Source organism: Sceloporus undulatus, chromosome 3 (assembly GCF_019175285.1).
Source record: "Sceloporus undulatus isolate JIND9_A2432 ecotype Alabama chromosome 3, SceUnd_v1.1, whole genome shotgun sequence".
Lineage (NCBI taxonomy): Eukaryota > Metazoa > Chordata > Lepidosauria > Squamata > Phrynosomatidae > Sceloporus > Sceloporus undulatus.
In genome coordinates, this window is record NC_056524.1 from 32,909,784 (window position 1) to 33,053,962 (window position 144,179).

Genomic DNA, 144,179 nt, shown 5'->3' on the forward strand with positions numbered 1-144,179 from the left:
CCAGACCCATAGGAGTGAAGACAAATATCCACCCAAAGTGAAGGTATTTTTACCATATGTCAAAGGAGTCACAGACAGAATAGAGAAATTAGGGAGGAAACACAACCTCCAAATGGTCTACAAACCAACCAATAAAATCCAGCAAATGCTGCACTCAGCAAGGGACAGGAGAGACCCTCTCATGGCTGCAGGAGTTTACTGCATACATTCTGCTTTCCCAGACTCCATATCTTCCATATACACACACTCAACTTGCTCCCAAATGTGTGGTAACCTGAAGCTTTTGATTTGTAATGTTTGTAACAGAATGGCATACAGCAGAGTTTGGAATCATGTGGTCCTCCAGAAGTTGGTCTGAAAGTCTCAGCATTGCTAACCAGCATAGCCAATAGAAAAAAATTCTGGGAGCTGCAGTTCAGCAACATCTGGGGGTCTGCGATGGTTCTTAGCCCTAGCAAACAAAGAGGAAAATAACTAAGCAGAGTGTGGATAATGCCACATTATCCATTATCTTTTTCTTTGGTAGGATTCCTTTGGATGTTAGCAATTTCAAATGCAATTGTTCTTTGAAAGATCATCTGCATTTTTAAATTAAGTTAAAAATTGCATTTTTCATCTGAAGAATTTTTGTTTAAATTAGGTGTCTTTTATAAGTGGAACCAATGCAGTCAGAAATAAGTTTCATTGAATTCAATGCAGCTCACCCCTAAGAAATTGTGCACAGGCTTACAGACTTGCATCTAATCTTAATTGTGAGTTTTGTGTGTTTTTTAATTGTTTAGGTGTGTGTGTATTTTCTGATAAAATTTTTAACCAGAGTTTTAGCTCCTTTGGCTATAAATAGTATAAAAATTTACGTGCTCACTTTCTGTGCCTCAATTGAAGATCAGAAGAACATCATGTCTGCTTCTACTCCCCAAGGAGAATCCATACTCAAGAGAATCTCTATCCAAGATATTATACATGCACACATGCACACTTCAAAACAGACAACTGTGTTATAGCCTCAAGAAAGAGAGATTGCTGGGGATGTAAGGTGTTTCTATAATATTTGAAAATATTTACAAATATGCAAGGACAAGATCGAGGGAAACAGCTGAACATGCCAACAAAAATTTTATCTCAGGTAGATGCACCCATTCTTATTTGCCATCAGGTGGGCTTCAACTAGTCTCATCATAGGGTTTTTGGGACGAGATCACCATTAGTCAAAGCTGACTTGATAGAAAATGATAACAAGGCATCAGCTTATGGTGACATGATGAACAAATGAACAGGAGCCCTGATCATCAACAGCCCTGGTTAAGTCTTGCAAATTCAAGGTTGTGCCTTCCGTTATTGGATCGATCCATGTGCAGTATGGTCTTCCTCTTTTCCTATTGCCTTCTGCTTTACCAAACGTTAGCATATTTTCTAATAAGTCATGTTGTTTCACAATGTATCAAAAGTACAGTGTGCCCTTGTTATCTGCTGGGGTTTGGTTCCAGGACCCACTGTGGATACCAAAATCCATGGATGCTCATGTCCCATTAAATACTATTGTTAGGAAAATGATGTCGCTTATATAAAATAGCAAAATCAAGGTTTGCTATTTGGAATTTATATCTTTTTGGAATATTTTCAAGCCGTGGATGGTTGAATCTGTGGATAAAAAAATCCGTGGATATGGAGGGCTGACTGTACAAAAGCCTCAATCTTGTCATTTTGACTTCTAGTGAGAGTTCAGGCTTGATTTGCTGTAGGAATCATTGACTGGAGGGAAGCATACATCCCCAGATATTAAAATTCAGCACCTGTCTTCCCCTTTTCCAAATGGAAGGGGGTGGCATTTCTTATCTTCTCCCAAAATGGGAACAGTTCCTTGCATCCAGAGGCTGGAATTACAGTTAAAATTATAGTTCTGCGACTATACCCCTATGTTGATAGGAACAATTTTTTTAAAGTTACATTTTGCTTTCCCACATCTCCAAAGAAACTAAAATAGATAATTTTAGTTAACATTTTAAAAACTAGCCGAATGCTACAAGCAGCTCTCTGGTACACTTCTTTCCACAGTGTTATGACTTCCAACACCCACAACAGACCACAGGACAGCAGTACAAAGCCACAGCCCTGGACCTATGTAAGTATCAGAAGCTATTATTACATTGCAAAAGGAGTGGCATTGTTGTTCATTGAGTTAGATTATTATGTAATTATGTTACAACTTTATTGTTGAAAAGAGGAATTAATTATAAGTAAGAAGCAAGTTAGAGTGTATGCATGGTGTAGTGGTTTGAGTATCAGACTAGTATCTGGGAGACCAGTGTTTGAATCCCAGTTTTGCCATGGAAATCTACTTGGTGATTGAGCATTTTACTCTCCCTTGTTCTCAGAGGAAGGAATGGCAAACCTCCTCTGTAGCATTAAGTTATTTGCTTCCACCTTAGCTGAAAACATTATTAAATAAACTGAAATATTGCAAAACACCATTAGTTCTCCAGCATGCAAGTGGATCTTGTAACACTTTTGAGACTAAGGGCCTATACAGACTGGCATTTCCAAATGGTGTGCACCATCATGACGCACCTCTGGCACTGAGCCCAAATGATGCTGCGCCAAAGGGGCACCATAGAACCATGCTGCTATGGCACCCCTTGGAGGGCACAAAAAGGAGCTGCTTTTTGTGGCTCCTTTTTGCGACATCCAGAGGCCAGATCAAGGCCGCTGTGTGAAGTTGCCATGGCCCCAATCTGGCCAGAAAAGGGGTGGCCTCCTGCCGCCCCTTAGGGGCCATCTGTACAGGTCATTACTCTACAAAAGATGTTGTAGTTTAAGCTTTTGTAGACTTGGTCTACTTCCTCTTGTCCCTGGAACTTTCATTGCAGCTGCACAGCAGAAACAAATAAGGTTTCTGATGGAGGCAAGAAAAAATATTCCAGAAATCTTTTTCTGGTGTTGTACATTGTACCTTTCAGTTAATTGTTCTGCTTTTCTCACAGTTTACTGAGACCTTGCATGTTGCTGAGAGCAAAAGCATGGCAGAAACACAGACACACACACACTGCAGCCTGGCTACCAAGTAGCACTTCAGGCTTCACATGCATACCCTACAGGCATGTTACTCACAGCATTCCACCAGCTGCTCCAACCTGCAGTGTGATGTCAGCAGAGCAGGAAAATACTACACAGAATGCTGTGAACAACATGATTTGGGGAAAGCATGTGAAGGCCTGTTGGGAAACAGAGTTCTTCAATCAGCAAATTCTTATTCTGAAACTGTTGCTTACCCAGACTGGGTCCACACAGGAGAATACTCCAAGACAAGCCCAGAGCTTTCTGGCCCCATAGCAACCCTGACATCCCCCCATTACCTTGGGCACTCAGCTGCAACACTGGGCTCTCACATATGTCCTCCTGTGCCACCTGCCACCAATGCCATTGGCATGAGTTGCTTGATTATATGGCTGGGCACCTCATTCTGACCTCAGAGTGACTAGTGTGTGCCAGCAGAGGTGGGTGGCATAGTGGGACACACTGTAAACAACAGAGGGCTCCAGTTCTTTGGAGAAGATTTGGAACAAAAGATGATCTAGTTAAATTCAAATCATTGTAAGGGTTGTATACCTTGGATTTGATCCTGGACTGGCTAGACATCATCTAGACAGTTTGCACCAGAACAGAGGATTGAACCATGTGTCACCTGGACTGATCACCATTGGGACTGTGGGAGGATGTTTTATTTGGCCCACATGCATCTTGGCAACACTGGTGAAAGCCACAGTGGCTTGTGCCCTGATTGCCTCAGGCTGCTGTGAGTGCCATTGAGTTATGAACCAAAATGCCACCATACAAACTTGTGAAGTTTTTGCAGCATTGGAGGCTGTGGATTTTCAGCATTGGAGGCTGCAGGTCCTTTGCCACAGAAGCAGTCAACCTACTCTTAATGTTATAGTACTACCCTTTAATCAGACCTCATCTGGAATATTATATCGAGTTCTGGACATCACAGTTCAAGAACAATATTGACATGCTGGAATTGAAAAGTGGGATCAAGATGATCAAAGGTCTGGAAAGCCTCAGGAAGAACAATTTAGGCAATTGGGTATGTTTAGCTTGGAGAAGAGAAGACTGACAGATAGTATGATAACCATCTTTAAATATCTGACATGTCACATAGAAGATGCAGCAAGCTTGTTTTCTGCTGCTCCAGAAATTAGTACACAAATCAATAGATTCAAATTACAACAAAAGAAAGTCTACCTAAACATTAGGAAGAACTATTTTGCTGTAAGAGCTGTTGGAGAGTGGGATAGATTGCCTCAGAGAGTGATGGACTCTCCATCTTAAACAGAGGTTGGATGAGCACCTTTAAGAATTCTACATATTAATGATTTTCAATGCCTTACTCTGTGCAATGATAGAAATTTGGGGACTGAAGTAAAATTCCATTTGGAGAAGCAAAATACTTATAGGGAACTCAAAGCCCTCATTTGCCTGCTCCCAGCAGTTATATCCCTTGATGGGAGGGCAATAACAGCTTAAACTGAAGCAAAGCTTAATATTTCCAGTAGTTTTTCCCAATGTTCACATTTTGGAATACACTTCTTCAGAATACACACTTTGTTTGTATGCTACTTTTGATTACAGAGCTCTCTTCCACAATTCTAAGAGTGTATATTACAGATTGCCTTTTAGTCTTTTTCATATGTTAGTTCAAAAGTGTAAAATCAGATAAGTTTGCGTTAAAATATAAACCAAATGAATGTCTACCCCATCTCTGCTTCAACAACAGCCCTGCCAGAATCACCTTTGTAACACTGGTGTTACTGAAAGGTGAAACAGAAAGGTGAAATCTAGAGGTTGGAGAGGAAGAAAAGACCTTTTGGGGCTTCAAATCCCAGAAATCACAATAAGTGCCATGAACATGTACCAGTAAACTGGCATGTACATTGATGGTGCTATATAAAACAACAACAATAATGTCTTTCAAAATCCCCCAACTATTGTGGCTCATTGTAGTAAGCAACAACGACAACAGCAAAAACCACAACAACTTTTCCAAGTAAGTGGGTTAGCAAGCTATTTCAGTACTGAGGCTTTTGATCTTCACAGTCTGATCTTTTAGCACTAACATGTAAAGAATCTCAAATCTGTAGCTGGTAGGATTTATGCTAATCCCATCTGACTCCTTTTTTATCTTCTGGCCCTTTATTGCTCCTTTTGTCTCAGAATGTGCTGTTTCTGAGGAGCATCAGTGATATAATAATAGAATCTCTCCATATTCAGTTATGTAACTGGCAATGTTCCTCAAGTGAGTCAGCCAATGAATCATGGGAGATAAAGCTAAAAGCTAAGCCATTTTCTATTCTTCAATAATACCAAATCTCCTCCTCCTCCTCCTCCTCCTCCTCCTCCTGGCATCAAGTAAATTAATGCAGATATTTCATTTTTTCTCCCCACTCATTTTTTTTTTTGTAACCATTTGTTTTATTTTTTTCCAAAATGCTGAGCAGCACACTGTTCTGTGTCTGAGTACAAAGTGAAGCCTTAGCAATCTGTAGTGTGGCAATGTTACCAGTTATGGAGAGACTTGTACAGCCTATTAAAATCTGAGTAAATACAACAATACATTGGGACAAAATGAGAAAGCAGACCCAATTCCCTGGTTAGATTCAACAAGCAGAATTGCCCTTCTGTTGATGAGGGACACCTGTGGAAAGCTCCACAGGCATGGATTTTATCCCATGGTATTTCTACCAGAAGTTTGGACATGTTCCTTATGGGAACCGTAGTGGGCCGTCCAGGAGGGGTTCAATTCCTTTCCCGCTCCATCCCCCAATGGATGCAAAAATACACAGACAACATGCCCCATATTATTCAATGGCGGCAACATGAATGTATATGCTTCAGTGCCATGTGCGTTCACACACCCACCATTGAATAATAGGGGACATGGCCATCTGCAGGTAGTCAAAATCATGGATCAGAAGCTTGCCAATACAGTGGGCCCTGTATAACTCCAAGGATCACCCACCAGCATGACCAGGAGTCCAGTATGTAACTTTTCCATGCTGTGGAAACCTTTCCAAGCAATCACTCTACCAATTAGTTTGCTCACTTGAAGGGCCCCAGGATCAAGGTTTATTATTTATTTATTTGGAGTATTTATACCACACTCTTCAGCCAAAAAGGCTCTCAGAGAGGCTTACAAATTTAATTAATTAGTTCTCTGCCCTCAGGCTTACAATCTAAAAAAGACATGATGCAAAAGGAGAAGAGGTGGCAGTGGGGAAGAGGATCAAGGTTATCAATGACATTAGTCTGGAGATACTTGGTAATTCCAACCCAATCCAGGCATCATTAGGGGTGTGCATGGGGTGTGTGATGTGGAGTAAACAGGTGATACTACTCCCCAAATGCCTGTCTTTGGGCTGAAATGGGCTTTGATATTTGTCTGTGTCCTTTAGAAAACTGGAGCTCAGTGGAAGAAATGGTATAAGTGGGGTGAGTCTCAGTGGGAGGAGAAAGGAAAGACTCTATGCTTTTTAAACAATAATTTAAAATTTATTTTTAAAATTAATTTTAAATTCTTTTTACATTTTCTTTAAAAACAGCACATCTTACCACATAAAGCTCTGTGTAGAAAAGTGAAAGAGAACCATTCAATACAAGCTCATGAAAGCTTTGCATTCACTTATGATGTTGGAAATGTGCAGGGGTGTGTGCGCGCTAAGGCAGCAAGCATAAAAGGTGACACATCAAATGAGAGTTACATTCAGGATCTACCTTTTGTGGACAGAAGGTATTCACTCATGGCAGCTGCCTCTGCCTCAGTTTCAGACATTTCTACACACACGCACGCATGCACACCACAGCTTATATCTATCAACCAGATTCTTGACCCTCTCTGTAGTGATGCAACTTACATCACATAGGAGTTTATCACACAGGGGGAATTTGGAAGTTTAAATGGGGTTTATCCTAAGAAAATTGCACAATTACTATTAAAGCATGATTAAAATTTGCATACACAGTGGTCATTATCCCAGGAATAACCAGACAATAAACAGCAACAAACCATTCACAGGATTTTCCCATGAATGATTTGTTGCTGTTTATTGCCTGGTTGTTCCCAGGTTAATGGCGCTTTAATCTCTTTTGATTGCAAGATTAAAAATATTTGTTAATGTCCACTTATGCTTGCCTAGGTTAGAAAGTGCACATACTGTATGTCAACACTGTAAGGTCTTATATGCTAATTTTAAATAAGATTTATTTTATTATTTAAAGAAACTTATTTATATTTTTCAAAATGTTTGTGCCTAGCAGATTCTGAAGGAGAAAATTGCAAAGAAAATAGCTATAAGGACTTAAAATAATTATTGTGGAGTGTTCTTGTCTGCCAGATTCCATTAGTCAACTGCTTTTTCTCAATAATCACACATAAATATACTATCCATCCATCTTTAATTTTATTATACAAACTGATTTTTATGTACTTAATCTCCAGAGCTCTTAGCTTGACCCATGCAAGTAGAAAAATAGGATGAAATGTTTTTAAAACAGCTACTGCCGAGGAAGTAAAATCCCCATAGGAAAGGCAAGGCTCTGGCACTTCCATGAAAAGAGGTTAAATAAGCAGACATTAACAAATTGAGTCAGTGGTGCGCATTTGCTGCAGTAATGGCTTGACATATGTGATGCCATTTGCTTTAGTAATTTTTAGATTCAGTATGAGTTGTTCTTTTCCTCCCATTCCCTTCTCTCCCCTTTTGGAAGTGATGTGTGGTTTGAAAAATATCAAAGTAATTACACTTTAAGGGTCAAATTGTAACATACACCTTGTCCTAAATTCAACTTAATCCTAATGAAAGGAGACCCAAACAATACAACCTACTGTATTTGGATTGCCAAATTCCTACTGACTTAATGACTACTATAGTTGGGTCTAACATTCGGATTTAGATCATAGTCTATCCCAATACATTCTTTTCCTTATGAATAAATACATAGGGCACAGATCCATAGACAGGTAGGTGAGAGTTAAATCTCCCCTCCAGTTGCTTTTTTCCTCAAGGAGTTTTAAAAGGGAAGAAATCTCTATCAGTGTAAATGAGAAAGAAGCCTCCCTTCCTTCAACCCTTTATGTGATGGTGAGTGGCAAGAGAGCTTTAGGAAAAGAAACAGATTTAAAGCCCCTGAACCCCCATGCAGTTATCCCAGATTGAATTGTGGCCCTATTTTCTTAATGAAATAGGTGTAAAAAAAGATCATTGGCAATGGTTTTGGGGGGGGGGGGTTGGCTATGTGGCCATGTTCTAGAAGAGTTTCTTCCTGACATTTCGCCAGCATCTGTGGCTGGCATCTTCAGAGAGCCACCCAGAAAGAACCATGGATGACGACCATGAAAGCCTTTGACTTCACATCATTGGCATGCTTTCTGTTTAACTTGCCGTGCTGTTTGATTCCCAAGGCTTCAATTCTGCACGTATAATCTGCAAAGTAAATCAAAGAGCCTCACTTCCAAGTATGTCTTTCAAATTGCTGTGTTCATTTCATAAACTTCTCTGGACCCACAGGGATAATAAATTCAAATCTCTGTTAAATCATAAAGCTTATTGGATAATTTCAGTCCAGTCGTTCTGATTCAGCCTTAACCTACCTCTCAGGGTTGTCATACAGATAAAACAGGATTGCTCTGATGCTTGGGTAACAGCTCTGAGGAATAAATAGAAAAAGCTGGGTAACTGTTTCTGGGATTTCATAATGTATCTGAGGGGAACAGTATCTCAAAATCTGAGCTTAAATGTAACAATTTTAAAATAATTTGTTAACTGTAATTAGTTCCTTTCCCCAACAGGTTATATTACAAATGCAGTTGTAGCTTAACAAAGGATAGTGATACTCCATTTGTGGTGTGACTGTAATTTTCTTGCTACTGTAATTGTGATGGGGTCTGGCTTCCAGAGTTGTAGCTGGGGGAAAGGAATAATTTTAGCAATTGGGGTAGTTTTGTCACCCCAATGAGAATTCTGTCCCACAAAATGAAATTTCCTTCCAGTCCCCAAATTTCTAGCTGAAGTTTGAAGTTAAGGCTAGAAATTAGGGTTTTGAAGAAAATTTGCCTTAGGAGCAAAAATCCTATTTGGAAGTGCAATGCCTTCATCCCTCCCCCCCCTCAAGTGTCGGTTCATATTATTCCCACAATTGTGCTGCTCCATTCAGAGTAAACCAAAATAACTGTGGCGGGTTACAGACCGCCATTTGGGACGTCCTTAGGATGTCTCAGTTTAAAAAAGGGGTGTCTCTTCTAGACACACCCTACTCCTGTTATGGACTCTGTCCGTAACAAATGGCGGCAGCCATTCCACACGGCCACCGCCATTTTGATGTCTTGGACGCCTAGCGTCCAGACGTGTCGCGGCGGAAGTGACGCCACGAAAGCGCGCCTTGCGCTTTGCGGCGCCACTTCCGGGGCCCAGCGTCCGGGAGTCCCGTGGTTTAGAAGCTGCGGCTCTCGGACGCTGCAAGCGGTGCCGGCAGCAGACCGCCGCAATTCGGCAGTCTGTAACACGCCTGTCTTAATTATTTTTGAGAACACCTGAAATAAAAAGGATCTTGCAGCACCTTTGAGACCAATTGAGAGAAATAAGTTGAAAGCATAAGATTTCGTAGATTTAAGTCTACTTCATCAGAGGTATTACTACAGTACACTGGAATTTAAGGTGCTTTGCCAAGTTAACTATAATGGCAACTAATTTCTTAGAGGAGTGTTCTTGGAATGTTGATGGTTATTAAAATAACTTTTCAGGCTCTGATCTCTGTCATATATCGCACTGATGATGTGAACTTGGGGGGGAAACAGCTGTTTACAGAAACTCCATAATTTTTGATGAAGTAGATGAATATTTATAAATGGAAATCCCTCCTGCAATGTCAGTTATCATCTTGAGACTCTCAACCTGTATTCTAGCCATAATTGCAACTTGCCAGAACAGAGAGAAGAGTTAGTCTGGGACGCTTTCACACTGCATAATTATAGTGCTAGGATCCCACTTTAACTCTCATGGCTGCATCCTATGGAATTCTGGGATTTGTAGTCTTGTGAGGCACTAGAGCTCTCTGGCTGAAAATGCTAAACATCCTTCTGAACTGCAAAAGCTAGGATTCTGTAGGGTGTTGCCATGGCTGTTAAAGTGGTAGCATAGTGCTATGATAATGTGGTGTGAAAAGAACCCTGTTCTCAGTTGTTGCTGTGGCAGCAACACAGCTACCAATGGCCAGAAGATGTCGCTTCTGCTAGAGTTCACCAGGGAAATAGGTGACACTAAAGGCCAGCAGGGTGCCATCATGTAAAGTTGCTCATTTGAGAGCTGAGCCATCTGTTGCCAAGGCAGTAACTGGATCGGTCGTGATTTATCAATCTTTACGTACATCCAGAGCACTAGCCCTGAGAAATTGCTCGAATTAGACAAGTGTGCATCAGGAAGATGGGCTAATGAAATCTACATGCCCCAGCTCTTCCAAATATTAGCCAATTCATCTCCCAATGCGTTCTGAAGACGTTAGCATCCTGTTCAATATTTACAAGGCAGTAAGAAAGATGTATGATCTCATAATTTTTAAGATTCACGTCTACAGTCATTCACGACCAAACGCGACTGCATAAACCTACCTCCTAAGCCAGGCAACAACCAAATCAAGGGGTTTCCAAGGTCGAATGCTGTGAGTAAGCTGTCAACCACATTTGCAACAAAATCTAACCAAAAATTTGATATATATTTTTTTTTTGCCCCAGCTGTTTTTGTCCAAAAAACCAAACAAACCTGTGCGTGGCAGGTATTTAACACTTGGTGACATTTAAAAAAAAAAACTATAAGTAACAATGTCATAAAGTGTCTACTTTCCAAGTCTTGTTCTGGTTGGATTTTGCAACAAAAATGTAGCTTTGGGAGACTAAAATATCCTGTCTGCCTGGATGAAGGTTAAAGAATCTACGTATGAGGGACTGCCTGCTCAGGTTTGGTATATTCCCTCACTAAAATCTGTCCTCAGCAGAGGAGGGATGGAATTCAAGTTATGACAAGCATATCCCTTGCTAGAAGGCAAATTGTTTAAGAGAGAATTATTGGCGCTTTCATGAAACAGACAATGCCTCTAAGTGTACTTGGAAAGAGTCAATGTCCTCCTCTGCCACAAAATGAGAAGCTTGGCTGTTGCAAGCCTTCCACTAGTTCCCAAATACAAAAGGAAGCAGTTGGCTCAAGAAATCTTGGATGTATTCCCACCTCTCTAATCCTTCCAGGAGGTAGGCATTGGTATTCTGCCCCTGTGATAGTTAAACCAAGGCCCTCCTGATGTTTTGGGCAGCAGTTCTCCTAATTCCTGAACATGTTGACTGAGACTGAGAGAGTTGCAGCTAAATCATCATGCAGGGTGTTGCCTACTCTTTAAAGTAAGACTGGAAAACATGAGGCCCTCCAGATGCTGTTCGGTCACAACTACAAACATTCTTCATCATTGGCCTGGGTGGTTTGGGATGATGGGAGATACAATTCAGTATTTCAAGGGGCACCCTGCTTTAAAGCATCATCCAAGACAGGCCCCATGTATGTGATGTTACCCAAGGTGGTCCTTAAATTTTGAAAGGTATGATCCATGAAGGCAAGTGCCTGGTTTCCCAGGAAATAACCTCAACTACAATTATCCATTTTTAAACAACACAAATAGCTTCACAAACTGGAGTGTTACCTACTTCCAGTTTGCAAAAGAACAAACCCTGCTGATTTTGGATCGCTCTTATTCTGGATTTGCATTTGTGGACACTGAGAAGTCCACAAAGACTTTGTTTACTTAGTTTTCCTGGACTCCCTTACTTTCAAAATATGTCAGAGGGATCATGCTGTTCTTTGTCTGATTGCAATACAACTTGTTTTCACTATAGTGGGTGCCATGCTGATAGCTCATTGCTTACCTCTCCAGTTTTGGCAGATAACAATAGGTCCTCTGCCTCTCTAATACAGCAGTAATTGCATAACCGGATTGAATTAAACCAGCATTCTTTGAGAGAATAGCCTCATTAGGCCTGCCTTATTGGCTTGGGTCCCCAAGCACTATTGATTTCTGCATTGTAAAACCACTGAGAGTTCTGTAGGAGGGCAGTCAGTGGTCACAATGATGTAACTTTTAAAAGCATAATGCAGAAAGGACAAGAGGTACAATATTGAGCACAGACACTTTGTTCTTCCCTGAGGGTATTAACTGGCCTTTCTTTCTTATAATTTTTTAAATTAAAAACAAAACAGCAACCTGGCAATTACCAACTAAAGAAATTTCAATCTATCACTATCACAGGCCTACTTTTGTTGATGCTGCATATAACAAGCTATCACATTCAGCAGAACTGTGCTCTTTGGCAGGGTGGGTGGGATAACAGTTGTATAATCTATGAAAGTCCCTGCCAGCACATGTGCTGACAATCAGAAGTCCAGGTGACTTTGGAAGGAGATTAAGCAAATTTTCAAAAACAAGGTTATCTGTGACTTCCACTCATAATGGGAACAGATAACTCCCAGGGGTAGCGACACCATGCTTCCTAATGTGAGCAGCTGGTGACTTATAGCAGGAGAGGGCCCATGAGTCATGACCAGTTTGTGGGCTTTCCAGAGGCATTGGGTTGCCTATTGTGAGAAAAAAGATGGACTAAAATAGGTCTCTAACCTGATCACATCTAAGTGCTGTGGACTGAGGTTTGCATTACCAGACAACTGTAGCCTCAGTGGGGACAGTCTGGGATGTCATTATCTGCCAGCCTCAATTCCCATCTGTAATGAGCACATGCAACATCTACCAGACAAAATTCTTGCAATTGTAACATGTTGTATGTGTGTTGTGTGCCTTCAAGTTGTCTCCAACATTTGACAACCCTATCATGGGATTTTCTTGGCACAATTTGTTAAGAGGAGGTTTGAGCTTGCCTTCCCCTGAGGCAATGTGAATCAAATCCTTGTTTCCATATTACGGTATGCTGGTTCCTTCTCACTGTAACACACATTGCAAAATCCAATGCATGTTACTTGTAGGTTTTCAATAGAGGCCACCTGGGGTAGATTAGACAGGCACAGCCCTACATCAGTCCCTGCTTCAGAAAAAATAAGCAAACACAATGTACATGCCCATCTTTTATTGCTTTATGTTGGCTTTCTTCACTGCTTTGCCTGAATTTTATTTCCTGACAGTCAGCCAAATATTACAAATCTAGCACTGGTACATCCCCAATTCACACTTCACAGTGCGGTTTCAACCTATCCAAGATTTGCTACTGCTGACCCACTTTGCCAAGTGAATAACTGCCCATCCTTGTCCCTGGTTCCAGCTTGTCTGGGAATACAGTACTAGTTCCTCTTACTCTGAGATTCTCGGTACTTATTAAATAAGCAGAAATTTGAAGCTTTTCTCCATCTCAAATTTTGTGGCCAGTGGCAGAGCACATGCTTTCCACATAGAAGGTCCCAGGTTTTGTCTCTAGATATGGCTGGGAAAGACCTATCTTAAACCCTGGAGCTAGTTTGCTAGTTAGATGGAGAGATAAAACTGAGTACCACAGACCAAAGATATGACTCAATAAAATGCAGCTTCATATGCATGCCTTTACCCAAGGATAAAGTCACTCTTTTTAAGTCTGTCAGCTTCTTCCAGTCCTTAAAAGCCCAGATATGAATTTTTAATCAATTCCTACTGTTAGCTGCAGTCTATGCCAGTGGAGTAGTGGTGCGATGATGAAGAAGAAAACTCTCCCCCCCCCCCCCCCCCAAACAACTCCCCAAATTGCCAGTTCTGGTAATTGTATTCCAACAGTTCTACGTAAGAGGAAGTAAGGATGAATTCTTATGCCTACTATACTCCAGATCCTAACCATCAGTATACCTGGTTGCTGGATATCAGAGGACATTTTTCCTAACATGTTTTAACTAGGAAATGTGGCCTGGCAAGAACTGCACCATATACATAGCATGAACATTAGTTATCCTCTGAATTCACACTGTAATGTAAATTCTTTACATAAAAACTGATGTAGCAGGACTGCAGTATCAGGTGTCACAGCATGGTTTATAGTTTTGCAAAAGGTCTTTCACAACCACATGGAGAACTCCAATTGCATATAATTTCCAGGAGCTGAAGACTAGCATCTGTAAGTGTTCACACTGTCTATAGCTGTGCTGAGCCATGTGTTTTGATAGGCAGCCACTACATCTTATCAGCAAGAAAGGTGAGGTGGGGTGGAGGAAGGTTAAAAGATTTAACTTGGTCTTCCACAGCAGCTTCAAGTTACTGTGTTTCCTTCTGTTGGTACTACCAATTAAAACTTCATCACACTGTTAATTCAAATTAATTCTTGGTTAAGCAGGAAGAGTAAACTTAGCTGAGCAAAGGGATTTACTAATCGCTACCACCCTTCGCAACCCTGTGCACTCCATGTGAATTTGCTCTAGACAGTTGGGGGACCCTCCAGAGCAGATCTGGGAGGAGTGCAAGGGGGGAAAGAAAATTCTCTGTTCATGAGCAGAAACCTATCACTGGATTTAATTTACTATTCACCCCACATCTCAGACCATAGCAAAATCATTTGTTTTTGTATTAACAGGGCAGAATGCAGAGGACAACAAGTAATGAGTTCCATGTGTCCATGGGAACTCTGGACTTCTATTTCCCATACAGCACTCTTATCACAAGTCAAACATTCTAAAGTAGAAAGGTTAAAAAATAAATTTGAAGTGCAATGTACACTGACGGCGCTATCAATCAATCAATCAGTAATATGGTTGGGAAGTGTGCTGTTCAAAGGGGAAAAAAGGACAGGTTGCATATCTGTAATGGTATTTCTTCAAGTGGTCATCTGCAAATTCATACAAATGGGTTGCACTGCACAGGCGCAGTACAACCCATTTGTATGATTCACAGAGACCATGAAGAAGAAGTAAGAACTCACTGTGTATGCATGAAGTCAGCACATGGACCCAAACAATGCATCTGATTTGAAAAGAAACAAGAGATGGACACACCCACTATACTATGTTTTCCATAACTGAAAAGGACATCATGGCCCTCAAATCACAACCACGTGCACTACAATATTCTTCTTTTATTTAGTTTACAGAAGAATTTATCAGTACAGGTTGCAAAGAAAATGTTTAGTGCTATTTACAATTTGTTTTAAAACTCTGCTCTATACAAATTTAATTTTGATCATTATGAACAATACCTTTGTAGGCCTACTGCATATAAAGCATTTTGTCAAAGCAATAACATTGAATAAAATAACCTGATTACATTTAAATGAAGTTGACCATTCAAAAAACACAGAATGCTTGTAAGGGCCATGGATTCAATTACAGAACACAATGTCAACCTGCATTTTTAAAAAGCCTAGAGCTATTTATATGGATTATTGTTGTATTATTCTATACGCCAATCTATATTTAAGTTCTATAGTCATGTTTTTATAAGATTTTTATTAAATATATTCTACAGATTTGTAATTTCAACTAGGAAGAATCTCTCCCCAGTGGAAAAAATATAAAATCTTTTATATTTTTTTACAGGTTTAGATGAAACTAACTCATGCTTTAGTGCTGTGCAATTTTTTAGCATATCAATTCTTAAGTCTATGAAGTAAAAGAATGGCATCCTTTGTAACTATGTATGCTTTTTTAAACAAACAAACAAACCAGCTTTTGACTTCCAATACAATTGCAAGCACTAATACCAAATGCAGATAACATAAACAAACAAAAACTCAGAGGTTTTTCTATTTTGTCTCCTTTTTTCATTTAGTTATTTCCTTTGAAGTCACTAATGAGCAAGCATGACTCTGGACACTAAGATACAGATGGAATAAGAATGATTGAAAAACACTGACTGTTGATATTCAAAGACATAAAATTGATTAGTAAATGAAGTCTTCTAATATTTATGCACATTAATAAAAGCCTATGTACTACAGGAAATTACCCCTCCCATATTAAGGCTAGGAAATGCACTCTCTGCACTTATCTGTGCTGTCTGAACAAGCACTCAACTAATGTACAAGAGAAGAGTGCATATCAATGAAAAAAATCAGTTACAACAGCCCTCTACAGAGTGCTTAAAAATTACAGGCACATTGTTTGTTGCAGTGAATATAATATATGTGTGTCTATAGTCAGACAATTTTAGTTAGTATTTGTGCCAGATTGGCCACCAAGGCTGACTTAGGTAGAATTATTTTAGTAGTTATTTTTTTCTGTTTTTCAGTTGGCCATTACTGAATTCAAGAAAACAAGACTGCTGAAAGTATTTTCCAGTGCTGATTCATTTTCTCTGTGTTTCAAATACTTAAGAACTTTTGCTGATGAGGTCTATGTCTTGCCAACCATTTTTAGTGCAAATTGCATCTAGAAATCTTGATTGGTTAAAGTTCAGATTAAGAGTGATTTTATGGCAGCAAAATGATTCCTGTTGAAGAGAATAGTTAACTTTTCTTTAGAGAGAGAATGCATTGGAGAAGTGACGTATTAATAAGCTTGTTCAACAACTAAAAAGTAAAAAGGTAAAAAAAGGTGTTCGTTGTTCTAGGGGAAAATGCGACAGTGTTCATGTAATATTTCAGTTCAATGGATTCACAGGTAGACTCTTCCTAATGGTGATTGAAGCAATGTTGGTCTCCTCTAGTCCAGCGGCATGAAAGACAAAAACTATTCTAAATCACAAGCAGCAGATACAGCAGAGCTTTTACAGGATCACACAGCAATTGCTCTCTCCAGTTTTTTCACGATTTCTCTGACCTATAGAACAACAGAGAAATTGTAGACAATTAAAGAAAAATATTGCTCTGTATGTAGTTACAATCCTGAATGGCACTATAGGTTTTGGTAACATGTCTTTAAAATGACAAGTTATATTTCCATTTCTGAATTTAAATGCCGTAGTTCTAAAAATGGTTTAAACACACCTAGATATCTCTAGGATTTTTCAGTCTGACTTATTTTATAAGCTATTACACATATGTAACTAAACCATGGATACTTTGGCTGTGCACCAATCAGCCTACCTTGAGAGTTTGGCTCTGGCAATGTCTCTCTAGCCACCAAATGCATCACTGTAGTCTTTCCAAAAGGAAGTTTTAATGCTATGTGAAAAGAAAAGAATAGTTTGTTAAATACTCGTCATAATCCATACAATGTTGGAAGCCATTACTCTGACTGAATATGATCCTGTTCAGAGACTGTTTCTATAATACCCAAACTGATACTTACTGTGTGGATATAAATCACGTTACAGGGTTCAGTACAATTTTAAGTATTTTTTTCTGAATTATGTCAGCACTGTGAAGATCAAAAGTGGCAATTTCCCAGCAAAATATCTACCCCAGAGCACAACGTTTAGAAACTGAAAAGGCTGAAATTGCAGCCTCTACAGAACAGTATATAGCTTGAAAGTATTACATAATATATTGTACAACTGTTGAAAATATATACTGTACATACCACTACATACACAACTATTTTACCTACCAGATACAATTTACAAGTTCACAAAAATTAAGAATATATGAATTCCTAAATGAAGCAGTCAAACCATTTGTATAAAAATACAGTGTGCCCACGCCATCCATATGTGGGTGCACTATACACAGCTTCCAGCATAAGTGAAAGCCACACAGTGAGAAAAACAATGGTATGCGCCCCATTGTTTCCAATGGGACATGAGCATACAGGGATTTCCCCTTATGTGGGGGATCTGTGTAATGGGAGGGCCCACTGTATTCTACCACAGAATCTTGCATTCCTGTATTATTTATGTAGACAACCTACACTTTCCATTTACTTACTTCCCTTTCCATGTAAAAACAACTTAAAACAAAGTGGTTCTTGTGATGCACACCCACCACAATCCACTCCTATGGTGGCAGGCACCTGGGAGTTCTTATCCCACCACTGCCACTAAAATAGGTGATGTGCCACTCTAAAAAGACTGACCTTTTAAAGACTCTGTTTCAAAAGGCCTTATAATGGTAACGTGGAGGTATTTAAAATAAAGACAAGCTTTTATTAAAATAAAAACTGAACTTTATTAAAACAGTTGCTTTAAACAGGTGTTACTTGAATAGATAACAGACATACATTATACATTAATTCAGGCACTTGTATTTTTCTAGTCTCATTTAGTTACAGATTTAGTTAACTTCTCCACACTCTCTCCTGTAATTAACAAACCCTCACACCATCCTTATCTTTAGGTTCTTTTCTTAAACCTACACCAGCCACCAAGGCTAAATATCCCTCAGGATATGACCCCACAGCAAATCCCTCTCTTGCAGTCCTGTGTGTATAAGGAGTCCCTCAACACTGGACTCTACCCCTCTATGTCCCCCACTTCTGGACTTTCAGTATAACTGTCCCTCTCTGGATGTAGCAAGACCCTCTTGCTCTGAAAACCAAACCCTATCTGAAGTGCTTAGCTGCCACAACAGAACTTTCGATCTCTCCCTGCCAGCATCTCATTGGCTGAAGGCAGCTGGCTCGTGATTGGCTGTCGCTGTTGCTAAGCTAATCCATTTTTTCTCCACAGTTCTTTTTTCCTTTTTACTTGAAAGTTCAGGTAAATAACATCTACAGCTGAATAATATTTTGTTATTTAATGCTGAAAAGAGAGGCACACAAAAAGATAAAACTGCTACATCACCTGATTAAATAGCAACAATTAAGTCTATCATCTATGCAATACTTTTATGAACATCTAAGAATGTGTTGTAATGACCACAATGCTTTTAAAAAGGGTCATGTCTGAGAGCCAACTCACATATTTGAATGGGCTGTAAGAGAAAAGGGTCTTCCTGCAGGTAGACAATGGTCCAGAGGAGGATTTGATATCTTTAGCACATCACCTCTTTTATTTTCTCAAACTTAGCCCATCACCTGGCAGCCTGTGATAGCGTTACTACTCCCATTGTATTAATCCTGCTCCTCTTCTGCACAAGAACATGCTCTCAGGAGGTCAAGAGTCAAGTGTTGCCTTTCACTGTTCATGGCACATCTCCCACACCTTTCCTTTTCTCCTCATTGCCTACCTCATATCACAGCATAAGTACTACCCTGCTCATTTAACCTCTCCTGTTTAAATCATCTTGGGAAAGGGCCATATAATCTGATTAATTCTGCATCATGTGACTCATTACGTGAGAGACTATGCAACAATATATACATGGAGTTGTTGAAGGGAAATGCTCTGTTCAATTTTAGCTCTGCAGTCTCTGCCAGCATTGAATAATTACCACTGTGGGAGGGATAAAACAGAAGGAGCCAAAGGAAGTAGTGCCACCATAAGTTCTGTGAAGGAGTCACTCCCTTCAGGTAACAGGAGGGGAAGGGGAAGGGAGGCAGGGCCACTCCTGTTCTGTTTACTGAACAACACTTGGTTCCTCCACTCCTTGAGCAGTATTCTGCCTGGTCATTAGGGAAAAAATAACTCACAAGTAGTGACTGAGAATGTATGTTTTCTTCTTTGGCTTCAATTGCTTTTCTGTTTGTGTTATGTCTTTCTGACTATGAATCAGAGGGCGGGGACTGCCACAATTGTGACCCTTGGAAGCCTATTTGGGCCTTTTCTTGATGGAGGAGCAGAGTAAGAAACCTTCAAATAAATGCATGCATATAAAAATGCAATTTGTGCTTACTATTACATGACAACTGGGTCACCAATATTAAATTAAATGGTGTTGCACACTGGCACACTCTCAAGATGGGTTGCTAAGAGACTTAAAAGAGAAGTACATGCTGACCTACCTGATTTGGACAGTTCTGCCCAAGCCAGAACAAATGTTCATGTGTCATGGATAATGACATGCAAACAAATCAACCATATGTACGAAGACGAGCTGTGATCACAATTAAAGAAGGAGGTTGACAAACTGGGACATGTCTAGAGGAGGGTGACGAAAATGATAAAGGTCTGGAGGCCATGCCCTATGAGGCAAGACTTGGGGAGCTGGGTATATTTAGCCTGGAGAAGAGAAGGTTAAGTGGTGAGGTGATAGTATGTGAAAGGATGTGATACTGAGAATGGAACAAGCTTGTTTTCTGCTGTATCATAGATTAGGACACAAAGCAGCAGATTCAAGGTACAGGAAAAGAGATTCTACCTCAACATTAGGAAGCACTTCCTGACAGTAAGAGGTGACTTTATGATTCTACGGAGAATAACTTTATGCAATACCAGAGTAAAAGGACAAGAAATGGGAATATGTATCATGATGCCTATTAAGAAAAAAAAACCACCACAATACACACAGACAAATAGGCCACAAGAGGGCACAATTGAATTGCTTTTCTACTCCAAGCAGACTATTTAATCTGTATATAACTAGTGATTTGTGTCCTGAAGGTTATGCTAAATGCACCAAGGCAGCTTTGGTTTATTCCTGTTCTGTGTCTCCTCACTCAATGGGACTTAGGGCACTGCTAAGCAATTCCCATAACATTCAGAACATAGATTCTAAAAATGGTAGCATATGAAAACTGATAAAAATTACTGTATAACATTCTTCTCCAATTAAAACAGAACTATCTGTTGCTATTGATACTACAGTTTGACAAATGGTGTTTTAAAAGTAAGTAAGGAAACCTGATGAATGAATATAAATGTGACATGTCAGGGACCACTGTGGATGAAGCCCCTTCCAATTCTTTGAACATTAACATTTATTTTCAACATCAGCATAGAACTCAACTATATGTGGGGGAAAATATATCACTGAAGCTTTACTTAAAAACAGTAAATGGATCAAACACAAAGCTGAGAACATTCAAGTTTCCACAATTTCAACAAGAGCAATTCTGAACTCTCCAAGAAAAAAATCAGTAAGACCCAAAGTATTTTGGTTCTGGATTATGCTCTGTATGTTTCTAAGATGATATCTTATTTTATTTTTTAACCTAACATTGCCTATAGAACTAGGGTCTCTGTAATTCAATTTCTTTTATTACCTCCTAGTGTCACGTTGCCATGAAGAAACCGCCCTTGATAAATAAGTCTCAAAATATTTGGACTGCTCACTTGCTCTTCTTCCCAGTCTAGGAAAAAAAACAGTAAAAAGATTGTTAAGCAACCTGACACATTTTAAACAAGTACATCCATAGGCAATAATGATCCGCATGTGAGTCTGATTCCTTGTCGTAAGGTAGATAAGGATATGCTTCTTAAAAAGGGCAGTACAGCCAGCTGTCAAGGAGGAGAAATAGTAAGAATGTCAGCAATTATCAACTGACAATAGCAATTCAATTTACAAATGAAATTACAAGACAAACATAATGCTCTTGTTGGATTTTCTGGTTGCACTAAGAGTACACAAGCATGCACAGGAAGACAAGTGCACCAGCTATTTGTCTGCTCTCAGTGTCCCTATCAGCAACAACATTTTAGAGTATGTTTTATCATTGCATATATTTGTTAAACCAAGGACAACAGAGATATTTCATTATGTGGCACAAGTGAAAACTGCACTGGATTCACTTCCCGTTATGAAGAGGTTCAAACGTGGCTTCTGCTTATTATATGTGTTCTAGTAGAACAATATTATTTGATACAGGCCATTGGTTTTTAATAGTGGCAAGTTTTAAGCCAGTTATATCATGGAAGATGTATTGTAAAGTTCATCAATAAGTTACTGGGTTTAGGTACGAGACCAAACAATTAAGCCTCAGGCTTGTGCACTCCTTCCTCTCATCTAGAATGGTTACAGACTAAAACGTTTTGCCTCTATTTTTAACTGCATGTTGATCTAGACTTCTGGTTCAAGAAACTATGATTTAGGAAAAGACAGGATCAGAAGTTGGTCTGCTTCTTAAATGCTAAATGAACACTAACCAGAATTTCTCAAGGTTCAGATCTAACAAGAAATCTCAGGTAGTCGAAAACAGAGACTTTCCAATATTCTCAAGACTAGTGTTTAGTATTATCTTCAAAATTAGCTTCAGAAGACTGACTCTTACTTTTTATTCTGATTATTCATTCCCCTTCTCAGGAAACTTATCATGTATTCCTTTTGCTAGTGGCGCAGTGGTTAAATGCCTGTACTGCAGCCACTCAACTCACAAACTATAAGGTTGTGAGTTCAATACCAGCAAAAGGGCTCAAGCTCAATTCAGACTTGCATCCTTCCGAAGTCGCTAAAATGAGTACCCAGATAGTTGGGGACTATTAGCTTACACTTTGTAAACCACTTAGGGAGTGCTTAAGTGTAAGGGGAGGGTCCACTGTACTAATAAATACCACTGTACACTTTGTTCTTGTGTGTCTTCAAGTCATTTCTGACTTATGGCAACCCAAAGGTATGCCTATCATGGCATTTTCTTGGTAAGGTTTTTTAGATGGGTTTGTTTTTGCCTTCCTTTGTGGTTGAGAGAATATGATTTGCCCAAGGATACCCAGTGGGTTTCCATCACTGAATGGGAATTCAAACTCTGGTCTCTAGAATCAACGCTCAAACCACTATACCACACTGGCTCCCACTATATACATATATGTTTATTATACAGTAAATTTTATAAAGAATCAGGTTAAAGCTTTACGTTATTGTACATTTAATTGTATGATAATTAACTCAACAAGGAGAATCCTTAAATCAAAGAACCCTCTCCTCATTCAAACAAATCGACGCTTCACTCTTGCTCAGTAACTACAGACCAAAAAGCTACTTATTTAAAATCAGTATAATGTCTGGTTAAGAAACATGCTTTTTTGTGTGTATCTGAGCCACTTTTTCATCTCCCAAATCATATTACTGTTGGTTATCATGGGCCCTGTAATATTCTGCCTGATTGATCAGCACTCCCTGCTTAAACCAATTCAAACATTCAATGTCAAATGCTCCTGTTGGTAAAAACTGAGTTGTCCATGAAAGATATGAAATATCCCAAACGGCCTAAGCTTCATAGAAGAAAACAAGATTTAGGCACATATCACAAATGTAAGACATATGATGGGTAGATGAGCTGAGGAGCAGATATACTGTTGGCAATACTTCATTACAAATGCAAATTGGTGTAGGACACAAGTCCATTCCTTAAAGTCAGGAATGGGTTATATTATTATATGCTCTCTCTCCCTTCAGAGTTGCACTATGGTCTATGCTTTTGAAACCAGATTAAGCTTAGGGGTCTGATTAGCATAAATCAGCTTCTGACCTGGGTTTGGCACTGAAATTGCCTTAAGTAATGAGTCAGATTATATCTCTCATTGGTTTGTCTGCAGTTCTTATTCCAGGCAGTCAATGCAGTCCAGTGATTATTTGGAAGAGCTGTTCCAGAATTTGAGGGATGAGAGTGATGCAGGTGGGACAGTGGTTCTTGTGAGTAAGTGAGGAATTGAGTTTTTCAAAGCAGAGTTTGTCTATCAAGCTGTTTACATTTTTCATGGAAATAACAAGCATTGCTATCTAAGAAGTTAGGGGGTCATCAATGTGGTTTACACCTAGCTCTCTCTATCTAATTCAGATGAGATAAACATACAGAATATCAAGGCAAACAAATAAAGAAAAAGATGCACTATTATGGTTTCATCTGAACAAGATGGGGTGTGCAGGAGATACCGATTCATTGGGCGACACCATTAGAGAGGGTGATACCACTGTTCTTGCTCAGGGAAGCATCCCGTCGTTGCTGTCTTGGCTCAGAGTGCTGGTGGCAGCAGGATGCTGGGTTACCAGCATTCCCATCTGGGTTACTGACCCCCATCCCCATCTGCACCCCCACCCCAGGAGGCCCATTGTGGTGACACCAAATTTAGTGACACCACTGCACCAAAATAATGTGCTGGTTGCACTAGGGTGTGTGTACCTGTTTAATTATATATGTTTTAATCTGGCCTTAATGCTTTGATTGCTTAATACTGTTTTAAATCTTGAATCTTGTGGATTTTTAACAATATGTTTTTAAATATGTTGTGTGCCACTTTGAATCTCAAATTGGAGAATAGGCAGGATAAAAATAATAATCATCATCATTATTTTCTGGGCACAACTCAAAGTGCTGTTTTCAACCTATGTCTGGCTTGGGACTTGAGGATATTAAGGCCTGCATGCTTAATGATCTACTAAGTTATTTGGAATCTTTCCACAAAGTTAGGTGGTAGCAAGAGAAGAAAAAAAAATTGTGTACCAGCCTGGCTTTCAAAACTCTTGTTAAAGCTGCTCACTAAACATTCATAGAAACATAGAATCATAGAGTTGGAAGAGACCGCTGAATTTGATGAGCTTCAGGAATTAGTTTAAAATATTTTTATTTGGTCAGAATTTAAAATAATCAGCCATTTTGATACTCTTAATTTTTATTACTTTTGTTTTATTTCTACTCCTACTGTTTTGTTCTTTTAGTATTATTTAAATGATTTATACCTGCCTTTCTCTCAATATGGCACTGAATTTTACAGAACCTATTTTTAAAATATTCTTTAATGTTTTATTGTTCAATTGATTTGTATAAGCAGTCTTGGAAAAATGAAGTCAAAGGCTTTTATGGCCGGCACCCATAGTTTTTTGTGGGGTTTTCGGGCTACGTGGCCATGTACTAGAAGAGTTTATTCCTAATGTTTCATCAGCATCTGTGGCTGGCATCTTCAGAGAAAGTCTTGAAAATTTTTAATTAGAAAATGAAGAGAGAAATTTAAAATATGTATGACAAAAATAACAGTGATACAATTTTCCTTAATTATCATTAAGCATGCATGCACACAAGAGTCCCATTTATCACAGGGACCTATAGAATGAAAGAGGACACAAAGTCTTGCAAAAAGAGACAGGGCTTTTGTTTTGTTTGTTTTTTAAAGCTACATAAGCACTTCTATATCTATAATTAGTGCCAGATATTGAATAATGAATTACTGGCTATGCCAGCTAGAAAATTCTGGGAGCCACAGTCCAAAACATGATTTTGGGGACTCTGCCACATTTCTGTTGCCAAGCAGAATTAGGAGAAATATTCAAGAGAGAAACAATAATTTTTTCCCAATCTTAACTCTGCCATTGCACCTTCCTCCCAGCCTACCATTCCAGGTGAGATTTTAAAATTTAAGTCTGCCAAACATGTACAGTGGGCCCTTGTTATCCGCTGGGGTTTGGTTCCAGCCCCCCCCCCCCCCATGAAGAACAAAATCTGTGGATGCTCAAGTCCCATTAAATACAATGGCATAGCAGAATGGTGTCCCTTATCAAGGTTTGCTATTTGGAATTTTCACTTTTAAAAAAATATTTTCAAGCCATGGATACTTGAATCCATGGACAAAAAGTCCATGGATAAAGAGAGCCAACTGTAGTTCTAGTGTAAAATTTTAACTTCAAAGCTACTAGCATACTATTCATGATCTCATCAATGGGACACAACTTTTTTTTCTTTTTTTTTTTTGCTATACTGTGCTCCTTCCCTTCATCCACAAGGCAGGCAGCAACAAGAGAGAAGAGAGGGAGAAAGAGAAAAGGAAAGCCTGTGATATACTCCTTCATGGTACAAAGCTTAATACAGGAAAGGAAAGGCTTGCAGGGTGAAAGAAAGAGGAAAGAGCATGTGGGTAAGAGGAAAGACAAAGGAAGAGAAGTGGGGATTGTTTTTACTGTTCTCCACACCCTCATACCCATTTTATTCTTAATCCTGTTTGCCATGCTTCAGTTTTGTTGATGTTTATTTACCCAGTCAATCACACTACAGTTAGATTAATGCCTAGTTCTGGACTCCACAAGCATTGTATTGATAGTGACTGCTCACTGTGACTGCAGGTCATGGTTATTTTTCAAGTGCTATAGGAGCCTCTTTTGTGGTTGTTGTGGAAGCATGGCTTGACATTTTGTCATTATTAGATTTATGTTTATTTTTGGAATTGGAGTACTGGATTGGAACTTAGCCTAGATTCTCCATTAATTATACTACCCCATATGCCTCTTTTATTGCTACCATGCCACCATGAAACTCTGTTGTCTACATCACTCTTGTATGTATGTATTTTTATCTCACCCATTCCTTTACAGCAGCTGGGTGAGAAATTGAGCTTTCAAAAAATTCATGCAGCTCTATCCTCTCTGAAGCATAAAACATGGATGAGAGGAGGAAAAGAGTGCAATCAATTATGGACAGGATTTTTCATATTTATTCTGGAAAGGTTTTCAATTTAGAATACAATGCAACTTAGAATAACCTAAGCATAATAAATGTCCCCTTTTCAAAGTAAATGCAACTAACTAAATTCAATTTTAGCTTTTTAGTGCTAACTCACTACATGGCACTTTTTCACTAACTTTCCTATCTACTGTATGGTCTTAGCCTGTTTTGACAATCCTGTAATATGGCAAAGTGCAAATTAAAAAATAAAGCACAAGGAGGGTCAATAATAAACATTTTGTAGTCCAACATTTTAAAGTTTCTGCATTTATGGGGAAAGATATTCTCTTTCCAACCCATGTAACAGATCTGGAAAATGGTTAGAAGAGTTTTTATAATTCTGTATTACTTACCCATTGGCCAGTTATCATATACATGTTTTGCAATGTCTGCTGCTGAATCATTTGGTGAGAACAAGAACTCTTTTGTTTTTCCACTTACCAAAATGAGGCGCAAATTTATCTGTAAGAAGAAGAAAAGAAGAACTGTTAGGAAAGTATATCAAAGAAAGGAAAATGCATTGACACGTGTAACACATTGATGTGCATATTCACACATACCCACACATGCCAAGTCACTTTGCAGCAATACTATAAAAAAGCAAATAAATTAATTCATAATTACATGGCCTTACTAGAGACAGCTAATTCAAAAGATTTTCATAGAGTATTACATTATAGTCCAGAAAACAACATTCCTTCAATTAAATCTGAGGGAATTAAGGCAATAGTTCATGCCCAAAAGAATCATAAAGATTATTTATGCTGAGTGTTTCAGAAAATTATCTAATCCAAAAAGTTGCAGGGAAAGTAGACTTATACTAATGGAGTAGAATTGCACTGGCTAAACAAGGAACTGCTATGTGTGTATGTGCCTTTAAGTCGCCTGTCAATTTATGAGAACTCGATTCATTTTATAGTGTTTTCTTAGGAAGGAAGTACTCAGAGGTTGTTTTGCCAATTGCTTCCTCTGAAATACAGCCCGCTCTTGCCATCTGCTGGCATGCCATCCACAGATTTGAGCATCCATGGGTGGCCCCACCCTATTCATCCCAATGGAGGTGCATACATGCAGTCATGCACCCAGTACACTGCCACTGAAAACAACAGGACTTGAGGTCCCGTTTTCTTTGTTACCCAAGGGGAAGAGGGTCCAGAACAGAACCCCTGTGGATATAAGGACTGGCTGAATAGCCTACAGCATCTTGTATTAATTGGCAGTCTCCTATCCAAGTACTGTACTAACCACAACAGATTCTGCTTAGCTTCCAAGATCAGTCAGAATCTGGTGCCTTTAGGGTATTTAGGCTGTTAAGCAACTACTACCTCCAAGTTGTCTCTAGTGGTTTGTGTACATAAGTCTATAAAATGCTTACAAGCTACTAGTGGCAGTTTTCATGTCAGTGAGATAGTAATTACATTCCATTTTGGGGAAATGGTTCAGCACTTTGGACAGCTCTTTTAAAATTCAGATGAAAATCTAGAACAGATTCACTGGCCTGCTGACATAGACGCCTCCAGCCATCACTGACTGTTAGCTAAATGAGTGTGACTTTACGTGGGAAAAACAGGATGATAGGAAAGTGCTAAATATGCCTTTTAAGCAACATAGTTGGTGGTAACTGGGATGTGATAGGTAGAAACAATGCTGTTTCACACATCTTAACAGAATATTGGGGGGGGGGGGTAACATTAACTGTGGCCCTGTAGTACAAAAAAAATCCACTGGCTAAATTATAATTCAGTAATCTCCTTTTTTTCTTAAGGGAGTTATGGGTTAAGTATGGGAAACAGAGTTGAATTCCCCACTTATCCATGAAGCCCACTACGTAATCTTGGTCAAGTCACACTCTTTCAGCCTCAGAGGTTGGCAATGACAAACCTCCTCTGAAGAAACTTGCCAAGAAAATTCCAGGATAGGTTCGCGTAAGTCAGAAATGACTTGAAAGCACCCAGCAACAACAACACATAGTTTAAAATACTGATACCACAAACGAGATCTAGCTGCACATACTATCAGTGACTATTTCTTTAAAATATCTCTAATATGCTTTTTATGTACATGGTCTCCATGTTGTGGAAGTAAAAGAATGAACAGAGACCACACATATTCAGTTCTCTATATGATTAATGTCTATGGTTCTTAATCTGTGGGGGGTAAGATGTCTTAGTTGCAACAGTCTGCTTTTCTTGATCAGACCATGCACATGTTTCACATTTGAATTCTTTGAATTCTACTGGCCCTCTACTATTTTCATTTCCTGTATTCCAATATCAAATGTTAATCAACTGGGTAAAAAGTCTTCAAGCAGCAGAGTGCATTGAGACAAGAAAGTGAGGGCAGATTCTAGTTTCATGCTGTATGTGCTTCATTTCATGATAAAAGCAGAATCCCCACCCCAAGCACATGACTAGTTTGGCCTAAAATACTGTATATTAAGAAAGTTTATGTAAAGACAATAACAGCCACCGCTCAGGCTTTAACTACGGTACTCAGTATTTAACATCAATTTACTGTGTGTGTACACTAATCATCTCCTTCTCTTTTTACACAGGAATTCCTGGAATATGTTTGAGAGCACTGAGATTTGCAGTTATAATAATAATATAATAATAAATATTTATTTCTAGCCCGCCCAATCACGAAGAATCTGGGCGGGTTACAACAGTAAAATACATCAAATTACAATAGAGTTTTAAAAAATCAAACCCTAGACCTAACCCCCCCCCCCAGTTGTACATTTTGCAATAGCACAATTAATAATAATAACAATTTTGCAAAAGTAGCAACATAGAAACATCATCCCATCAGCACCCCCCCCCTCATGCTGCAGCAGCTTTTGGAAATGAGTACTTGGAAACTAAAATTCCCAAGAGATTATAGTCAAGTGAAGAGAATACTTTAAAGGCTCTTAATACTGAGAATTTATTTTTGGTTATATAATAAATATGCACAACACAGGATATAAATAAAGTATTTAGCCCTTTATTAGGAACAGCTGCTTCCCTAAATAGGGGTATCATCAGTTTAAACATGTCAAGAATGTCATATCATGGCTCTGGATATATTTCAAAACCAAAATAACAGTTCCAATTTTATTTGTTGCACCTCTTGGTTACATTTAACATGCTGCAATTGATGAGGAATACTGCACCTGTATAAGCTTTTCAAAGTTTTTCTATAATTAGCAAATTACAATTAAATAAGAATCTTACATTTTTCATTAAATTTTTGTTTACTATAGCTTTATCAAAGTTCTTTGTGAATACATAAGAACCAGTCCTTATTTAATGCTACTTTATTTTTTGCTTCCATGATTACTAGGACTATGCTTACCTGAAATGTGTCCTTGATTTCTCACTGTGTTAGTTTTCTTAGAGTCAACTTCGAACATTATAATACAAGCCTTGTGCAGACATAAGAACCACTCAGCCTTCTGAATCTCTTTATGTAACATCTAAGAGAGGCCAGATTCCCCCATGTATGAATTCTGAGGCATGCAATTACAAGTGGAGATTCAGGGTACAAGTGATTCTTGCACTATAATTTCCATTTGCAATTTCAACTTCCACTTACTGCTACCCTGCTAAGGAGTACAGGAGGGCAGAGATATTTGGCTAAAGTGGAGGAAGAAAACATGAGTATAGAAGAGAACACACACACACACACACACACACACACAAGAATAAATAAATAAATAAGGAAGGAAGGCTCAACACACTGTCTCTAATTTTCAGAATAATATCAGAGCTCTGGTATGCTTGATTTGTAGGAAGCAGTGTGATCTGCTGCATTCCAGCACAGAGCACAAAGGTTTTGTGTCAGTTAATTTTTGTTTCCCCAAACAGCAAAACTACCTTTCACATACCCATTTCATCTGCACTACTTAATGAGTACAGCAGTACAAGGAAGGCGATTCTGTTCCTTCCTCTGGAGACAGTGTAGGGTAGAAATCACAAAGGAGACATGTCAGAGATGAGACTCCTGAAAGAATCTCTTGTTCTGCTATTTCTTTCCCCTACTGAAATATCTTGCAGGTATCTATTTGTTTTAAAAGGTGGGGGATTACATTTTTGAAGTGTACATTCTATTAAATCTGTACATTCTATTAAACAATTTATTGCTATCATTGTGGGAAGATCATCGCTGACCTTTTTAGGCATCCTAATTTTATTATTTTTCAAAACAGCAGTTGGTTTTAAAGATAAGGCTATACAGTCAACCCTCCTTATCTACAGATTTGTTTTATATCAACAGATTCAAGCATACACAGCTTGAAAATATATTTTTTAAAGGTATAAATTCCAAATAGCAAACCTTGATTTTGCTATTTTATATAAAGGACACCATTTTACTATGTATTTAATGGTCCTTGAGAATCCATGGATTTTAGTATCCATGATGGGGTCCTGGAACCAAAGCCCGATGGATAACAAAGGCTAACTGTACTATAAATCAGAGATTAATTTTCATCATACCCACTATCACAACCAAAAAGCCAGGAATTTAATTAATACACATATGTTTTTCTGTAGTGCTGGATGGTTTACTGCTTACATTCCATTACCTGGACCTTTACTCTGCAGTAATTTAGAGTTTGTGGCATGTACAACAATCTCCCCCCCCATTTTTTTAATCTGCTCAACTCCCCTAAAATAAGTTTCTTTGAAGAGAATCCTTCAAAATTTCAGCTTAATCTGTACTAAACAAAAACAGATCAAGGAATGTAGTTCACAAAGGTAAAAAGAAGGAGGATGTGTGCTAGAGTAAGGTTCACTAAGGTATAGCCAACTTATGATTTGATATTTACCTACAAACTGAGCTATACAGGCAACCAGGAACAGGAAGAAGATAGCTAACAAGAGAACACACATGATTCAGCAGCAGATGCCTTTTTAAGCACCCATAAGATTAGTCTACTTGTACAGCACATATCAACTTATTTATCTTCTTCTAAAACTAGGTTTTGGTAATTTAAAATTCTAAATACATTACTAAATCACTTTCTGCTAATAGGCATAACCGTAAATACATCCTTTATTTTATTTTTATTTTTTGGGGGGGGGGGGATTATCAGGATCCTGTCATTACAAATATGCATATGATATGCATGTTGCTGAAGCCATTGATTAATGGGCTGAGAGAAAATGTATGGAAATGCTTCTTGGTCAAAACACCAATATACTATGAATCAAAAGCATAGTAATAGTTATTTTGGCCAAAAATGGGGAAGGGGGGGGCAAGCTCTAGGCCAAAGGCAGAATGAATTTACCTGGAAACACCATTTTACTAATGTGTTTTTTCTAAGGTTTCATAATACCTAGAATTTCTGAAGCTATCTAAACTAGAATAAAATGAATTACACTGGCTAGAAACCTATTTATTCCAGGAACAAAACTCTTTGGTTAACTCTGGAGGGGTTAGCTTTCCAAAGCTTTCCTCTTTGCTTGTGCTGCCATTTTTCTACCTACTAGACCTAGAGCATCAATGTGTGCATTTTGTGTGTGTGTCTGTTTTGCGCATTCATGTCATTTCTGACTTGTGACAACCCTACAGCAAATTTATAGTGGGGTTTTCTTGGCAAGATTTGTTCAGAGAAGGTTTGCTCTGAGGCTGAGAGCTTGTGAATTGCCCAAGGTCACCCAGTGGCTTTCATAGAGAGCTAGGAATCAAACCCTGGTCTCCAGAGTCGTAGTCCAACAGCTACGCTGACATTTAGGCAATGCCTATTCAATAATGATGCCTGATCTCGCTGCTAAGTTTAGCAACCGACCTGGAATACATGGAAGAGATTCAATCACAATATTGAGACTGCAGACCTTTGCACGTTGGTCCTTCACAGTGAGAATAACTAGCAGGACTACTATGAGTTGCTGGATTTAAGATCAGTAGCCTGTCTCTTTTGTGGCCAATGAAACACCATTTTGGATAAGGGAGATTCAACCAGTAGTAAGTTTAGGTCATGACTCACCGTATATACCTGACTATAAGTCAAGAAATTTTTGCAACAAAATGGCACCCAAAATCCTGGGTAGACTTATCTACGAGGCAAAAAGTCCTTCGACCAAGCCTTTCCCCAGCCAGGCTGCCTCTGCAAGGGATAGCCCAGCTGGGGAGACACTGGGAAGGGTGACTGGTTGCCCTGCAGCCTCTCCCTGGCTCGGCTCCCTCTGAAGGGAAAAGCACAGCGAGGGAGATGATCGTACGCCCAAAAGCCTCTCTGTGGTCAGGCTCTTTCCCCAGAGAAGGAGCCTGGCTGAGGAGATGCTGAGGTGGGCGTGCGATTACCCTGCAGCCTCTCCCTGACCGGGCTTCTTCCATGGGGAAAAGTCCAGTGAGGGAGATGCTGAGGAGGGTGCGCAATTGCCAGCAGCTTCTCCCCAGACAGGCTGCCCACTCAAATCTGACCCTTGACGTATCCACGGGTCACATAAAAATCCACATTTTTGGCCCCAAAAGTTGACCTCGACTTATACATGAGGTCGCCTTGTACATAAGTATATATACAGTATATTGCATCAAAAATGGTTTCCTGCTCTTCTGAAGTGCTAAACTGGTTTAATCTAGCAGAAATAAGCAGCCTAGACACAAATGAAATGAAAATCAAGTATGTTCCTTTTTTCTTAATTAGTTTGTAAACATTCAGCTTATACAGCATAGACTCAAGAGCACCAATACTGCCGGTTCCCCTGGGGCAATACTCTGTACTAATAAAATGTAACATAGCTCTTCCACAGCTGTGCCTAAAGTAGCACAGTTGGCCCTTGCCTTACGCAGGGGATCCTTTCCGGACCCCCCCCCCCACCGCAAAGTGAATTCCGCCTATGCTCAAGCCCCATTGGAAACAATGGGGCTTGTGCGCGGTGGTGCGGCGGGGCGCAACAGGTGCGTGCCCATTCAATTAAATGGGACGCGCCGCCCCACGCGCCCCACGGCTTGAGTGCATATGCTTAAGACCACATAAAGCGCGCCCGCATATAACGTGGACGCAGTGTACATTCAGCCCACCTCTAATGCATGACAATAATAATAATAAATTTTATTTGTATTTTCCCACCTCTCCCAGGTGGATCGAGGCGGGATCACTACCTAATTTAAAAAACAATATAAAATAACAAACAGAACTTCGATAAAATACATAGCAATTAAAAATTAAAAACAAGATATACAGGCGACACTAGAGCTCAGGGAGGTGGAGTCATGTCTTACAAAAAGCCAGGTGGGTATGCTCGCTGGAAGAGCTCCATCTTAACTTCCCTCCTGAAGGTTTCCAGGGAGGCAGTAAGATGGATCTCTTCCAGGAGACTATTTCACAGTCTTGGGGCAGCTATCATAAAAGCTCTTTGGGAAGTTGAAGCATATTTGGTTGTTGTTACTTCCAACAAGTTCTTCCCCATCGTTCTAAGAGTGCAGAGTGGATTGTATAGGGAGATGCGTTCCCATAAGTAACTCGGTCCCAAGCCATGTAGGGCTTTAAAGGTAATAACCAACACCTTGTATTGCGCCCGGAAACAGATTGGGAGCCAATGATGATCTTTTAAAATTGGTGTTATATGGTCAAACCTAGAAGAACCGGTGACCAATCTGGCTGCCATATTTTGAACTAGTAAGAAGCTTCTGAACTTGGTACAAGGGTAGCCCAATGTAGAGCGCATTGCAAAAATCGAGACAAGAGGTTACCAGAGCATGTCCACTGCTTTAAGGCTCTTTCGACCTAGGTAGGGGCGCAGTTGGCGTATCAACCAAAGTTGGTACCAAGCACTTCTGGCCAACAGAGACGGAGTGTGTGTGTGTGTGTGCATGCATGTGCCCACATACACACATCCCTTCAAGTCACCTCCTGACTTATGACAACCCCATCAATTTCATAGTGTTTTCTTAGGCGGGATACAGACGGGCAGGGGAAGACGTCTTGGAGGTGTATTCTGATGAATACGGAGCCTCCAGACCGCCCGCCCCGGGGGCGTGGCTAAGGTGTATGGGGCTTCCACATGGGGGGCAGTGAAGACACCTCACCTGGGGCCATTTCTGACCCGCAGTTTCCACACCGCCACTTCGCAGGACGCTGCAAAGAGAGAGGCAGCTTAACGGGGCTTTTTTTTTCTTTTGCCGGCTGGCGGATGTGCAGCTGTGCAGCTGTGGCGCTCAGCACAGGCGGCAGAAAGCCTATGTGCACATTTAAAGCGCCCAAGCCTCTTTAAACTTTTTCCCCCGCCCTGCCCAAGAACAATGGTGGTCTCCTGCCAGCTGGTGTTGGCATCCTTGTCCTCTTGCACGTTGCTAGTGTCACCAGCATCATGGATGCCTCCTCTCCTTTGGTCCCCGCGCTCTTGCTGAATCTGCAATGCACAGCCACAGCTGTTGCCGCTGCCACCGCTGTCCCCCTGCCATCCCCCATCACCTCCCTTGTACATATGTAAATATTTAAAGTTTTAGCGTTTTTTTTATTGTTAGGTGAAAATGGCACAGGAATGTGTGTAGGGGTTCACTTTAAATTCCAAACTTTCCACAATTCTAGCAGCGCATGCGTACATGTTGCTCTAGGGTTAGGGTTAGGGTTAGGGTTACGAGTCTTAAAATGCGCTGCAGCTGTGCTGCAGCTTCCACACCTGCATGGCAGCTGACGCTGCAATTAAAGCCTGACTGCAAACTGCGCATGTTCCAGGACCCCGACTCATTATGCGATGCAGCAGACACTGAGCTTTTAAATGGGCAACTTAAATTAGCGGCGTAGCAATTCTGGTGTATCAGTGCAGCACTTATAGACGGAGATGCGCAGCTGCGCACTATATAGAAAAGAAGCGGGGAAAAGCGGCACCTTTTTAATGCCGCTTCTTCCCGCTTGGGGCGTGCGGGCGGCGTGTTCATGGCGGCATTCAGGTAAGGGCTGTCTGAAGGCTATACCTTCATGACGTCATGAACACACCCCTTTTTGCCCGTCTGTATCCCACCTTAGGAAAGGAATACTCAGATGTGGTTGTTCCAGTTCCTTCCTTTGAAAAATAGCCACAAGCATTTGGTATTCTTTGTAAGTTCCCCATCCAAGTAGAAAACAGACTGGACACTGCTTAAATTCCAAGGTTAAAGAGAACACCTTCAGAATATTTAGGCACATTGGGGGAGCAGCTATGTTCAACAATGAGAAATATCTATTGTACTTCTCTCCTACCGACTTATACTCAGCAACCAATCAGTTCAGTAATGATCAAAAAGGACATCTGCACTATTTATCAGACAGTGTACAGTACACTCAAGATATGCAAAAAAACTATTATTCAACAGAGCCATCATACATCCAGTATGTTAGAATGAGTGCTCTAAATGTACAGCCAGTGAAAATAGAACAGGGGTCGGCAACCTACGGCCCACAGGCCGGATCCGGCCTGGCGAGGCCTTGGGACTGGCCTCAGCCTGGTCCTGCCGCCGATTGCCGCCCCCGCCGCAGCTTCTGCGCCGCTCTGGGCTCTATTTTGTGTTCTAAAATGGCGGCCGAAGTCTCGCATGACCTTTCCTGTCGTGGGGAAGGACAGAAAAGGTCACGCGAGACTTCACCACCATTTTAGAACACAGTGGCAGGCCTGTAGGAGGCCCGTTGCGGTGGCCGGAGCCTTCCAGCAGGGCTCTAGCGGCCACGGCGGGCCTGTAGGAGGCCTGTTGTGGTGGCTGGAGCTCTCCTGGAAGGCTCCAGCGGCCGCAGCGGGCTTGTACGGGGGGGGGATTCAAAATGGTGGTGCCATTATTATTATTACTATTATTATTTATTTATTGGCTTCAGCCCCCCCAGTTGTCTGAGGGACAGCAACCTGGCCCCTGGCTCAAAAAGGTTGCCTACCCCTGCTCTAAACATACTAAAAAAGGCAGACTTGCTTTTGTCTAAATTAATTCCCCATACCTGAACTGCTTACATATTTCATATTCTACTCTGTAAGAAGAGGTAACTCTGTAGGGATACAGTATAAAATTTTTGGATCTAACCAAAGTCATGATATAGCTACTAGCTTGGTTAAAGCAGAAACAACTTTTTAACAAAATCAATGTGCAGGAACTTCAGGGTATTCTCAACTCTAGGAAAATAATTTTAAATGACACCCCCACAAACCAATTTCTGAAGCCCTCCTAGCACCAATGAAACATCCCCCATACTTTTCATTGTCAAATCAACAGTAATATGACAGCCAAAATTCTCATAGATCTTATCTAGCTCATTACATACCAAAGTCTCTGCTTACATAATACACTCCCTATTCTAATAGAAACAGCAGACGCAGCTGCCATCAGATTCTTTCTGTTTGGCGACCAAAAGAACTTCTGCCTTCCTATTACAAGCTGCCTTAAGGAGCAATACAGGCTTGGCTCCTATTTTATTATTATTTATTTACAAGTATTTGAAGAATGTAAGACATGTTTTGTAGAAAACTTTACTTCCTAAATCATGTTTCAAGGCTAGTAAAAAAGCAATAATAAACACTACACTACACTGAGCATATATCCTTGTATACTGTCTGGCTCAAGTAATTCCATTGCATTTATTTTCTGAAACATTACTTTAAAAGCTACCCCTACTCCAACCAGTTTTGCAAAGCAGCTTTCTAAAAATAAGAGTAGAAAATTACAGCAACATACTGTGGAAAGAACATAATTTGGTGCCAGAGCATAGGTTCCAGGTTCACCTCCCCATAGCCAGTTAAAAGGAATTTAGGTTTCACAGCCAGGAAAGATCTCTGCTTGAAACCTTGAGGAACTAGAGCAGAGAACACTTGGCTTAAAAAAATCATGGGTCCAACTCAATGTAAGGCAATTTCAAATGTTAAATTGATTTTATTAGAAGAACAGTAAAGTATTATGGGATAATAATATCATTTTAAAGCTAAGACCTGAACAATTTACAAGACATTTAATAAGAAAGGACGATAGCATTAAACCAAACTCATTTGAACATTCAAGACTGAAGGAATTATTTCATTTTTATACAAAATAGCTACTGAGCAGCAAGTTTTAAGACCAAAGTTGTTTCAACTGAACAACCAAAACAGTCCAGATTTACCTCTTTACTTATTGTCTTGAATAGAATCTTCCAGGCAGCATTTAAAAAAAGACATTAGAGCACTTCAAAACTGGATTGCTGCTTCTGTCGCTGTCTTGACATTGGAATAACACTGTGCATCTTCCTCAAATGCTAGCTGTTGAATCTCTCTCAGAAAATAAACAGCATTCCAGAAGACCCTAAATCCCACAAGACTTCTCAAGAGAAACCTAAACATTAGGTCTGGTAAACCAGAGGTGGCCAAAAGGAAAATCTGTATAAATGGGTAGATCCCTGGTGATTTGCAATAGACCAGCAAGGATTTCCAACTTTCAACTCTTTAAACAAGTTGTAATATTGAAATTAATTTTATTTAATTAGTTAATTCATTCATATGCTGTCTTTTTCCCAAAATGGAACCCAAGCATCTTCCAAAAATGGCCAATTAAAATGTTCACAATAAAATTAGAAAAACAATTTAAAATCTCTACATTAAACACTATAAAAATCATTTAAAGCCACACAAAAGTTAAAAACGAATAAAAGACACAAAGAAATAAAACCTTTTCCCTGCTTACACATTAGAAGCCTGCTTAAACATGGAAGGGAGTTCCAGGGGTTGGGAGCAACCATTGAGAAAGCTCTTTCTCGTGTTCTCACCAAGTGAGCCTGTGATGGTGGCAGGACAAAGAGAAAGCCTTCCCTGAAGATCTTAGCATTCTTGCAGGTTTGTATGGGAAGAGAATTAGCGCAGTATAGTGGTTTCAGCATTGGACACTGGGAGACCAGGGTTCGAATCCCGGCTCGGCCATGGGAGCCCACTGGATGACCTTGGACAAGCCCAAGAGGATGGCCATAGCAAACCCCCCTCTGATAATACTTGCCAAGAAAACCCTATAGTAGGGGCAACTTAGTGTCACTATAAGTTGGAAATGACTTGAAGGCACACAACAACAACAAATGGGATGAAATAGTCTTTCAGATAGTCTGGATGTAAGCCTTATGGGGCTTTATAGGTCATGACCAGTACTTTGAACTGTGCCTGGAAATGAACCAGTAACCCCTTCATTTCCAGTGCCAGTGGGAGAAAGGAGAGATATAAACACAGAGCATGAAAAAACGTTTTTTCTTTTTTCTTTGCTAAAATGAGGAAAGTCTGGGTATACAGGATTGGATCTATATGTGGAAGGAATACGAGCTGCATACAATTCTGGTCCTCAAAACAATTTTCTGGCTTCAGAATTACTTGATTTTAAATGGATGTCTTTTGCAACAGATTTCAGACAGTGAATGTTACGAGTTCTAAACCACTAAGCATATTCTGCAAACATAAAGTACAATATGGGGTGTACACCGTTGTTAGAAAGGTAATAAACAAGATAAACAATAGACACAGTTTTTCCATATCTAAAAACCATGTTTACAATATCTGTGTCAGCAGTAACATTCTCAGTTTAATTAGCATTTCATGTATGCACACAATCAGCCAAGTGTCTTCACCTACCTCCCAAAATGCGTCAGTAAAATCACTCAGGGGCTATTTACAATGCAAAGGAAGAGACTATTATAATTACCTGCTGCAATCTCTTCCAGAAACCACAGCATCCTTGAGGTAATGTAAAAGACGTATTAGCATCAGTATGTAAAACTACCTAGGACTGCAGCTGAATCAAACCAAACTCCACTTAGAATTCATAGATCAAAGAAGGTATCCATTTACTTTCAATTACTCTGTTATTTATAGGTCAAAAATTGATCTAACCACTGATACCTTTCCAATTTTTCTTACAAGGATGACACACTACTGAATTTTCTTGGTGGAACATATAGTGAGATAAAAGTACAGACTCATTTAAAGTAACTACTCTTAGGGGAAAAATGCCATTACAAACACTGAACTAATTGTGTCTTGCATATATGTATGTGCCTTCAAGTCACCTGTCAATTTATGGCAACCCCATGCATTTCATAGAGTTTTCTTAGACAAAGAATATTCAGAGGTGGTTCTGCCAGTTCCTTCCTCTGAAATGTAGCCTACCGTGCCTGGTATTCATTGATGGTCTCCCACCCAAGTACTAACCAAGGCTGACCCTGCTTATCTTCCAAGATTAGTCAGGATCTGCTGTTTTTGGATATTTAGGCCATTTTAATTTCAAACAACTCTGGAAGTTATCGGAAAGTTTACAGGCAAGCAAATGCAATGGGGAAGTTGCAAACAGTTTAAAAGTAGAAGGCAAATGGATCCATACAAGATCAAGTACAAATATATATATACCACCATGTGCGATCATTATCATACGGAATAAATTCAATTAGTGCAAAGGGCAATGAAAGATAGCAGCTGGGGTGCCCATGTTCAGGGTTTCACTAGCCAATCATGCACTCTCTCCCTCTGTACTCCATTTTATTTCTCCCCTTCCATGATTCTTTAATCCACTTGCCACTGACTCTCAATATTCCATTACAAGAGAGTACATTCAATCTTTGTTGTGCTGAGAAGTGTCTTCTAAAACTCAGAGCTGTGTGTGCTTAGCTTGGAGAAGAGAAGACTGAAAAGTGAATATGATTGCCATCTTTAAAGGTTTGAAGGGATGTCACATAGAAAATGGAAAAACTTGATTTTTGCTTCTTCAAATATTCAATAGATTCAACTGAGATGAAAAGAGATTTTGCTTAAACATTAAAAAGATCTTCCTTGATAAGAATAGTTTAACAATGGAATAGAATGCCTCAGAGAATGGTGGACTCTCCTTCATTGGGTGTCTTTAAACAGAGATTGGCTGGTTCTGAGTATTTTAGTTGTTATTTTCTGCATGTCACAGGGTTTGTCTAGCATAGATAGTGCTAGTAGTCCCTTCTGTGATACTGAAATTGTGTTAGGACAAAAAGATATGCTAACTGTCTCAGGAGAAATATTTGCCATTCAAAAAAGGACAAAGGTTCAATTCAGCTGTATCTGGATAGGGTCTAACCTACAGTGCAGGTGAGCAAGAAAACAGAGTGAAAGAAATACACAGTGCAGACTTCCTGAATCTTACATCCACTTTTTCTTTGCTATCCAGTAACAGCTTCCTAATGGATCGACAGTGCATAGGCCAAGAAGATGTTGCTTCAGCACATTAACTTTAACCAAGGAGAATTTTCACATATATGGTGAGCATATGAGCAGCTAAAAAGGGCAAGGCACATTCTCTGTAAGATAGAGACCGCTGAACAAGTCTCAGTACTTAATTTGTAATCATTTTCAATGAGCTGCTGTAGTTGAGAAGAGGAATAAAGCATTATCTTACCAAATATGATCCAACTACAGTAGAAACAAGGACAACTAAGAAACCAAATCAGGGGTAGCTACTGTTCAGGAGAATCTTGAAGACAAGAAAAATTCCCAACAAAACACCCAAGAATACCTACTACCATTCTTCCTCCCAATAATACTCAACAGAATAAAGTGTTTGATCTGTACCTCTTAGAGCCAGATATAAATAGGAATATGGAATGGGAAACACTAAGGTAGCAGTCTGGCCCTTTAATCAGTGCAAATAACTCTTAGGAATATCATCAGTACGCTGATGACACCCAAATAGTCTTCTCTGTGTCTCCGACTGATGCAGTGTCTAGGGAGGGCATCTCTCCGCTCAATGCCTGTCTGGAGTCGGTAATGGGCTGGATGAGGGAAAACAGACTCAGCCTGAATCCAGAGAAAACGGAAGTACTTGTGATAGGCTCCCCCGGTCCCGGGAAGGAAATTTGTCCACCTGTCCTGAATGGGGTCACGCTTCCCGTGAAGGACACAGTTCGCAGTCTGGGGGTGCTTCTGGACTCGTCGCTTCACCTGACTCCTCAGGTGGATGCGACAGTCAGAGGTGCCTGTTATCAGCTTCGGCTGATACGCCAGTTGCGACCCTACCTGGGCCAGGGGGGACCTTGAAACAGTGGTACATGCACTGGTAACCTCTCGACTTGATTTCTGTAATGCGCTCTACATGGGGCAACCCTTGTACCAAACTCGGAAGCTACAGTTGGTTCAGAATATGGCAGCAAGGCTGGTCACTGGTAGCTCCAGGGCCAGCCACATAACACCTATATTGAAACATCTGCATTGGCTGCCAATTCGCTTCCGGGCGCAATACAAGGTGTTGGTTTTTACCTATAAAGCCCTAAATGGCTTGGGCCCAGGGTACGTGGAGGACCGCCTCTCCCCATATAATCCGCCCCGCACTCTCAGGTCAGGTGGGAGACAACTTTTGAGAGTTCCCAATGTGAGATATGCGGTGTCTGCGCATAGGGCTTTCTCTGCTTCGGCCCCGCAGACTTGGAACTCTCTCCCTGACGAGCAAAGCTCGGACCCCTCCCTGGAGTCTTTTAGGAAAAACCTCAAGACTTACCTCTTTCGCCAAGCTTTCCCCCACGTGTCCTAATGCCATCCTTCTCCTTGTGTATTGTGTGTATTGTAATGGTTGGAACTGCTTCCACTGTGTTTTTACTGGTTTTTAATTATTAGGATTGAATGATGGATTTTATAATTTTGTATTGTATTGTTTTAATATGGGGGGACTCTGATTGTGTAATTTTGTATTTTTATTATTCTGTAATAAATAAATTTATTATTCTGTAATAAATAAAATCTCATTCAATCTCATTCATAAGTAGCCCAAATCTTACTCTAACAACCAGACAGGAATACAGGGGTACCCCGGGTTACGAAATTAATTCGTTCCGCCGCCGCTTTCGTAACCCGAAAATCTTCGTAAGGCGAAAAAGCCATAGGCGCTAATGGGGAAAAGCCGCGATTTCGTGCGAAATAGCGCCGAAAAGCACCAAAAAATTTTTCGTAACCCGAAATAACCTTCGTAACCCGGAACAGTTTTTTTGAATGGATTTTTTTCGTAACCCGGAAATTTCGTAAGGCGGCGCATTCGTATCCCGGGGTACCACTGTACTGGATTGCTGAGGATGGAATTGCTATGACCTCATTTTAATGATGATGAAACAACTACTATATTTTAACCTTTTCACTATAGATAATGTCAATGCAATGGTAACTATTAGTATTCATACAGAGGCCCAACAGAAAGTTTAAGTGTTGAAACAGTGTTTAATCTTCTGAGCTTATTCATTTGAAGTCAGTTTCCTAGACACCCCAGGCACAAGAAATCTGGGTCAGAAAGCACATGCTGTACACGCTAACAGAACAAACAGCTACCAGCAAAAAAAAGTTACAAAGAAGTCTTTTAAATATATCTATAATAACCACAGTCAGGTAAGCCTCTAAAAACACTTTTAAATGCCTATTAGTTAAAATGTTCTTCAATGTACATACATGTGGAATAGCTCTCCCCCCACCATGCACTACGCAAACCGTAAGTGAGAGATCTATTCTCCCATCCTTTGTTTAAAATGGCATGACACTGGTACTTTGAAGAAATAGGGCAACTGAGCTTTCTCCCCTCTTCTTACTATAGCTTTACCAGCAGCTACATTCTTGAAACTGATAAAAATTAGGAAATTAAGGGGGGATCCTTTTCCCTTCCCTTGTACAAAATGTCTGTTCATTTGTAAGCATCTGTAGGCAGGGTCTGTATCTTTTAATTTCTTCAGAGAACTCCGAAAGTTATAGGAACTTTAAATAAATAAATAAATAATAAATAAAATCTTTATTTATACCCCGCCCTTCCAAAAGATCAGGGCGGCTTACAAATGCACCGAAGTGCGAGCAGTATACAGTTAAAAACACATTAAAACAGCAGCAATTCATAAAACAATAAAAGACCCCATTAGCCCAACCTCACGGCCACGAGAGAGGAGGGAGGCCCACAGGATGTTTAGTCGGGGAATGCCAGATTGAATAGGAAGGTTTTGAGACCCTTCCTAAATTGGGCCAGGGTGGTAGATGAGCGGAGCTCTGTGGGCAGCGTATTCCAAAGGGCTGGGGCAGCTATGGAGAAGGATCTTCTGGCAGTAGCAGCCAACTTAGCCCCAGGCACCTTCAGGAGTTGCTGCCCAGATGTTCTGAGGATGCGAGGCGGAATGTATGGGGAGAGGCGGTCCTTCAGGAATCCTGGACCCAAGCCATTTAGGGCTTTATAGGTAATCACCAACGCCTTATATTGAGCTCGGAAGCGGATGGGCAGCCAATGGAGATCTTTAAGCACGGGTGTTATATGGCTGGTCCTGGGAGCACCAGTGACCAGCCGCGCTGCCATGTTCTGCACCACTTGCAGCTTCCGAGTTTGGTATAAGGGTTGCCCCATGTAGAGTACGTTGCAGAAATCCAATCTCGAAGTTACCAGAGCGTGTACAACAGTTTCAAGGTCCCTCTGGGCCAGGTATGGGCGCAGCTGGCGAATCAGCCGAAGCTGATAACAGGTGCTCTTGACCGTCGCATTCACCTGAGCAGTCAGGTGAAGGGACGAGTCAAGAAGCACCCCCAGACTGCGCACGGAGTCCTTCACAGGGAGCGTGACCCCATTCAGGACAGGTGGAACCACCGCCATTCCTGAACCAGGGGGGCCTATCGCTAGTACCTCCGTTTTCTCTGGATTAAGTTTGAGTCGGTTTTCCCTCATCCAGCCCATTACTGACTCTAGACAGGCCACGAGAGGAGAGAGGCCATCCCCAGTCACTGCATCAGTCGGAGACATAGAGAAAATGATTTGGGTGTCATCAGCGTACTGATAACCCCGCGCCCCATGTCTCCGGATGATCTCTCCCAGCGGTTTCATGTAAATGTTGAATAGCATGGGGGACAGAATGGCTCCTTGAGGGACCCCGGTTTTAAGGGCCCGCTCGCTGGAGCACACGTCCCCCAGCTGCACCATCTGGGACCTCCCAGAGAGGTAGGAACGGAACCACTGGAGCGCAGTGCCCCCGATTCCCACCTCAGCCAGGCGCCCCAGAAGGATACCATGGTCTATGGTATCGAAAGCCGCTGAGATGTCCAAGAGCACCAGCAGGGACACGCTTCCCCTGTCGACGCTCAGACGGAGATCATCGACCAAGGCGACCATGGCCGTCTCAACCCCGTGACCCGCCCGGAAGCCAGTTTGAAATGGGTCCAGATAATCCGTTTCATCCAAGACCGCCTGAAGCTGGATCGCAACCGCCCTCTCGATCACCTTCCCCAAAAATGGTAGCAGCGAGACAGGCCGATAATTATTATGTACCAGGGGGTTGAGGGAGGGCTTTTTTAGGATCGGTCTTACAATGGCCAATTTAAGATCCGATGGAAATCGCCCATCCCTCAGAGAGGTGTTAATTATCCGGCGTAACAATAGTGTTACCACCGGTCCCCCCTGGGCTGCTAACCACGAGGGGCAGGGATCGAGAGAGCAGGTTGTTTTCCGAACACTTCCGAGGATCTTGTCCACATCCTCGGTACTCACCGACTCAAACTGATCCAGTATAACACAGTCCACGGAGGCTCTGGACACTTCTACCCTAGGCTCTGCAATAACATCGGCGTTCAGACCTTCGCTTATGCGAGAAGTTTTATCCACAAAAAAGTCATTAAAAAGGTCACAGCAGGCCTTAGAAGGTTCAAGGATCTGGTTCAGGGCAGGAGGGAGCTGAGTTAGCTCCCTGACTACCCTGAACAACTCTGCCGGACGTGACTCAGCGGACGCAATACGAGCACCATAGAACGAATTCTTTGTTGCTCGTATTGCCTCTCCGTAGTCCTTCAACAGCCGGTCTAGGAGAGTCTTGTCGTTTAAGCAAAGGTGTTTCCGCCAACGGTACTCTAGCCGTCGCAGAGCCCGCTTCCTCGCCCAGAGATCTTCCGTATACCAGGGCTTACGATTGGAAGCGGGCCTGAGAGGACGCTTGGGAGCGATTCTGTGTATAGCCCCAGAAAGACCGGTATTCCAAATACCGGTAAGGGCATCAACAGAGTCGCCGTCATTTCCAACCGCAAGTCCCTCTAATGCTTCTTGGAACCTCTCAGGTTCCATCAGCCTTCGAGGGTGGACCATCCTAACTGGTCCACCACCCCCGGGGGGGGATCTGGGTAGAAGCCTTGATTTTCACCTCTACCAGGAAATGATCCGTCCATGACAAGGGGGAAATATTAGCAATTTCCGCCCACGGATTTTCCGCCTCCGAACAGAAGACCAAATCGAGAGTATTACCTGCACAATGCGTAGGACCCTGTATCAGCTGGGACAGGCCCATGGCCGCCATGGTGTCCATGAATTCCCGAGCTGCACCGGATGGAACGTAGCTGGCCGTGAGGGAGATGTTGAAGTCACCCAGGACAAGAAGCCTGGGAGTCTCCAGCATCAGCTCAGCGACCAGCTGTGTCAGCTCGTTAAGGGAGTCCGCTAATGCACGGGGTGGCTGATACACTAACAGAATCCCCAGACTGTCCCTAGCCTTTAGGGTCAGGTAAATACACTCGATATAGGTGGTCTGTCGGAGATGGTTCCTGGTGAGGGACACGGTGTTCCTATGTATCAAGGCCACACACCCCCCGCCCACCTAACCTGCGTTGGTCCTTCACCGAGTACCCGACGGGCAGGGCCTGAGCCCACACAGCATCCCCTTCAGGCCCCAGCCAGGTCTCGGTAATGCAAGCCAGGTCACACTTAGAGTCCTCCAGGAGATCCTGGAGGATGTGGGTCTTGTTATTAATGGACCTGGCATTGCACAGGAGCAGCGACAGGGTTTGTGGCACGGTTGGAGTGACCCTCAGGTCCATCAGGTTGGGAGAGGGACAGGAAGGCGAGATAGAAATGATGCATCTGTCCCGTCTTCCCCTGGAACGCAAGTCCCTTCTCCCACCGCCATACCTCCCCCTGCCCCACACTACCTCAATTGGAGCCCCGCCCACCAAGATGTCATCCCCGGCCCAGGCATCCCCCGCATCCCTATCCCTCCCCCACCCTCCTATGGCTGTTAACGGAGCAGGGGTTAGCCACTGTAGGCATCCCCTGCTCCTAAGGCTATTCTAGCCTCCTGAACCCGCTGAGACTGTGCAACTGCGCAGGAGCGCAGCGTCGGAGCTCCCACGGTCCGCAGGCGGCACTCCCGGGGCGGTGCGCAGCTGCGCACCTTCGAAACCACCGGGAGGAGGCCGCCCGACGAGGCACAGTCCCAGCAGCGGCAGCGGCGGCGTCGGTGTTCCCTTGGGCGAGGAGGCAGTGGGGGGCGTGTCCAGGAGGGCCGGCTTCCCGGCTTTTATACCCGCTGCTCTCACCAGCGGGCTCCTCCCAAACTTTCCCCCAGAGTCTTAAAGGGCCCCACTCGCACCTGGCCGCCAATCGCCAAAGCCAGGCCGAGCCCAGAGTCTTAAGCAGGGTCCCCAACGCTGAGTTCCCCAGTCCGCGGGCGGCATTCCCGGGGCGGTGCGCAGCTGCGCACCTTCGAAACCACCGGGAGGAGGCCGCCCGACGAGGCACAGTCCCAGCAGCGGCAGCGGCGGCGTCGGTGTTCCCTTGGGCGAGGAGGCAGTGGGGGGCGTGTTTAAAAGTGTATCATAAAGATGGGAGAATGATAGATCTTGTGCTTCCACATATTCAAATGGTCTAGGCCTCCATTCTTCTTTTGTGGAGGATAGAACTATCTACTGCTTCTAACCATGATGACTATATGCTGCCTCCAGGATCAGAGGCAGTAAGTCTTTCACTATACATTGGCAAACAGTACTGAAAGGTAGTCTTCAAATCCCAGTTTTGGGATTCCCATATAGACATATGGCTGGATACTGCTAGAAAGAGGATGCTGCACAAGAGAGGCATTTGATCTAATCCCTATGGCACTACTTAGGTATTCCCCCCCCCCACATATATATTTACAATAAGATAATTTGATCAATAGATACAAAGAAAAAACATAAGAAAAAAATTTGACAAAGAGAAGACAAAAAGTAAATTTAGATAGCCAGACAGATCTAAGGATGGTAGAAATGTTGCTCTGAATACAGGCAAGGGACAGAAAAAACTGAAATGAAAATATGAGGAGTGTTTATCCAAGTACTACATAGCATGTGGCTTTGGGGCTTTTTTTTTTTACCCCCAAGCCCACCAGGTCAAAAAATAGCATTTGCCCTCCAAAGAAAAAGGTTCCCCTGCATCAAATATTCTCTAAGGGGCATGGGGGCCTATGTGCCATGTTTTTGGGCTCCTTGTCCATTTAGGCCAAGGAGAGGCCTTTTTTAAAAACAGGAAGTTATGTCCAGTCACTTCCCGTTTTATTTTTTTAAGTCATTTCCTGGGCTTAAAATGACCCAGTGGGCCTAAAAACTGGCAAAAATGCCAGGATATTTGGAGACATGGGGGGGGGGGATGTTTTGTGTTTTGTGTGTGTGGAGGGGCATGGGAGAGAAGCAGCCTTCCAAGGTCTCCTGGGGAGAGGGGCACTGCAGCCCCATAGCTTCTTACAGTTGCCCATTCATTCCTCTACAACACATGGTTCCTGCCTTATTCTGGTTATTGCCAGTTATCCACATTGTGTGGATTGGTCTTCTGCACAATACAGAGCATTTACTTTGAATTATTATTTCAGACTATCCTCTGTGCCACTCTGTTTTGTGGAATCCACACTCCTGTTAGTATTTGACAACACATAAAGTACTTAATCAGAATCAAATTTCACAAAGCATCACACTGAGAAAAAGAGAAATGGAACATTAGGTAGAATAAAGTAGTGATAATGCAACAGTAAAGAAAAAAGGACCCTATAATCCTTTCTTGAGCACTGAGATCAAGAGGCCAAACCAATATTAACTGGAAAGGAAAACTGCTGAGATGGATCTATCTAGTGTGGTAAACAACCCAGCTCATTTCTCTAGTGGATAAACAAGAGTGTTTCTGTTGCAAGCCACAGAATACATGTACTGTATATACTCATGTATAAGTATAGAAATTTTAGTCAAAAAATTGATCCAAAAAACCTGAGTCAACTTATCCATGGGTCAATGTAAATACCGTACTTTAACTCTTATTAAAAATGAACTATCCCCTGGCAAAAGGCAAGACTGAAATCTGTCCTGGAAGCACTGACCCTCCTCTACTTTCTTATCCATTCAGGCTTTAGTATGAACACAACAGTTACTCTTGCTGGAATTGTGTAAATTCTTTGGCATTGTTTTCCTTGCTCCATCCTTTAGATCCTTTGTTACACGCTCCTAAATTTTACCCTTGACCTATCCATGGGTCATATCAAAATACATAATTTTGGCCCCAAAACCATCCCTTGACTTATACATGAAGTCGACTTATAGTCCAATATATACAGTAGTTTCAGGGACGTAGCCAGGATTTTGGGAAGGGGGGGGGTCAAGACTAAGTGCCACCATTTTGAGAGGCTAAGAGCTCCCCCAAGACACAAAAAGAGGGTCGAGCATTTACCCTCGACACCTCGATGGCACCTTTAACTTACGTTATGGCTTCATGCTATGGAATCTTGGGATCTGTAGTTTTGAGGACCTGTTGAGTCATCTGTCAGGTGCCACAACAAACTACAAATCCCAGCATTTCACAACATGGAGCCAAGGGCAGTTAAAGTGGCATCAAACTGGATTATTTTTTCAGTGCAGATGCAAACTGAGCCCTTCCTCTGAAGGTGTTTACATCAGATAAATTCAGCTCAATAAAGCAAAGTGCAGCTTCTCAAGCAATGAGTGGCAGCCACTCTGTTCATGCTCAGAAACACTCTGCTCATGCTTTGAGACACTGTATTTCAACTTCTGAGCTGAGCTAAGAACCCAGGCTGCATCCACACAACATTTCATTCCCACTTCCAAGAGGGATTTTTAATTTTAAGACACACACACACACACACACTTTTTAATTCCAAGACTTGTCTGTCTGTCTGTCTATCTATCTATCTACCAACCATAATTTTTAATTCCAAGCCATTATACGTTCCTTTCTTTTTATAATAAACAAACCCCTTTAAGAGAATCCTATTTTGGGAGAAAGGCAGGGTATAAAATCAATCAATAAAAAATTATAGTGCAGTAGTCCATCAGTGCATGGCTTGCATTATAAGACTTTATACCTTTATACATTTAAAAACAATTAAAATCACAGTAGGCTCAGAGTGCTATAGAATCATGGAATCATAGAGTTGGAAGAGACCCCAAGAATGGCCATCCAGTCCAACCCCATTCTGCCATGCAGGAACTCTCAGTCAAAGCATCCTCAACAAATTATGTAATGGAGGTGTCCCTCTACATTGTAGAAAGATATACTATAGATTAATGCTATGTAAAATCACCACCTTGAGTCCGTATATTGGGAGAAAGGCGGGATATAAGAAAGCAACAACAACAATATCTGGGTATTGTAGTTTTGTGAGACATTTAGCATTCTTTGTCAGAGAGCTCTGGTGGTACAACATACTACAAATCCCAGGATTTTCCATAGCATTAAAGTAGTGTCGAACTGGATTATTTCTGCAGTGTGCAGTTCCCAGCAGTCTGTGGTGCTGCTGGATGATGGGGCCTGCAGTCTAGCATTGCCTGGAGCAAGGCCATAGGACTCCACAGCCCCGATTCATCATCTTAGATTGATTCCATATATTAATTAATACAGTGGGTCCTCGCCTTATGTGGGGGATCCGTTCCGGATCCCTCCGCATAAGGCGAATTCCGCCTATGCTCGAGCCCCATTGGAAACAATGGGGCTCGTGCGCAGCAGTGCGGTGGTGTGGGCGCACGCAGAGCGCAATGGGCGCGCGCGCCCATTCAATTGAATGGGACGTGCCGCCCCTTCTGCCCCGCGCGCACCGGCGGCTTTGAGCGCCTATGCTCAAAGCCGCCTAGAAAAAGGTAGCGTATGGCGAGGCATGACTGTAAATCATAGAGTCGGAAGAGACCCCAAGAAGGGCCATCCAGTCCAACCCCATTCTGCCATGCAGGAACTCTCCATCAAAGCATCCCCATTGACATGCTAAAAGGGGGCCAGCTAACTGTATTTAATTCTATTTGTCTTTTAAAAAAGAGAAAAAACAAGGCTGGAAGGAAGCCTCTTGCTTTTTGCATCACAGACCCTCCTCTTTTTTGTTGTTGCAAAAATCCAGAAATTACTATTTTTGAAAACATGAGTCCATTCTCAGGAGAAATGTCCAGAGTAGAGTCTGAGTCTCCTTTCTCTGGACTTCTGAAACCTGAATTATTCCAAAACCCAAAACTGACCCTGAGAGCATCTGGTCTGACCCCAAGAAAAGGAAATCTGGGAATCCTGAAGGTTTAGAGAAATTACTGAATTATTAAATTATACAAGGAATAGTGGTCTCAGGGTTTTGCTGAAGCTCAGTGTACAGACATTATTTTGAAAATACTGTGTATTAAATTACCTTCAGCCTATGTCTATGAGATGCATATGAGACATACATGGATCCCATCTCCCATTATATCCCATTAGACATATATAAATATACCAGACTCTGAAAAACTCCAAAATCCAAAATACATCTAGTCCTCAGCATTTTGGGTAAGGGATAGTATTATTATTATTTTACTATATTGTATATGGATATAACTGCTGAAAGTAAAGTTAGAAGTCACCTTTTCTTTCTTTTATATTTCCTTTTAGAAGCTTCCTTCCTTCCTTTTTCTTTCTTCCTTTCTCCCCTTCCTCTCCCTCCCTTTCTTTTCCTTCTTTTCTTCAGTTCTCCCTCCCTCCCTCCCTATCATTCTTCCTTCCTTTTTCCCCTTCCTTCCCTTCTTCTGAAGAGACTTTTATTCTGGCAAAAGCACAAGGGAGGAGGAGGGGGGAAGAGTGGAAGCTAGACTCCAATGGAATCGAAAGGGAAAGAAATTACAGGGACCTACTCCCTTCCCCTCCCCCCCCTCTCTCTGTCTCTGAGCTTGCAACTTTTGTTTTGTCTTTCCCCTTTTCCCTCTCCGAGTTCTCCGTGGTTTGATGGAGGGGAGGAAGGGGGAGGAAGGAACTTGAATGCCCCCAGGGCCTGAAGGGGGGAGTCCGGACCCCAACCCCCCAACCCCAGCTACGTCCCTGAGTAGTTTCATATGGGTATGCAACCTGTAGATTATCTTTATGGTACCCTGGTCCAGTTTTTCCATACATATCAGTTTCTGCTTTACCCTACTTCATTATGTATTTTTGTTAGTTCAAGACTACACTTTAACAAAACATTATCTGACCCGCTCACAATGACAGATGTGTTACAGACGTTAAGTTCCAATGTTCATGTATGCGCTTGAAAAATGCAATGTATACAATACATTTGACTTAACTTTTTCCACACAGTTGTTTTTGCAGGAAGACACTAGGGCGGGTTACACACCGCCAAAAAATACGTATTCCATACGTATTAGGGTTAGGAAGGGGCGGTGCTTCCACACACCCCTAACCCTAGTACGTATGGAATACGTACAATATGGCAGCGCTCCTTCCACATGGGGGCCGCCATATTGACGTAACGGACGCTCTACGTCCGCACGTGGCGCACCGGAAGTGACGCCGAGAGGGCATCCTTTGGCACTTGCGGTGCCTCTTCCGGGGCCCGAGAAGGAGCGTAATTTCCGCGCTCCTTCTCTGCAGCGTCCGGGAGTCGCGCCGTTTAAAGGCTGCATCTCCCGGACACTGCAAGCGGCGGCAGAGCCAGACTGCCGCTTTTCGGCGGGCTATAACCCGCCCATGTAAGCATCTGAGATCTCAAAGAGCTGTTGTTAGTTAAGTAGATAATGACTAAGTTAGACAGATAAATACTTTTACGTGGTGAAAGGCAACTTCCTTTGTTATTATTAGCCATACTGATATTCTAGACATGCTTAATGAGCATTAAAAGTGTCTTTATATTTTTCTTTTATCAAATTACCCAAGACAGCCAAGATATATATATATATATACACACACACACACACACACACACACACACACACACACGTTTCAAAACTTAGGACACATAGTACAGTCTCTCTACCAAACACAAGCTTGCTTAACATTCATTTATTTAAGTGACTTTTCTGATTACATTTTTGTGGATTTCTTAAAAATGCTGTCAATATGTTATTGCATGCCACCAAGTCATTACTGATTTAAGGAGACCCTAAGGCTTAAGGATGTGGTGGCCCAGTGGTTAAAATACTGATTCTGATGATTGCAAGATTGGAAGGTTGGCAGTTCAAGGCCCAAGCACCATGTGACGGAGTGAACTCTCATCACTAATCCCAGCTTCTGCCAACCTAGCATGTAAAAGTGCAATAGATAAATAGGTATCACTTCAGTGGGAAGGTAACAGTGTTCTGTGCAGTTGTGCTGGCCACATGATCACAGAGTTGTCTTTGACAATGCCATATCATGGGGTTTTCTCAGCAAAATTTCTTCAGAGGGGTTTAACCATGGCCTTTCTCTGCAGCTGAGAGTGTGTGACATGCCCAATGTTACCAAGTGGATTTCCATAGCTGAGAGGGGATTCGAATCCTGGTGTCCTGGAATCCTAGTCCAACACTAAAACCACTATATCACACTGTTTCTCTGCTGTCATTGCAGCCATTTCTAATTGTTCCCACAATTACCTTTTTAACCATATCTTAAATATTTTTGTTGCTTTTCAAAGTTTATTATATATTAACTTCTGGCTATTATAAGGATACTAAACATTTAACATAGCAGATGTTAAAAAATCTGAAGAGAGAACAAACTGCAAATAGCAAGTCATGCAAGTTGGGAGAAATAAAGAAAGACACATTGATATGTGTCTTGCACTCCCAGAAGAGAGCACCATATTGACTCTCTTGTCCACCAAAGCAGTGAGGCACATACTCAGTTCAAAAAGGAATAGAACATGGTGAAAGCAGTTCATTTTTGAAAGCCACAGCAGCTTAATCTGGGCAGCTCACACCAAAAACATTGCAACAATAAATACTGTGCCACAAGCACAGCTTCTCTGGATGAGTCTATTCACATAGATATTTCCCTGTAGTCATACAAATGCAGGATTAGTGTGGTGATCCTAAGACAAATTCCAAAACCCATGATGTGGTAGTATCTTTATTAGGCCAGCCAAACTAGTACGAAATTCTGTGCAGATTTTCAAACCACATACTTTTTTTCAGGGGAAGATGGTTAAAAATCATGCAAGAGGAAAGGGGATAATGTTAAGATTCATGTAGTTTTGAGATGCTACAGAGCAGTGGTTCCCAAACGTTGGTTCTCCAGGACCGAACTTTGGTCCTCCAACTCACAGAAGGTCCAGACAGCTTGGCCAATTATAAGGAATTTGGGGAGCTGAAGTCCAAAATATCTTTAGGATCAGGTTTTGGGAATCACTGCTATAGACGAAGGGCCTGCAACATATTAGAACAGCAGGTTACATGTGGCTTGTCAGGCCAACTTGAATTATCGGCAAACTTTTCCTCTATGACATTTCAACAGCATATGTCTGGCATTCTGTTGTTTAGTCCCAACTAGAGTAGACACATCCAAACAATTGTTGAATGGTAAGGCAACAGGTAAGTCTGTTTAATTCAATACTCTAGTCATGAACAACAACAAATTTAGTGCTATTTGTTTTTCTCTTTAATGTTTTTTTAAAACCATTTTTACTTGATGAAGAAACATGTAGCTTCAAAAACATGCATAGAGAATTATAATATTTTGGTTGGCCTAAAAACAACCTAAATGTCCCTTTGGCATACCCATTTAGTGTGAAAGATAGCCATGCCTACAAAGTTAGTTCCCTTTTTGCAGTCTTAAAGTTGATTTGGACATCAACAATAGACTGAAGATTTCTGAATGTAATCCCTGCAGATAATATGCATATGTACCTGAAAATCTGGTAAAAGAGTAATATATAATTAAAGTAAAGAAGGTTGGTGTACTATATTCGGAAAGCTCTATGAGTAGAGTAGTACAAGCAAAAGATACAATATTTTGGCCTGTCTGTATCAGGCCTTTGTATGTTTTTAATGACAGTATAGAAGAAAAGACTGAAAATCACAAAGTATTATAGAGAATGGAAAATTAGAAAAGGGAAGAAATGAACTAAGTTATTCAGCCCAGTACCTGAGCCATTCTCTATTTTTGTCAATGCTTAAAATATCATCATCTCTACTGCAGACTAGACCTACTATTTTCTTTTTCAGAACATACTTTTAAAAGCCCTTCCTGAAAAAGCCTATTTTCCCTTGGTGTTCTTCATAAATGTCTGTTTTCAGAAGTGTCTGAAACCATTCATTTCTGAAACAGAAGTCAAAAGTACTGTCATCTTTTGCTTATCTTTGAATAAATTCTGCTCTAACCATTTGACAACATTTTAATGTGTCATGGTTCTTCACACATGGATTGACAGAAGTGGACTGAATGCCACTGGCAAATGCAGAGGAAGCACTGCGGTGAAAGTATAATGAGAAAGCTTAGAGAAAATAAGTGGATGTGGGACAGGAAAAACTATACACTGGTACCCCGGGATACGAATGCGCCGCCTTACGAAATTTCCGGGTTACGAAAAAAATCCATTCAAAAAAACTGTTCCGGGTTACGAAGGCTATTTCGGGTTACAAAAAATTTTTTGGTGCTTTTCGGCGCTATTTCACACGAAATCGCGGCTTTTCCCCATTAGCGCCTATGGCTTTTTCGCCTTACGAAGTATTCCGGGTTACGAAAGCGGCGGCGGAACGAATTAATTTCGTAACCCGGGATACCCCTGTACTGAGAACATGCACTAATATAAAAAGCATATTTATTTTAGAGTTCGACAAAATTGCTTCCTTAGGTGTTCATAGTTTTTCTACCTAGCTATATCCAATTCTTGAAGTAACACATTCCATAGTTCCATAGTTCCAAGACATTGCAAACAAATCTTAAATAACAAAGAACACTTTCAATTCTATTTCTTAATTTGTTTTAAATCTTAGAAACAGGCTTCCAGCTCAACTAATTCAAAGAATAACACTGGCACTTCTGTAACTTTCATATTACTATACATATAAATGGAAGTGCTTTCATGTTGACTATAAGCTATATTCCAAAGGCCATACTGTGATGATACCTTTAATTTGTTGTGCGCCTTCAAGTGATGTAACCCTAAGGTGACACTACCATGGGGTATTCTGAGGCTAAGAGTGTGCGACTTGCCCAAGGTCATCCAATAGGTTTCTCTGGCTGAAGAGGGATTAGAATCTCCAGAGTCATTGTCCAATGCTAAAACCTTTATTAGCCAACCCAAATGGCACAATATGCTAGCTTTCAAAGCTTTACAGGCTTCCTCAAAGGCATTAAGAAGCATGCAAGGGGAGTGGGGAGGAGAAAGAGGGTGAAGGTGTTACAGTCACCAGTTCCAAACATTGTTTTCTGATGGTACAGAGGCAAGGTCTCTGAGGACTATAAAACGAAGGCCGCTTCAATTATGACTATGAAATCACTAAGAACACAGGCAATAAAAATATGCAATTATGTTCCTCCATTTGAAAACACAAATAAAGATATCCTCTTATCAGAATTTGCCTTTTCATCTGATCTAATAAAAATATCATCACAATATGGACTTCCATATTTCAATCCGCTTCAAAGCACAAGATTAATCACTTCACATTAGCCCATTTCTTTGAAAGTGTTTTTCCCTGTCGCTATCATGCAAAACAAAACAAAGCAAATAAATAAATAAATAAAATCACAGCCCCTCTACCGTGTCAGTTTGGTTTTGACAAAGTTTCAAGATTGCTCTCTTTTCTACTAGATTATTTTCCAGACTGAAATACTCTAACCAGGCTAGGTTATGTGTGTGTATATATGCCCTGAAGTGGACTGTCAATTTATGGTGACCCCATGAGTTTCACAGGGGTTTTATAGGTCCAAAGCACATTGTAGAAATAATCCAGTTTGAGACCGCTTTAACACTCCTGACTCAATGTTAGGGAATTCTGGAAACTCTAGTTTTCTGATATTTAACCTCCTCTGTCAGAAAGCTTTGATGCCACGATAAACTACAGTTCCCAGGATTCCCCAGCAATGAGCCAGAGCAGTTAAAGCAGTCTCAAACTGGATTATTTCTGCAGTGTTTTAGACCTTAGTCAAGGAATACTCAGAGATGGTTCTGCTAGTTCCTTCCCCTGACATATAGCCTACAGTACCAGTATTCATTGGCAATCTCCAATCCAAGTACTAACCAGGGCTGACCCTGCTTAGGTCTAAGACCCTTCTAAAATCAGGTAGGATCTGTTGCCGTTAGGGTATTTAAGGCGATTAGTAATTCAAATCTGTAGTCAGATTACTCTTGCTTTACTCAGTTTGCAGGTGAAATAAAGCAGATGTTTCATATGGTCAGTTATAACAGCTCAAAGTTTGCTGTAAAATTAGTAACTACTCTAACTTTCATCTACACATCCAAATCCTGGTCACTAGAAAACAGAACAGTTGAGAAAAAAATTGAATGTATTAAAGGCGATGTCTGTATTAAAGCAGTTTCATCTTCCAACACAGTCTTTTATTTCATGCTCTAATAGTGACAGTTTCCAAAATAAAAGCACAAGAGCAAGGCATATGAAAAACTGAAAATCCCACACAAACACAATGCAGCCAAAATTAGGAGTCCAAGTCTCACTAGTTTTTGTTATACCAATCTCTATAATATACAAGTTTAATAAACTCTGAAAAGTTACTAGCCTTCAAAAGAGACTCCTAGCCTGATTGGGGGAGGGGATGCTAGTGTATCATATTGCAGGTGCTGCCACCCGGAAATCTGATTTAGTAATCTCTCTAGCTCATTACATATATGAGGGAAAGGGAATATGTTATTGGGCTACAGTTCTCTGTACTAACCAGCAGTGAGGGATTATGGTAGCATCAATCCAGTAACAGCGGGGAGAGGGCAGTTGCTTACCTGAGGCCTATATATTTAAAAATATTGATGCAACCATCAGGCCTAATGATTTGCTTAATTTAATTGGTAAAGTTGAAATTCTGTACTTAATATCACTTCGGAGTAATATGAGGAAGTAGACTCAAGCCAATGAAAGCTCATGCTACCAGCTTCTTTGAGTTAATCGCAATAACTCTTAATAACAAGATCCTTTGCTCACTGATTTTCCAGACTAATGTAGATATGTCTTTGAATTTATTAATGAAGTTACAGGAATTCAGCAATACCAGAAGCTTGATTAATTTAACAGTAAGATGCTTGCAGATGGTGGGGGGGGGGGGACATATGAAGACAAGTGGAACTGAATAATTAAGGTTTCCCTATTGTTATATTACACAGAAAAAGCATAACTGACAATGATCTTATCCATTTTGTAACTGAGCAAGTAAGGAAAGGAAAATCTTCTCTAAGAAGACAGGACTAAAGAATCTGAAAAATGTTGTAACACACCATAGTGTAATGGTTTGATCAGTGGACTACAATTCTGGAGATCAGGGTTCAATTCCCTGTTTGGCCATGGAAAGCCACTGGGTGACCTTGGGCAAATCATACAGAAAATCCAGTGACAAGGTTGTCATATGACATGAACCTGAAAGCACACAACAACAATGCAACACATAAGAAAAGTTTATTTGCACATAGCATAGGAGAACACAGAAATTTTGTTCTATGCTATATTGGGGTCACCCAATGAAATGAATGGAAAAGTGAATCAGGACAGGAAATATGAAATATTTCATGCACTAACTAAACATAATAAGTTGATGGAATTCACTGCCATAAGATGTAACTAGCTCAGAGTCTAAAGTTGGGTGAGAAATTTGTGGAGGACTGGTCTGCCAACAGCTTTTAATCCTAACATCTGCACCTTCTGGAGCAGTACACCAAAAAAATAACAACTCCTAAAGGGCAAGAATAGGTGAGGTCTACTGATTCCATGCCCTAATTCTGGGCTTTCTAGAAACATCTGCTTGGTCTCTGAGGGAAAACTGGATACTGAATTAGACAGTCCTTCAGTATAATCTAACTGGGTTCTACTTATTTCCAAATAAAACGAGTAGTTCCAAAAAGATCTCCTATCATTACACTTACATAATACAGACACTTGTGAATAAATCATTACAGGTTCACAAACATTTAAGAATATGAAAATGTGCTGAAACTAATGACACAATTTTGCAAGCTCCACCCAGCATCAGCCTACAGCTGGAGTAAAAAAGAAATCTTATATTCATGACAGCATTAGACTTTGTTTTGACAGTGTATTTAACAAAGCTGGACATTACAGCATCTCTTGGATTAATCCAACTCATGAAGAAAAAAAAAACCAAAGGTCTAAGCTTATATGACCAGAGATATTTTTATCTCCTTAGGCAAACTTGGAAGATCTCTTAAAGAGAAACAGTATTATGAAGGCTTTGGATTCTTAAACCTTTTTTCAGACTCATTTGTTACTGGAGCAGCCTCTGTTAAATAATTTCAGATCAACATTAATGTTCTTCAGTAACAAACATGTAAATTTATGATGTATCATGAAAATGCAAAAACATGTGGATTAATGCTGTATAACTATTATACTATAACTGTATAATCTGTTTTCAAATGTTTATGTTTATATTAAATCACTGATTTCATAACTGCAGGCATTTGACATGTCTCTCCCTCAAAAACAAACAACCTTTTAAATGGCAACCATATAACCACCCCTTCTCACTTGCAGCCCAGACAAGGAGGAGTACAAAAAGGAATACCCTCATTTTCCTTTTCTGCTTCCAATTATATAATTGGTTATGGTTGAAAAAGCACCAACTTAGCCGCTGACCATCTCTGACCCACTTTTGTTCAGGTGTGGGAGGCATGTTAGGACTTGTACCAAAGATCCAAACACTACAGTATGAAGCTAGTGTTACACCAGAGCCAGGATCCTAAAGGGTAGGAGTGATTTTCTGTGTGCTTATATGAGTTTGAGGGGTGATGAAAATATTAAACAAAATAATGTAAATACTTTATAAAACTCTGGATTACAGATTTTAAAATTATGTGTCTACACTAAATTTGAGAGCCAGTGTGATGTAGTAGTTTGAGTGTTGGACGATGACTCTGGCAACCAGGGTCTGAATCCCCGCTGAGCCATAAAACCCACTGGGTGACCTTGGGCAACTCACACTCTCTCAGCCTCGGAGGATGGCAATGATAAACCCCCTCTGAAGAAATTTACCAAGAAAACCCTGTGATAGGTTCACCTTCGGGTCACCATAAGTCAGAAACAACTTGAAGGCACACAACAACAACAAAACATCAAGCATCAAAAAAGATGTGGTACCTACATGAAGATAATGGAAATAATCATTGCTTATTATTGATCTCCTTTGCCTTTATACATTAGAGGTGAACAAATATTTTGCCTCTTGATACATTTCTACCTCAAAACATATTTTCTATTTTCATAAGTCAGAAACAATTTCTAGGCACACAACAACAAACAAGGTAAAGGTGCTAGAGAAACTTTCTTTAGTGAGCGGAGCATGCCTACACTGGGGAAATTTAACTATCTGTTAGAGAAAAAGAGAGAGAGAGAGTAGTATAGACACACAGGCCTGTTACAGACTGCCAAAATAAAGCTGCTTCGGGTCTCTTTGGAAGTATGCTATTTAGATGATGCATGGGTCCTAAGAGTCCGGAGGTCGCTCCAAAGCCACACTCCATTCCTAAGCACTGGAGTGCAGCTTTGGTGCAGCTTCCGGATTCTCAGGGTGCATGCATCATTTAAATAGCATACCTCCAAAGAGACCCGAAGCAGCTTTATTTTGGCAGTCTGTAACAGGCAACACACACAGAGACATGGTAATATAGTTCAAAACTGAATAAATTCTGAATGATTTGTTAGGCCTCAGTGTTTAGCAACATCCTTTGCTACATCAAAAATACAAACACAGCCTTGCTGTGCGGAATTCAATTAGCAACAATCATGATACAATAATATATTAGAGAATTATTATATTAATCAGTTTAGCAGTAATGTTTTCAAATATCTGTGTGTTCGTGTCCATTCAAGTTGCCTGATGACTTGTGGCAACCCCATGAACTTCGCAGGGTGTTCCTGGGTAAGGACTACTTAGAGGTGGTCTTGCCAGTTCCTATTTAGCTGGAAACATAACTGCAGTTGAAAGAGGAAGCCAAACATTGCTGAAACCAACAAATCTTTCAACAAACTGAAAGTATGTCCCATTTATCCTGTTATCAAGATCTACTTCAGAGACTCTTTAGGGGGCAAACTGCTCTCAGTGCTGAGACACCCAAAGTACAATGGAAACAGCTTTCTCCATAGGAGTCTGTGCTCTTGAAATGCCCTTCCTAAGGAAAGCCACTTGTGGTCCTGTGTATAGATAATTACATCCAAGTTAAGACTTTCCAAGAGAGAGTTAACCTTTATTTCATGTTTTTGCTATCAATTCTATTGCTAACTTTGAATATCTTAAGATCTCTACAGTGAATTAATCCTATTATTGTTTGGGTTATTCTTTTATTGATTGCCTTTGGTTTTTGTGACTGCAGACTGCTGCAAGGACACTTTCCGGTTAGGCCCTTTGTACGCTTAAGAATAATGACAAGAATGTCATAATGACTATTTGTTCATGCAGGCTCACATGTGCATGTCCGCTGTCAGACGCATACTGCATACAAGCAGAATGATTCAGAGCCCAAAAACTGCCAGAAAGGTTAGGTGTGATTATCCTTCTGTCGTTTATTCATTCAGACAGTAATGAAATGGTATGTTTTTAGCAAGCCCTAAGCACCTGTATAAATTTTAAAATTACATTAGCTGCTGCTTCGTAAAATTTATTAGCAAGCTTTATTTGATAAAGGAAAAAAGAAACAATAGAAGAGAACCCCTTTGAAGATGATGAAGCATTTGTTATGAAGCTCCTTTAGACTGTAAATAAGTCAGGAAAGAATGCAGCCTGTGTTCCAACCATTTATAAAGTGAAGGGGTTGAAACACAAGCTACAGCCTACAATGTAACACTCATAGGTCCAAAACACACTGATGAAATAATCCAGTTTGGTGCAAAATGAACTACAATTCCCAGAGTTCCCTAGCACTGAGCCAGGGCAGTTAAAGTGGTCTCAAACTGGATTATTTCTGCAGTGTGTTTTGGACCTTAGAAAAATCAGTTTAAGAACAAGTAACTGTAGTGGTACCTGATCTTCTACTTTCAACATGATATGAAATTAATATTAATATATTAATAAGGGTATTAATAATTTTGAATGAGAAGGGATTTAGAAGGTTTTTTCGTACATTGTTTCCACACAACTCTCAACTGAGTCCTTAACTGGTAACTCTTAGGAGCATATATGTCTCTGCAGTTATACTTAAACGTTACAGAAACTAAGCCAAACTGCCTTGAACAGGAAAGCATTTCTAGACCCTGAACCAGGAAGTTGTACAAATTAATCTGTACATCTCATTCAAATGGCCAAACGAATTGATATCTACAGTCCCTCTCAAGAACAAGTAACAAACAAATAACAACAAAGGAATAAAATTTCTACTACAATTACATTTTACTGCAATGTGACATTTTACCAAAGGTGACATTCATACAATGTCGAGTGTTTTATGTTCCCTGTTTCAATGGGAAAGTTATATTTCAGCAGGTGCTTAATTTTCCCTTTAAAATCAACTGAATTTTGAATAGAGACCCAGCACATCTCTCCAGCCAGGCCATTAAAAGAGTCCAGGATCACAGCCCTGGCTGAAGGGTACTCTGGCAGGCCTTCAAGCAGTTTTTAATGACAGCTTAGTATAACCTTCAAGGAATTTAACAAAATTAGTTCTTTTGAGGTTGAACAGTATGAAACAATACTATCAGATATGCTACAAACACTATAAAAATAATCAAATTAAATAAAAGGGGCATGAACTTATCAGGAAACATCCAACTGCTCATCATCAGCCTTTTTGATGTTTTGCGAAAGTCACTTTGAGCCAAAATGTAAAACCTTTCATCATGGATAGTCATCCCAATACTAATGTCAGTGTCACAAATTACTGTTTTCCTGTTTTGCAAAGCCATTAAAGCTTCTTATGGCAAGCTCCCCAAGCCTTCCAATCTTAAATGCCATACACAAAGCATGAGCAACACATTAATGATCAAAAAACACAATCATTTATCCTTCAACTGAACTAGTAAGAAGAATGCACCACAAAATATAGTCTTGCACATGAAAAGTATGACCACATTTTCTTTTAACACACACAGAAAAACCAAGTTGCTTACGTCCGAGAATTCGGACATAACTGGCAGATCTTTAAATTCATTAAAGTGCCTGTAGGTGGTACTCTCTCAAGTCTATGCCTTCTTCTCTTTTTTTATGTACAGACCACTGCTATGCCACATTACTAGTACAGTATGGCACTTTACTAACATGCCCAATATCAACTCAGAAAGAGTCTAGCATAGGAAAAGCCCATTATCTTGGGAAAAAGAGGCTATTTGGTCCACTGCAGAAATCATCCAGTTTGAGACCGCTTTAAGTGTCCTGGCTCAGTGCTTGGGTATCTGGGAATTGTACTTTATTGTGACATCACAGCTCTCTCACAGAGAAGGCCAAATGGCTCACAGAACTACTGTTCCCAGAATTCCCTAGCACTGAGCCAGGGCAGTCAAAGCCATCTCAAACTGGGTGATTTCTACAGTGCGGTTTGGACCTATGTTTCTGTCTAAGAATGATTGGCCCCAAGGTATCATGGAAAACAATGGCGTTAAACTTTGAGGATATTAAGTATAGTTTTTTGTGGGGTTTTGTGTTCTAGAAGGGTTTTTTCATATTAAATATGTTCCCACTGAAGAAAAGTAGGGAAAGAGGAAAGGGAAAGAAAAATAGAAAAATTTAAAGAAGCATCAAACAAGGAATCATAGTGTTTCATTTATTTTGCCCATTTAATATCTATAATGATTGAAAAGTTAAAGAAATGGAACAAAAATCAATAATTGACTCCAGAAGAGTCATGGAGAAAGATGGCTCTCCCTTTCAGATCTTTCTTGCTACAAGGAAGTGGACTGTAGTCCATTTAAAGCCTTAATCTAAAGCAGTGACGACTCTTTTGCTTTTGCTGGAAGACAACCTTAACAGGGCCACACATTTTGAAATGAGTTCTTCACTGTATACCTGAAAATAAACACAAACTTACCATATCGGATGAACTTCCAAGATATTTTATTCTGAAACAAAAATGGAAACGAACACAAACTTACCATATCAGATGGGACACTGCCAGACATCTTGATATTCCCTTGTCGCTTTCAAAGGCCAGAGAATAAGAATGATTTTTGTCGGTGCTGTTGTCTGAAAGACCTCCCAGCCAACCAGTCTTTGGTGTCAGCGTCTGTTCAGTTCTAAGCTTTGTTTTCCTCCAATAAAACAGTCTGACCTGAAGCAAACAAACTGCGGCTCTGGGAGAGAAAATCCAAAGAGGAGCCGCTGGCGTTAAAAGGTCCGATCAGAAGCACCCAGGAAGCCAGAAATGGCAGCAGATCCTTGTCAGCAGCAACACCAACACCCTGGTGCCAGGTAGACCAGTCACAAACACACAAGGACATTCATGGTGTAGAGGCTTTTTTCTCCTTCCTTCCTTCCTTCCTTCCTCTCCCGCCTCGCTCTTCCTCTCAAGCCCAGGCCAATAATGAAGGGTGAAGATGATTCAGAGGATAGTCCTGCATCCAAATCACCCCCTCATTAAAAGGGAAAAAAGGGGTTTAAAAGGAGGGACACAGCAGAGAAGCAAAGACACCCTCTTCTTCTTCTTCCTTCTCTAGGGGCCGAAGTTGTTTGGGGATGGATGGGAAGGTTGTTTGGAGCTAGATAGAAAGGACGGTGGGAAAGCTGTTTCTGGGCTGGATGGAGAGGCTCCTTGGGGCTGAATGGAAAGGCTGTTTGGGGATAGATGGAAAGGATTTGGGGGATGGATGGTTTGGGAATGGATGAGAAGGTTGTTTAGGAAGGGATAGAAAAGCTGTTTGGGGCTGGATGGAAAGGATTTGGGGGATGGACAGAAAGGATGTTTGGGGATGGATGGAAAGGCTGTTGAAGGATTGACAAAAAAGTGGTTTTGGGATGGATGGAGAGGTTGTTTGGGGCTAGATGGAAAGGATCTGGAGAGGTTGTCAGGGGATGGATAGAAAGGCTATTGATGGAAAGCTGGTCTGGGGATGGATGGGAAGGTTGTTTAGGGAGAGATAGAAAGGGACTGAATGGAAAGGATTTGGGGGATGGATGGAGAGACTGTTTGGGGATGGATATAAAAGTAATTGGGGGGCGGGGAGGTTGTTTAGGGAGGAATGCAGAGGCTGTTGGGGGATGGACAGAAAGATTGTTTGGGGAGGAATGGAAAGGATTTGGGGGTGGATAGAAAGGCTCTTTCCTCCTGAGATGCTGCTTTTATAACATTCAGCCTAAGTTTCTTTTAAAAAGTGAGCCAAAGAGGGGAGAAAGAGGCAGAGAGCAGCCAAGAGGGAGGCAGCCCCTGACACGCCACACGAGCAGGAGAAGCAACAACAACAACAACAACACCCTGCGCCGCCTCCTCCCCCCTCAAACTGCAGCAGCAGCAGCTCAAGGGGGGACTGAAACTGCGGTGGTTTCGGGTGGCAGTGTCCTCCTCCTCGGCCTCAGGCCTCCGTCCTCATCTCCCCTTCTTCGGGGGACTTCGTCCTCCTCAGTAAGAGCAGCAGCAGCGACTGTTAACTGCAGCCCCTCACAGCTGACGCGGTCTCCCTCAGCCGAATGAAGATGGAGGAGGAGGAGAAGATGGCTCTCCCCGGCTTCCCCTCAGTGAGAGCCGGGCTGCCTTCCCCGGCCTCCGCCGCCGTCGCTCCCTCTCCCTCCTCTGGTCATCTTCCCTTCAAGCCAACATGGCGTCTGCGGAGAGCTGAGGAAAGGGGACACGGCGGAGGGAAAGACCCATCCCCAGACTCCGCCCACTCGGCTTTTCTGCGCCTGCGCGGCAACTAGGCGGGGAAACGGGTGGCGGAGGGGAGTGGCTCCTCCCACTTGTCCCTTCCACTTCTCTTCTACGCAGGCGCGCCGCGCGCGAGGCATGACGGGGATTGTAGTTGTTCTCTTTTGAGGGCAATAAAACAATTAAACCAAAATAAATAAAGGGTCTATGATGCAACCTTCTTTTTTGTACGTGGGCGGCTCCAAGGGTTGCTAAGGGATGGGAAATCCCGTCTTTGCTGACTGAAAAAGGCAGCTGTGGCCTGTGTCTGAGGGGGAGTGTGAGGAAGTTCACACAGTGATATATAGGAGGATCATAGCGTTGGAGGAGGAAGTCACAAGGGCCATCCAGTCCAGCCCCAGTCTGCCACGCAGGAACTCACAGCCAAAGCACCCCACAGATGTCCATCTAGCCTCTGTTTAAAGGCCTCCAGAGAAGGAGTCTCCACCACTCTCTCCGAGAAAGGAGTGTGTTCCATTGTTAAGAAGTTCCTCCTAATGTTGAGGTGGACTCTCTTTTCCCTTACTTTGACTCCATTGCTCCCTGTCCTAATCTCTGGAGCAGCAGAAAACAAGCTTGCTTCATCCTAAATATGATACCCCTTCAAATACTTAAGCAGGGCTATCATATCATCTCTTAACCATCTCTTCTCCAGGCTAAACATATCCAGCTCCCTAAGTCTTTCCTCATAAGGCCTGGTTTCCAGACTCTTCTCCATTTTGGTGTCCCTCCTTTGGACACGCTCCAGCTTCTCAACATCCTTCTTGAACTGCAGTGCCCAGAACTGGATGCAGTATTCCAGGTATTAGTAAGGCTTAGTCCAGGGGCACAAAACAAGGACATTACCCCCTGCATAAACAACAATTCTTCCTCCTGGATGAAATGTTCCTGTGAGACAAGAGGCTACATGATGGGAGCTCTGCTGCTAGTGGAGTCTCCCATATCAGAAAGGCTTTTGCTGAGGAGACAGACTTAAGGCTGCATCCACACTGCAACAACAATCCACTTCAATTGTCATGGCTCAATGCTATGGAATTCTGGGAACTGTAGTTTGTTGTGGCATCGGAGTTCTTTTTTCAGGTCAACATAAGTCGGAGACGGCTTGAAGGCACACAATAACAACAGCAAAGTGAGTCATGCAGCCATGAAAGAACAAGACAAGATCTGAACGTATAAACATATACAACAGAGCACTAAAGTTAGAAACATACAGTCCATTGTATTCCCTATTACCATGCATGGATGTGAGAGCTGGACAGTGAAAAAGGCAGATGGGGGGGGATCAATTTATTCGAGATGGTGGTGCTGAAGAAGAGTGCTGAGGATCCCAGGGACAGCCAAAAAGACAAACAACTGGGTCCTAGAGCAGAACAAGCCAGAAATCTCCCTGGAAGATGACAAAACTGAGGCTGTTGTACTTTGGTCACATCATGGGAAAGCATGACTCCTAAGGAAAGACAACAGTTATAGGAAAGGTAGAAGGCAGTAGAAAGAGAGGAAGGCCACATGCCAGATGAATAGACTCAATCAGGAAGGTCATAGGCCTAACAGAGCAGTGAAGGACAAGGGAACTTGGATATGTCTCATCCACAGAGTCGCCATGAGTTGGGACCGACTAACTACAAACAACACCCTTCTCTGCCAAAGAGTGCTGGTGCCTCACAAAACTACAAACACCAGGCTTCTGTAGATGGAACCATGGCAGTTAAAGTGGTATCCAACCGCATTATTTCAACAGTATAGGTGCACCCTTGTAAGCAAATTGAAAACAAGGACATTACTCAACAGTGCGATGATGGCTCCAAATTAAAGGACAGAAACAGGTTTCTTTTCCCAAGCCCAATTAGTTGATCATATTAACTGATGAGAGTAAATAAGTATCGTGCAAATATATTTTATCTTTATGTGTTTACTTTGAGAAACCCCCAAGGAGAGTGTTTAAAAATTGCAGAGGCCTCCGTTGATTAGATTTCAACACCAAGGAAAGCCCCTATATAGTTCTTCATTGGGGACAGATAATAACTTGTCCCCAGCCTTTTCTCTTAAAAGGAGTCTTTAAAATGTGTCTTAAATGAACTCCAATGTCAGCTACAGAATGTCTACAGCCAACACTTTTCAATACAGAAGCAGCCTGTTTAGTCTTCATTTTTGATGTGAATCTAAAAATTTGTGATCAGCAAAGATGTTTTTTTCTTCAGAAAAAAAGTGATGTGTCCTTGGATTTGATTATTTTTATTGTTGTTAACCATCCTTGGGTTGATCTCGACCCATGGTGAATGACCCTGTGGAGAAGATATCTCCAAGACTCCCTGTCCTCCAATGTAAATTCATACCCATGACCTCCTATAGAGTCCATCCATCTCACATGCAGCCTTCCTCTCTTTCTACTTCCCTCCACCTTTCCAAGCATTATTGTTTTTCCCCTCAATGTCATGCCTTCTCATGATGTGTCCAAAGTACAACAGCCTCAGTTTTGTCATCTTGATTTCCAGTGAGATTTCTGGCTTGATCTGCTCTAGGACCCATTTGTTTGTCTTTCTAGCTGTCCATGGGATCCTCAGCACTCTTTTCATCACAAATGAGTTTATTTTCTTCCTATCTTCTTTCTTAACTGTCCAGCTCTCACACCCGCTCTCACACCCGTACATGGTAATAGGGAATGCAATGGCTTGTATGATTCTAACTTTTGTGCTCAACTGTATATCTGCATTTTAGGATATTTTCTAGTTCTTTCATAGCCACCTTCCCCATTCTTAATCTACTTCTGGCAGCAATCCCTGTTCCTATCAATGTTTGAGCCCAGGCATGAAAATTATTTTGCTATTTCTGTTTTCTCATTGACTAGGTTGAATTTGTGTAGATTCTCCATAGTCTGTACATGGTCTGTACATTTTTATTTTGATTACTGTAAGCCCTAAATACTCTAAAGGCACCTGATCCTGTCTGATCATGAAAGCGAAGCAGGGTCAGCCCTGGTTAGTACTTGGATGGGAGACTGCCAATGAATGCCAGGTGCTTAGGGAAGGATCTGGCAAAACCACTTCTGAGTACTCCTTGCCTAAGAAAACTCTGTGAAATTCATGCGGTCACCATAAGATGACAGGCAACTTGAAGGCACACACACACATACATACACACAAAATCCAGTTTTAGTCCCATCTAAAGTAGAGCAGTTGAAATTAATGGGATGCCTTAATCTCCATTTAAGTAAGCCTTATTGATTTCAGTAGATCTGCTCTAGTTGAGACTGACATTGGGCTTACCAGATCATGGAAAAAAATACCTTTTGGGACTACAACTCCCTGAATGGCCAGTGATGATATTAACTGGGTGATTCTGGCAGATGGGGTCCATACGTTTCCTGGCTCTGGATTTAGTATTCCTCCTCATCACATAACAAAAACACAGTGGTCTACTTGACCTAAAGAAACTTCAAGAGCAAAATAAAGTATTGTCATTTAAGACACTAAAAATCCATTGTCATGAGAAAGCTATGGATATGAGCAAAGTTGAAAGGAGTCCATATTCACATTGAAGGTAAGTGATACGAAGGTCAGTGGTGAGTAGGGCTGGCCCAGCCATTAGGCAGAATCACAAAACTGCCTCGTGCTGCAGATGGTGAAGAACAAGTAATGGCTGTAAGGCGTTATAAGCAAGAGCTATGTAGGCTATGCAGCCTACACTAGGCATCGTAAGGCCAACGCCATCCTTATGTACTCAGGAGCATCAGAGGCTGCATCTGCACTGTTAAATCAATGCAGTTTGATGCAGCTTTAACTGCCATGGTTCAATGGTATGGAATTTGGGAATTGTCGTTTTGTGAAATATTTAGCCTTCTCTATCAAAGAGCTCTGGTGTACAATAAATTACAAATCCCAAGATTCCATGGGATGGAGCCACAACAGTTAAGGCAATGTTAGACTGCATTAATTCTAGGCAAGATGGAGGTGGTTGGAGGGTTGAAGACGTCCCAAAACAGGTTCCTCTTTCATCACATGTATGACCCATTTTGGGACTACCGGCATTTAAATGAACCATTTTTATAAATGAACATGTAAATAGTAAAACACAAAGCCGAACAGCTAGACATGCAAAAATATTGATTTGCGAACTCTCTTTCAACTCTGCATTTTCAGTGAGACTATTTTTACTCCATTACTCAAGAAACACACAAAATATTTATATTATGAAAAATACTAGAGAATTTAGGAAGTGACTGAGGGAGAAGAGAATGCCAAACTACATCATTTTCCATCCACCACTGAGCCCCCTAAGCCAGCAAGTGGCCTGGATCAATTGCATCATTTGACCCATTGATAATCAAGCCCTGCACACACATTCATAAGAAATCCCATGAACAGAAGCTGACTGGACTAACAATTCACTCCTACACTAGTGACAAAACATCATCTGCAGGCTAGCTTGGGAGATACTGGACAGGCTGCATGGTACACAAATTTTATCCCCAAATACCTTGCCATCACTTGGGATGACTGCTTTACTTTGGCTAATGGAGCGCTGTCCATGATCATGAGGACTTAGTGGACTTTGCCTAACAACAGATATATTTAAATCTCCTAAGTAAACTTGAATCTCTTCATTTTATTCGTTATCACATAAGCCTTCCCCAGTTAGCTATAGCAGATTTCACAGGATTCTTTGAAATGGGAGTCTGCTGTTATAGCTTCCACTCCTGCTTCCATTCTTTCCCCCGCCCCACGTCTCCTCTGAAAAGTGCCAATTCTTCTCAAAGGGACAATAATGCAAGTGTTGTGTGCCATGTTACAGAGATGTATGTGTGGAGAGAGCATTCCCAACCAGTTCTCTCTGCTGGTTTCTTACAGCACCATGTCAGCCAGTATAATGGAAGGAGGTGCCATCTCTTTCCCATTCACTGATTGTGCATTGTATGTGTACTGTATTATAAGACATTAATATGTATCATTTGGTGTCTGATGCACAGATTGTTGCCTTTTACACATGGGTGATATGGGGGCTTTGTTATGGAACTGCAGAGCTTCCAGAAACACTGCGTGAATTCTCTGACACTATTGCTGCACCACAAGGTTTTGTTTTTTTATAACTGTTGTTCTGCTGTTGGGACTCCATAGATAACTGTATTACTCTAACATTGGCCCTAGCAGTCTTCATCAACCTGGTGTCCTCTAGATGTGTTGGATTACAAGTCACACTATCTCCCATGGCCATTCTTGCTGGGAAATATTGGAAGCTGTAGTCCAACACATGTAGAGGGCATCAGCTGCAGAAGTCTGACCTCTGGAGTAGAAGCCACCTGCTACAGGGATTAGATCTGCCTGTTCAATTGTGGACCATGAAGACTGGTTTTGGAACAAGCATATCGGAGAACACGGTTGTGGTACATGTAGCCCCCAGATGTTGGACTGCAGCTCCCATAAGCCCCAAGCCCAAGAGCCAGGGCTGAAGAATAATGAAAGCTGCAGTCCAAAAATATCTAAAGGAACACATATTTCCCCCTTCCCTGTAGTAAATCTGTTGAAGTTGTTATTAGTGCCTTCAGTTTCTCTACATAGTTTAGCTTCTCTCTTAACAACCCTGGAAAGGTCAAAACAGCATCTGATCAGTTTTCATCACTTTTATTCCAAGAAAGCTTATACTGGAGATTTACACATTCTCTTTAATTACCTATCCTCTAAGACTGAGGTAAAAAAAATTATATAATGTTGCCAACCAATTGGGAGTCAGTTGTATTATAACTGAGAAACAGGTGCAGAAAAGAAAAGATGGAAGAGTTTTCTTTAATTTTCTCAACTACATTGACAGATTTGGACCTTGAGGTCTGAGCCATCAGGGCTAACATTTAAGAGCTGAACAGATGCATATATGGAAATGAAACAGTATTCAAGGTACACTTATATAATGTTGGAACTTAAGCTATGATATCCATATTTCTTCATATTCTTCCTACAACTCTGCCTAAATGAAAAACATGTATGAATTCAGCCATTTAATTTGCCAGAGGTCATATGACACATGGATACCACTTTCAGTTGCGCAGAAGGTTCTTTGCAACTATGAGGCCATGGTCTATATGTAATAGGACAATAGTTTAGTGTTCTCTGGGATATGGGAACACCAGAGTTTTCATTCCTTTACATTTCTTACTATAGATACCAGGCACAATCAACAAAGACTTCTCAAAGATGAATGTTGTTACTATATGAACCACTGAATAAACCCTTTTTATTTTACTGAATAGTATGCTTTCTTTTAGGGTTTTTTTTAAAGGGCAAGAAATCCAGAAAAAAGGAAGACTAACATGGGCTATGGAAATGAATCACATAAATGAAATACACATTGCTTGACTGAAGAACTGTAATTAAATAATTATAACTATCATGATCTAACTATTCTAGTAGATTTGTCTTTAAGATGCAAGTATTAATGTGGTACAAGAATATATTAAATCAGACTTAATTCTATATCTTGTGCTTATTTATATAATAGCTTAATGTGTCCTGTCCACAATCATGTCCCTTTGGCCACACAGGAAACATTTTTTTTTAAAAAAAAAAGAAAGAAAACCTCATCTGATAGCTATAAAAGTCAACTGACAGTTAAAGATTTTTGAAATAACTACACATCTGTTTATGGAAATAACATAATTGAGTTGGCTAAGATTTATAATAGTTCTTAACACCAGTAAAGCAGCCCATCTCTCTAATTTATTCTCGGAGCTTAATGATGAGCTGTGTTGATTCAAAATTAAACAAAAGATCAATTCTATGCACACCCGCCTCCATCAGCATTCTTTACTCACTGATAATGTATCTGAATGTCGCAGAGGGTACTCCCACACAAACCATTTAATGAGAAACACCAGCATAAATATTTGCCTATACCAATCTCTTGGGTTTGATTCTTTTTCTTATTAGCCTGCACATGTTATCTTAAGTGAGTATATGAATCTTGTATTTGTAAATTTGCAATCTTTGTATGGTTTTTCTCTTTGACAAAGTACTGTTAACTTTAGTATGCCTGTGGTATCGTTATGCCACGTGAAACACACAAAAGAAGCTGTATTTACAAGGGAAACACTACAAATTAATAAATACCACAGTGTTTAGATCCTAAACATTAGAAGACTGAAATGTTCATAAACAAGCATCCATTCATATAACTGAGTTCATAAGCAACCTAGCACCCCAAACAGGCATGGCCAAATCTTGGATTGGAAAGCATTGTCCTGGAACCACTGAGTAATGGATGGCTTCTTCTTAAAAGTAACTCTGAAAGGTCATTGAATCATACAGCTAGAAAGATCCTCAAGCGATCAGGCAGACCCAGCAACATCAGGGACTGCCTGAAGGAAGAGGCTCCTCCCTCTTGTAACTGTCATCTTGGCCTCAGAGGGAGTGATCAGGCAGACCCAGCAACATTGGGGACTGCCTGAAGGAAGAGGCCCCTCCCTCCTTAACTGTCATCTTGGCCTCAGAGGGAGCGATCAGGCAGACCCAGCAACATCAGGGACTGCCTGAAGGATGAGACTTCTCCCTCCTTTAATTGTCACCTTGTATTTGTATTGTATTCTATTTTTACTGTACACCGCTATGATCATTGCGGAATAGCGGTCTATAAATAAAACTTATTATTATTATTATTATTATTATTATTATTATTATTATTATTATTCCAAACCGCTGCCATGCAGGAACACACAATCAAAGCATCCCCAACAGATGGCCATCGAGCCTCTGTTTAAAAACCACCAAAGAAGGAGACTCCACCATCCTTCAAGGAAGTGTGTTCCATTGTTGAACAGCTCTTACTGTCAAGAAGTTCCTCCTAATGCTGAGGTGGAATCTCTGCACTCTGCTCTATTTGAATTCATTGCTACAGGTCCTACTCTCTGGAGCTTCAGAAAACAACCTTGCTCCAGCCTCAGTATGACATTCCTTCATATATTTAAACATGGCTATCATATCATCTCTTAACCTTCTCTTCTGCAGGCTAAGCATACGCAGTTGCTCCTCATAAAGCATGATTTCCAGACCCTTCACCATTTTGGTCGCCTTCCTCTGGACACACACCAGTTTGTCAACATCCTTTTTGAATTGTGGTGCCTAGAACTGGACATAGAATTCCAGATGAGGCCTGAAAAAAGCAGTATAGAGTGTGGCACTATTACTTCCCTCAGTCTAGACACTATACTTCTATAGATGCAGCCTAGAATCGCATTGGCTGGGACTGACCAGCAGGAGATGGCTCAATATATTGGCAGCCAAAGTGAGCCAGAACAACTATGTGCTACGTCTCCTGAGAATTATGTTATGTAAGATTCCATGGAAGGCAGACTTTACCTAATTATCCAAGGGTAGTGGAAAAACATAACCCCCTTCTCTTACAGAGCATGATTGACTCTGCACTCTGCTCAGTGACGTAACTGGCAGCTGTAATAAATTATACATATTGCATCCCATGTTTACCTGTTTGAGTTTTTCTTTTAAGGTTTTCTTTTTAAATGGATTTTTAAAGTATTATTCCTTAAGAGGTGGGGAGATAATATAGAATATAAAGATGGGCTAGCCATAATTTACTCCGCATGCATAGTGCATAATGCAACCTATTAGTGACATGCACATGCATAGGTTGCATTATGCATTTGTGGTGGTGGTGAATTATTAGCCATAGTGTAACACACATATTATGCTGACAGCAGCAGTAGTAGCAAAGTTGCACATAGAGCAACATCCACATTGCATTTCCATATTATGCATCACACTTCCTCACTGAATATTGCTCAATGGCACATAAACATTGACTTGTATTTCATAATGTTGCCATTCTGCACAGGGATTGTGTAATGCTAGTGCAGCATATCTCTGAATGCAGATATTTAAGCTACACTCAGGGAATGTTGGATTGCAGCCTCAGTTTCCAAAAATATATTGTCTTGAGAGTTTTCCAGTGGGGAGATAGTTGTTTTAATGTGAACCTCCTGGAAGAGGTACAAACACCAGCTCAGAAATATCACAGTCTTGTAGATATGCTGTATATGGTCAATGGGGCTACACAATGGCTTCACTAGGTTTGGTGTCACCTGATGTTGTAACTCATGGTGTTATCCCCCCATTGATTTCCCATATCACACCATACAGAATCATTAGTAATTTTTTTGTACTATTATTATTCATAAACTGTAATTCCTGTACATATTACCGTATATAATGGTAATAGTTGTGATGATTAGCAAAATTAAATTTATACCTTTAAATTACAGTATCATATGCACATCCTAAATGTATTTACAGTACATGGTTTCATGTAGTTAAAGTGAAAATTTGGCAAAAATTAAACAAAAATTAAAAAGAAGTAAATTTTGAAATGTTGAATTTTAAAAAAATTAAAATTAATTTTGAAATTTAATTTTAAAAAACCTGGGGCCTCTCCTTTCTTCTGAGTTTCACCCCATTCAAACCTTTTCTTCAGCATTTCAAAGGGACAGAGGTGAACGCCACAGCCCATTTCTACCGAAAGGCAGATGTTTGGGAAGCATCTACCTTGAGATTGCCATCTGGTGCACTCCATACTCTCTGCACCCCCGTATTGATATCTCTGAGTCTACAGTTTTAGGTTTTATAAATGAATAATAACATGGCTGGCTACTTTGGATTAAGCAATGCCATGAAACCTTGTTCATTTCATTTGCATTAAGGATTGGGCTCAAGTTTAGAAAATGTGTTGGTTCTATGAAATACAGGGCTCTGTATTCCTGTCTGAACACCCTCCTTTAATGCTCTTGTAATTTATATTAACCTGCTGAACTGCTAGCTTCATTATGCAGGTACATTTTTTTTAAGCTACTTTTAAAACTTTCCACAAGTAACGCTAGGTCAGTGACTAGTGTTTTATTTGTTCGTACAGATATATGTCACTAAGCTAATGAAATGTAGTATGAACACCTATTGTTTCAGAGAGAAAAAGTCTGAACACAGGATCTTTTGTTTAATTTTCCTGGCAATTTTTTCAAACGCTAATTACTTATACAATTACTTGCTAATTGCTTTGCAATTACATTACATACTATCTCATTATTAAAGCTTTGATGTTTACGTTGCTCATAATTTGAGATGTTAATCTTTCCGAAAGCCTCTTGTCCCAATTTCCAGATTCTATGCTCAGCCTTTAACAAGGAAAATGTCACTACCACTTGCTGATATTTTCAGCTGAGACTAAATAGTCTGAAAACAGACTCCCTGGTTGTTGTTTTTTAATGGAGTAGCATGGTGTAGTGGTTTGAGCACTGGACTATGACTATGGAGCCCAAGGCTCAAATCCTTGCTCAGCCATGGAAACCCACTAGGTAATCTTGGGCAAGTCACATTGGCAACCCCTCTCTGAACAAATCATGCCAAGAAAACCACATGATAGGTTGCCATAAGTTAGAAACAACTTGAAGGCCCACTACAACAACAAAGTTTGCTCTTTCTGGACTGAAATCCATACACATCCAGTCCAACCCCCTGCCATGCAGGAACTCTCAATCAAAGCATACCCTACAGATGTCCATCCAGCCTCTGTTTAAATACCTCCAAGGAAGGAGATCCCACCACACTCCAAGGGAATGTGTTCCACTGTGGAACAGCCCTTACGGTCAGGAAGTTCCTCCTAATGTTGAGGTGGAATCTCTTTTCCTGTAGCTTGCATCCATTGTTCCGGGTCCTGTTCTCTGGAGCAGCAGAAAACAAGCTTGCTCCCTCCTCAATATGACATCCCTTCAAATATTGAAACAGAGCTATCGTATCTCCTCTTAATCTTCTCTAGGCTAAACATTCCTAGCTCCCTAAGTCATTCCTCATAGGGCATGTTTTCCAGACCCTTCACCATTTTAGTCCACAGCTTGGGTCCCAAATGATCCAAAGTCTCTTTGATGGGAGGAATGTGCAACCAGTATACACCTTCTCTGCTCAGTTGTGCTAGCAGAATGCTATTGTTGTTTTTATTGGCTGTCACTGCTATTGATGATTACTATTACTAAGGCTGTATAACCACAGTTTCTGGAAGCAGCAAAGAGCCCTCTGATGTCTTGCCCTCAAATGTCTTTTAGACCTGTTTGGTGCACTCTTTTAAGGAAACATTTATCATTCCCCCCTCCCAATTTCTTCTTCTTACCTATAGACACATATTTATGTCAAAGTGCTATTAATGCTAGTGAGGACTTAGGCCAAGGGTCCATTTGTTTCTTCTTTTGCTTTTTATTATTTTACTTTATTTTATTTTTGCTTTTCTGGTTTTATGTGTTCTCACCATGGGTGGTATGTGAATATCACGTTGCTGGGTGTTTAAAAGAAAATACAATTTTTCATTGAACTGACTGAGTTAACTTTAGATATTTGTGCAGCTTTAGACCATTTTCCTATTTTTAATTGTGCTTTTGCAAGAATAATAATGAAAATGAAAATAAGTAATAAGTAACATATTAATGCCATGTTGCTCAGGAGTTTATCAGACAAGGAAAATTGGAAGTATAATCCAATGGCAATCCGAACGCAATCATGGGGGTTTAACGTTATTGCGTGATAGACTATCACAAATAATTTCGGGAAATGGGAAGTCAGTCCGAGCACAATCATGGGGTTTCACGTTATTGCGTGATAGACTACCACACACAAATTCGGGCAATGACAAGCTATATTCAGGCAGTGGGAAGTCAGTTCGAATGCAATTCGAATTCATGTAAATTCGCTGAACTAGCAAATTCACTTGAATGCGTTCTGGCTTCACTTTCTTTTTTTCGAATTTAAGAGAAATTCCTCCCATGTGATAAACTCCTCAGAGTAATGGCTAAAGTCTTAATTCATGTAAATATGGCTTAAAAAAATAACTTTCCAAGTTTTGATTTCTTATTACTCTCCTAATATACATCCCAGTCATATGGTATTTATTTAGAATAGGTTCTACTTTGTTCAGTGAGTCTTCTTCCTCCTAGTTAAGTGCATAGCGGATTGCATATGTGAAATTTACAGTTTTTCAGCTTCTAGTGTCTTCTTTTCTTCCAAGGCTAGCACTAACTTCTGGTATGCTTGAACAGCTGCCAAAGCTCCTAGAAACCTGCAGGGCACACTGGTACTAATATCAGTTCTGGATTTTCTATGTCCAGTGCCTAACCCAGCCACCATGTCACATTTTCTGCAGTGCACCAGTGTAAATGGTGTCAGCTAATTTGGCCTGAACAGAACAGCATCAGTTAAGTATAGTTACCTCTATACAGACAGAAAACATTTTTATTTCACTTGCACTGCACACTACTCAGAGTTCCTCTTTCTTTTTATCTAGAATGCATTGACTCTGTTGAGAAGGATAGTTGTTTCAGTTCCGTTCTTCTCATTGGTCTTGTCCAAACTGGAAACTAGTGTCGATTCAGCCAGCTACATTTAATGTCACTTTATGCTGCTTTTTCCCATTTCCATATGCACACACTCTTTCTTAAAAATGCATGATTGACTCTTCCTTGTCAACTACTGTATTTTATGGAATGAGATCACCCCACCCCACCCCCCACTCAAGAGTGTCTTCTGGCACCTTAAACTGAGCAGGGAATCCAGACAATATCTTCCTACCCACTTTTCCTCTTTCCATCATTTCCCCCCACCACACACAAAGCAGTTCTGTAAAACAGTGGAGAGAGGTAGGGGTGGTCTCCCCCACCCATCTTCTTTTCCATTCTCCTCTGCCTGTGCGGGCATGTGTGGGTGTGTGCACACATGCATACAGAGAGCACTGCAGACCTAACAGGCATAAAAGAGGTAAATGGAATGAAAGGAAAGGAGAGCACTGCAGATCTAACTTAAAACAGACAGAAGAGAGGTAAATGGAATGAAAGGAGAAGGCTGGCAGATTAGAAAGTATTGGGATTTTTTTTAAACCCATCCAGCTGGTAGGAACAAAAAGATGCAGGAAAGGGGGGGGGGGTGGAGCATGAAACATCCTGGAATTATCAATATGTCATCTGGATTATGGAAACAAAAAACAAAAGTAGTAATTACAGGAGTAAAAACCATGATCTCCTAGTATATTGGACCAGTATGGATAAGTTCAATGTCAGCAGCAGCACATGGCTCCCATGTCAATTGCTTAGTGAATTCTTTCCAGTTTTTTGTCCAAAATGTAAAGGAACTCTGGATTCAACACTTTGGATAGTTGCTTTAATGTTTGGACTAAAACCTGAAGCAAATTCACCAACATACTGATATGGAAGCTGCCAGATACCACTGTTCATTCACCCAGTGCAGACATCATAGTAAGCCAGAACTGCTAAGAAAGCTTGTTTACTGTGAACAAGTAACTGTGCTAGTGTACACTGACCACTCCCTGTTCATTTCTAATGTCAAAACCAGGAAACCTCTGTGTGCGATTTTTCCATTGCTAACACTGAAACCAGAATCTCAGACTTACTCATCTCCTAAGGAACAAACTTCTGATACTGCCTTGTCTTGTTCCTTTGATGTAATTTATTATCAAGTCAATTCCAACATATGACAACTCTGTGAATGAGAGACCTCTAAGATCTCCAATAACCATTTGCCCTGCTTAGGTCTTGCAAACTCTGGGCAGTGGTTTCCTTGTTTGAATCAAGCCACCCCTAATGCAGTCTTCCTTCCTTTCTGCTGCCTTCTACTTTTCTCAGCTTTATCTTTTTTATTGAGTCATATCATCTCATGATATGTCCAAAGTATGACAGTCTCAGTTTAGTCATCTTTGCTTCTAGGGAGAGTTCAGTTCTGTTTATTGGAAGACCAACTTATTTATCTCTTTGCCAATCCATAGTATGTGTAGAATGCTCCTCCAGTACCATATTTCAAATAAGTTGCTTTTCTTCTTGTAAGCTTTCTGCTCTTACCAGCTTTCACCGCAATATATTGAACTTTGAAATAGTATAGCCTGGATGATTCTGGCTAGTCTGGTATTTAGTCATATGTCTTTATACTTGACAACTATATCTAGTCCCTTCATAGCTGCCTCTCCAAGTTTTAGTCTTATGATTTCTTGACTACACTCTCTGTTTTTTGTTAATGACTGAAGCAAGATATTGAAGATCTTGTCTTGCTAAGACAGAAATAAGCCAGAGATCTCAGATGGGTGTAACACTAACCCACGAATGGAGGCCCCTAGTTTGTTGAGCCTCTATTCTGGCAGGAGAAGCCAAATAGGAGGAATCAAGCAACATGTATACACATGCTTGCTTGTTGACAATAAGCCAGAATTTTTAGCAGTTCTGGGTTAATGTGAAGTATAAATGTGGCCACCCACACATTCATTGTATGTGGCATCTTTCCTTGAAGAGCCCTTGCCTGCCAACACTTGCACTCACAAGCTGCCAGTTGCACATGCACAGCTTGACAATTTTCCTCATTTTAGTGCTGGTGTCTTTTTTCAGAACTAAGAGCTTTGCTGATGGACGTTATGCCTTTGTATACACCTGGTGTATCTGCCTCCCTCAGTCAGTAACTTATCATCCCTTCCCCTAAAGCAGTTTTGATGCTGAAAAAAATACTGTTCTTAGGTTCAAAAAGAAGCTCATATTTCATTCTTACTGTGTGACATTTAGGGGATTTTATATCACTTTTACCTCTTTGGAAAATGCACTTTCTTTTAGTCAACAAAAGCAGGGGGGGGGAGATAATAAAGAGCCACAAAGCCCCAGTTTTTCCAAAATGATATTTTTAAAAACAGATGAATCATAATGTTTCTGTTTGGGCCATGAGCAGGCAATACTTATATTTAGGCAAATGACCTTAGGAGTCGTTATCCTAGGACAAGTATTTATCTTAAGTAAATACAGTAACAACAGCAGACAGTGTGGTGCCTTAGGCAGAACATCTAAATGGTGAGCTTTGTGATAATAAAGTACGTAATTACTAAGTGATTTATAATTTGTTAACTCCAGTGGTACTTGCGAATCTGGCACTTGCAAGAGGCTGCCCCATGGGCTGGTTCTTGGCAAAGATGATCAGCTTTACTCTTATGCTGTACAGGCATTGTTGTGCACCTTCAAGTCATTTCCAACTTATGGCAAGTCTAAGATGAACCTACCATGGGTTTTTCCTGGCAAGATTTGTTCAGAGGTGGTTTTCCTTTTGCCTTCCTCTAAGGCTGTGACTTACCCAAGGTCACCCAGTGGGTTTCCATGGCCAAGGGAGGGTTTGAACCCTGTTCTCCAAAGTCTCAGTCCAACACTCAAACCACTACACCACACTGACTCTCTCAATCAGTAAGGCTGCTGACAAAAGAAAACCCTCCTTTTTGCAAAGTCATTTTATGCCCAGCCCCCACCCACCCCTTTTCCCCCCTGCTTGTCCTGTCTAGCTGGAAGGTTTGGTTTTCCCCCCAGCCCTGGCATTGGCAGGATGGTGAAGGAGGGCTGGGGAAACACAGACTTTCATTACTGGGTTGCAGCAATGTGTAAACAATGCAATAAACACTGAGCTGGAATGAATGGGATTCTTTCCTATCTGATCCTGCTCTAGCTGCCTGCCTATAGTTTACAAGGTAAATACAAGCAGAAAGACTCCTTTACTGAGGATGCTCAGGGGCCGTTTCCACTGGGGTTTAACGCGGGTTACGAATCGAATTCAGGGAGAAGCGTGCCCATTTGAACCTGATTTAAACCTAGAACGGTTCTAGATCACCCGCATGCGTTCCCATTAGAAATCGATTTATATCTCCCTCCTTTTTTAAAGCCGATTTAAATGCCTTTAACGCGGGATAAAAAGCAGGTAAGGCTGACTCATCAGCTATCCCAAACATGTTACAAAAGCATAGATCTCTGTGTTTGACCATCAAAATGGAAATCATAAGAAAAGTGGAGACTTAGGAAAGCAAATGTCAAAATGTTGAAAGAAACCTTCAGGTGGTCTCTGGAAGGCTGAAATTGTTTTGGTTTCCTTATGCGAGGCTTCCCTGACCTGGTTGCTTCATTTTACCTGTGCATATTGTGAGTTTTGAGCAAAAAGTTGGCTGAAACATGTTGAGCTGTTCTCTCTCTCTCTCTGTGTGTGTGTGTGTGTGTGTGTGTGTGTGTAGGCACTTACTCCTATCCTTTCCATGCTATTTCTGCCTCTGTTACCAAAGTTTCTGTTAAAAGATGTTATGCCCAGGGACACAGCAAGAGCAATACCTGCACCATCTCTACGCTTGTATCAGTAACACTCCCAGAATCAAGGGCCATGATGTAGTCTTAAAAGACTTTGTTTTCTAAAGGGAGTGATCATGTTCAGCATTTCAGAAATCTAGCCACATCCTTCACCAAAAAGCCAGCCCATGCCTCTATCCTAGCTGCGGCCAAGGCTTCTGTTTTTCTTTTCCGGCTGACAATCAATTTTCTATTACTACAGAGTATGTTCAATCCTTATTGGTCTGGTCTGAGGAAGGGGTGTCTCCTTAATAAACCAATTTCTCTAAGGTGCCACACAGATCTGCAAGGTTAACAATGCTGTAATTGTCGTTAGTGTAATTTTCATGTCAGCACTTTCTGCATGCAATTTCCCTCGGATCTCACTGCCTATCCCAATGTATACCATAAATATTTCTGAAATTCTGGATAATATTTCATTCATCTAATGAAGTTCACTGCTGTAGTAAAAGAGAGTTGATGCTATAGTAAATTCACTTGTCTTTAAGATGCCATAGTTTGTTGTTTATTTATGACAGGCTAAGGTGGCTATCCCTTTCAAAGGTGCAAAGCTAGGGTTTTCTTAATGTATTGAGAATTTTTTGATCAGGGTCCCATTTTAGCTATTCCTATTGCCATTGCTGAATTTGCTTTTAGAAGGAATGGTTTCAGAGTCAGACGTCTTGTGCACAGAGGGGTGCAAAACTGAAGTCAGCAATAGCCTTGGGGAGTAGAAACTGAAACATCATCTACACATATGCTCTTGAAGATTAACCCACAGCTCATCCAGATTATGGTTGCAATCCCATTTCTAAAGAAATCAGTGTCAAAACTCCAACTGATTGTATCTGAGCAGGCATGCAATCTGTATAGTAACAACACAAGCTTCCTTCCAGATTAGCAATTAATCTGATTTGAGAACTGCAAGAAGTTCACCACCAATATTCTGAATTCATGTACAAGTACCGTATTTTCCGGCATATAAGATGACTGGACGTATAAGACGACCCTCAACTTTTCCAGTGAAAATATAGAGTTTGGGATATACTCACCGTATAAGACTACCCCTCTTCCAACGCACACCAAATAAAAATTAAAAAAACATCAGATTTGATTTCAATGTGGTAATTTTAATTCAAATGCTTATGGCATGCATGTACTTAGCAGGAATCCTTGAATACAAATCCTGCTTGGACTTGTCAGCTCTCCCTGCCTGCCCAGCCCTCCCTATCAGAGCAGTAGCTGCTTTCATACGATTGCCACATATGGCGGGGATGTGCCTGTGGCCATTTTTGAGCTCCCCCCACCATATGCGGTGACCACAAATTCTCCAGTCTGCCCTATAAGATGACACCCGGCGTATAAGATGATCCCCCGACTTTTGAGAAGATTTTCCTGGGTTAAAAAGTAGTCTTATACGCCAGAAAATACAGTACTTTATTTCTTTGTGGGTAACATGCCAGCATGGTGTAGTGGTTTGAATGTTGGACTATGACTCTGGAGACCAGGGTTCAATTCCTGCTCAGCCACGAAACCCACTTTCCTGAGGGGAAGGCAATAGCAAACCTCCTCTGAACAAATCTTGCCAAGAAAACTCCATGATAGGTTTGCTTTAGGGTCACCATAAGTAGGATATGACTTCAAGGCACACAACAACAAATAATACCATGCCTCTCAGTAAGGAAGTCATTGGAGAACTCCCTAGTACGTAACTGCACTGTAAGATAATGATAAATTCTCACAAAAGCCAAGGCTGGCCCTACTATTAGGCAGAGGCACTTGTTTCAGGCAACACATGCTGGCGATCAGAGTGTGGTAGGGAAGCAAGATGTCACAGTTGTGTGTGTCCTGTAGCTTCCATTCAACATTTGCCTAAGCAAGCCTCATGCTCTTAGGTGTGGTTGATGAAGTTATCCCATTGTGAGTGTTAAAAAACTCAGTTTTCAGCCTGTTCAGCTTCCATAGGAATAACTGGGAAGGGGTGTGCCATCTTGTCTGTTATCTCAGCAAAATTTATTGAATGAAGCTGCGCAGGGCAGAGACAGGGAATGCACTGCAGGGAGGTGGGTGGCACTCATTGGGTGTCAACCCCCCCTTCTGTGGTCTCACCCGGTGCGGTCCGTATCCTCCACACCCCCTAGTAATGCTACTGGAGCCATCATGTCCAGTGACTGGATGGCTGATTCTGGAAGCTATAATTCAAAAAGTTTCAAGCTCAGGGTGAAGAAAAAATGCAGAAAGTTATCTGCTACATAATTTATTATACAGATGGACCTCCACATTTGTGTGTTTGACTTTTGTGTTTTTGATTATTTGCAGATTTAATTAATATGTTCTTTCTAGGAATCTCTAGGTCCTCCAGCACAACTTTGCCAGAAGGTGACCATAGATTTGTGCTAGAGAACCTAGAGATTTCTAGAGAAAACACTTCTCTAGGCATGTGTAGATCCTCCAATGGTTTCTGGCAGATGTTGACCATAGAGTTGTGCTAGAAAATCTGGAGATACCTAGCGAGGTGTTCTCTTAGGTTAAAAAAAATAGTATTTTTGTTTGTTTTCCCATTTTCATGAGGGTCCTGTGCCCCTAACTCCAGCAAAGGGAGAGCCCACATGACATGGGGGAGCGGGGAATTATTGGGGCTTTCTTCCTTAAGCAGCAAAAAGTATTGAGCTGCTTGCACTTGTGAATCATCCTATTCCCCTTTCTATCTTGACACAATCTCAAGCTAAAATTGGTCAGCTGTCACTCACACAATACTGAAATAACATGTTTCTGACAGCAGTGGAGCGACTGAAGCAACCTCTCCTCTATCCAGAATAGCTCCTAGCACTGCAACTTTGCACCATTTCCAAGCAGTATATATCGTGCAAATCCCAGATGTATGATGCACATTAAAATAGTGGCAATTACAACACAGGAGTGAGGCAATAATGAAGATAGAACTGGGGACTACTATTCCTCTCTCACACACACTCCTTCCTTAAGGCTTAAAAATTCACTTGTGATTGCACAAAGATAAGATAAGTATGTCAGTGTTAGTTCAGCAACCAGAATAAGAACAATGTTCAAATGTTTCTAAGTGTATGCCCAGTATATTGAGTACCTAATTTAATGTTGCACAGGGATATTTAAATACAGGATGGAGTTTTTTTCTTGAAATCACACAGTATATTTAATGGTCATGTGTCCTGTTTTATAGCAGATAGTCCCCTGTTTCAACCTCCCCCCATCCTGGTGCCCTCCAAGTGCACTGAACTGTAATTGCCATCATACTTCAGCATGGTGTATCACTTTAAATTCTAACGCCACCACACACAACTATGTGACTGCTTAAAAATCTGTGGTGTTAATACTGCACTCAGTCAATGCATCTGAAGAAGCAAATTGAAATCCATGAAAACTCATGCTAAAATAAATCAGAGGTGCTGTTGGATTTCTTCTCTTCATGCTTTTACTTCTTTGTACACAATTTAGTTATGCCTTGGTTATTTCAAAAGGTAATGAATTACAAATGAATTACAAATAATTATCAAATAGGTTCCTTCCAAGCTTTGGGTGTATGTGTGCTGCACAAATGTATCACTTCATTACCACATGAACTGTCATGGGTCCACCTTATGCAATCCAAGGATCTGTAGTTTTGTGAAGTATTTAGAATTCTCTGTTAGTGCAGAGGAGTTCTGAGGAATGGACTAGAAATTTCTAAAGGCATCCCCAAACAAGGATTCATACTGTGACACCATGACAGTTAAAATAGTATCGAAGTGTTTGTTATAACTGAGCAGTGTGGATACAGCCCAGATCTTGAAGCTGTTCATCAGCTGTTTGGGCAGGAAACTCTGACTAAGGTCACCTAGCCAGTTTTCCCCATTGCAACGAAATGTATTTCTGTTTAAACATGCATTTCTATCCTATTTAAACTATAGTCAAGTTTTCTATCCTTACATCTATATGTGCAAGATCTACATTATAAATCAGCATATGCACACTGTGTGCAAATTGGTGCCTTTTGTTGTCCTGTTTTCTGCACTTCCTAATCCAGTAGTTTTAATTAAACAAGAGCTGGCCAGTTAATGAACGTTTCCTGTCCAAATGACAACTCCAAAGTGTTATATGTGATGCTCCTGCAAAATAATTTTTAGTTCCATAATCACAGATAGCTGAAGAGTGTAAGGAAAGCAACATTCATTAACGAAGTGTGAATTGTCGGGTCAAGGAAAGCAGCAAATGAAAAGAAATGGAAAATACAAAGGATCACCAAGGAAACTGATGACATCATTCATTGTACCTCTCACAGGCGTCTGCCCAGCACACACGCACACGCACACATGCCATATTCATAAGCAGTGAATCTCCCTTTGTCCAAAACTCCCAATCACCCAAACTATTTGTGCAATTAGTTCTGTGTCAAAGTAACCTTGAATAAAAATCAGTGCTCCTGCTTATTCAGAATACTGATCATTTTGTGCTGTGCTCCCAAAGCTATACATCTAAATTAAAGCTCAAATTACTGTTTCAGTTTGTGAAAAGAGAGATTTGAAATATAATGCTTTGGGCTTGAATCAATCTGCAAATATGCAAATGTATAGTCTTCTAATTAATCGCTCGTTGCCAATGATGAATACTGTTTAGCTTAAAGATTTAAAACAACTACAAAAATGTAAAAAGTAGGGCTCTGCAAGTGACCACTGATTTGGTTAGAACCCCATTTCAGCAATTTGGATCTGCCCATGCTTTGAGTCAGCATGATTTGGACCTGATCCAACCCGATTTAGATCCAGATAGGAATGAAAGTTCAGAAATCTGAATCTTTAGCAAGATGTAGTGGTTTGAGTGCTAGACTAGAGACGAGGTTTCAAATATCTGCTCGGCTGTGGAAGCCACTGAGTGACCTTGGGCAAATTACACTCTCTCAGCCTCAAAGGAAGACAATGGCAAACCCACCCTGAACAAATTTTGCCAAGAAAACCCCATGACAGGTTCACTTTAGGGTTGTCATAAGCTGGAAACAACTTGAAGGCACACAGTACACACACACAAACACACACACGCACACAATTTGTAGACATGGTAGTCCAAGCAGATACATGAAAGGAATTAGGCATTAACTTCCTTAAAAATTGTCCTAATAAATGGTCACAACACTTTCTTTTTCCACATACACCAGTGAAATCTGAAAAATCTTCCAAATTTGACACTGACAGTGCAGTAGTTTTTGTGCTACCCAACTTTAAGATTTGCTTTTACAGACAGGTTGCTAATATAGCCCTATTCAGGAGCTCAAAGGGGAAAATAATAAATATGTGTGTAGAAGATGCAGGCTAGAGCTAGTCCCTTTCGCTGCCATTCACTGTACATGGAGAGTGATAATTTGAAAAGTTATGCCTCCCCTATGTTTGGATGTGAGGAGACAGGTTTAGTTTGCTCTATCTCCCTATGCATTTATTTAAACCCCCTTTTAAACACCTGAATAGGGTTTCTGTTTGTTATGTATTTAATCTTTTCAGCAGATTGAAACCAAAAGCAAACCTAACCTAAGAAACAAGAAGGGAGAGGACATGGGAAAGTTCCACTGCCTAATAAAATTGCTACTGAAGCAACACTGAAACCAATACACACACACATACAAATAAACAAGAGGAATAAGTAGCAAGGTTAGGCTGGATTGAGAAAACATTAGGAAAGTGGAACTGAAGTTTGGATATTAGTAGGATGAAGGAAGGAGAAGCAGAAACATTCACCTCAGACTCCAACAAAGCTCTTTCAAAAGCCTGCTAAAAGATCTTAATTAGGAAAACAAAAAAGAAAGCTAGTGAAATTTTTGTCCCACATTGGAAGCAGACCTGTCAAAGGGCAAAATCCACCTTCTCTCCAATCCATTCCTACTCCCCACCCCTCTATAGTACAGCTTTGCAACATTTTGGAGACATACTGCCAGGCCTTCTTTCGTGGCCAAATCAGTCCAAAGTGATTCACACTGGTCCAGAACCAATTCAAACCAATTTGATCCAATTTCAGACCAGTCAAGATGGGTTAGAATCAATCCACTTGGTTCAATTTGGCACTCAGCCCAGTCAGATACATGGTGCAAGAAAGAAGTTCTGAATGTAATAAAGTGATATTTATCTTTGATGTCTGCAGTCTTTATTCTTTTATGCTTTTTTGCCACCATCACATGACAGATTAAGAGATTAAGAAACTAATTAGCTTTGTAAACTGAAATTTGAATTTCAAAAGCTGTGTCAATTTTGTTTTCAGGGGGGAAAGTGCACCATTTTACACTGGACACAAATTTCAGGCTACATCTAAACTAATATGCATTTTTGGAGCTGTATTTTTGTGAGACATTTAGCCTTCTGTGTCAGAGAGCTCTGGTGGCACAACAAACTACCATTCCCAGAATTCCATAGCCTTGAGCCAAGGCTGTTAAGGCAGTGTCAGATTGTATTATTTCTGCAATGTGGATGCACCCACAGTTAAGCTTTCATACCTTCCAGCATTTCATAGCTGAAAACTGGGAAACGTGTGGCCAAACAACATCAGAATGTGAATAAAATGCCTAAAATTATAAATGAGAGAAAATACACAAGCAGAGACCAGTGGTATCACTAGGGTTGGTGTCACCCACTGCAGTAACTCATGGCGTCACCCACACAAACATTGACATCCTCCCATACCACACCACACAGAATCCTTAGTAATATTTTTTATGAATGTTACTAATAAATCATAATTCCTGCACAGTTGGCTCTCTGTATCTATAGATTTTTTAATCCATGGTCTGAAATTATTCAAAAATAATATAAATGCCAAAAGCAAATCTTGTTCTTGCCATTTTGTAAAATGAACACCATTTCAGTATGCAATGGTGGGACTTGAGCATCCATGAATCTTGATATCCACAGTGGGTCCTGGAACCAAACTCCAGCAGACACCAAAGGCCCACTGTATATCACTGAATGTAATGGCAATAGTTGTAACATAAACAACTAGCAAAAAAAAATTATACCTTTAAATTACAATATTATACACACAACCTAAATGTGTTTACATGTACATTGTTCTATGTGGTTAAAGTGAAAATTTGTTAAGATGTGATTTTTTAAAGAAAATTCCAAATGAATATTTTAAAATATTTTTAAAAATTAAAATGTAATTAAAAAACAATAACCGGAGCCTCTCCATTCTCTTCCCACTGAGCCTCACCTCACTCACACCATCTCTTCAGCATTTTAAAGGGATGCAGGTGACTGCCACAGATCATTTCTGCCAAAGGGCAGGTGGTTAGGTAGCAGTGGTGTCACCTGGTGCAGCCTGTACCCCCTGTATCCCTGAAAGGCTGCAGCAGTTTACTTTGGCCTGGGTCTGCAGGGAAGATCAGCAAGTGTCCACTCCTCCTCTCCTCTCTCCGCTGCTGAATTAATTGAGTGCAAACTGCTTTTTCACACTGAGCTCCATTTGCAGCAACTGAATTAAACTGAGGATAAAGGAGGAAAATGGGAGGAGGAGAGAGAAATCAGGATCTTTTAAAAGAGTCTGAAAAAGTAGGACAACTGAGTGATAATCAGGACTGCCCCTGCCAAATCAGGGCAGTTGGAGAGTATGAGCTCTAAGGTTTATTTATATCCCAACCTCTGGGACTTATAATGAAGTATAATAAACTATGTACTCTTCTTGCACTCTAGCCAAACTGAGGGTCAGTATAGTATAGTGGAGCTTAGGTACCTGGGAGACCCATGTTCATTAGATTCACTGAGTCATGAAACTCAATGGGCGATCTTGGGCTAGTCACTTTCTCTAAGCCTGACTTGTCTCATAAGACTGCTGTGAGGATAAATTGGGAAGGAGGAGAGCCATGTATGGTGTCTTACTTTATTGGCAGGACAGATAGACAGAAAACCAATAGAGGAACTCATGCAAATTCAGGCTGCATAGTGTAAAAGTAAAATAAAATAAAAACCCAAACAGTCAGCTTAAAGGCAATTCACATAGCTGAAAGGAGGAATGAATAGATGTGTGTTATGCATTTCTGCCTAGAACATTGTAAGATTATCAGCAATGCTGCCTGCACTTGAGCTGTTCCCGCGGGACCAGCTCTAAGATAACCATACATTTTGTTTCCTCTTCATGTCAGGATCTGCCAGAAGAATTCTTTGTGACTGCTACCAGCAAGACACCATGACCCAACATCTCAATACTTCCCACAAGCAAACCTCCATGTCATGCCTTCCAAATCAGACGTGTGTTTGTGTATGTGTTGCACATATAAGCAGAATCATACAGCAAAACAAAGAAAAATAACTGACCTCTAAGAGTGGGAGAAGCTATGTAAGAGATCGTAGGTTGACGTTAATTAGCCCTTGAACTGTCAGGCCTGATTACTTCCAGCTGGCTGTGACATTTCTAAGATTAATTAGGGAGTTAGTGGTCACATTTCACAAAGGGGACACCAATGCACAAGCAGCTTCTACCTGCCTTCAGTATATAATGTTTCAAAATCAGCTCTGGAAGATAATTGTGGATTTTGGGAGGGGAGCTTTCTGATGTGGGAACACTTATAGGCACATTTGCAGGAAGGTGGTATACATGTTCACTCACAGGTAAGTCCCACTGTGTGCAATGGCACTTGTTCCCAGGTACATATGTATAGGATGGCAGCCTTACAAATTGACAGCCTTGACCATCACCTATTTATAGAATGATAGAAAGGAGAGATGAGGAGCTTATCGCTCAGCATTTTAAACTGGCTCCAGCCTCCTGGGCTGCAGCCAGGACGTGAGATGGAGGCAAGGATTATTTCACACTAAATCCCCATCGAATCACTGGCCACCATCAGCCCAGGTCCCACCCATTCTCCACCAGCACATTTTAGAAGTCAGAAAACTTTTCAACTTCTAAAAAGTGCTAGCAAAGTGTGGCTTGGACCTGGCTGGGACCCGGGCTGGTGGGAGCTGGTGGTTTGGCAGAGATTTAGTGTGCAATAATCCCTGCTTCCATCCTGCATCCCAGCTCCAGACTGGGAGACTGGAGCTGGTTTAAAATGCTGAGTGATAAACTCCTCAATCTATCCTATTTAGGATGGGAGTTCCAGAAAATGGGAGCAGCTACTGAGAAGTACATCCACTGGGTCGCCTGTGTTTCTGCCAGATATACCTGGAGCTGAGGTGGGCAGAGAGAATGGCTTCTCAGAAGATATCAAAACATGGACAAAGTCAAAAGGGAGTGATAATCTGGACTTGATCCACAATTGTGCATTATATATAATAGCTATCACTTTGAATTTTGCCCAGAAAACATCATCAGTTAGGGGAAGTGTTGCAGTAAGGGAGTTGTGTGTTTCCTATAGCGAGCCCCAGTTAGCAGTCTGACTGCAGCTCCTTTGACCATCTGAACACTCTTCTAAAGTAATCCCATGCAGAGCATGGTAATGTAATCCAAACAGAATGTAACTAAAGAAGGCATCACTGAGGCCAGGTCTGACATCTCTAGAAATGGGCACAGTTGGTATGCAAGACTTAACTGTGCAAAAGCACATCTAGCCACCATCAAAACCTGAGCATTCATGCTCAGGGCTGAATCCATGAGTACACCAAAGCTATGAACCTGCATTTTCAGGGACACTGTACACCAGTTGTCCAATATGGTGGAATCCAGGAAGGGTTTTTTTCAACAACGGTTTTATAATTTCCTCCTTTAGGCATGATGGAACTCTGCCTTGCTTAGCAAGGCATTAACCACTTTTTCTAGCCACTCAGCTAGATACCCTCCAGCATTTGTTGTTTTTTTTAAATAAGCCAGGAAGGGCAAGGGTCTAATACACATATGGTGGCCCTCACCTCTCAAAGAATCCTATCTACATCCTTGAGCTGTACAAATAGAAAATATTGATTCTCTCTACACAAGTAAAGGCCAATGGCACATCTGTTGGATCTATATTAATTATAGCATCCAAGTCAGAACAGAACTGAATTTATCTCCAGTGTTTTGGGAAAGTTGTTCACAGTGTTGACTGATCTGGATTCTCCACTCATGGGCTAGCATGTAAACAAAGCCCTGACTACTCTGGTCGGCACTTTGAAGATAAAATGGTGTTGGAACACTTTTTTTCTACCTACACCCACTTGCAAAGTAAGCCCATAGAGTGACTCTAGCCCGTTTTCAATCAGACATGCTCTGCTTTTTGTGTGTGTGTGTGTGTGTGTGTGTGTGTGTGTGTGCAAATATCACTCTAATTGCTATCTCACTCATTTCATTGCCACCAGCTTCCTGGTTTGTCTCCACTTTGTGAAAGGGAACACTCAGGAGGTATGGTGTCCATTTCCCTATTCCTAAAGTCAGTCATCCAGTTTTGATTGAACTGCCTGCCAAAGCAGCAGGAATCGCCTTAAGATCCATCCATATTCTTTCCTCTTTAAAGTAGCACTGTGGTGTGTGTGTGTGTGTGTGTGTGTGTGTGTGTTTAGACACAGGACTACAACTGGGTAGTCCAGGGATTTGGATTATGAATGAGAGGAAGGACTGTTGTACAAAAATCATAATCAGATTTTTAGAAAGGTATCCACTCTCTCTCTGGACCCTGTAAGTAGCTAGTTTTGATGGTTTAAAAACATAAGTAGAGAGGGCATGGGACCCTTCAGTAATTGTTGTACTGTTATTCCCATTAGCCCTCATAACTGATGGAAGTTGCAGTCCAACAACACCTGGACAGCTGCAGATTCCCCACTCCCAAGAAAACGTATGATAGGTTCACTTTAGGGTCACCATAAATAAAAAATGATTGGAAGGCATACAACAATAACAAAAATTAAAACTAGTGCACAGGAAGTGACTGATTTAAATATATAATTTCCTCTTTCAACTGGACTTTTTTAACGTGTCAAATATTTATGCAGGTGTGAATTATCCTAAATCCTAGCCATTTGGGCGATAGAATTTAAAATAAATGATACAAGTCATTGAATGACAATGCACATGTTTGTCCTACCCATATTTGTTCAGTTTTCAGTAGATATAAACTCAGATATAAACTTGCTTCTCAGTAGATATATATAAGATTGCACTATAACTTGCTGTTACTCGCAGGTAAATGTGGAGAGGATTGCAGTCTTAGGCTTGTGGACAGCAACCATTGGGGATGGGTGAGAATTTTATTGGACTTAGGGTGCATCTACACAGTAGAAATAATGGAGTTTGACACCACTTTAAGGGCTGTAGCTCCATCCTATGAAATCCTGGCATCTGTAGTTTTACAAGGTCTTTAGCCTTTTCTGATAAAGAATGCTGATGCTTCACAAAACTACAAATCCCAGGATTCTGTAGGATGGAGCCTTGGAACTTAAAGTGGTGTCAAACTGCATTATTTACCCAGTGTGGACCCACCCTTAGTTTTTAACAAGAGTTTACCAAAGTTTGCAAATGTTTTATTTTTTAAATCAATGCGGAGGAAACTTAAGCTGACAGATCTAGGCCCAAGGCACTGAGAGTAACTCAAAACTCTGGTTGTTGATCCATGTGCATTCAGCCATGCTAGTGCTGAATTTGGATGACTACCTATGTCTTTTTTGGTGAGAAGTTCATCCTCTTTATCACTTATACAGCAGGATGTTTCAGTTGCCAGCTTCCTTTCACTGCCACTATGAATCCACTTGGGTATTAACCTACATCAGTTTTTCTTTTTACCATAGAGTAAGCTCTTGCTGAGCCCCAGGGCTCCAGGGACCCCTGATTAAAAAATCTTGGTCAAAACTTTAAAGGAGCTGCCATAACTGCTGAACCTATTCTGAGGGCAAGATTCAGCACCTCGGATAGTTCCTCTAAATTTGCAAATAAACCCCTGAGCTGATTCACCACCCCACCCCCCAATTGATATTGGAGCCACTAGCCACCACTAAATCTGCAAGTACAAACTTTTTCCTTTCCACCCTGGAAGTGGATGTATTGCATTTTTTGAGGGGGGTTGGGGGGAGATTTTGCATTTTTTTTTAAAAAATTTCCCCCCCCCCCCCCCTCCAAATTTCTTCATATTCAGGAGAGAAAGAACCTGAGGTGCTAAAAATCAGAATTCAGGAGACAACTAAACTGACCCATTTTCCCATCCTATGTATGTTCAAATGAGTGTGCACAGGCTAAGCTGTCATTTTGCATCTGGTAAACAACAAAGCCTCCATTTTCAGAACTGGATGCCCCACACATTGGTAAGGGACAGAATCAGAGCGAACAGTATATCTTGCATCATCCTCTTTGCTTTGCTTCGCCCATGAGACGATGTAAACGGACTTATGCAATGAGTCCGTCTGCAGCCAGGATTACAGTGGCTGTGAGATTTCAGAGGATCTGTGCTTCTGTGAAAGCTGGCAAGCAGTCAGTAGTCTTCTAACCACACACCCGCTTTTAACCACCTAAGCCATCTCTCTTTTTAAATGCTTGAAACCCTCAACAAGGATGTGAGCTGCACTACTGTCCATTCTCCCCAAGGAATGAATGGGAAAACATTCTGATTTCTGGGTCCTTTTAACATTACTTTTTACCCTCACTGCTGTGGGGAGAAAATAAGCTGTTGCTGGATAAAATGTGTGCCAACTGTATCCCTGGAAATTACATATATAGCTCATCTTTGTAAGCCTCTTAAATAGACAAAAGAGTCCCTGATTAATGAATACTAGACATTGTTTAGTGCACTGCATGGTAGTATCAGTCTAAAAGCAAAAATAAAGTACAGCCATGGCTTCCACTTCCCACAGTCTCATTCTGAGCACAGCTAATCTAATACATTACATTTCCTTTAACAGAAATTAGTCTAATTCCTGATTTTCTAAAATGATGGTTGACCCTTTCATGACAAAAGACAGGAAAAGGTTATGTTGTGTGGCTTTGATTTAAAGAAGCATTCTAAAGCAGAGTGTTGTCTCTTGCTTATAAATAGCATTAGGCTGCTTCAGCAACATTAGAAACCTTTCACTAAGTCTTACAATCCAAGGAAAGCACTTTAGCCAGCAAAACCCTAGTTTCCTGACAAGTGCATCTTTTCATAAAGGGTTTTAAAATCTTATAGGAAGATGGCATATTAGTTGAAGTGTACCCAGCAGTACTCATGTCTGTAACTGATACCTCCAAAGGTATTCATGGAGATTTATGCTTTGACATGCCCCATTTCTTTTTATGCCAAGGATTTTACCAGCCCTCTCCTATTTTTTTAAATCTTATGAATCTTAAGCAGCACCGTAGCCCTCTGCTGTTTTACCATTATTTACCCCTTCCTCAGAAATCTTAGCAGCAGAGAGACCTCTCCTGTCTTCTCATCCTTTAAAAAATTGAGTTAAGTCAAACCCTCTCTTTTTGGCCTGGAGGAAGTCTTCCCCATTAAGAATTTTGACTTGAAACCAGCCACTACCATTTAAACAACAAATCCTGAGGCATTTAGCAGAATGTCCTGTTGAGTTACAGTTGCCACAGATTTTCAGACATTCTCCTTTATTAATTTAGGTTTTTCATTAAGTAAGCCTACGCTGAGCCTAAATACCCTAAAGGCACCAGATCATGTCTGATGTTGGAAGCTAAGCAAGGTCAACCCTGGTTAATACTTGGATGGTAAACCTACCAACGAAAACCAGATGCTGCAAGCTATATTTCAAACAAAGGCCTTGACAAAACCACCTCTGAGGATCCCTTGTCTAAGAAAACTTATGAAATTTGTGGGGTCACTATAAGTCGACAATCAACTCGAAGGCACATAGACAGACCTCCTCTGAGTGGTATGTCTATGACAGGAGTGGGCAAGCATTGGAGATCACACTAAACCCACATGAAACCTCCAATTTTCTCCCCCAAAATGCCTCCAAAAGCCCTCCAGGGAGTTTATGGGGCATTTTTGAGCCCCTGGCCCCATTTTAGGCCCAGAAGAGGTCTTTTTCTAACAATTGGAAGTGACCTGGGAGTCACTTTTGTATTTTAAAAAGATGCCTCTCCAAGGGCCCCCCAAAAAACATGTATCAAACGTCCCACACTTCCTAAAGGGCATTTGGAAAAATAGTTTTTTGTAGGTTTTTTGAGCTATGTGGCCATGTTCTAGAAGAGTTTCGTTGTGACATTTCACCAGCATCTGTGGCTGGCATCTTCAGAGAATGCTTCAAGCATTCTCTAATGATGCCAGCCACAGATGCTGCCGAAACATCAGGAAGAAACTCTTCTAGAACATGGCCACATAGCCCGAAAAACCCACAAAAAACTATGAATGCCGGTCATGAAAGCCTTCAACTTCACATTTGGAAACAGTTTTTTAAAAAATCAATTTTTACCTCTGGGTGGGTCCTAGGGGGCCACAGAAATAGACCTGAGAGCCATATACTGCCCACAAGTTGCAGTTTTACCACCCTGGTTTACAGTGATTTCTTGGTAAGTTATGGCAGGTCAATTTTGGGGCACTACAAACCTGCCCTTTTGGAATTTTGTCTTGGCAGCTTGAATCTGGGCATTGCTAACTGAACAACAACAAAACCATTGCCAAATTCTGAGGCACCTGCCACAATTTTCTGAGGAGTTATGATTCCCCCATTTTTGGCTTCAAGTAATTATCCTCATTTTGAATCTTGCCCTGGAACTGTTTCCTGCAACTTAGACAGTGACCAAAAATACTCTGTCACATTTTGAAGCATGAGTATGATGTCCTAGTGCAGGGGTAGGCAACCTGCAGCCCGCGGGCCGGATGTGGCCCAGCAAGGCCTTGGGACCGGCCCCAGCCCGGTCCTGCCGCCAATTGCCGCCGGGGCCTTTGGGGGGGGCAATTGTCTATAGAAGCCTTAGAAACATGCATTTATACTAACATTTTTTTTAAAATCAGCAAATTTTTTCGCGTGTCCTCCATTTTTTAAAAAGTGTTTTCCATTTGAAAATTTTGTCCTACATTTGTCCTGTTTTATCTATATATTTAATTTTTTTTAAAAAATTATTTAATTATTTATTTTTTGGCTTCGGCCCCCCCAGTTGTCTGAGGGACAGCAACCCGGCCGCCGGCTCAAAAAGGTTGCCTACCCCTGTCCTAGTGAGTTGTCGCTTCCATAGATACATAGACATTTTCTTTTACTATTATAGGTACTTTATTCAACAGACCTCTTTTGAATGATGTGAAATCTTTGTTTAGCCCTTCAGGACTACTCTTTTGAATCCATCGTAGCAATCTGTAAAGTATTTTCTAAGCATTTAGCAGATAAAATTCTTCACATTTGCTCTGACTTGGTGGCACCTTTATTATTGTACAAATACAGGATGTTCCAAGGGATTAGTTTTGCTTGGATAAGTTTCAGTTGTTGCAGCCTGAGGATGGTGTCAAGTGCCTACAGAAGTAAAACCTACTGCCTCTGTATACAATTCTTGCCTATGCTGATTTATTAGATCTAACCAATAGAGAATAGAGAAGATAGGCTAACGTTTCACTAAGAGAGGGAGCAATGATGCCTTCCAGGATTTATTTTCTAGGGAGGGGAAGAGAGACAGAGGTACACAATGGAATAGGATTGTAATTTGCACACATAGCACATATCTGTACAACACACCTATGCATTTTCCTTGTGTATGTTTTTGTTGTTTAGAACTCCAAGCAGTTTTAAAACATAGAATGGGGGGAAATCCTGGGAATGTGATAGCACTACTGTATGTGTTATACAAGAAGCATCAAGAACTCAAAAAAATAATTATATGGAATAAAGATTTAAAAAAAAAATTGTGAGGGATGTGAGCCAATATTCAAGCACTGTATAGCAGATTTAAGAATGTGGCATGAGATATTTCTTTGCATCACTGCTTTAAACATAAACACTTATTTCATCATGGGAAACTCAAATGACTTTTGTGTCCCCATGTCTTTAAGGATGGAGTAAATAGAGAGTGCAGTAGATGGGGAGCATTTTTGATAGAAGGAGAAATGATTACTGTAGTTAATCAGGGTCTGGAATTCTAGAGAAGCATAGGCTACACACTTTAATTGTCATATTGTTAATAACCGCTTTTTCCTCCACTGCCATAATACATTTTGTGCATTTCTCATTGCTGGAATTTTGAATTGCACAAGTATTCTTGTGTCCACTTCTGGGCACCACAATTTAAAAAGGACATTGAGAAACTGGAATGTGTCCAAAGGAGGGCGACTAAAATGGTGAAGGGTCTGGAAACCATGCCCTTTGAGGAACGACTCAGGGAGCTGGGGATGTTTAGCCTGGAGAAGAGAAGGTTAAGAGGTGATATGATAGCCCTGTTTAAATACTTGAAGGGGAGCAAGCTTGTTTTCTGCTGCTCCAGAGACTAGGACATGGAGCAATGGATGCAAGCTACAGGAAAAGAGATTCCACCTCAACATTAGAAGGAACTTCCTCACAGTAAGGCAGTGGTTCTCAACCTTCCTAATGCTGCAACCCTTTAATACAGCTCTTCATGTTGTGGTGACCCCCCAACCATACAATTATTTCCCTTGCTACATGCAAATATGTGTTTTCCGATGGTCTTAGGCAACCCCTGTGAAAGGGTCGTTCAACCCCCAAAGGAGTCCCGACCCACAGGTTGGGTACCACTGCAGTAAGGGCTGTTCAACAGTGGAACACACTCCCTCAGAGTGTAGTGGAGTCTCCTTCCTTAGAGGTCTTTAAACAGAGGCTGGATGGCCATCTGTCGGGGATGCTTTGATTAGGTTTCCTGCATGGCAGGGGGTTGGACTGGATGACCCGTGCGGTCTCTTCCAACTCTCTGATTCTATGATCCTATTCTTTTGAAAGATTTTGCCCTAGAACTGCACATTCTATGTCTAGTTGCACGTTCTTAAATAGCCCTAACACAGAGGTGTAGCTACAGGGAGGGAAACAACATGAGGGTATTGTCTCCCACCAAATAGGAATTCTGACCTCTCCCCCCCCCCCCCCCCAAATTTCCTTCAGTCTCCAAATTTCCAACAGCCCAGTGTGACACATTGAAAATCTTTCACATCTAGCACATTTCTATTTGCTGTATTTGCATTCCCTTGCTTTTTTTGCCTGCCCCTTTTCTTTGGATGCCTAAACTATTTCTAAATGGTCAACTGAAGTTTTATGTTACTGCAACACAAGAAATTTGAGGATTGAAAGAAAATTTCATGGAGGAGGGGGCAGAATTCTTATTTTGGAGGGCAGTAGCCTTGCTCCCCTTGTAGATACACCCCAGCAGCCTGACAACATCAGAGAACAAGTCTATCATTTCTGAGAACTATGATTAAATAGTGATAAGGCCCAGTAAAATGTTTACCAAGGCCTGTGGGAGTTTAACCCTTTCCTATTCTGCTCTTGCTCTGATGAAAATTTCTCATCAGAAGTTGCAACTTGCACTGGGACTATCTATCTATCTACATATGCATTGCATTGGTATTACAGTACCTCCTAATGAAAACAGAAGCTTCAGAAGAGTTTTTTTATTTTTATTTTATCAAGATCATAGCAATGAAAGAAGAGCTTCAGGACAGATTACTTCCACCAATGGAACTGCTCTGCCCATCTACTTTGGCCCTGAGGGGTCCTATCCCAAGGGACTGGAATGATGTTTGCACAAATGAATCATGTTTTCCCCTGAGGATCTTGCAGAATTTGCCTTGTAAATTCTTCCAGTCTGTTCTTCTTTTTGGCTTGGGTGAGCCAGTCAAAATTGGAAATACCTGTAGCCATCCATGCAAAACATCTCTTTTCATTCCTTGTAAGAAAATTGACTTGTTTTTTTTAATGAACAAAAAACTCCTATTCTTTCACTACACTATTATAAATCATTAACAGGGTTTTAAAAGAGAATGGAATGAACCGAGTTTGTCCTTAAACACAGATAACATAAAGAATGTGTCACAATCATTTGTAGGGGGTGGGTTGCCCTTGAGTAACAATTAGGAAGTGAGTGTTAAATATTTGCAAGACTCCAAAAAGCATTTGTTTTGTAAGGAAAAAAGCAGAGTTGTATAAAATTGAATAAATTATCATTGACCACACTGCAATAAATGCAGTAGGGGGTGGAAATCCTATCATATGCTTCCAGTTATTCCAAAAATCTAACACAGCCTGCTTAATCTTGGGTTGCTGAGTCAGTGCCTCCCCTTTTTACAGCATAATACAGCATGATGGCAAAATGGTGCTTGTAGGCTTGTACATAACAGCATGTGTAGATTTGGGAATACTGTGTTGTTGTTGTTGTTGTTGTTGTTGTTGTTGTATGCCTTCAAATTGTTTCCAACATATAGTGACCTTATGGCAAGCCTATCATGGGGTTTTCATGGCAGATTTGTTCAGAGGTTTTGTTTTTATAAGTATTTGACTATCTAGGGATGAGGTTTATGTCAAATTTGTGTTCATTTTTATAGGGAAAGCAGATGGATATACAGATGCCTGAACCAATGATGGCAAAATGGTGCTTGTAGACTCTTCAGTGAGCTGTGACGTCCCATGGACTGTGAAGCTGTCATACAAGCAATGTGCATTAGATGTATCTGGCAACTTGGAGGGGCGATTGTAATGTGAGATATAGTCCAACCCATGTACATTAGGCCCTTGGTATGTGCTGAGGTTTGGTTCTAGGAACCCCCCCCCCCCCCGCCATGGATACCAAAATCCATGGAATCCCAGCTCCCATTGTATACAATGGCATAGTAAAATGGTGTCCTTTTATTAAAATGGCAAAATCAAGGTTTGATATTGGATTTATTTTTTTATTTATTTTGGAATATTTTCAAGCTGTGGATGGTTGAATCTGTGGGTGCAGAACCTGTGGATATGGAGGGCTGACTGTAAAAGACAGCAGCCTTGGCAAGGCTGGGCTAATAGAAAACCCATTTAAGAATTAAAGAAGCAACTTGTTCTTGGCATTGCTCACTATAGCTATCTGTCCAAAGCTGAAGAGATAGTCATAACAGATATATGCATAACTCATGGAGAGGGGCCATATCTTTCTTGTTTTCTGAACTAGAATTCATCAGTTGGTTAGATCATATTTGTTTAGAATTTAATAGACATCCATTGCTAGCATTTTATTTTGGTTTTTGGACACCACTGTAGGTGTCAAATTTGCCCAACAAACCTAACAATTATAAGCAGCTTTCTAGGAGGTGGCACCTCAGTTATGAAACTTCGTTCCATCAGCAACCCCAGAGTTATCCACACTTTTGTTCCCACATCTTGATATTGTTGAAAATATATCTGTTTGTACAAGCTTTGGGGAAATAAGTAAGTGGCTTAATTTGATCTTGCTGCTGGCTTGTGTTACTTTTATGATGTTTTAGAGGACATTTGTAATTTAATATTTAAACATTTGTAATATTAGATATGTGTAAGTTGTGATTCTAGAGATGTGACTGTAGACCAGTGCAAGGAAAGTACTGCTTGCAATTCCCTTTTCTGCACCCCAAAGCTATACAAGACACCCCCACAAAATTGTCTTTCCCTCCAGATTTTTTTTTAAATTACAACCTTTCTTTGCTTTTTTTTTTTTTTTTTTTTGCATTCCCTCCTAAAATTGACCTCTGCCCCTAGCAAATTGTATTTGATATTTGTAATTTTTAATTTTAATTGTGGATGCTAAAACTGAGGCTATCGTACTTGCAACATATCATGAGATGACATGACTCACTGCAAAAGAGAATAATGTTCACTGAAACAGAGGGAAGTAGGAATAATAATAATAATAATAATAATAATAATAATAATAATAAATTTTATTTTTACCCCGCCTTTCCATAAATATGATCAAGGCGGCTTACAAAATTTAAAACATTACAATACAGGATAAAAAATTCAATATAAAGGTTAAAAACATTACTGCAAGGAATAGGAACAGGAAATCAATAAAATACACATGTCAAGGGCAAAGAGAAAGAGAAATCAATTTACAATGGTCCGGGGTCGAAGGGGAGAATAAGGGGCAGGAAAACAAATTTAACTAAGGTGGGAAGGCCAACCGAAATAAATACGTTTTCAGATTTTTCTTAAAGATGTCTAGTGAGGCGGTGGAGCGAAGCTCTACGGGGAGCTTATTCCAAAGTGAAGGGGCAGCGATGGCAAAAGCCCTCTGTGAGGTCCGTGCAAAATTTGACCTAGGGACCTCCAACAAATTTGTCCTGGATGTTCTAAGTGTGCGGGGCGGATTATATGGGGAGAGGCGGTCCTCCAAGTACCCTGGGCCCAAGCCATTTAGGGCTTTATAGGTCAAAACCAACACCTTGTATTGAGCTCGGAAGCGAATAGGCAGCCAGTGAAGATCTTTTAAAATAGGTGTTATATGGTCTGACCTGGAACTGCCAGCGACCAGTCTAGCTGCCATATTCTGCACCATTTGCAGCTTCCGGGTTTGGTACAAGGGTTACCCCATGTAGAGCGCATTGCAGAAATCTAGTCGAGAGGTTACCAAGGCATGTACAACAGAAAAGAGGAAGAGTACATTACCAGGTGGATTAACTCTATCAAGAAGCCACTGACTGACCTTTTTGGAGGTCTCTCATTCCAACAGTTGCCATAAATCAGAGCTGATCTGATAATGCATAACAACAGCAAGAAATTTTAACTGTGCTAATTTTGATTGATAGTCACTTTCAGCTCTTATGTGGAAAGGCAGTGGGGTGGGGTGATGTGAATGCTCACTATGCTTTTCTTCTCTTTGAGTGTTGTATAGAAATGCCACAGACTTTGACATTTTAATTGCATGCCATTTGAGAACAGTGTTGGGATTTTCTCTATACCTGTGTGTGTGCACATGTACATATACATACATGTGTGTGTATAGCAATCTCCCAGTTAAAGATACTTTCCATCCATTTGATAATGAGTTATTGCTTCTTTGAGTCTCCTATGGGATAAAAATAGGAGAGAGAGAGAGAGAGAGAGAGTCCACAAACTCTAATCCACATTAAAAATTGGTCAGCCCCATTCTAGTAGAGAGAAGCACATCTAACAATACATCAGTTAGTTTTTTAAGGTGTCACAAGACTGTTTTTTATATCAGAAGGTGAGCAACTTATGACCTCCAAGATATGTTTGGACTGCAGCTGCCATAAACTCCTATCATTGACTATGCTGAGCAGGGCTGATGAGAGTTGTAGACAAAATCTAATTTCAACATATTTCCTCCAAGCCTCATGTATGAAAAGGAAACGCAGAATGAAATTGAGGAGAAAGTAACTTAAAATGAGCTGTGGTCCCAAACCACAGACCTTTACTTCCCAGATTCAAGTTACCACACACACACATTCCTTCCTCTACTTCCAAAGGCTTTATAAACCTCTGTTTTGTAAGATGTGATTCTGCTGATGCCACCTGCTGGCAAGAACAAAAGAGAGTAACGAAGCCAAAGGCTCATTTTCATACTGTTCAGATTAATCAAATGACGGTAGCAAAAGGCTAAACAAAATCTATCTATGTCTATACCCTTGTCAGTGTCATCAGTATTCAGTTATAAGTCTGTGCCATCCATGTTCACTTCGTTTTATGAATGTTTTTAAAATGGCACAAAACCATGTGTTTATTTTCATATGCACTGTTTTCAAAGACAGAAAAGTATTAGTCTCTTTCACCATAAAATGGAAAGGTAGGGGAATGAAGGAATCCAGCAGCACCATTGAAGCTGTTTTGTTTCTGCATGAATCTTTGTGGGTATCAATCTACTTCTGTGCATCTGAAGAAGTGGATTGCTATCTACAACAGCTCATGCTAAAATAAACTCAAAGGTGCTGCTAGATATCTCCCACCTTTTCCCCCCATTTTATACAATTTCTCCCTTGGAATTGGCATTTTTTTTAAAATTCAGTTTTGAGCCAAGAACAAAAGTGGGAGAATCTGGGGTCTAAAGGATAGTTTCAAATCCACACATGAGTCTCAGATGTTTGAATTAAGTCAATTCACTTAGAAATGCAGACAATACAAAACTGTCCAACATCTCTAGAAAAAGGTGTGCCAGGAGGTACTGGTAGATCTCTGTAGGAATTTCAGTGGATTGGTAAAAATTTCCAATAGCTAATTATAATATACAAAAGGATCTTGTTACACCTTTGAGACTTACTGTGTGAAAGAAACTGCAGCATAAGCTCTTGTAGACTTGGTCTACTTCCTCAGATCAAGTCTTTGAAAGCTTATGTTACAAGTTTTTTTACACGTGCTACATGATCCCTTTGTATACTGACATTCCAGACTAACATGGCTATATGTCTGGATCTCTAGTTTAATAATAGTTAAAGCTTAAAGTCTTTCCCTCCATTGATCTCTCCTTCCTTCCCCCACCTGTCTGTTCTGTCTCTCTTTCTGTATATGTATTTAGCTCTGGCTCTGGATGCTGAAGTGAAGAAAACGTGAGCAAAATAAGGAACTGAAATCTCTTTTCCTGTGTGAAAAGACTGAGCTCAGTAAATGGGGAAGAAAATTCCAAGAGTGACCATTTGCTCAGAGGTACCCCTTTCCTTTCATTCTTAATGTATGTATGCCCCATTGAGCTTCTATGCAAACATTTGGCTCCAGGCAGCTAATGGATCTCAGGAATCCATTAAAAAAAAGGGGGGGGGGGGTCTAGAATCCACAAACCCCAAGTCTGCCCAGCACTGCTTTTACAGTATCATATATGGTTCACTTTTAATTATAGCTTAAATAAAATCTTTTCTTCAGTTCTGGGAGCAATAAGCCCTCTGTTATTTTTCAACATGGAACAAGTTTCATTAAATACACTCTGATCTTTTTGTATACACACCCAACTGTTTCTCTTCTTCCCTTGTTTGAACATAGAAGCTCTTTTGTCAAAGCCATGGTAAAAAGCCAATTACCGATATCTAGAAGCAATACTGCTTGGTTGGTTATACCCTACAGTGTCATAAGCCATCACCACACAATGATGTGAGCAGGAATCTTGTTCTAAATACCCATCATACCTCAGATCATATCTTACGAGTATAGCAGGAATCAGCTGTCCTTTCATTATTGTCATTTCTTTCCTTGTTATTATTACATTGCTGGAGAACCCAAGTAATGACTTCCTAATTGCATTCCACAGGCAATTAGCTAAGAATGTTGGGCTGTTTTACTGACAAGGATAATTTGCAATTCAGTCCCCACTGCAACCATGCTTGGGTGTCCCACTGATTTCAGTGATATTTGTTGCTAAATAAAAATGCTTGGGATGTTAGTCTATCAGTTTGTACCTGTTTACTTGGAAGTACTGTATATTCCACCGCATGGTATAGTGGTGTGACTGTTGAATTAGGACAGTGGAAGACCAGGGTTCAAATCCCTACTCAACTATGGAAACCTGCTGGGTGACTTTGGGCAAGTCACACTCTCTCAGCCTCAGAAGAAAGCAAAAGGCAACCCCCTCTGAACAAATCTTGCAAAAAAGCCCACCCTATGATAGAGTAGTCTTAGGGTTGTCATAAGTTGGAAATGACTTGGAGGCACACAACAAAAATAAACAATGTATGTCTCAAGAGAGGACAACCTTCTTCCCTGGAGGGTCACATTCGGTTCGAGGGAATTTGCCATGACTCAGATACGGAAGACCAAAGCTTGTAGTGAGTGGGGCTACACTTCCTTTTCTCTCTTAGGATCATCAATACCACTTACTGTTTGTTATCAAACGTTTTCTGTCTTGAAAATCTTAAGAAAGAAAAACAATGTGATATAGTGATGCTCTTAAGACATAATCTCTTTCTCTCTCTCTTTTACAAAGATCAAGCAGACAAGATGTGGTCACTCAGTTGCTGTTGGACTGGAGCTTTCTTTATCCATCACCATTAATTATGCTAGCAAGAGCTCATGGTACTAGGGTTGCCATTTGTCCCATAAAACCTGAAAAAACCCAGATTGAAGGAAATTTAAAAATGCCCAGCCGGCTAGGCCAGTTGAAGCAGTAAATTCTGGATTTCTCCTTTGGCACAGGCTGATGGGTATGTTAAAACCTGGCAGTGCGATGAAGCAAGAAACTGTGCAAGAAGACCAGCATTGGCAGGATCCTCATCCCACTCTGCAGGCTCTGGTTGCTACTGCACAAGCATACCATGACCACCTTATTCTTCTATTCACTCCCCCCATTTTTCCCACTTTTGTTCTAAATTTTAGTTGCAATCTCTTACATTGAAAATTCAGGTCTAACTCCTCAGACTGCCAGAAAACAATCCATCTTCATTTTCTATGAGAAACCCCTTCAGATATTTGAAGGCAGCTTCATAAAACCTTTAAATCTTTATGTCATACATTCAGATGTAAAAAGACCTATGAGGACCTCCATCCACTAAATAAGAGAAGGTGAACAAGTCATGAACAATTGTCTCTCAGTGTTGCAATGTAAGTATTTCAGCCACTGAAAAAGCACAGAGGATCTATTTCTGTTAACCAAAAGTTAATTTCTAAGATTTGGACAAATAGTTCAAGAGCACATGGAAGCCCACAAAAGTCAAAGATTCCTGCAAAATTAATTTAACTAATAAACATTTTTACCAAAAAGAAAACTACCCCAGGTATAACTAAAATGTATGTTTTAAAAAACATGGAGTTATCCTGCCAGCATTTAGCAAACATATCCAAACCTCTGTGAAAGAATAATTGCAATGCCATGTATACAAAAAATACAAGTTTTATTCTATGGGTTGTATACTTCAAATCCACAGACAGAAAGGCAGATAGAGAGGTCAAAGATATGATCCATCTGTTGGGCAAAACATGGCATTTGATCCTAAATCTCAAAATGTCATATATGTCTGAACAATTTTCCCTTTTTCTTTTTGCATGGATTAAATGAACATTTCCAAAAATGGAGGGAAATCTGAGTTATTCAGAGCTGGGGGGCCACCCTAGATATCAACATGTGTTGTAATTGAATACGCTGCCATTCTGCAGAAGCTGGCAGATTATATCTCATCCTTAATCCTACAAATGGAAGAAACTCATCCTCAGAACCAATCAATTGATTCAGACTAAGAATCACCCTTTCGGCCCAAACCTTCCACGTAAAAATCTTCTTCCCAATTTTCAAATCCGGATTAGCCCATAAGGTTAATTTACCATGAGAAAATGGATCAAAGCACAGCTGTCGTTGTGACATTGTATGCCAGAGCTCCCTAACTGCTAAAGCTCTTGGGGAATCAAGTCTGTTCTGACATAGACTGATTCCAATGCTATCCTCATAAAATGGAGATGTGAAAAATGTAGTCCTCTCCTTTTTCTGATGACCCCAAACTCCACAGATTCCAAATGCAGGGTGAGAAATCTCTCAAAACGACCAAATGGCACACTCCTATAAGCATCCAGGAGCAGCATACCAATTGATTTATCCTCTTAATTCTCCAAAAACTCATTCCTCTTAACACTGGAAAAGGAAACGTGAAATGACTTCTGGTAATTTGAAAATACAATAATGCTAGAAAAGGTGGAGAGATGTAGAAAAAGAAGAAGACCATGCCAGATGGCTAGACTCTAATAAGGAGGTCATAGGTGTGAATTTGCAGGACCCATGAGGAACAATGGAGGACAGGGGATCTTGGAGATGTCTCATCCACAGGACTGGCATGAATTGAAGGTGCTTAACAACAACAAGGACTGAATTGAAGGTGGTTAACAACAACAATGGAAAACTTCAGCAAATGGGAATACAATGGGCCCTCCACATTTACTGGGGTTAGGGGCACAGGACCCCCATGAAAGTGGAAAAAATGCCACTTAAAATGAAAACACTTTTAAAAAATGGAGAGAACACCTATTTAGTTTGGGTCTTCCAGTGCAACTCTACAGTCAACATCCAGTCATTTCAGAGAACCTACAGTTGTTTTGGAGAACCTACAAATGCCTAGGGAAATATAGATTTTCCATCACATCTTTGTGGTCAACTACCAGCACAGCTGCACTGGAGAACCTAGAGATTCCTAGAGCAAACATATTATTTTAATCCATGAATAAGTACAGTAAATCTGCAAAAGTCAAAACCACAAATTAAAGCCACAAAGTAAATATGACTTTCCAGAATGGAATCACAGATGACTTTTGGCCAAGTTTGTTGACACTACAGCCTGGTGGAGTGGAGGGGAGAGTGGGGATTGAAGAGATGAACTTTGGCTCCCACATCACCACATCAATTCCTTTCCCTTTTATACAGGAAAATTCCAAGAGGGAAGGTTGAACATGGATGAAAAATCCCAGTGATGAATACATGTTAGTGAATAATGCTTGATTTGCATACTTGTTGGCCTAGATCAATATTAACTGGCATCAGTGGGAGCTTGTTCCCAACTTTTTTCTTTCTACAGCTGCTGTGCTAATGGTGATTGCCTATTTAGTGTAAAGGGTTGTGTGATTGATAAAAATCTATTTACTCATGTTCATTGCAGGGTTACTCCCTCTCAGTACTGTTAACCCACAACTTCTTTACTGTAGAATATGTTGCAACTTCCTCATAATGAATAAATACAGTTCCACAGAAGCTTTAAATGGTGAGGGGCACAGAACATTAAGTAGGTTCATGCAAAATGTTGTTGAATCAGCTCAGTGGTTTTACAGATTTTAGCAAATCAGGAACAAAGATCATCTTCTTCACTCCCAAAACTTCTCCTTTTGCAAATTAAGGCAAATTCACATAGGGTTGGCATCACCCAGTGTGATAGCTCATGGTGTCACACACACCCCATTGACCTCTTCTTATGCCACACCATACAGAATCCTTAGTAATGCTGTCTGAACTAATGTTAGTCATAAGTCTAAGGAGCTTATCGCTTGGCATTTTAACTCAGCTCCAGCCTCCTGGGCTGGAGCCAGGATGCAGGATGGAGGTGGGGATTATCGCACACTAAATCGCTGCTGAATCAGCAGCCACCATCAGCTCGGATCCCAGCCATGCACTTTTTGGAAGTCAGAAAACTTTCCAACTTCTAAAAAGTGCTGGCGGAGTGTGGTTTGGACCCGACTGGGACCTGAGCTGATGGCAACCAGCAATTTGGCGGCAATTTAGTGTGCCATAATCCCCGCCTCTTTCCCATGTCCCGGCTGAAGCCTGGGAGGCTGAAACAGATTTAAAACTTTTTAACATTTACATGAAACCGCTGGGAGAGATCATCCGGAGACATGGGGCGCGGGGTTATCAGTACGCTGATGACACCCAAATAATCTTCTCTATGTCTCCGACTGATGCAGTGACCGAGGATGGCGTCTCTCCTCTCGTGGCCTGTCTGGAGTCGGTAATGGGCTGGATGAGGGAAAACCGACTCAGTCTGAATCCAGAGAAAACGGAGGTACTCGTGATAGGTTCCCCCGGCCCGGGGATGGTCGTGGTTCCACCTGTCCTGAACGGGATCACGCTTCCTGTGAAAGACTCGGTACGCAGTCTGGGGGTGCTCCTTGATTCGTCGCTCCACTTGACATCTCAGGTGGATGCGACGGTCAGGAGTACCTGTTATCAGCTTCGGCTGATTCGCCAGCTGTGTCCCTACCTAGGCCAGAGGGACCTTGAAACGGTAGTACATGCTCTGGTAACCTCTCGATTGGATTTCTGCAATGCGCTCTACATGGGGCAACCCTTGTACCAAACCTGGAAGCTACAATTGGTACAAAATATGGCAGCCAGACTGGTCACTGGCATACCCAGGGCCAGTCATATAACACCAGTGCTGAAAGATCTGCACTGGCTGCCCATTCGTTTCCGGGCGCAATACAAGGTGTTGGTTATAACCTATAAAGCCCTAAATGGCTTGGGCCCAGGATACCTAGAGGACTGCCTCTCCCCATACAATCCGCCCCGCACACTCAGAACATCCGGGCAGCAACTATTGAGGGTCCCAGGGGCAAGATTGGCCTCCACTTCTAGGAGGACCTTTACCATCACAGCCCTGACCCTCTGGAACTCGCTGCCCGGAGAGCTCCGCTCGGCCACCTCCCTGGCCCAGTTCAAGAAGGGAGTAAAAACCCTCTTGTTCAGGAAAGCATTCCCGGACACAGGCTCCAGCTAGCCTTCGCGCCTCTGATAGCACTGGCAAGCTGGCCAGAATTGTTTTAATGTGTTTTTAATTGCATTTGTCTTCTTTTTGATTATATGTATGTGTTTTATTGCTGTGCACCGCCCTGATTGTAAGAATAAAACTTTTATTATTATTTATTTATTATTTATTAAAACACCAAGCGATAAGCTCCTAAATCCCATATATCTCTGAATGTAATGGTAATTGTTGTGATATAAAACAACTAGCAAAATTAAAATTATACCTTTACATTATAATGTCATACACACATCTTAAATGTATTTACATCTATATAGTTTCATGTAGTTAACGTGAAAATTTGGTAGGATTTGATGTTTTTAAAGAAAATTTTAAAAGAATGATTTTAAATTAAAATTAAAAATTAAAAAAAATTTAAAAAATTAAATTTATAAACTTATAACTTATTAAAAAAAACTTAAGTCTTCTCCTTTCTCCTCCCACTGAGGTTTACCTCACTCACACCATCTCTTCAGCATTTTAAAGGGATGCATGCAACCACGACAGCCCTTTTCTGCCAATAATTGTCACCTCCCTTAGAGTGCCCATCTGGTGTGGGTTGCACTCCCACAACCCACTAGTGACATCCCTGAGTCCAACGGGTGATAATCATGCAGCCCTCCAGATCCCACTGGACTGTAGCTCCCAGCAGCCCTATTCAGCATAGCTAATGGTGATGAATGCTGGGAGCTGTAATTCAACATTTGGAGAGCTGTATGATTCCCAATCTGTGCTGTGGTCACTCAGTAACTTAAATTTTCTAGTCCCAACAGGACTAGATACATTGATCAACTGCTGGATGGAAAGTGAACACTTAGCATCATTTCTGTTGATTGAGTGGGTCTATTATAGTTGGGACTAGCAAAAGAATTTAGCCAATCATATGGTGGTTGTAGCATACATTTTCCCATGAGAAATCATTCAAAGTCTGAGGCAAACACCTGGAAAATTACCCCTTTGAGATTATAATTCTCACAATCCCTCGATCAGAGAATGGCCATGCTGTCTGGGGAGCTCTGGGAAATATAATCCAAAAAGTGATCTTTCTATAAGTTGTGCCCAAGGCTATGGGTTGAAGTCAGCAAGGTTTGGATTGCAGCATTTAGAATTGCAACTACTCGTTTTCAAAAGGCTGTGATGAAGAATGCCAAAACTTAAAGCCATGAGTTGATTTCAGATGCCACAGGTTGACTCTATAGACTGAATCCACAGATTGAATATTGTTGCCAGTGCACACTGAGCATGAATTTGGGCTACATCCAATTGTTAGTCCCAACAAAAATAGCGCTCTGTGAACAGTTCACATTTTTATGAATCTGAAAGCAGACTTGGTGTGATAAGACTATATTGTATCGATGAAGGAAGAGAGATAAATCATGGTGACGATAATAATGATGATACCAGTGATGACTATGATGATGGTGATGAAGAAGAGTGAAGTGAAGGCTGTTTATTTTGTGCCAAAGGGAGACACAACTACAGATTATGAATCTATATAGAAGACCCTTTCCAAACAGGGCACTCTGTAGCTGGGTTAAACAATCACTGTGCTGGGTCCCATATGGGAGAAAAGTGAATTATAAATTAAATAAAGATTAATAAAAAACCTCCATTATATCAAGCCAGTATGGCCAGCAGTGGACTGGCTGAGGAAAATGGCATTATAACCCAATGCATATAAAAACAATGGGCTGGAGAAAACAAGTTCTATAGTTGCACTTAGAAAAGGCTGTGTATCAGGCAATTTTCTTGTTAAGGAACAGCTTGAACAGCTACACTGCTTTTTTGTAATATAAATACCAGAACATCCTGGCCATGCTAGCAGGGAGATTCCAACAGCTGTAGGAGTACAGAAAAGTACAGCTTCTAAATTCTAGTTTACTTACAGAATGGGCAGTGCAAATTCAGTTCCCTTTCAGAGCACTAAGAGATATGATTAATATTTGAGAACAATTTCATTCTAGCAAAGCTAGTAACTTACAGTATGTTAGATACACAGGAAACCAATGATCTCTACAGCACAACTGTAAACAAGTCTGCATTTGTATGCAGAACTACTTTAGTGGTGGAAATTTTTGAGATATATTTCTGAATAAACAGACATATTGTTGCTAAGTTAAATTAGAATTATTGGGATTGTTAAATTAGCATTAATTGCCATTGATGGCCAGTCTCTCCAAAGCGTTAATGAAATAATAATTTTCTCTACCCCCCCCCCCCCCCCCAACAACACCATAGGTAAGATACAGTGTTGCTGTTGTGTGCCTTCAAGATGTTTTTGACTTATGAAGAGCCTAAGATGAATCTATCATGGGGTTTCTTGGCAAGATTTGTTCAAAGGAAGTTGGCCTTTGTTTTCCTCCAAGGCTGGAAAAGTGCAACTTGCCAGTGAGAAAATGCAGCTTTCCCACATGGCTGGATTTGAATCCTTGTCTCCAGAGTTGCAGTCCAGCACTCAAACGAGTACACTGCTGGCTCACTTTAAAAAAAAGTTGTTGGATGCCTTCAAATCATTTAGCTTATGGTGAATTTAAGATGAACCTATCACAGGGTTTTCTTAAACCACAACACTATACCGGCTTTCATAAGATACCATCCCAACCTATTGTTGTAAGATGCATTTCTGAAGGTGCAACTATTGTGCCAGATATTCCTATCATTTTTCCTCTTTTATTTTTTTTTTATTTTAATTTTTAAAATCAGTTCAGCAAAGGCTGGATTGTGCATTCACAGAGATCAAGTGTCTGTCATGAAATTAAAATATTTCTTGGTTGAGAGAAATATTCAGCATCAATACAGCTGGGCTGTGTCTGAAAACAATGCACTCTCGGAGTTTTCCATAATACAGGAATAGGGCTTATTTTACAGACAGGGAAATTTGTCATCCTATCCTTGACGGGGTCATGCTCCCCCTAAAGGATAAAGTCTGCAATTTGGGAGTACTCCTGGACTCATCTCTGCAGTTATCATCTCAAGTATATGCGATGGCCAGGAGTGCTTGGTACCAGCTTCGGCTGATACGCCTACTGCATCCCTGTCTGGACCGAAAGGACCTTGAAACAGTAGTACACGCACTGGTAACCTCTTGCTTGGATTTCTGTAATGCGCTCTACATGGGGCTACCTTTGTGCCAGGTTCGGAAGCTTCAACTGGTCCAAAATGCTGCAGCCAGATTGGTCATGGGAATTTCAAGATCCAACCATATAACACCTGTACTAAAATCTCTCCACTGGCTGCCAATTAGCTTCCAGGTGCAATTCAAAGTGTTGGTCATTACCTATAAAGCCCTATATGGCTTGGGCCCGAGTTACTTGAAGGAACGCCTCTCCCTACATAATCCGCCCCGCACTCTCAGAACAACGGGGAAATATTTACTCAAACACCCCAGAGTGAGATTGACATCAACTCACCAGAGAGCCTACACGGCAACAGCTCCATCCTATTGGAATGCACGCCCAGAAGAGATAAGACTCAGTCCCACATTGGAAGCCTTTAAAAAGGCACTGAAAACCCAGCTTTTTCAGTTAGCATATCCTTCCAACTCTATATAGAGATATTACACCCCAATAAGACCAGGATGCCTAGCCAAAACTGATAGCGTGACAGTTTGGTATATTGTTTTTAAGGTTTTTAATCTGTATGAAATTTTTGATGTATTGTATTGTATTGTAATATATTATAGCTATGATATGTGAACCGCTTTGATCTGGAGGAAAGGCGGTATACAAATAAAAGTTTTATTATATTATTACTGTATTATTAAATAACTGGTTCAAAATATCTTGGGGGAACAAGAAATATACAAACTATCCAATATACCCACAACCAAAACAACTTACATGCTTAATATAGAATTAAAGGTGTCATTCCCATATATCCATCTATGACAACTGAAGTTATAGAGAATGTGATGCCAACATTTGTTCATTTATTATTTTATTTTATTTATTCCCCTCTCATATAGTCTAACATACACAAACATACAACGTGCCAGTGTTATGAAGTGCATTTTCCTGCTGCCATTCAATGACTAGCATGGCAGAGAAATTTTAGATGTACCCTTCTAAGGGAGAGAAGGAGAAGAAATCTTGGAGTTATGGTAATTTCATGTCTTCTATAATGTATAGTGTTGTTCTAAATTGGATTAAGAACAGATAAGATTAATATTCATCTTAAGTATACTGTACCTGTGATGAAAAGACAACTTCAGCAGTTGGGAACCTTGTACATTAAGGGTGGAAAGTTTTGCATATCTTTTGGACTAAAATCACCATAATCCCTTACCTTATTTTATTTATTTCAAGGATTTATATCCTGCATTTCTCCCACAATGGGATTCAAGGCAAATACTCTACAATGCTGGCTGGAGCTTCTGGGAACTGTAGTCCAGAACACTGATAGCTCCCCCACCACTGATGTATATCCCGTTTGTGTTTTGTATTCCTAGTTTAGGGGCTTTTTGGAGATGTTGTTTTAGTGTTTGCTTCTCAGGCATCTGTTCTGTGAACATAACATCTTCATAGCTGGCTATACAGGTACTTTATATTAAAATAACTTTCTCTTTACCTTTAGCAGCCTTCTCCTCTGTTGCAAATTGATTTCAGATGCATTTTTTAGCACTGGGTATGAAAGTGTTCTAAAAGTAGCACTTGGTTCATTCCTATTACTGCTGAAAAATCTCCTCAGGTGCAAATTCCGATTCTGTCTTGAATCACAAGTGGCACTTTCATGGTGTGATTTTTGAAACAAAGCAAAACAAAACTGTTAAGGTGCTTGAAGGAATCAATGAAAACCAAAGCATCATTTTTGAGAATAGCTACGGGGAATGCAGCAGGTATTGGCTGAGCCAGTAACTTGGTTGTAATTGTATAGCAATCTGTTGATTGAGTCATGGCTTCAGAGAAAAGGCTGTTCAGCTGTCAAATTCATACAAGGCAAATTCCTAGTGATGCCTTCTCATCCCTTGGGAGTCTCTTGTTGCAAAGGCTGCTTAAGCAATGTAGGCTCTTCATCCATTTCTTTAAAAAATACTTTACTTAAAAGTGATGAAAGTTGAGGGAGGGACTGCAAAAGCAAGATTACAGCTGAATGTTAAGAAGACAAAAATAATTAAACAAGGTATAGAAAATCTTATTTTAAAAATGAGATCTATAGAACTTCAAAGCTGATGATGAAGACATCAAAATTCTTAAAAATTTTCTATACCCTGGCTCAGGCTGCACCCACACTGCGGAAATAATCCAGTTTGACACCACTTTACCTGCCATGACACAGTGCTGTGGAATTCTGGGAAGTGTAGTTTGTTGTGGCTCCAAGGTTCTCTGACAGAGAAGGCTAAATGTGTCATAAAACCACAGTTCCCAGAATTCCATAACATTGAGCCATGACAGTAAAAGAAGTGTCAATTTTGATTAGTTCTGCAGTGCAGATGCATCCTCGGTCATCAATCAGTATGGAGAGTATAGTAACAAAAACAGAAGGGCAGCTATTAAGGAACCAAATAAGATCCTCAGATGAATCAATGAGCACCAACATCAGGATCATCCAGACCACGGTATTTTTAATTTTCTATGTATGGATGTGAAAGCTGGACAATGAAGAAAGGTGATGGGGGTTGGAAGTCAATTCTGGTGCTGTGGGAGTCTTTTTAGGGTGCCACAGACCACCCTAAAGACAAATAAATCAGTCTGAAAATAATTCAAACCTGAACTCTTCCTAGAAGCCACATGATTAAACTGAGTCTATCTTATTTTGAACATTTTATTTATTTAATTTTCTGCGTTTTTCTCAAGTTTGATTCAAAGCAGGATATAAATTGTTTTTATTTGCCATCAAATCAATTTTGACCTATGGTACCTTGATGAATGAGAGACCTCCAGAGCTCCAGTCATCAACTGCCTTGCTCAGCTCTTGCAAACTGGGGACTATGACTTCCTTGAAGACATGACTCTTTGGAGAAGCCAGTAGTGCTGGGAAAAGCTGAAGGCAGTAAGAAAAAAACAGAAGAGCACATTACAGGCTGATTTCCTCCATAAAAGAAGCTTGAGTTTGCAAAATCCATGCAAGACAGTTAGTACAGTAATCTCTTGAAGGTCTCTCATTCACAGGGTCACCATAAAGAGCACTTTCCTGTTCATGCTAATAACAGCAATGGACTAGATAGCAAGAAGCACTGGTCTGTATCTGTGTGATGTTACATGCATGTATGGACCATACCGAAATGTGATAAGGCCCCACAATTAAAATGGATAAAGGCGTGTTTCTGAGTGAAATTGTCCTTTTTCATAAACCAAGAATCTGGAGAAATATAACACCAAACTTAGAGGAGCTTCCTGCTTTTGGTGATTAAAACAAAAACAGACTTTCATAATGGGAGCTTTGAACCAGGAAGCAGCAGGAAAGTCCCACATGTTTGGTACTGAATTTCTCCAAAATCTCAACTCATGAAGAAGGAGTATTTCACTCCAAAAACATGTCCGTTGTTTAAAATGACTATTAAATTTGTTTCATTCAGCACTGGATGTTTTGTCCTCCTCCTTTTCTGGCTGACTTGGTGCTGTCTCTTTCCTTCTTGTTTTTTTACACAGCCAACACAGCCCCATCTGTGCACAAGAAGAGGTATCAGCAGGCTTGGAGGAACTCCAAGGTTTTCAAAAGTCCTATATATTTATTTTAAAAGTCCTAAATGAGGTAGGAAATCCCCCAAATTATTCAATGGGCACAGAATGTCTGGCACACTAGGGAGAAACACACTCTGCACGGCAACATTTTGTTGTGGGTCCTCCCTAAATGCTATTCTAACATAACATACATAAGAGGTTTGTGTTACCAAACATTATGCTGGCCAAAGGTGGGGTAAGTTAGCTTTTTATGTTACAACTTTGGGGAATGTAAAAAAGTCACTTTTCTATGCTCTGATCTAATTACTTTGCTTTGCTGTTTCACATTCTTCCCTTGGCCACAGCACTTCAACTAGCAAGAGAAAGTACAATGAGGGATTGTAGTCACACATTTATTTTGGGGTTACCTGAAGGGGTTGTTTACACCTACCTGGGCTTGCTTAGCTGGGTCTGGAGAAAAAAACGTGTGTCTCACTGGTGAGTGGCTTTGATGTCAGGAGTATGGCAAATTTGCACTGGTTTTTACTCCTAACTTTAAAGGAGCTAGCCCTATCTTCTCTAAAAACGTCCAGCCCCTGACTCCCCGACTTGGAAACCACCAGCCACCGCTGATGTGTGTGTGTGTGTTTGTATGTGTGTATTTTAAGATAAAGGAGCAGTCACTTTCCTCATAAGCAAATCATATAGTCAAAGAGTTGGAAGTCGCCTAGGACAGGACCTTTTTAAAAACCTAGGTTGCTTTTACCTTCCCACCTCAGAAGGCCCCTTATCACTATTACCTGCCCAACTTTTATTCTTTTAATACTATCCTATGTGAGAGCCAGCATGGCACAGTGGTTTGAGCTTTGGACTACAACTCTGGAGACTAGGGTTCAAAGCCCTACTCAGCCATGGGAACCCATTGAGTGATCTTGGGCAAGTCACATACTTTCAGCCTCGGGAAGGCAGCGGCAAACCTCCTCTGAAAAAATCTTGCCAAGAAAACTCCACATTGATAGGTTCACCTTAGGGCCACCATAAGTCAGAAATGATTTGCACACAATACAACAACAAGCAACAACCCTTATACACTGTTTGTTGATGATGTTGTGTGCCTTCAAGTTGTTTCCGACTTATGGCAACCTTAAGTGACCTGAGCCAGGATTTCAATCTGTTTCCAAAAGTTAACTGGCAACTAGTGACTTTAAAAAAGAAATACTTCTCCACCTAGACATTGAGAATAACTTCTTGATGGTAAGAGCTGTTTGACAATGCAATATGCTGCCTTGGAGTATGATGGAGAGTTTAAACACAGGTTGGATAGCCATCTGTCAGATGTGCTTTGATCATTTATTCCTGTATGCCATGGGATTGGTCTGGATGGCCTTTGTGGTCTCTTCCAACTCTATGACTCTATGACTCTCATTCTTCAGTGGGAGTGGGTAAGCATTTGTGATGTGCCTATATGTTTCAAAGGTACATGTGGCTATCCATTCAGTAGAGGAGATGTTTGTGTGGCTTAGGACGCTATCACATGGGGTTAAAACCCTGGCTTACTGTTCATGAATTCAGTGCTAATTCAGGAGGCAGCCAGGCCCTATCACACAGAAATCGCTGCTGAAACACCACCTGGATCCGTCCCAGATTCAGGTCCTGTAAGCTGCTTCTGTGGCCATTTTTAGAAGTTGGAAGCTTCTGTGTTGAAAAAGATTCCAGCTGGGAGCAGCTTTGACCCAGGTTGCATCCAGGCTCAATCTGGGTGGTGATTTTGGTAGTGATTTATGTGTGATAGGACCCGGCTCTCTCCTGAATTAGCACTGAATTCAGGAATGGTAAGACAGGGTGTTAACTCCATGCAATAGGGTCCTACGTTCATCCTCTCAAAATAAATATCCAAGAAATCATTCCTATAAAATAGCCATATTTTTATACAACTGTGATTTGAACTGAGAAATGTCTCTTTCAAAATTGCACACTACATGAAACAATTTCTCAAGTAAAGTTGCACAGGGTGTTAAGAGAAAATACCAAATTCTTGAGTACACAAGTTAAAATGTATTGAGACACAGAAATATACAATGATGTACATGCTTCCTCTTCTCACTTCCTACAAAGAAGGGGAAAGAATAAGATGTTTTATATCAAGAGGGCTTCCTCATGTTAAATAAAAGAAATGTCAAGAGATTCTAGATACAGATCCAGCTGAAACAAAGCCTTTCTTGTAATCATGACTGTATCAGTGACCTTGGAGGAAAAAATTCTCATTTACAAGGGTGGTTTTTTAAGAGAGAAAATAGCTTTTTGAAACAGAAAATGCAAGCAGAAAAAAGCCAGATTGCTCAATGCTCCCCCCCAGAAGTTTTCAAAATGTAATTTATGAAACAGAATGAGCATGTATGAAGCAAGGGTATGGACTGGAAAGAGGCTAGTTAATGAGTATATTGAATATATTAGGTTCTGAATAACAGTTGTGTGAAATGTGATGGAACTAGAAGGAGGAATCGCAGGATCTGTATGGAGTCCAGATAATCTCTGTGTGTGCATGTGTACGCACATACACACTGGCTTAGGATATGTACCTGTCAATTTAAGAGTTAAGCACTCAAAGCCCTGGACCGTTGTAAACAAGCATGACTCTTTGAGTTTCTATCACATACAATTTTTTTATTATTTTGAATTCTCGCCATCCTGAATATGAAGAATTCTCACCATCCTCAGTGTTCATAAATTCTTATTAAAAACAAATTGAAATGAAATTTTTAGCCATTCCCCTTCAAAACCAGCATGCCATAATTTCTGAAAAATCATACAAGCCAAATAAGAGACACATACATTCAACCAGCCTTGCCCAGAATGATGTCCTTCAGATGAATTCAACTACAGTTTTCATCATCCAAGTTAGACAAGATGGCAGCTGTTATTTAACACAGATGAAAAGCACTATGCTGGTGAATGCTGCATTAAATCATTAAAACTGGTTTGAGTGCAGGAATACAACTCTGGAGACCAGTGTCCAATTTCCAGCTTGGCCATGAAACCCACTGGGTGACCTTGGACAAGTCCCATGCTCTCAGCCTCAGAGGAAGGCAATGGCAAACCTCCTCTGAACAAATCTTGCCAAGAAAACCCCATGATAGGTTCGCCTTAGGGTTGCCATAAGTCAGAAACGACTTCAAGGCACACAACAACAACAAACTGCATGTATTTTCATGTTTTTTGTTACACTGCCATAAAAGTGTCTGTCAGATTCTTTTTAGCTGGAAAATGAGTTTGCATGCATTAGTCTGGTTTCAAACTGATTGGGTGACAATGACCTGATACAGATGGTCACAAAGCGGCAACTGCACGGTCCGGAACCCTAGAACGTGCAGACGCCGTCATCATAGCGGTCTCCCATCCATACAGGGGTTGCCATGATGACGTGCGCAATGCACAGCATCCACACATCTGCGACAAGAAGCGATGTCATAAGGGCTGCAATGCAGCCCTTATGACGTCACAGGAAGGAGCTGCATTTCGCAGCTCCTTCCTATAATGGATCGTTCCCGTGCCAACCACATGGCCACAGGAATGATCGTGAGGAGAAAGGGGCCGCCCCTTTCTCCTTTGTAGGGCCAGGGTGTCCGAGGGCATGAAGCCCCAAGGACACTCCTTTTCCAGGCCATGGAGAAGCGGCATTTTGCCAATTCTCCGTGGCCCAGAAAATGCCACATTGGCTGCCAGTCAGGTTGCCCTGGCCCCTTTTCATGATGGATTGGGGCCAGGGCCCCAGGGCTGCTGATGAGGTTGCCCTGGCCCCAATCCATTGGCTGCACTGAGCCAATGTTAAATGAGCCAAGGGTCTGAAGAAAACCTCTATCTTTTCTAGGGCCATTTTAAATTAAGCAAGATGGCTGATAATTCTGAGTTCATTTATCCTCTCAATATTACTGCTAGGTTAAAGGCAGAAACTCATGATATTGAAATGTGTGGGTTGCCACTGCATTATGCTTTCTTACTTTTAGGGTAGCAATGGGGTGGAGAGATCAGGAGGATCAAGACTGCAACATGCCAGAAGATGACTAAGAAGCTGTGCATACCATCCATAAAGGCCAGGTTGGGGGCGGAGTCGGGGCATAGCGTCCATATGATCATATGATGCATGCCCCACCTCCACCCCCAGGGTGTCATGACACTGCACACCGCACACCACACCACATGGCGCGTGGCATCATGGCACTCCTCTGGCACTGCATCATATGATGCAGCACTCAAGGAGTGTTATAAAGTTGCGGTGCCATGGATATCGCGCCCTTTGCAGCACGTTTTTGTGCCTCACAAAGACCACATTGGGGTCACGGCATGCAGTTGCTGTGGCCCTGATCTGGCTATAAAAGGGGTGGCTGCAGCCTGCCGCTTCAAGTCAGTCTGCACAGCCCCTAACTCCCTCTTCCAATGCCATAAACCTGTCAAAATGCTGCTCTCTCTCCTGCCCCATCACATTCCCAAAGGTGTTTGTTGGCATAGGAGGTAAGCTGCCAGAAAGGCTGAGATAGTAAATTACTCAGTGATTCACTTCCAACACCCTGAGGCAACTATATGCCAAATTAGGCTCCTTTGGAAGAAAGAGAATAATATGGGCAATGTTGCCCATACATGCCAAGAAGCAATAATCACACAGTCACATGCTATTCCAATCCTTATACAGGCATTATGAAAAGGTGTTGATTAAATACACAAGAACTGGTCTTAGCCCCTCCCCTTCACTTTAGATAAGGAGGATGACTTTTTGAATGGGAGAGACCCTCCTCTTTTGGCAGACTCATCATGGGTCATCAGGAACCTTTATTTTCTAGCACTCCAAGTCATGCAAACAGCCTTCATGAAAAGAGAAGATTCTTGCCTTCACAAAAAACACTCTCCATGTGTGAAAAATGTTGGCATCAACAGCAGAAGGAGCAGAGCTAGCACACTCCCACTCCTCATCTATATTATTATAATACCTTGACCAAAGTTAAGAGCAGTGATGTTGAGCAGTGATGTTGAAATTGTAACTTCTGGAATCCTCTAGCCAACATGACTATAACAGTGATGGTTTGGAGGTTCAATTTATACAAGCTATGACGGGGGTAAATCTCCAGTGTTCAGCTATTCCAGAGGAGCTAGAAGGAGTAACAACAAATGTGTAGGTATTGTACAAAATAATTTAAGAAGGACTGTGCTAAATCAAAGCAAAGGATCCTCTGCTTCATCTTCCCAATGCTTTCTGGGGGATTTTTAAAGTTATATAGTCCAAAAAATTAGCTGGTCCAGAGTCTGCCAGCAACAGGTATCCAATGACATGTGTGTGTGCATGTGTCCTGAAATCCTGTCCACCTATTGTGAATCCATTAATTCTATAAGGTTTTCTTAGGCAAGGAATATTCACAGGTGTTTTTACCAGTTCCTTCTTCTGAAATGCAACTTAGAGCATCTGGTATTGATTGACAGTCTCCTGTCTAAGTACTAAACAGAGCTGACTGTACTTAACTTCCAAGATCATATGGGATCTGGTGCCTTTAGAGTACTGACACTCATATCAGTGATACACTAAATATGAAACTTTTGGTTTATCCTTCCATACCCAGACCTTAATTTCCCATTATAAGAATTTATGGCCAAGATGCTGCATTTTATTCCTGGGTTTTAAACTCTGCCAGGTGTGGTTGTGCCATGACTTTGCCCAACACATGTGACCTATCAGCTTTTTGGTTGAGTGTCCCTCCCCGTGGCCAGAGAAGGACAGGGGAAGACTGTCAAGTAGTCACGAGACAGATGGGTTTACTCCTGCACTCAACTGCAGGAAAATGATGACATCCTCCTGGATTTCCAAAGAACCCTGTGGAAGTTAATGAAGATGTCTATTCCTTCCAATAGGCAGCTGCAGGAATGGAATTCATTGGCTAATCAGCTGACTTTTATCCTCCCCCAGCCACTGAGGCTGCATCTACACTGCAAAATTAATGCAGTTTGCCACTGCATTAACTGCCGTGGCTGAATGCTATGGAATTTTGGGATTTGTAGCTTTGTGAGATATTTAGCCTTCCCTATCAGAGAGCTCGGATGCCACAATGAACTACAAATCCCAGGATTCCATAGGATAGAGTCATGACAGATAAAGCAATGTCAAACAGCCCAAATATTTGCTGCCTGAGGGTGATGCATCACTCTGTATAATAGTAAGGCCAGCCCTAGCATGATACTGTATACAGCCAGAGCTGTGGCAAGCTACTTCATGATAAGATTTCTCTATTAATTTACCATGGCAAATTGCAGATATTTTACTACAGAGTTTGAAAATTACATTTTGGACTACAGTGGCAGGGATCCTCTGGTCAATATGGCCAGCAACTATACTAGTTAGAGGATTCTATGAGCAGATATGTTTTTAGGCTGCCATTATATATAATGAACAATATCTGTGCCTCTGTTACACTTCTATACAGATATTGAGTCTCAGCCACATGTACAGATATAGCTATTGGCTTCAAATAAAAATCTGAGAAACTGGTTCATTTCCTTTAATACCCCATTAATAAACTTAACAAGGCTTTAAAGAAGAATGCCTGCAGATCTCAAATGGGACTAAACCTAGTTTTGCTCCCCTACCAGAAAAGCACCAGGCACTATGAATCTTTTTCATAGCACATTGACCATCAACCAGACACAGGTTGAAATTGGAATGAAAAGTAAACATAACTCAATTACAGCTCCCTGAAATGCCTTCATCAGACAGGAGAACAACAAGAGAAGGAAATGACTCAGTCAAGAAGTTGCCAGGAGGCAAAAACTACTGGCATGGATCACATGGCAGCTGGATATTTAAGCAATTGGGTGAAGAGGCTGTGTCTTCTATTTTTATTTCTGTCAAGACTTGTGGACCAAGCACAGCAGTAGCTGAGGTCAGTGGGGTGGTGAATCCACTCCCACATTTAAGTCTGAACTTAAACTGACCTGTCAAAGGTCTTGAACCCTAGCCTACAAATGAATTCAGCACCTTGGATAGCTCCTTTAAAATTCAGTCATGGGAACTATGGGCCCGAACAGACAGGCCAAAATAAAGCTGCTTCGGGTCACTTTGGAGGTATGCTGCTTAAATGACACATACATCTTAAGAGGTCAGAAGCTGTACCAAAACTGTGTGCAAATCCTTAGGACTAGAATGTGGCTTTGGCACAGCTTCCAACCTCTTAGGACAGATGCATCATTTAAACAGCATACCTCCAAAGTGACCCAAAGCAGCTTTATTTTGGCCTGTCTGTTCGGGCCCAACATCTGGGTTCGCTACCCCACTGACATAGGAAGCACAAGACACCACAGCCAGTTCTCGTTCCCCTTGCTATTTTCTGGGGAGACATCCTCCCTGCTCAGTCCATGGCTCCTATTATAAATGAATGCAGACTTTCAGTACTATTTGGTACTCACTGCCTCCTTGAGTACTCAGAACTTCAGACAGAGATCATCCCAGGGCCAGACTCCTTTGCAACACACTTTGTACTTATGTGCAAATACACAGATTGAGCAGACAATGTACTATTGGGGAGCCAGGTATGTTTAGCATGGAGAAGAGATTGTTAAGAGGTGATAGGATAACCCTGTTTAAGCATTTGAGGGAGTGTCATATTGAGGATAGAACAAGCTTGTTTTATGCTGCTCCAGAGACTAGGACCTGGAGCAATGGGTCAAACTACAGGAAAAGAGATTCCACCTCAACATTAGGAAGAACTTCCTGATGGTAAGAGCTGATCGACAGTGGAACACACTCCCTTGGAATTTGGTAGAGTCTCCTTCTTTGGAGGTCTTTAAACAGAGTCTGGATAGCCATCTATCAGGGGTGCTTTGATTGTGAGTTCCTGCATGGCAGGGTGTTGAACTGGATGGCCCTTGAACTCTATGATTCTATGATTCTAACCCTAAGTATCCACAGATTCTGCAGCCACAGATTTAACCACTGATGGCTTGAAAATATTTCAAAAATATTTCAAAAAGCAAACCTTTTTGCCATTTTATATAAGGGATTTTTTAATATATATAACCTTCTTTTTGTATATAATGGGATTTGCACATCCATGGATTTTGATATCCCTGGGAGCGAGGAGGAGTCTAGAATTGAGGAGATACTTAGGGCCCATTATACAAGCAGTTTCAACTAACCTGTAAGGTCACCTCAACCTCAAAGTCACACTGGTATCTCTGAAGTCTCTAGGCCATTGAGTCCAATCCCCCACTCAGTGCAGGAACTCCAGCTGGAGCATTCAGGCAAAGAAAACCCACCACCTCTCTACACAACTGTTTCCATTGCCAACCCACTTTTACTGTCAAGAAGGTCCATCTAATGTTCAATCAAAACCTATTCTCCTGTAACTTAAAACCATTAGATTTGGTATTACCCTCTGGAACAGCAAAGAATAGGCCTGACCCCTCCTCTCTGAGAAAGCAATTGGGGTATTGAAGAAGTGCAGTCATGTCACGCCTCCATCTTCTCTTCACTAGATTGAACAAGCTCTACTTCCTCAACCTCGAAGGCTGTTGTTGTTGTGTGACTTCAAGTCATTTCCCCTCCCCCCCCTCACCATTCCCTTCTCCTTTTGTGTCGTGTCTTTTTAGATTGTAAGCCTGAGGGCAGGGAACCGTCTATTATCCCCTCTGTTGTAAGCTGCCTTAATTCCCAGTGATTGGGCGGCATATAAATAAATCCTATTATTATTATTATTATTATTATTTCCAATTTATGTAGAACCTAAGGCAAACCTGTCACAGGGTTTTTTGGCAAGATTTGTTCAGTTGGGATTTGCCACTGCCTTCCTCTGAGACTGAGTGTAATGTACTCAAGGTCACCCACTGGATTTCCATGGCCGAGGGGATATTCAAACTTGGTCTCCAGAGTTGTAGGCTGAATCTGCACCGCAGAAATAATACAGTTTGAGACTGATGTAATTGTCATGGTCCAATATTGTGGAATTCAGGGATATGTAGTTTTGTGAGTCTTCTCTGTCAGAGAGCTCTAGTGCCACAACAAATTCCAGGATTCCATAGGATGGAGCCATGGCAGTTAAAGCAATATCACATTACATTGCAGTGCAAAGCAATATCACATTGCATTGCATTGCAGATTCAGCCATAGTCCAATGCTCAAATCAGTACACCACACTGGCTCTTGTATTTGATGTACCACAATCAAAACGGAGAGGTCATAAAAGCAAAGCTTGACTTTCACGTGGCTCAATAGCCCTCAGGTGAATAACTATGATGTGCTGCCAGATAATGACATACCAGGAAGGAAGTACAATAAAGGCTAGAAAATTACAGCGATGGGGTCAGCCGATACACAGATCAGTTCCTGGCTGTTTTTAAATGTCACAATCTAAGAAATGTCACTTTGCAGATCATTAAAACTGGGGGAAAGTGACCGTGCTTCCCAATGGAATATTTTATACGAAGCATGTATGACATTACATTTTCAGTTCAGTTCAGTGATTTTATATTGAACAGCATGGCAGGAGAAAACAGAAACCCACTGAACACCCCTAACTTCACTGTTGTAGGGCACAGCAGTAATTCCCAGCAGGAGACTATAGAATGGACTGTCTGGATAGGAAGGCAACACTAGATATTCCCAATCCACATTACAGGGTCAAACTATAAATTATACTACTTGTTGGCTATACCTATGTTGGCTGCTTTTCAGTTCCAAAGAAAAAGAAATTGTGTGGGACTATGATCCCAATGAACCCCATACTTTTTTCCCACCCCAAAACTGCCTTCCCTCAATGGCTATTTGTCCTTTGCTCTTTGCCTTCAGAGGCAAGCAGCAGTCTCAAGGAGCAGAAATAATGTTAGCTCCCATTTGTGAGCAGACAATTTGCTGGTTTTCCTTCAAAATCAAAATAGCCAATTTGGGTACAAAGTGTGAATAACATTAACATGTAATCTGATCAGAGCTTGAGAAAAGTTTGTTTGTTTTTTAATTACAACTCCCACTAGCTATTTTGCCTGGGGGATTCTGGGAGATGTCATCCCAAAAGTAATTATTTTCAAGCTCTGATTTTGGACCCTAGACAGCCACTTCAGAAAGATACTAAGCCCAATGACATCAAAAGCTGCTATAAGGTTAAAAAAGAATTAACAGGATTGCATATCCTTTGTGCTTCTCCAAGTTTAGGTCATCCAGCAGGGCATCCAGTGCCAAAACCACTCCAGAAATCTGGCTGAAGAGGATTCAAAATACTGTATATGAATCATCCAGGAGGATAAATGCCAAATGACAATAAGAATGTATGGATTAGTACAACATGGAAGAGAAAATTCATCATCAATGATTAACTAGCCAGGAGCTATTGTTCAGCTGTGTCATGGCCCTCCTGTCCTTGACCACAGGTGTACTGATGTGTCCATGTTGCTCAGTTGTGTGGAGTGACAGAAACACAGATGATGTTCAGGGTGGTTCAGCACGTCACATTAGACAAATGATAAGCAGCTACCTCTTTAGGCACATGCAAGCAACACAAACAAGACAAACTTGTCAACATCTAATTGGAGTTAAATTGTTTTACCAAGAGGATGTCCATAGAAACCTAATTACTTTGTGGCCAAATAACTATGCTGATGACTCACATGTTTGGGGATTTAGGTTGTATCTTTTTTCTCCCTGGACACCTGCTGGCTCACATACATCATACAGTTTGGCTCAGTTACATCCAGCTGAAAGCAACTTCCTCGCAAGCAACTATTTTTATAAGTCTGCAATGATCATTCTTTGTGATAATGTATGGAAAGGGCAACTAAACTAAACTCATGGAAAAGGGCCAAGCTGAGTGAACAAGTGGAATGGTATTCACTACAAATGAAATACAGGTGACTCAAGATATTCTGATACTTAGATTAACATGCTGAGAACCAGATGGTTGTCTTTGGTCAAACCTACCAGTTTCAAAACTGAGTTGAAGACTATGGGCCCAAACGGACAGACCAAAATAAATCTGCTTCAGGTCACTTTGCAGGTATGGTGTTCAAAAGATGTATGCATCCTAAGAGGCCTGAAGCTGTGCCAAAGGTGTGTTCTAGTCCTTAGGACTGGAGCATGGTTTTGGTGTGGCTTCTGGCCTCTTAGGATGTATGTATCATTTGAACAGCATACCTCCATAGTGACCTGAAGCAGCTTTATTTTGGCTTGCCTGTTTGGGCCCTACATTGTTCAGGGAAGCATTCCCAGGCATTGTGTGATTGTTTATCCAGTTGTTATCTGATATTTGATTTGATATTTGATGTTTTTAATTTGTTCCCTGCTTATTTTTATCTAATTCTATCTTGTATTATTATCTATTGTTTTATATGTGTTTTGTTGAATGTACGCCATTGGCAGGTTTCATTTTTATCAAACTTATTGTTTGTATGTACAGCGCTGTGTAAATCTGCAGTGCTATATAAATAAAGTTTAATTTTATTCTCCTATGGCTCTAGCTCCCGGGGTGTCCATGGACATGAAGCCCCAAGGACATTCCTTTTCCATGACACTGAGAAGCAGCATTTTGCCACTTCTCCGTGGTCCGGAAAAACTCCGAATTGGGGCCGCAGGGCTGCCAGTGAAGCTGCCCTGCCCCCAACCCAGAGATAAAACGGGCAGTATGTACCATGCTTAAGTTAATTGAGATATGCTTGTACTGCTATGTATGCATTTAATACACTGAAAATAAATATAAAAATAAGCAAACTATAATTTTTCAAGCAAGTTCCACCACATTATGCAATAGCAGGAGTCTTGCTGTTGTACTGGGATTCTCCCTTCTTCTCTATGTTGTGCTTTGTTGGTTTTGCCAGAGGCTACTGTTTGGTTTGTTTTTTATTTTGTTTTGTCATGTCTTGTTTTAGTGTACAGCTGGGTGTAAAATGTGCACTTAGAAAAAAATTGAAGTTAGAAAGCTAATAGAAGTGCAGCTTTAAAGAACGGTGAAAAATAAGGTATTTGTTATACATCGAGGCCTGGACACTGGAATGGAAACAGCATGAACATCTAGAAACCCTTACAGAAGATTTATAAGCATTCAAGGATTATTGTGAAGCAGAAAGAAAATCTTGTTTGAGAATTATCAGTCTTGGCACAATAATTTGATGTGGAACCAAAAACAGACCAGAGCCTGTAAACCTTACTTTTTGTGCTACAGCTGTCATAATCTCCTAAATAGCATGGCTAGTAGCTATGCTGGTAGGGCAATTCTGGAAGTTGTAACCTAAGAGTATAGCTGGCATCTTGTTAGGTAGTTACAGTGGGCCATTGGTATCTGTTGGGGTTTGGTTCAAAACCCCCTGTGGATACCAAAATCTGTGGATGCTCAAGACCCATTATATACAGTGGCGTAGTAATATTGCATCCCTTATATAAATTGGCAAAATCAAGGTTTTGGATTTGCCTTCCTCTTTTTAAATATTTTCAAGCTGTAGATGGTTGATTCCATAGATGCAGAATCCGTGGATGTGAAGGGCCTCCTGTACCTCATTGTAAACTGACTTATGAACAACACAAAGCTGAATTGTGCCATTTCACACTGTTTGTATTCTCAGGAGGGAAGCAGAGATCTAACTACATCTTCAAGATCATTGCAGAAGCAGAGCCCCCATAATGCCATGGATTCCATTGCTCAATGGGTCCTATTTCACAGTGCGGCACAGAGCACCCCGATACACATTGTCACAGCTCACTAGAAGGGTTGTATGTCATGTCAGAGACATGGCTACAGCATTGTAAAGTTATGACTCATAGCTTTTAATGCAGGATCTTGGCCAACATTTTTAAGCTTTGGAATAGATAGATGACTGCTGCTGATCTAAGGCAGATTCATAAATGAATTGTCACGGTATAGTAAATTAGCAATTACTAACTCTGACAGAGGTACAGCCACTTATACTTATGCAAGCAGTAATGGCTGGATCTTATTGGCAAATTCCAATTTGGGCCTTTGTGGGCTAGTCAAGATTGGTCAAAGAAGTGTGAGTTCTCATGATAGAGCTTTGATGGTTTTGATTGTTGTTTTCACCTCAACGTCCACTCATTTCATTGGCGGAGCTGCTTCTAGCAATTTCTTGGGGTGCATCTACACTGTAGAAATAATGTAACTCAACACCACTTTAAATACTGTAGTGCCACCCTATGGAATTCTGGGATTTATTTTATTTTATTCTTCTTTCCCAAAGAGTGCTGGTGCTTCCCAAAACTACAAATCCCAAGATTCTGTAGTATGGAGCCATGGTAGTTAAAGTGGTGTCAAACTGCAGATGCACCCTTGGCTATGCATTAGAGCTTTTCAAGGTTTTGCTCCCATTTGAAATAGGATATCATTTGCTGAGGTGGTGCTATGCTTTGAAGGGCACATTTTTATTCTCTTTGAATTTTTTAAAAAATCTTACAGCTATAGTGCAAAGGTGACATTTCACTGATACAATACAGTATAACACTTTTAAAAAGGAGAAGCAAAGGAGGTTCCTTGTTTGTTCTTTGAATCTTTCTCATGAAAAGGAAGAAGGGAGAGGAAGCAGGAAAAAAGAAAGAATGTAGCAGCACCTGTAAGACTAACTGGCATGAGCTATATTCAATAGTTTATTATAGTCACACAAGCTATTCTGCATATAAACCCTCTTCTTCAGATGCAGTTGTTGTTGTGTGCCTTCAAGTCATTTCTGACGTATGATGACCCCAAGGCAAACCTATAATTGGGTTGTCTTAGCAAGAGTTGTTCAGATGAAGTTTGCCATTGCCTTCCCCGAGGCTGAGAGAATGTGACTTGCCCAAGGTCATCCAGTGGGTTTCCTGGCTGAACTGGGAACTGAACCCTGGTCTCCAGAGCTGTAGTCCAATGATGCATTGCAGAGTGATATCCAGGCCTCAAGATATGAAGCATATTTATACAATTGTAAGAGCAGGAGAGAATGTAATAGGATCCAGATTTGTTTGATGTAGAGTTCTAATGAGGCATTTACTAAGCTAGAAAATCAGTTTTCCAAACAAACTCTTCCCTGCATGCCCCCCATCTGTTCTGGAGGGTCCCCCAACACTAGAGAGATGATTTAAGGAGGCAGTTAGGGGAGAAGGCTGTATGAGGGAATGAGGAATTTGATCTGCTTTCAGTATCTATGCTGCTAGCTGAAGGACACTGTTGACTATAACTTTATAAAATGATCTCAGCCTCCTGCTGTAATCTGGACAGCCATGTCCATCAATCCATTTGAAAGCTCTTTATCAAAAGCAGAAAGGCAACAAATTGTGACGGGTGACTTCAGTACTGCGTCGGTTTTTCAACTGGCAATAACACGCAAGGCGCTACTGAAGTCTGCAAAAGGCTATCAACTCGCAAGAACACATCCTTCCAGTAATGGTATTTTTCAGCCCCATGCAGGCAGTCACCTTTGGAAAAATTGTCCTCACAAAACTGTCAAAAGAGACAGCTTCCAGTGAAATACACTTCCCTTCCCCCAAATGAATGTTTTGGCTGTGGATACCCTGAAGATATCCTGCATTGTGTGCTGATCAGCACCCTCACCAGCCTGCAAGCACATTTCTAGAGAGTTTTCTCATCCAGTTATCAGATGGGAAAAAGCATAAATTATTTATGCCCTAGCACCTAACACCTTTTTCTTTAGACTCCATTAAATGTCACTGTAGTGAGCTTGTTGATTAGTGTCAGGGGATTTGGAGAAGGATCATAGTTATTAAGTGGAGTGGAAACTCTGAATAACAGTAAGAACATGACCTGTCTGAGCTGACACTGGATCCACAAGAGCTGCTGAAGTTTCTGTGGAAGGGAGTTGTGAAGTTAGATCTCCACACACATACCTACCTTTTCTTCTGCCCACAGACATGAGCTCAGAAGTGGTCCCAGCAATGCCGTTCCAAAGACTTTAGAATCAGACCTGAAAAGGACTATAAGGGTCACGTAGTCCAACCCCTCTGCCATGCAGAATTACACAACAAAAATACTCCTGAGAGATGCCCATCCAACTGCTAAAACCTCTAAAGCAGAGCCCCCAAGACAATCTGTTGCACTGTTGAACAGCCTTTACGGTCAACAAGTTCATAGAATCATAGAGTTGGACGAGAGTACAAGGGCCATCCAGTCCAATCCCCTGGCATGCAGGAATACACAATCAAAGCACCCCCAACAGAAGTCTATTCATCCTTTGCTTAAAAATCTCCACAGAAGGAGACTCCATCACACTCCAAAACATTGTATTTCACTGTTGAACAACTCTCACTATCAGGAAATTCTTCCTAAAGTTTAGGTGGAATCTTTTCCCCTGTAGTTTGAAATATTGGGAATTCTTCCCAATATTTCAGTGGAATTTCTTTTCTTGCATTCTTGATTAATGTCCTACTCTCTTGAGCAGCAGAAAACATGCTTGGATCATCTTCTACATAATATCCCTCAAGGCATTTAAATATAGCTGTCATATAACATCTCAGCCTTCTCTTCTCCTAGATAAACACCCAGCCTCCCTAAGCCATTCCTCACAGGGATTGGTTTCTAGACCTTTGACTATGTTGGTCACCTTTTCTTTGGATGTCTAACTGTATTTCTAAAGGTTCAACTTTTATACTCACTGACATTTCACAGATGAAAACTGCGACAGGTGTGGCCAAGCAACATCAGTCTGTGGCCAAGATGGAAAAAGTTATTAATGAGGAAGAACACACAAGCTAGGAGCAGCTCCAACAGGTTGTTTTTGCCTGGATTACAAGGAAAAGGAAATATTCTGCCCACTCCTTTCTTCTACTCATTCCTCAGCTAATTGAGAGCAAACTACTTTTGTAGTTTGAACTCATTTTTGCAGCAATTGTATTAAGCTGAAGACAGAGGTGGAAGTGGGAACAGAAGAGAGATTCTGGAACATCGTATATGCTGTTGAAAAGTGGGACAATAGAGTATTAGGAACATCCCTGCCAAATCGGAACAGCTGGAGGGTAGGGACTCTGCCCCAGCCCTATTTTACTGCAGACCCCTTTTGGAAATGTAACATTATACTGTCACCAGGTATGCAAGCCAATTACCTCAATGTCCAAAGGATTCCAGTTAAACTCTGTAGTCTGCCCTATGTCTCCATTCTTTATCATTCTGCTTCTAGGGTTACATTTAGTATAAATTGTAAAGGAGTGATCCAAGATGATGAACCCTATCCCCAAAATAGGGTTGCATAGCTCCTTTAAAATTTAGACAAATACCCAGAGCAGATTTACACTGGTGCCAATGGCAATTCCATCTGAAGAAGGACCTGACTTGGGCTCACCCTGACATTTAGCAACCTTTCACAATTATAATACTATAATTGCCATGACAGCATTCTATGGAATCCTGGTATTTGCAGGATTTACAGTGTGCCCACGCCATATGCAGGTGCGCTATATGTTGCTTTAACCTTATGCACAAGGCAAGCCATGGCAGGAACAATTGTGCGCGCTCCTATTATTTTCAGTGGAACTTAAGCATATGTGATTTTTGCCCGAAACAGATCCCCTGCATATGGAAAGGGCCTACTGTATTTGCAGTTTAGAAAAGGGTATCTAGACCTCTCAGCCAGAGAGGTTCTAGTGCCTCACAAGACGATAAAGACCCTAGGATTCTATACGATGTAGCCATTACAGTTAAAATGGAATGTTGTTGTTGTTGTTGTTGTTGTTGTTGTGTGTGTGTCTTCAAGTGTTCTGACTTATGGTGGCCTTAAGATGACCCTATTATGTTTTTGTTTTGGGCAAGATTTATTCAGAGAGGGTTTGCCCTTGCCTCCCTTTGAGGCTGAGAGTGTGACTTGTCCAAGAGGAGATTTGAACTCTGGTCTCCAGTCCAGAGTCCTAGTCCAACATTCAAACTGCTACACCAGACTTGCTCTCTGAAGTGCTATCATTGTATAGTGTGAAAGGGCCCTTAGTTGCAATCCTTTCCTTACCAAGTAAGCATAGACCAAGGGTAGGTCACTTTGTAAGTCACAGATGAAGAGCTAAGCTATTTTGAAGGGAAATCCATCTTGCTAAACAGAGCTTGGGTTGCTTTGGCCTGTGGGTCATGGATTCTTTCCCATCCTGCCACACCTTGCTGTAGGTTACCTATATCTGCAATTAAATTCTCTCTCTTGTTTCTTGTCTCAAACATTTTTGCAAGGGGACCAGGATAAATACAACCACCTATTGTGAAAAGAAAAAAAAATCTGAGGGTGGCAAGGAAGGGGAGCTCCTGCCATATCTTGTTAGCAAAATTGGCTTTTATTAGGAAAGGCAGGTTGTGAATGAGCCCTGTGTTCCCTGAGTCTGGAATCTGGAGGATGAACAAAGTTTATATATTCTGTGATGAAATCATAGCTAGCAAGAGCCCACGAGCAGAGCAGTTCAAAGGCTTGGCTTCAAGGAGGCCAGCCAACATATGGAAAAGCTTTGCAGATGGAGAGAAGCAATTGCCGAAAAGGGACAAACGCTTCTTTCACTGCAAGAGCCTTAATTTTGAAATGAGAAATGCACAGCTCAGAGGCAGGCAGACTCCTTCAACTTGATGTAAAACAGGGGTGGAGGTCTGACTAGCTTTGCCCTCCATACATGCACATCTACATCTAAATTATGTAGTTTAACCAGTTTCCAGGTAAAATCTTTGGAGGAGAATCCTTCAGCCATAAAGTCAAGCTTGCATAGTCGAGAAACATACCTTCCAACATTTCACAAAAGAAAACCCAGACAAGTATAGCCAGGTAACATCAGAGGGTGTACAAGGTGATAAAAAGTATTAATGAGGAAGAACACACAAGCTAGAAGAAGCTGCAGTAGGCTTTTTCCTGAGTCTGCAGGGAAGACCATCAACTAACTTTCAGCTAACTTTAAAATACCTTTTAATGAAAGGGGTCTTCAGCTCTTCCTTCTATGTCCCAAAGCCATTCCTCCTTTCTTGGAGGTTGGAGCTACATGGATTCTACACAGACTGTCCTTCATCCATAGGGTTGCCATATCCCGCCTAGGGGTGGGAAAATCTCGCTTTTGAACTGGGCGGGACAATCCCACTTTTGAACTGGGTGGGGTCGTCCCATCCTGGTTTGCTAACTGAAATGGGTTTGTCCCGAGTCAGCTGCCGCTGCGGGAGGCTATAGCAGCCGCGCTTGCTGTGGCCAAGTTGCACCACGCGGGGCCGCTCATGCAGGGCCTCTCGCGCAGCTGCCACTGTGGCCGCCACCAGCACCATGGCCTTTGCTGGCCTGCGGGCACTTCCACTGGCCCTGCGCACGCCCATGGCCAGGGCCGCGCACAGGGCTAATGAGGAGGTGTTCCTCCTCCTGAGGCTGGGGCTGAACAGCCCGCCCCTTCTGCAGGCTGGAGCCTGTCAGTGCTGGCAGGGGGAGGGGCTGTTCCAGCCCCAGTCTGCCCTCATTGGCCAGCGAGACTCCAGAGGAGGAGCTCCTCCTCTGTTTGGTCGTGGGCCGGCTGGAGGGGAAAGGAAAGGGCCATTTCCTGGTGCCTTTTTTGGCGCCAATGAGGAGGAGGAGGAGGAAGAGGAAGAGGTGGGTGCCCATTCCCAATACTGTATGTATTTTTAAAATGCATTTTTTAAAGTGTATTTTTAAGTGCATTTTTAAAGTGTATTTTTAAAGTGTAGAAACATGCATTTATATTAACATTTTTTAAAAATCATCAAATTTTTCGCATGTCCTTTAAAAAATGTGCCCTACGTTTGAAAATGTTGTCCTACATTTGTCCCGGTTTGGGGGTCCTGACTTATGGCAATCCTATTCATCCACTAAATTGGTTTATTTGCCTCAGGTGTCATGAAGCACCATACCTTTGTCAAAGATGAAGTAAGATTTGATTGACAGATATGAACATCTCTCAGGGTGCAACTACATTGTCGAAATGAGGCAGTTTGACATCATTTTAACTGCTATGACTTCATCCTACAGAATCCTATAATATTTAGTTTTGTGAGGATGGAGCTACAGCACTTAAGAGTGGTGTCAAGCTGCATTATTTCTACGCACCTCCAGTCTTATTTTTGTTTCCCAAAAGTCTCACTAGCACTCTTTCCCATATCAGTTCCATATCAGGTTACAATCACTCAGAAATCCATATATATTTCTCCGTATATGTTTATTTTAAAAAGTATGAATATTTGTAAACATTTTAACTCACGTACACATTACTGGGTATTTTTCTTATTGACAAAAGCATATCTGTGTGCCCATTTTTCAAAGCATGGCTTTTAAGTTCTTTGCCTTTTTCAAATGTATACACAGTTTTGTATGTTTTTTCTTCTTCACTGAAAGCCTCAGAAATGTATGGCTTCCCAAAGAGAGATGTGTTTTATCCCATGGCCAGTCCTGAGAGTTGCAGAAATAGATATTTTGATAGGAAAATGCCAATGCTGTGAATTTCTTTTCTGGCCTAGAAACAGCCGTGGAAGAAACGCTGTCTCTGTTGTCATCCTATCAAAAAGACTTCAGCTTGCTCACCTTCAGAATCTGGCAGGATTCTGGAACTTGTTAAATGACAGCACAAAGAGAGAATGAACGAAACAGACAGACACACAGCATGAAATCCCTAGCAGCACATTGGTCCATGATAGCATCAGAAAGTAAATTACGATGTCATAATTTGGTCAACCAGTTGGGGCAGGGTGGATTTTCAGCTTCCCCCATCTCCGAAATTTAATTTTCAGCTAACTTTAAAATGCCCTTCAGGAGCAACTATAGTGACGATTCTTCCTTTTCCTAAGGAGTAACTTGACAACACACTTAATTCTGAAATGTGTAATTGCTTCTTCTCTCCTCTCCCCTTCCTCTGTCTCCTAATGATTCTGGAGATAAAGAGAGGCTTAGCCCTTTGCCTTCATATCTAAAGTGTATGAAATTGTTTGTTGTTTTTGTTTTTGTTGCGTGCCTTCAAGACGTTTCTGACTTCTGGTAACCCTAAAGTGAACCTATCATGGGATCTTCTTGGCAAGATTTATTCAGAGGAGATTTGCCTTTGCCTTCTCCTGAGGCTGAGAGTATGTGACTTGCTCAAGATCACCCAGTGGGTTTCATGGCCTTGCAGGGAATCAAACTCTGGTCTCTAGGATTATAGTCTAACACTCAAACCACTACACCATACTGGCTACCATATGAAATTGTATGAATTTCAAATCAAAATGTATACACATTTTTTGTCTGCAGTTTCTCTTAATATAACTAATCTTTTTGCAAGAAATTCCTCCTAATATATGTCCTTTTCTTTAACGCAGGCATCATTGTACACAGATTTTTTCTAACATATGCATTTTTTTTTAAAAAAAATGAATAATTTCATTACAAGGTTTGGAGAACTGCAGAAATTGAAGGATAATTGCATTCCAATTCATATCTTAGTTGAGGAAATGAAAGCCACTCAAAGGGGGGGAAAACCTGTTTAGTCTGAGCAACATCCTTATTACTACTTGTGCAATATAAAATTACAAAAGCATAGCTTCTAGTTCATTTCTCTATAAAGAAGAACATCACAGGGCAACAATGTGCATTATGGTCAAAAGTCCATTATGGCAATGTGTATTTTGGGGTGTTGCACAAAGAGATATCCCATAGCTGCCTGAGCAATACCTATTGCCCATTATGCAAAATGCTGTCTGCCTTCCCCCACCACCCAAGTGTCCACTGACTGGCTACTGGAAAGCACCTGGACATTATCCAGTTACCATTGTATATCTGGGAAAAGAAGCAAATTTCACACTCCTGGACATCAAGTGGACATCATATCACCAGTTTCCATTAGGATCTCAATGTACATGTAATTCTGCAAATATTTTTGGAGACACTTTTTCTTTCTAAGGTGGGGTAATGAGCCTCTTGAGAGCCAATATGGTTTGAGCATTGGCCTATCCCTCTGGAGATCAGCGTTCATAGCAAGTCATACTCTTTCAGCCTCAGAAGCTGCCAATGGCAAACCCCCTCTGAGGAAACTTGCCAAGGAAACCCTATGATAGGTTCACCTTAGGGTAGCCATAAGTCAAAAAGGGCTTGGAGCCACACAAAAACAACAACAAAATGTGCTTCTTAAGCATTTTAGTGCTGAGTCACCCCATGGTTTATTTGCCTCAAATTAAAATCCTGTGGGCCTCCCTCCTCTTCCATGGCCAAGAGGTTGGACTATGGGGCTTTTTTGCCTGTTATTTTTATTGGATGGTTTGATATATTTGTATTTTAATTTTTATGTATTGTATGTATTGTCATTTTAACTCTGTTGTAAGCCGCCCTGATCGCAGGAAGGTGCGGGATAGAAATAAAAACTTTATTTATTATTTATTATTATGTATTAGCTACATTTTTGCCCATTAGAGTAAAGATGCAGGTTTTAAAAAATCTTTTTCTTAGCAGGGATAAAAGCAGTTGGGAGGTGAGAGACAACAGTGGAAATGCAGGAAGAACACAGGGTCAGGAAATCTATTTCCCTCACCTTCTTTTTTTAATTGGCTGTCTCTATTAATGCCTCATCAAACAGGGAATATACGAGCCTTGCACAAGGACAATCCCACTTTCAATCTCTGATATCTCCATTTAAGGAAACTCTGAAAGGAAGTTATATGAAAGCTGGTAATATGGAAGCTAGTGATGTGCTCCTTAAAATCACAGTCAGACCCTGCCAGTCAAAGCAGACAGAAAAATGGACAAACAGCTTGACTGAATCCAGAAGTACCCCCAAACTGCAAACCTGCATCTTCAGGGGGAGTGTGACCCCCCATCTAACACAGATTGGATCCCTGTTCCCTGATCTGCCTTCCAACTGACCAGGACCACCTCTGTCTTATCTGGATTAAGTTTCAACTTTTTTGCCCTCATCCAGTTCATTACTGATGACAGATATTGGTTTAGGACCAGGTCAGCCTCCTTAGACTGGGGTGGAAAGAAGTAGTAGAGTTGAGTGTCATTGGCATATTGATGACATTGGACCCCAAAACTCCGGACAACCTCTCCCAGCAGCTTCATGTATATGTTAAATAGTATAGGGGACAACACAAAACCCTGAGGGACCCCACAGGCCAATGGCCAGGGGTCCAAGCAGGAGTCCTCTAGCATGATCCTCTGGGTTCATCCCTCCAGAAGGAACAGAGCCACTGTAAAACAGTACCTCCAAGTCCCATCCCAGAGAAGTGGCCCAAAAAGATACCATAGTTGATGGTATCGGAAGCCACTGAGAGGTCCAGCAGAACTAACAGGGACACACTCCCCCTTTCCAGTTCCCTGTGTAGGGCATCCACCAAGGCGACCAAATCTATTTCCATTCCACAGCCAGGCCTAAACCAGATTAAAATGGATCTAGATAATCTGTTTCATCCAGAAATCCCTGGAGTTGGGAAGTCACTACACATTCCAAAATCTTGCCCAAAAATGATAGATTGGATACTGGCCAATAATTATTCATCATTGCAAGATTCAGGGATGGCTTTTTTAAACAATGGCTTCACAACTGCCTCCTTTAGGCAAGATGGAACTCTGCCTTGTAGGGAGGTGCTGACTACCTCCTTTACCCACTCAGCCAGTCCCTCTCCAGTCTGTTTAATAAGCCAAGAAGGACAAGGGTCCAAGACACATGTGGTGGCTTTCACCTCTCCAAGAATTCTGTCCACATCATCAGGCTGCACAAGTTGAAAAGTATCCATTAACACAGGGAAGACATTTCTAATCTTTTGAGAGCTCATTGGATTTCAAGTAGCTAAATGGATATTCTTTGATTCTCACCACCACCACCACCACCACCACCCCCCCACAATATTTCTATGTTCACTCAGCACATACTTGCTAAGATGGAACTATGGTATGTTCCCTGATGTGCATTTGCATGTGCCTTCAAATTGATTAAATTATATTAATACTGTATCATGGTCTACTCTAATTGGGAATAACAGCAAAATTCATGTCACTTTGTTGTATTCTGAACATTTTGCCAGAGCTTGTGTCATTTCCCAATAAGATATTGCTGGATGACAATTCTCATCATCCTGTAGCTGTTACCCAAAGATGTGTAGGGCCCCAATATTGTGAAGGGATAGCTTGGGGCTTCTGGTACACACTTCATGAAAATTCTGTCCTCCACAATATGAGAGCAAGGTCTAGCAGGTTAGTAATATAATGTGCTTTGCGATATAAGCCTCTCTGAAATCAATAGAAGTAGCTCCGGCACAACAAACTAGTCTCTGCCTGGGGTGTATGCATGAAAAGATTGGCAGTCACCAGATTTGGGTGTCACAGATTTCCATGGCAACCTAACACAGTTAAAGAAGGACATCTGCAAAGATGCATCCCTGCAGCCTTTTTGAAAATACGGAGTTCAAACTAGCAAAATATTCTGGTGGTTCTCATATTGCAGTGTTGGCTCTACATGAGGTGGAGGAGAAACAGTATTCCAGAACACAAGAACCAGTTCTCATCTTACGCGTCTAACCACCACCTTCGCTTAGCAACATCCATCCTGGTAAAAGCCATAAAGACGCAAAGGAATTACATTATATTATTACTACCCATGCAAATACAAATTGCCATGTAATGCATGTGCCCCACTGTAGTCTACATAGTCATAGGCCCTAATTAAGAAAAAAAAACTAAGTTTAAAAGAGTTAGTGATAGTTAATAATAATAATAATAATTTTTATTTATGTTTCCCCGCCTCTCCCATTGTATCGAGGCGGTGTTACAGACTATAAAAACCATTACAACAATCTCATAAAAATATCATAAAAATATAAGTAAATTCTAATAAAAAATTAAACTCCAATAATACAAAAACTCTATACACAGTCATTCAACATGTGTATCCAGGGTAAGGCAGAGAATCAATGTCAAAGATACAAAACTTCATTCTTCAGGGGGGGGAGGCTTGACAGAAGAGAAAAGTTTTAAGTCTCTTTTAAAATGTTTCCAGGGGGGTCGTAAAATGGAGCTCCTCAGGAATCATAGAATCATAGAATCGTAGAGTTGGAAGAGACCACAAGGGCCATCCAGTCCAACCCCCTGCCATGCAGGAAATCACAATCAAAGCATCCCCGACAGATGGCCATCCAGCCTCTGCTTGAAGACCTCCAAGGAAGGAGGCTCCACTACACTCCAGGGGAGTTTGTTCCACTTTCAAACAGCCCTTACTGTCAGGAAGTTCCCCCTAATGTTGAGGTGGAATCTCTTTTCCTGCAGTTTGCATCCATTGCTCTGGATCCTAGTCTCTGGAGCAGCAGAAAACAAGCTTGCTCCCTCCTCAATATGACATCCCTTCAAATATTTAAACAGGGCTATCATATCACCTCTTAACCTTCTCTTCTCCAGGGAAGACCATTCCAGATCCGCAGGGCTGCTATTGAAAAGGCCATCTGGGATGTGGAAACATATTTGGAAGATGGTGTTTCCAATAGGTTCTTCCCAGATGTTCTGAGCATGTGGGGCGGATTATATAGGGAGATGCGGTCCCTCAAGTAACTCAGACCCAAGCCATGTAGGGCTTTATAGGTAATAACCAACACCTTGTATTGTGCTCAGAAGTGAATAGGCAGCCAGTGAAGATCTTTCAAAATAGGTGTTATATGGTCAAACCTAGATGCACCGGTGACCAGTCTGGCTGCCATATTTTGTACTAACTGAAGCTTCCGGGCTTGGTAAAAGGGTAGCCCCATGTAGAGCACATTACAGAAATCTAAGCGAGAGGTTACCAGAGCATGTACCACAGTTTCAAGGTCCCTTTGGCCCAGGTAGGGTCGCAGTTGGCGTTTCAACCGAAGTTGATAGCAAGCAGTTCTGACCGTCGCATCTACTTGAGATGTCAACTGCAGGGACAAATCCAGAAGTACTCCTAGACTGCGAGCTTCATCCTTCAGGGGAAGTGTGACCCCGTCCAGGACAGATGGACAAATTTCCTTCCCCAGGCCTGGGGAACCTATCACCAGTACTTCCGTTTTCTCTGGATTCAAACTGAGTTTGTTTTCCCTCAACCAGCCCATTACCGACTTCAGGCAGGCATTCAGAGGAGAGACGCCATTCTTAGTCACTGCATCAGTTGGGGCACAGAGAAACATATTTGGATGTCATCAGATTACTGATAACACCACGCCCCATGTCTCTGGATGATCTCTCCCAGCGGTTTCATGTAAATGTTAAACAAAGTGGGGGACAGAATAGCTCCCTGAGGGACACCAGATGTCAGTTCCCTCTTAGAGGAGCAAGTGTCCCCCAACTGCACCATCTGGAATCTGCCTGAGAGATAGGAACGGTACCACTGCAGCGCAGTGCCCCCGATGCCCAGCTCCCTCCAGCGTTTCAGAAGGATACCGTGGTCAATGGTATCGAAAGCCGCTGAGATGTCCAAGAGCACCAACAAGGTCACACTTCCCCTGTTGATGCCCAGATGGAGATCATCGACTAAGGCGACCATGGCAGTCTCAAGTCCATATCCCGCTCTGAAGTCAGTTTGAAATGGGTCCATATAATAAATATTTAGCAAGCAGAACCACATATAAATCATATCTGTTTGTATATATACCTCTGCTTTGCAGCTGGGATAAGGAATACACTTCAAGAGTTTTAGAGCTCTTCCAAATGGGCCAGTAGTTTAATATGTCAGAAAATCCACTTTCCCCCATGAAAACTGGAATTAAGGATTCCTCCCCCAAGGTGTAACTTTCTGGTTGCTTTTGGATTCACATGGAGGCACTGATGTGGCCCCTGAATAGGCTTCCCAAGTCAGGACTACTCCCACCTATGAGATTTTCAGGTCCAAAACAGGGGATCTGGGCATGACTCCTTGAGATGTCAAAGGAGGCAGGACCCACCGACCCAGTGATGCTAACAAGGATGATGTTACAAAGAGCAGCCTCTGATAATATCATTAAGAATAATACTGTAAATTAAGGTGCTTATCACACAAGATTGTTATACTGTTCTAGCAGTGCAATAATCCTGCATTTGTCTCAGCCTTATTGCATAAAGTCATGGCAGCCCCAGTATTGCTATGCTATAGATTCATTGGGAATTTTATATTTTTCCATGCTGGGAATACTCCTTTAATGAACCCCTTTCCCACTATGGTCCCGTAACCAGTTTGAATGTGAGTGTCTAATTCTGCTTCATTGTGAAAGGGGTTGAAAAGTGGACATGGTGGGGGTGTGGTTTGGTTTCTTAAAGAATAGCTGTGTTTATTGGTCTGTTTTCTATGTTCTATATTCTTGAAACCTAATGTTTTGTAATTATGTTTATATAAATGGTTTGCTGTTGCAGTGAACAAAGGTGCAATCCTGACCTATTAACCTTTGCATTATCCAGATGTCTTTACTGTATAGGGTTTTTTCCAATTATCTTTCCTGCTTTTCTACAGTACTAGAAAAGTGGCTGGAATTCTATACCAACTACGTAGCTACATAACCACCTTAATTACATAGCTAAATTGTTTCTCCCAGACTGGTGACCCCCCTCTCCTGCATCCAAAGCATGTCCAGAGGAGGGCAACCAAAATGGTCTGGAAACCATGCCCTATGAGAAGCAACTTAGAGAGCTGAGTATGTTTACCCTGGAGAAGAGAAGGTTAAGAGGATAGCCCTGTTTAAATATTTGAAGGGGTGTCATAATGAGGATAGAGCAAGCCTGTTTTCTGCTGTTCCAGAGACTAGGACACAGAGCAATGGATGCAAACTACTGCAAAAGAGATTCCACCTAAACATTAGGAAGACCTTTGTGACAGTAACAGCTGTTTGACAGTGGAACACTCCCTCGGAGTGTGGTGGAGTCTTCTTCTTTGGAGGTTTTTAAACAGAGTCTGGTTGGCCATCTGTCGGGGTGCTTTGATTGTGAGTTCCTGCATGGCAGGGGGTTGGACTGGAGGGTCCTTGAGATTTCTTCCAACTCTATGATTCTATGTTTTCATGATCCCCACTTACTGAACAGTAGCTCCTGCGAGCAACAAAGGGCTGTTCCCCTGTCTGTTGGGAAGCAGCTAATGAATGTTCCCATTCTGTCCTTTGTGTGCTCTCTAATCCAACAGTCAGAAGTAGGTCCTTTCCACAATATCCCCCTCCCTGCCCCAGAGATCACTTTCAGAAGTTGGGGTGAAAATATCAGTATCCTGCTTCCCAATCAATAGGGGAACAGACCCCTGTTACTCACAGAGGTTGCTGCCTGGTAAGTGAGGAATCGGGGACTTTCACAGTCCCAAGGGATTCTCAAAACTAGTGACGTTGTAAGGATCATGAATATGTAATAGTCATGAATATGTAACACTAGATTATGCTTTCGTAACTGCCTTGGTGAATTCTGAGCATTGTTTTAAATTACTGTATTATTATTTTTTATCTTTTCTAAAGGCAGCTGTGTAATAGTCCTGTGATATCATATCATAATTTTGTTATTGTGGTTTAGTTTTTAAAAAGCAATTAAAGGAAACCAGGAGACAGGGCAGAAAAGGGTGGTGTGAATGGCATTGCCAGTACTAAGTAACTTATAGCACAGAAAAGAAAACAATGGAAGTTATGCTGTTAAACTGCAAATGTGGTGAGGGTGTGACACACAGTCTCAGCATTCAGCTGTCATTACAAGTATGGGTGAAGCAATTTTCGAATGGGACAACCCAAAATAACTGAATCGTGTGATAAAAACCTACATGTCAACCACAGTTGTGTAGTGAATACCATTCAAATTTTTAAAAACCACTAAGTACAGTAGGCCCTTGATATCTGCTGGGGTTTGGTTCGAGAACTCCCCATGGATACTAAAATCTGTGGATGCTCAAGTCTCATTAAATACAGTAGGGTAGCAACATAGTGTCCCTTATATAAAATGGCAAAAACATGGAACTTGCCCTCTGAAAGGTCCACCTGAGACTCAAAAAGGGGCTCCAGAGTCCTCTGAGTTCTCCCACCCCATTTGACACAATAGGATTCTAGGGAGCTTAAAGCATGAGTAAAGCGTGTAGAAATTCAGCCATGTAGTAGCGCCTTTCCATTTGCCTTACCACACAATGTCATAGTTCTTCAGTTCTCTTCCCATGACAGATGGTCGTAAAAGTGAGTCTTTATTCTAGTTGGAAAAATCCATTCAACAAAGGATTTGCTTTTATGACCATCTGTCATGGGAAGAGAACTGAAGAACTATGATATCATGTGGTGAGGCACATAGAAAGGTGCTACAACCCAGCTGAACTTCCATTTTCTTTCATCCTGTAATAAGATCCTTAAACTTATGGCTATATGAAGAACAATGATGACAATTTGTTGTTGTTGTTGTTATCATTTTATATTAAAGTGAGCCTAAGCCATAAATGGAGCTGACTTGGAAATTTTTCAGTAGACATTCCAACATTTTTTTCCATGCTAAGTCTCATTCAGCATATGAACAGATCTTGCATGGGTACAGCAACATTTTTATTGCACAAATCTACATGTGTGTCCCACCCTACAAGAACTGA

The 144,179-nt window shown here is 41.1% G+C and overlaps 1 protein-coding gene across 1 annotated transcript; it reads right to left on the minus strand.

Annotated features, from left to right (window-relative positions):
- Nucleotides 1-15,109: 15,109 nt before the first annotated feature.
- On the minus strand, nucleotides 15,110-64,997 carry UBL3 (ubiquitin like 3). Its single transcript, XM_042457224.1, has 5 exons — nucleotides 63,278-64,997; nucleotides 26,519-26,627; nucleotides 21,006-21,092; nucleotides 17,072-17,149; nucleotides 15,110-16,805 (listed from the first exon to the last, which is right to left on the minus strand). Exons 1-5 carry the CDS (start codon nucleotides 63,302-63,304, stop codon nucleotides 16,753-16,755), a joined length of 354 nt encoding a protein of 117 aa, XP_042313158.1. The 5' UTR covers nucleotides 63,305-64,997; the 3' UTR covers nucleotides 15,110-16,752.
- Nucleotides 64,998-144,179: the final 79,182 nt, after the last annotated feature.

What these genes read in the sequence shown, in the direction of transcription:
- UBL3 (XM_042457224.1), bottom strand. Translation starts at nt 63,304, where the DNA reads ATGTCTGGCAGTGTCCCATCTGATATG. An exon ending in GCAGTGTCCCATCTGATATG is followed by an intron (nt 26,628 to 63,277) that starts GTAAGTTTGTGT and finishes TTCTTCTTACAG; the next exon opens with ATAAATTTGCGCCTCATTTT. An exon ending in TGGCAACGTGACACTAGGAG is followed by an intron (nt 17,150 to 21,005) that starts GTAATAAAAGAA and finishes CTTTTCACATAG; the next exon opens with CATTAAAACTTCCTTTTGGA.